Source organism: Mauremys reevesii, linkage group 17 (genome assembly GCF_016161935.1).
Source record: "Mauremys reevesii isolate NIE-2019 linkage group 17, ASM1616193v1, whole genome shotgun sequence".
Lineage (NCBI taxonomy): Eukaryota > Metazoa > Chordata > Testudines > Geoemydidae > Mauremys > Mauremys reevesii.
Window position 1 is genome coordinate 5,058,081 of NC_052639.1, and position 121,896 is coordinate 5,179,976.

The window sequence follows — 121,896 nt, forward strand, 5'->3', positions numbered from 1 at the left end:
GAAGCTGGCTTAAGCACACCTTGACCTTCCTGGCAGGGGAGGGATCCCTCCAGCTTGTCTGACACGTCTCCTGCCAGGGCCGGCATTGAGAGCGCCGAGAGCTCGGCGTGCTGAGGAAGGGAATTGAAAAGGCGGCTTAGCGCCTCCCGCTGCGAGAGATGGATTAGGGGCCTCTGGGGAGGGATGGGGGAGCCAGCGAGAGAGGCAGCCGCAGCAGCCTGGGCAGGGTTGGCTCAGCTCCCGCGTCCATGCTGCTGCCCACAGGGCGGAGGGTTCTGTGAAGAGGAGAGAGCTGGGGGTCGGTGTGGGGAGGACACTGCTGGGCATGGCCAGAGACTGCCGACCCCTCGGGCCCAGAAAAGGCAGCCAGCAATGTGCTGTCCGGACGGGGCCCCGCCATGTTACGCACAAATAACAATAATGAGCAGCACCAGAGAGGCGGGCGGGCGGAGTTCAAACACTGCCTTTGGGGAAACCCAGCCACAGCAACCTTGTGCCAGCACCTGCGAAGAGAAGCGCCCCGGGGACCCGAGCGGGGGCTGCAGCGGGGCCGGCCGAGGGCGAGGGAACAGCCGGGAGTGGGAGAGGCCCCGGGGACCCCAGGGGGGTTTCCAGGGGGCCCAGCCGAGGGCGAGGGAACAGCCGGGAGTGGGAGAGGCCCCGGGGACCCGAGCGGGGGCTGCAGTGGGCCCGGCCGAGGGAACAGGCGGGAGTGGGAGAGGCCCCGGGGACCCCAGGGGGGTTTCCAGAGGGCCCGGCCGAGGGCGAGGGAACAGCCGGGAGTGGGAGAGGCCCCGGGGACCCGAGCGGGGGCTGCAGCAGGGCCGGCCGAGGGCGAGGGAACAGCCGGGAGTGGGAGAGGCCCCGGGGCTATTTAAAGAGATTGCAGAAATCACTCCAGGCCTTTCCCCCTTTGCGTTTGCTGGCCCCAGGTCCCCAGCTGTCACTGTCCTGAGGCCCTGTTAGTTCCAGCCCTGATAAGACGGGGTCGTTGGGGCGAGGTGGAGCTGCCACCTCTCCGGGCACCAGGCAGCGTGGGGGTGGTTTGGGGGCATTCTCATGATAAGAACTGGGGAACTTCCCGCCGAGCTGGGGAAGGACCGTCTGCAGGCGTCCCCTCCGTGCGGAGAGCGTTCCCTGGGGGCTGGGGACGAGGCTGAAGGAGAGCAGGGGGCCTGGGGGGCTGGGGGGGGTTCCCCCGTCTCCAGAAGGCTGCTGATTCTGACCCACCCAGGGGAGAAAGGGCAGAGCTGCTGTTGCCTGGAGGATGCGCTGCCTGGGGGGAATGGGGCTGCCGAACCTGCCTTGCCCTCCCTGTTCCCCAGGGACCCTTCACCTGCCCCTCATTCACTCTCTGGGGAGCTTCTGTGGCTCCCGCATCCTGGATCCAGGTGCCTCCCCGTGCCTAACACCCCCGCCCTGGGCAGTGCTGCTAGCCGAAGGCCCGGAGACACTAAGGCCTGGTCTGCACTGGAAAGGGCCGAGACCCCCGCAGAGCCATCCAGTGGAGACGCAGCTAGAGCAGCGAGTGCTTTCGCCGCAGAGCTTCCACCATGGTGTCCACACTGGGGCTTGGCGGGGGGTGCAGGGGTCACACTCTGCGTCGAGCAGCCCCAGCGATGTGCCCATCCGGCAGGCAGCGAATTGAACCAGCCTGGCACCCCAGCCACCTCCACCCCCCTGGAGCCTGCTGAGCCTCAGCTGGGGGCTCTCGGGCCCTTGGAATCACTCAGCCGCCAGCCACAAGCAGCGTGACCCAGAAGAGCTGCCGGGGAAGGAGGCCCGGCGCTGGGCAGGGCCGTGCTCCCCAGAGCAGTGAGCAGGGGCCCAGGGAGCGCCAGGGCTGGCAGAGCTTGGAGCACTACCATCTGCCCTGCACCCTGCTCGGTGCCAGCGCTCCTCACGGGCACACGGGGCTGTGCAATAGGCTGCACCCTCGGCCCCGTTCCTGGCACTGCCTAGAGCCCCTGGGCCTGGCAGGAGGAGGAGGAGACGGTCCAGTTCTACCACCAGGGTGATGCCAACAGCTCTTCACACAGGGGCCGCGCCCAGGACCCAACAGCCCAGATACCAGTGACCAAAGGGGCCCTGCTTGACGAGTGGTTGGACACAGGACTGGACTGGGCTGAGCACAGACACCCTGCGACCGGGGGCAAGTCTTGCACGTGGACGGGGGAACTGGGCAGTCCCAGGGACCCTCCGTTACCATGTCAGGGGTGCTTGGCGTGAGTGGCTGGCTGGGCATGAGGTGTATCTGCCTTGCTGACCATCTCGGCCAGAATAAATGGACCATGAGCCACCCTCCCGCCCCCGGTGCAGGGGGCTACAGCACCTCTGCCCTGGAGCCTGCCAGTGTTACAGCCATAAAGAGGGGCAGGGTGTGGGCGCAGGCGGGACCCCAGCCAGGTCTACATGACACAGCTGGTGCTGCCAGTACCGGGGCTGCAGGAGCCTGGAGGCCTGATGCTCCAGTGCTGGGCTGGGGTAGGGAGGGAGACGGGTGGGGAAGGAGATGGGGAGATGGATCAGGAGGTAGCTGAGCGGCTGGGTAAGTAGGTCCCGAGGTGAGCGGGTGGGGCAGGAGGGCACTGGGTGGGGAGGGAGGTACCATGACGTGCTCATTCGTCCTGCTAGATGAAAAGCTCTGATGGCACCGCAGAGCCCGCCGGTGCCATGGCCTGTGCCCCAGGAGGTCTCTGCAGGGTCAAGCAGGGGGATGGGGCCAGCTGACATGGCCCCTGTGTTCATCAGGACGTGTGTCCTGCCTCCCTGAGACCACAGGCCGTGTGGAGAGCAAGGGAGCGGTATCTAGTGGTTAGGGCAGGGGACTGGGAGTCAGGACACCTGGGTTCTATTCCCAGCCTGGGGGGCTGGGAGTCAGACTCTGGGGTTCTAGTCCCAGCTCTGGCACTGGGGTAAGTTAGTTAGCCTCTGTGCCTCAGTTTCTCCATCTGCACACAAGGGTTGTGGGGTAACACGCTGACCCCTGCCCAGGGGGTGGGGGCTCGAGGCGCCTGCCTGCCCGTGAAGTGTGGTCAGCTTTCCAGGCAGGCAGCCCCCGCCCCGCTCCAGCTGGACCATGGGCTCTGGGAACAGCTGTTGCAGTCTGGGACACTGAGGGACCCTGCCAGCAGTTAGCGTGGACCCAGGCCCTGCCCGCAAGGGTCAGAGCCGAGCTGTGTGGGGCCAGGCGAGGGCGTCCCGGCAGAGAGTCAGCAGGCGAGCGAGGGCATGGGACCTGGCATGGCGCCAGGAGACTTGAGCACAGCTGGAGATGGACGGGGGTGGGGGCACCCAGGCCCCACCCCATCCCCCACAGGCCAAATTCTGCCCTTGGCGCCCCAGGTCTCCTTGTGCCATCCCCACCCCTGGCATGGTGGGGTCGGTCCGGGTCCCCCTCCTCCACCAGGAGCGTTGCCCCTGCCCTGGGATGGGGTGTCACTGAGGCCAGTCCCGCCTCCTGCTGCCAGTCCAGGATCAGGCCCAGGCACACGCCGCACGTGGGAAGCCCATCCCCCTCCCCAGCTCAGCCAAGGTTATTGGCCCTGGCACTTTCCCACGGGAGGGGACGGGGTGGGGCGAGTTCCGGGAGGGGGAAGGGGTCACACACACACACACACACACACACACACACACACACACACACACACACACCCGCCAGTCAGGAAAGCCCCCGCCCCCAGTGTGAGGCAGTGTCAGAGCTGGAGCCCTGAAAAGTGTCAGGGACTGTGGGGAGGGGGCTGGGGTGTGGAGGCGGTGGGGAGGAGGGGGAGGATGGGGCACAGGGGCAGGGGGCTATGGGGAGGGGCGCAGGGGCATGGGGGAGAGGGTGCGGGGCACAGGGGCAGGGAGCTATGGGAGGGGCGTAGGGGCACGGGGAGAGGTGCGGGGGCACAGGGGCAGGGGCTATGGGGAGCAGGGGCACGGGGAGAGGGTGCGGGGGCACAGGGGCAGGGGCTATGGGGAGCAGGGGCACGGGGAGAGGGTGCGGGGGCACAGGGGCAGGGGCTATGGGGAGCAGGGGCAGGGGCACAGGGGAGAGGGTGCGGGAGCGGGGGCAGGGGCGAGGCGAGATCTGGTATGGGGCACAGGGGCTATGGGGAGGGGCAGGAGGCGGAGGGGCCTGGGGGAGAGGGGGCGGGGGCAGGGGCTATGGGGGGCACAGGGGGCGCAAGGGGCTGCAGGCAGTAGTGTGGGGAGGGGGTGGAAAGATGGGGCCAAGGAGGGGTGCGGAGGGGGAAGCAGAGGGGAGGCCTTTATTTTGCAGCCCCCACTCGCTGCCAGGAAGGACTCGGGGCTCGCGGGCCCTCCCCTCGGCCTGCCCCACACAAAGGCACTTTCCATGTGCAGAGGGGCCTAGGGAGGCCTGGCAGACACCCGCCTCGCTCAAAGGCCCGTCCGCCCTGACAGCTGGGATCTGGCTGCCCCCTTCGCTGCACAAAGGGGCCTCATTGACTTGCAATTAGCAATTCTTTGCATATCCCTGGAGCTTTGCCCCCCAGGCAGGGACCTGCACGGCCCTCCCCAACGGGCACCTCGGCAGAGCCGCCCCCAGCCCCCCCAGCAGGGCAGCGGCAGAGCCAGAGGCAGGGAGAGTTCCCAGCACGGGTGGGTGGGGAATGGCCCTTTCTCTGGAGTGACACCCCCACAGGTGGGGCACCCGCATTGCAGATCTAGTGAGAGAGGCACGCTCCAGCAAGGCCTAGACTGATGGGTGTGCATAGGGATCGGGAGCTAGATGGGGGGAGTGGGGTTGTGTGCATGGGGATAGATGGCTAGATTGGGGGAGTGGGTGGGTGTGCACAGGGATAGATGGGGGGTGAGTGGCTGGGTGTGTGCGGGGATAGATGGCTAGACAGGGGAGGGGTGTGCACAGGGATAGATGGGGGTGAGTGGGTGGGTGTGCACAGGGATAGATGAGGGAGGGGTGTGCACGGGGATACATGGATAGATGGGGGGAGTGTGCACATGGATAGATGGGCGAGGGGTGTGCACGGTGATAGGTAGCTAGATGGGGGAGTGGGTGGGTGTGCACAGGGATAGATGGCTAGATGGGTGGAGTGTGCACGGGGATAGATGGGTTGAGTGGCTGGGTGTGCACGGGATAGATGGCTAGATGGGGAATGTGCACAGGGATAGATGGGGGTGAGTGGGTGGGTGTGCACGGGATAGATGGGGTGAGTGGGTGGGTGGGCATGGGGATAGATGGCTAGATGGGGGAGTGTGCACAGAGATAGATGGGGGGTGAGTGGGTGGGTGTGCACAGGGATAGATGGCTAGATGGGAGGAGTGTGCACGGGGATAGATGGGTTGAGTGGGTAGGTGTGCACAGGGATAGATGGCAAGATGGGGGAGTTTGCACGGGGATAGATGGGGGTGAGTGCGTGGGTGTGCATGGGGATAGATGGGTTGAGTGGGTGGGTGTGCACAGGGATAGATGGCTAGATGGGGAGGGGTGTGCACGGGGATAGATGGGTTGAGTGGGTGAGTGTGCATGGGGATAGATGGCTAGATGGGGAGTGTGCATGGGGATAGATGGGGGTGAATGGGTGGGTGTGCACGGAGATAGATGCGGGTGAATGGGTGGGCGTGCACAGGGATAGATGGGTGTGAGTTGGTGGGTGTGCACGGGGATAGATGGCTAGATGTGGGGAGTGTGCACGGTGATAGATGGGGGGTGAGTGGGTGGGTGTGCATAGGGATAGATGGGGGTGAGTGGCTGAGTGTGCACAGGGATAGATGGCTAGATGGGGGAGTGTGCACAGGGATAGATGGGGGAGGGGTGTGCACGGGGATAGATGGCGGTGAGTGGGTTGGTGTGCACGGAGATAAATGGGGAGGGGTGTGCATAGGGATAGATGGCTAGATGGGGGAGTGTGCATGGGGATAGATGGGGGAGGGGTGTGCACGGGGATAGATGGATAGATGGCGGAGGGGTGTGCATGGGGACAGGTAGCTAGATGGGGGAGTGGGTGGGTGTGCACAGGGATAGATGGCTAGATGGGGGGAGTGTGCACGGGGATAGATGAGGGGTAAGTGGGTGGGTGTGCACGGGGATAGATGGCTAGATGGGGGAGTGTGCACAGGGATAGATGGGGGGGTGAGTGGGGGGGTGTACACGGGGATAGATAGAGACCTCCACCCCCTTTGTCGCTCAGTCCTATCTCCCCTAGACACTGACAGACCAGTTCCCCACACAGGGACATGCCATGTGCCCGCACGCCCACAGGGCAAACGCCCAGGGGTGTGGAAGGTCCCAGCCCTGTGGAGAAGGTGGTTTTGCTGTGCACGGGGGAGCAATAGCTGGGCACCCTGATTATCCCCATACATGCCATGGGCGGCCGAGCCCGGGGGGGTGGGGTGAGATTTGGAGCTGCCCTGAGCTCTGGCTCTAGTTATTTCCACCACGCTCCTTTCTGGGTACCTGAGCACCAGCTCGTGGGGGGGCTGCCTCTTGCCCCCCAGCTCTGACAAGCCAGGCGGGCTCACTCAGGGTCAGCCCCTGGCAGGGAGCCCTGCTGGGCAGCTGTGTCCTTCCTTCTATGATGTGACTGGAATAACAGAGACTTGGTGGGATAACGCACATGGCTGGAGCACTGTCATGGACGGATATAAACTGTTCAGGAAGGACAGGCAGGGCAGAAAAGGTGGGGGAGTTGCGTTGTATGTAAGAGAGCAGTATGACTGCTCAGAGCTCCAGTATGGAACTGTAGAAAAACCTGAGAGTCTCTGGATTAAGTTTAGAAGTGTGAGCAACAAGGGTGATGTCGTGGTGGGAGTCTGTTACAGACCACCAAACCAGGGGATGAGGTGGACGAGGCTTTCTTCCAGCAACTAACAGAAGTTGCTAGATCACAGGCCCTGGTTCTCATGGGTGACTTTAATCACCCCGGTATCTGCTGGGAGAGCAATACAGCAGTGCACAGATAATCCAGGAAATTTTTGGAAAGTGTAGGGGACAATTTCCTGGTGCAAGTGCTGGAGGAACCAACTAGGGGCAGAGCTCTTCTTGACCTGCTGCTCACAAACAGAGAAGAGTTAGTAGGGGAAGCAAAAGTGGATGGGAACCTGGGAGGCAGTGACCAGGAGATGGTCCAGTTCAGAATCCTGACACACGGAAGAAAGGAGAGCAGCAGAATATGGACCCTGGACTTCAGCAAAGCAGACTGGGACTCCCTCAGGGAACTGATGGGCAGGATCCCCTGGGAAAATAACATGAGGGGCAAAGGAGTCCAGGAACGCTGGCTGTATTTTAAAGAATCCTTATTGAGGTTGCAGGAAAAAAACATCCCGATGTGTAGGAAGAATAGTAAATATGGCAGGCAGCCAGCTTGGCTTAACAGTGAAATCCTTGCTCGTCTTAAACACAAAAGAACAGCTTCCAAGAAGTGGAAGCTTGGACAAATGACCAGGGAGGAGTATAAAAGTATTGCTCAGGCATGCAGGAGTGAAATCAGGAAGGCCAAATCACACTGGGAGTTGCAGCTAGCCGGAGATGTTAGGAGTAACAAGAAGGGTTTCTTCAGGTATGTTAGCAACAAGAAGAAAGTCAAGGAAAGTGTGGGCCCCTCACTGAATGAGGGAGGGAACCTAGTGACGGAGGATGTGGAGAAAGCTAGTGTACTCAATGCTTTTTTTGCCTCTCTTCACGAACAAGATCAGCTCCCAGACGGCTGCACTGGGCAGCACAGCGTGGGGAGGAGGTGACCAGCGATCTGTGGAGAGAGAAGTGGTTCAGGACGATTTAGAAAAGCTGGACGAGCACAAGTCCACGGGGCCGGATGCGCTGCATGCGAGGGGGCTAAAGGAGCACTGAGCCCGTCACTCCCTCTCCAGCTGGGGAGACTGAGGCCCTCGCAGGGGGAGGCACTTGCCCAGAGGCAGCCGCCTGGGTTCCCTTCTCAGTGCTGCAGTGAGTTGCTGCGCGACCCTGATTAAATCACGTCCCTTCCCTGTGCCTCAGAGCAGCCCAGCAAGTCTCGCGCCAGGGCGGCTGCCCCCAGCCTGGCGATCCCTGCTGGGAAGGCGCTGGACCGGCCGGGTGTATGGAACCACAGGGACCAGTGAGCAGCGTCTGCTCCCCTCTCCCCAGCCCAGCCCGAGCAGCTCCGGAACCCGCCTGCCCTGGGCAGAGACTCTCCTTTGCGCCCAGCCTCCGGCGCCGACGCCCCAGAGTCACTGCTTGGCTGAGCGGCCAGATCTCCCTCTTGGAGTCTCTGCTCTGGGTGACCCCAGCCAGCTGCCCTGGCCTGGGTCAGACCTCACGGGTGCTGCTCCAGCTGCCCTGATGCCAAAGCTGCCCCATCCCCGGCGCAACCTGCTCGTGAGCTGGGCCCAAAAACCATCAAATGGGCTTGGAAAGCTGCGAATGGGTCAGTCAAATAACACACCTGGGGGGGGGGGGGGACGACATTTGTTTCCCTCCCGGCCTTGGAGCCTTTCCGGTCCCTGTTTCCAGCTCGTCTCCCAACCCCGGGGCTTGAAGCGAAGTGAAAGCCGAGATGATCACAGACTCACAGAACTGGGGGGAGCCCGAGGGGGCTCCAGGCCAGGGCCCGGCACTCGTGGCAGGACTAGGGATTGTCTAGACCATCCCTGACAGGGGTTTGTCCAACCTGCTCTTAACAATCCCCAGGGATGGAGATTCCCCCACCTCCCTGGGCAATTCGTGCCAGAGCTTCGCCCCCCGGCCAGGCAGGGAGCTTTTCCCAGGGTCCAGCCTGCGCCTCCCTGCTGCAAGGGAAGCCCAGGGCTGCTTGTCCTGGCCTCAGAGCCTCCCCCTCCTCCCTGTAACCACAGACGCCAACTTCCCCTTTCCCGTGGGTGCTCCGCCCCCCGCTGCCCCCGGCCCCGCCCCCTCTCCACCCCTTCCGTGAAGCCCCGCCCCTGCCCTACCCCCATTCCAACCCCTTCCCCAAATCCCCACCCCGGCCCCGCCTCCTGCCCTGAGCGCGCCACTCCTCCCCCGCCCTCCCAGGGTGTGCCAAGGCTCCCAATCAGCTGTTGGGCGGAGGCCGGGCGGGAAGCGCGGGGAGGCAGGCGGAGGAGCAGGGAGGAGGTGGGGCAGGGGGGAGGGGAGCTTGGCTGCCGGTGGGTGCTGAGCACCCACTAATTTTTCCAGCTCCAGAGCAGCCCCAGAGTCGGTGCCTGTGCTTGTAACAACCTTTTATGTACTTGAAAACTGTTCTCATGGCCCCTCTCAGGCTTCTCTTCTCCAGACTAAACAAACCCCATTCTTTCAATCTTCCCTCGCAGGCCATGGTGTCGAGACCTTCCATCATTCTTGTGGCTCTTCTCTGGACTTTCTCCAATTTGCCCACATCTTTCCTGAAATGTGGCGCCCAGAACTGGACACAATACTCCGGTTGAGGCCTAAGCAGAGCGGAAGAATGACTTCTCGTGTCTTGCTACAACACTCCCCTTAATACAGCCCAGAATGTTGTCTGCTTTTTCTGCAACAGCGTCACACTGTTGACTCATATTTAGCTTGTGGTCCACTATGACCCCCAGATCCCTTTCCGCAGGGCTCCCTCCTAGGCAGTCATTGCCCATTTCGTATGTGTGCAACTGATTGTTCCTTCCTAAGTGGAGAACTTTGTATTTGTCCTTATTGAATTTCATCCTATTGACTTCAGACCATTTCTCTAGTTTGTCCAGATCATTTTGAATTTTAATCCTACCCTCCAAAGCACTTGCAACCCCGTACAGCTTGGTATCGTCCACAAACTTTATTAGTGTGCTCTCTGTGCCATTATCTAAATCATTGATGAAGATATTGAACAGAACAAATCCCTGCAGGACCCCACTCGTTCTGCCCTTCCAGCATGACTGTGAACCACTGATAACTACTCTCTGGGAACGATTTTCCAACCAGTTCTGCACCCACCTTAGAGTAGCTCCATCTAGGCTGCATTTCCCTAGTTTGTTTATGAGAAGGGCATGCGAGACAGTATCAAAAGCCTCACTAAAGTCAACCTATACCACGTCTACCGCTTCCCCCCATCTACAAAGCTTGTTACCCTGTCAAGGAAAGCTAGCAGGTTGGGCTGTCACGATTTGTTCTTGACAAATCCAGGCTGACTGTTATTTATCACCTAATTCTCTTCTAGGTCTTTGCAAATTGATTGCTTAATTATTTGCTCCATTATCTTTCCCACACAATCCCCTGACTCCAGGAGCTGGGCCTTTCGCACCAGCTCAGGTGAGACTCGGGATAACATTGGGAACATTGGTGATGCTGTGGCATGTGCAACAGCAGCTGGGGCGAGCAGCAACCAGCTCCAGCCCCTGCCTGGCTGGATCACCACGCCCACCGGCTGGCTGGCTTAGATCCTTCATGGCCACGGGTCTTGTCTCATAAGCACGGCTGCAATGAGTCAGACCAATGGTCCATCTAGGCCAGTGGCCCATCTGCCGCCAGTGGCCAGGCCCAGCGGTTTCAGGGAGAGTGAACAGAACAGGGCCATTGCTGAGTGCTCCAGTCCCTGTCGCCCAGTCCCAGCTCCTGGCAGCCAGAGGTTTAGGGTCCCCCACAGCATGGGGTGTGTCCAGAGCCACTTATCACATGGGGATCTGCTAAGCAGGGCTTGTGCAACCCTACCAACAACACCGTCAATGGCTCCCAATCCCAACCCGCAGCCCCACTGCTGTCCCTGTCCGGGCCCCCTGCTCTGCCAGCGCAGCCCCACTGCTGTCCCCGTCCGGGCCCCCCGCTCTGCCAGCGCAGCCCCACTGCTGTCCCCGTCCGGGCCCCCCGCTCTGCCAGCGCAGCCCCATTGTTCTCCCCGTCCGGGCCCCCCGCTCTGCCAGCACAGCCCCACTGCTGTCCCTGTCCGGGCCCCCCGCTCTGCCAGCGCAGCCCCACTGCTGTCCCCGTCCGGGCTCCCCGCTCTGCCAGCGCAGCCCCATTGTTCTCCCCGTCCGGGCCCCCCGCTCTGCCAGCCCAGCCCCACTGCTGTCCCCGTCCGGGCCCCCCGCTCTGCCAGCGCAGCCCCACTGCTGTCCCCATCCGGGCCCTCCGCTCTGCCAGCGCTCCTCAGTCCCGACCCGCAGCCCCACTGCTCTCCCCGTCCGGGCCTCCTGCTCTGCCAGCGCAGCCCCACTGCTGTCCCCGTCCGGCCCCCCCGCTCTGCCAGCGCAGCCCCACTGCTCTCCCCGTCCGGGCCCCCCGCTCTGCCAGCGCAGCCCCACTGCTGTCCCCGTCCGGGCCCCCCGCTCTGCCAGCGCTCCTCAATCCCGACCCGCAGCCCCATTGTTCTCCCCGTCCGGGCCCCCCGCTCTGCCAGCGCTCCTCAATCCCGACCCGCAGCCCCACTGCTGTCCCCGTCCGAGCCCCCCGCTCTGCCAGCGCAGCCCCACTGCTGTCCCCGTCCAGGCCCCCGGCTCTGCCAGCGCTCCTCAGTCCCGACCCACAGCCCCATTGTTCTCCCCGTCCGGGCCCCCCGTTCTGCCAGCGCTCCTCAATCCCGACCCGCAGCCCCCAGCTGGGGCCTCTTCCAAGGCGGGGGGTTGGAAGCACATCACCATGTTGGCCAGTCTGAAGCTGTGGGGCCAGATTAATTCTCGGCTCCCCCTTGGCTGCAGCACGGACCGAGTGTATAACCATGAGCTGACCAGGGCCTCGACCACAAGGCCCTGTCTGCCCGGAGCAGCCCGGCTGGCCAGCTGATCCCTGGCCAAAGCACCTTCCCGGTGGAGCGGGCAGGGCACCCTCCAGGCCAGCCCAGGGTCACCCGCCCCCAGCTAGGCTCGGTGGGAGGGCCATGGTGCACCAAGAGCCCCCTCTGGTGGTGAAGGCATCTCAGTGCTGGGAAAGCGGAGCTGCTTCGGGGGGCCGGCCAGCTGGAGCTGGATGCCAGTGTAACTCACAAAGCTCTGCCCGGCAGGATTCCTTGCACTGCCGGTTCTGAGCATGCTCAGTAACATCTGCCCTCGCCCTGCCTAGGGGTTACAATCTGCTCCTGGCTGCTCGGGGGCCGAGGGGCACATGGGCGGGGAGGGATGGGCAGAGTCTGTGCAGGGAGGAGCCTGACTGCCCTGGAGGCAGGGGAAGGATGGGGCTGAGGGGCAGGAGGTGGGGTTCCGAATGGGAGGTTGTGCTGCCAGCCGGTGGCAGACCGGCGACCGGACCAGGGAGGGGCAGCGGGGATAACGGTTACCACAGATGGGAGCCACCAGCAGCAGCTGCAAAAAGAACGTGTGGGGGACAGGACGGTGCAGCTGAGCAGCCACTTCCCAGGGGCACGGCCCATCCCAGGGCTGGGCAAGGCAGCGCCTCCCTCCCTGGTGGGATCTGAGCTGTTGAGGAAGACTCGAGGCAGTGAAATATTTGACATCCGCCCTCTCCAAGAACTGTCCTGGTCAGTGGTTCGCAGAATCCCTCATCAGGTGAGATGTCTGGGTAAACCTCACGGTGTCAGCTGCTGGTCTGACGGCCTGAGCCGGGCACCTTTTCTCTAAGGCTCTGGCAATGGAATTTCACGCCTTTCCACGGCTTGCTTTTGAAAATGTTATTTGTATTACTCTGAGCCTGCCAGCCTTTCCCTGGGCTAGCAGCGTGCAGGGGATTGGGCTAGGTGACCTCTCAAGTCCCTTCCGATCCTCTGATTGTGCAGGTGGAGGCCAGCGTGCTCGCCAGCCGAGAGTTTTAATAGCAAGAGTCAGTTAAAAGATGAATAGTTGCTAGTAGCTTGAACCCTCCCCTCTCAGTCTCCCAGGACAGCACTTCCCGGTTGTCCTGCAACGTTAGGTTTTAATTCTACATTTTTGTTCTTTTTTTCATTTATTTTTATGCACAAGTTTATTCATTGGGCTCATGTGACCCCAAAGGCTGACTGATTTCCTGGGCTGATGTCAAAAGGTCGTCAGCTTCCTTTAATCCACCAATGGGGATTGCCTTTGTCAACTATTATTTTGCCTTGTTCTTTTTCACATGTAACCATCTGTGAATAGAATTTGATTCCCAAATGGTCACTACAGGACAGGTCCGTCAAGGCGGAAAGTATCTAGAGGCTTTTGAAAATCCCACTAGTCGCCTAAATTCCTTTAAATGTCTGGCCCCAAAGGCACTAGATTATCTTGTGTGAAATCCCTCTCAAAGATACATTTCTACTGTAATTATTACTAAAGATAGGAGCCCAGCCTCAGGATAGAGTGACGGCCACAAGTACTCAAAGCTCTTGAGTGATGCACCTGAGAGTCCTCGAACTGGAAGGAAGGAAGGAAGGTTCTTTCATTTGCCTGTTTGTTTCTGAGCCATTAGGGGGCGCTAGCGTCATCCTTTCCCTCTTCCCTCGGCCTAGAACAGGGGCAGGTTCTGTAACATTCCAGGCACGTGCGATTCCCTGGCCCTGAGCACGTGTTAAAACCCTTATTTCCGGGGCATCCCGCACCCCGCAGGTGCTGCTGCGCGCACGTCACGCCTCTAGGGCTGCGTTTCTGCTGCGCTGTTTCTACGTCTAACTGCACATTTTAATTTCATGGCCTTTTCTGCAGCGCCGTAGCCGGCTCTGAAACATTTCCGAGACATTCTTCATCCTGATACGTTTGCTGTTCTGTGCTGATTTTTTAAATGAACGCTCCTGTTCCTCCCCTGCACCGGTTGGCAGGGGGCAGGGGGCAGAGGGCTGACCCCCCCCACCCTGCTGCCTTTAGCTGAGATGAACAGTGCCTCAGCTCCCCTCTGGGGCAGCTAATCCATGGGGGAGCCGCTCAGCTCAGGCTGGGCAGAGCAAGCCGGGGAGCAGGCAGGTGCTGCAGCCAACTGCACAGAAGCCACTGGGGCTCCGGGGGGCTGGGGCGGGGCCACCCTGTCATGCTGCCCCAGGCCACTCAGCCGCAGGGGCTGAGGACAGAGAGTGGCTGTTGAGAAGGGAGTGAGCTGAGGAGATGCCAAGGGGGACCCCAAGATGGACCCCGAGTGCAGATGGAGGAACAGAAGCTGGGATAAGAAGTGGCCTAAGGGTGCCCACCCCAGGCCACGAACTGGAACCACTATTTTGAAGGGTCCTGGGTTAGAACCCAGTGGAGCAGGGTGGGCCCAGGTTCCCCTACCCCCAGTTGCTGGCTCCCACCATTGGGTGACACTGCCACAGGCTCTAGACACTAGGAAAGGTGGCGACATAGTCCAGAGTATCACCACTAAGCAGTACTGCTGGCCTTGCAAAGTGATGCACATTGGAAAACATAATCCCAACTATACGTATACAATGATGGGGTCTAAATTAACTGTTAGCACTCAAGAGAGAGATCTTGGAGCCATTGTGGATAGTTCTCTGAAAACCTCCACTCAATGCGCAGCGGCAGTCAAAAAAGCAAACAGAATGTTGGGAATCATTAAGAAAGGGATAGATAATAAGACAGAAAATATCATTTTGCCTTTATATAAATCCATGGTACGTCCACATCTTGAATACTGCGTGCAGATGTGGTCGCCCCATCTCAAAAAAGATAGATTGGAACTGGAAAAGGTTCAGAAAAGGGCAACAAAAATGATTAGGGGTATGGAACGGCTGCTGTATGAGGAGAGATTAATAAGACTGGGACTTGTCAGCTTAGAAAAGAGATGACTGAGGGGGGATAAGATAGAGGGCTATAAAATCATGACTGATGTGGAGAAAGTAAATAAGGAAGTGTTATTTACTCCTTCTCATAACACAAGAACTAGGGGTCACCGAATGAAATGAATAGGCAGCAGGTTTAAAACAAACAAAAGGAAGTATTTTTTCACACAATTGTGATGGAGCAAGGCCGAATGGCTACAGGAAAGTACTCAGGAACAGGTATGTTAGCTCCAGGCTAAGCAAATCCCTAGGACCATGGGAACCAAAATGGCAGTTGCTCCAGGCTAATCAAGGCACCTGGGGCCAATTAAGAACTTTCTAGAAGGCACCGGAGCGAGCTACATTGATTGGAGCACCTGCAGCCAATCAGAACAGGCTAATCAAGGCACCTGGGGCCAATTAAGAACTTTCTAGAAGGCACCGGAGAGAGCTACATTGATTGGAGCACCTGCAGCCAATCAGGACAGGCTAATCAAGGCACCTGGTATAAAAAGGGGAGCTCACGCCAGTCTAGGGAGGAGGAGCCAGAGGAAAGAAGTGTGCATGAGGAGCTGGGAGCAAGAGACACAAGGAACTAAGAACTGAGAGGGGGGTACTACTGGAGGATTGAGGAAACACCATACAATCAAGCAGCATCAGTCACCAGGAGGATCCTGCGGTGCGGATAAAGAAGGTGTTTGAAGGAGGCTATGGGGAAGTAGCCCAGGGAGCTGTAGCGGTCAAGCAGCGGTTACAAGTAGCACTATAGAGACAGCTGCAATTCACAGGGCCCTGGGCTGGAACCCGGAGTAGAGGGCAGGCCCGGGTTCCCCCCTTAGCCCCGCTACTCCTAATCAGACATAGGAGTAGTTGATCCAGACTATGGGTTTCATCCAAGGGGAAAACCACTGAGGGGAAGAAATCCGCCAATAAGTGCAGGACCTACTAGAGGAGAGGAGGAACTTTGCCACACAACGCACAGTCAACCTGTGGAACTCCTTGCCAGAGGATGTTGTGAAGGCCCAGACTATAACAGGGTTAAAAAAAGAACTAGAGAAGTTCCTGGAGGACAGGTCCATCAATGGCTATTAGCCAGGCTGGGCAGGGATGGTGTCCCGAGCCTCTGTTTGCCAGAAGCTGGGAATGGGTCACTTGCTGATTCCCTGTTCTGTTCATTCCCTCTGGGGCACCTGGCATTGGCCGGTGTTGGTAGACAGGACACTGGGCTAGATGGACCTTTGGTCTGACCCAGTCTGGCTGTTCTGATGTTCGTGGACACAAACCCTCCCCCTCACAGCACCGTCCCTATTGAAGGGTTTGTTTACATGGTGTGACCCTGCTGGTGTGAGTAAGTTACAGCACCGTCAATCCCTGTGTGGATGCTTCGTTCTAAGGAAAGTGGCCTTTGTTTGACAACACAGTGCAGAGCCCTTCCCCCAAACCCTGTGGCCCATGTGTCTGTAGGGTCCTGGGTGTCCCCTGCGGAGAGCAGCCTTTGGAGTATTTCATAGGTGTTGATTGGGGCCTGACAAAGTTTCAATACATGGGGTAAGGTTCAACTTTAAGGGGACCTTCCGTCTTCCCTCTGCCCTGTGCGGGTCAGGCCCCCGTCCTGCTGCGAGTGGCATGGGAGGGAGATCCTGCGGAGCACACAGCGGGGGATGGGAGCCCTGCACTCCTGTCCTATAACAATTAACAAGTGATCCAGGTTTTGCCTTTAACGGGAAAGATTCCTCTTTGATCGCAGGTTCCGCCTGCTCGCTCACCCATGGCATAGAAGCCTTATTTTTTCCCGTGGGCTCCGCACATTACCCCTTCCTTACCTTAGGCTGGTGATACTGACAAGTCCATGATAGCGATAGACGCAAAGGTGGGAGGACGCAGTCGGAGGCTCAACCCAAATGTTTGCAGATCACTTAGCAGCTTGGGAAGTGGCGTCTCAGCAGAGTGCAGGCTGCTCCGCCGGCCCCAAGCAGCCAGAGACAGAGGGGCAGGCGCCGGGACGAGGCCTGTTCGCTGCTTGCTTCTGAAGCTGCCCAGGGTGTTTTCACTGCAGCTGGGCCAATCCGAGCTCGAGGGGGGAGTGGGATAAATATTTCTGCCGATGACGGCCCGTGACTCCGGGGCTGCTCAGCGCAGGAGCCTGCGCGTGTCTGCAGCGAGGCCTGGGCTTGCTGACAACACTGCCAGGAGGACGCTGACATTGGGACGGGATCTGAAGGAGCCGCATCCTGTGAGCACATTAGAGACTCACAGAAGTGTCGGGCTGGAAGGAACCTCCAGAGTCACCACGTCCAGCCCCTTGTGCTGAGCCAGGCCCAAGGCAACCTCGACCCTCCCTGGCAGGTGGGCGTCCCACCATCAGTGGCAGCGAGTGTCCCTCTAGCTTCTCTCAGCCAGGTGCGGAACGGATTCCGTTCTGTGCACCCATCAGAGGGGATGTGAGACCCAGCCCAAAAGTCATGGGGAGGTTTGGAGGGTGGGAGGCGGCAGAGGGTTGGAGTGTGGGGTGAGGGCTCCAGCTGACGGTGTCGGCTCTGGGGTGGGGCCGGGGGTGAGGGGTTTGGGGTGCAGGCTGCCCCGGGGCTGTGCCGGGGAGAGAGGACTCCCCCTGCTCCCCAGCCATGGCAGGCCGGGGGCCGGGCTAGGTTCAGGCCGGGGAGGGCTGCGGCAGGTCTGCCAGGGCTGGTTCCATGAGCGCCTGCGCACCGCGTGGCCACGCAGCTTACGGGGAACTTAGCTCAGGGGAGTTAATCTCTGGACTAGGCTCCCAAGGGCAGTTCCCTAAATTCCCTGGAAGCTGCGTGGCCGCGCACAGGTGCTCAGGGAACCTGCCATGGCTGGGGGTGGGGCATCCCTCCCCAGCCCCCACCTAGCCTGGCCCTCAACCTGCCGCAGGCAGGGCACCCTTCCCCCAGCACCAACTCTGCTGGGTCCGGGGGAGTGGTGCTGTCCTGCAGCCCCAGCCCCAGAGCTGCCGCGGCCAGGGGACAGGCACCTCCCCCCAGCCCAGGTGCTGCTGCGGGGAGAGAGAGCTGGGGGGAGTCCTGTCTCCTCACTGTAGCCCTGGAACACCCTCCTGCACCCCAAATCCTTCATCCCTGGCCCCACCCCAGAGCCCTCGCACCCCCAGCCGGAGCCCTCGCACCCCCGCACCTCAACCCTCTGCCCCAGCCCTGAACCCCCTCCCACACTCCGAACCATTCGGCCCCATCCCCACCACATGAATTTTGTTATTTGCACCAATATGGAGGTGATGTGTTGGTGCAATACACAGGGAAACTGAGGCACACACAGTATTCATGCAAAACAGTAAGACTCACATACAACACAACAAGGGGAAATCCCACTACGTCACATCTCTTCCCCGCTGGGAAACCCAGAGTTTGACAAGACCTTCATGGTGTCCACCGATGTCCCCACACAGGGCTGGGCACGGTGCCGAGGCAGGGGAGAAACACCCAAGCAAGTACCTGAGCAGGAAGCTGCTGCCCCGGGAGCAGGGCTATGGGGCCGCAGAGAAGCAGGGCCTGGCCATGGAGCGGGCTCTTAAAAGGCTGCAGACGGATCTATTTGGGCGGCGCTTCACTGTGTACTGGACCTCTCGCCCTGCCGTGTCTGCGCCAGATGAGAGGGACCAGTGCTGAGCTCCCAAGGTGGAGTCTGGCCCCCCAGGATTATGAGGTGGAGCTGGTCCATGTTAAGGGGAGTGCAAATGTCAGAGCTGATGCTTTGTCCCGGAGAGGAAGGCCTGAACTTCCCCAGGTCGCCGGCTAAAGTGACCCGCTCAGTTTGGTGTGAAGGGGGGAGAGATGTGACGCAGTGGGGATTTCCCCTTGTTGTGTTGTATGGGAGTCTTACTGTTTTGCATGAATACTGTGTGTGCCTCAGTTTCCCTGTGTGCTGCACCAATGTCTCGGTGGTGGGAATAAGGGTGTGTGACTTTTGCAGGGGTTGCTCCAGCTACTGGCAGGGATGCTCTGGCCGCCCCTTCGTAACCTGAGACCCAGGAGGGGAATGCGACCAGGTGACTCTTGGCCAGGCAGAGTGGGGAGTTAGGCACTGAGGGGCTGGGGCTTCGCACACACCCCTCTAGTCCACACACTGGCTTTCGTGGATCTCCCTCTGGGGCCCTTCGCTCCCCGTTCACCCAGGCGCCCCCTCAGGATCTGTGACTCCCAGAGCGTCCCTGGGACTGGCTTGGTGCCCAGAAGAGGCGAAGCCTGGTAACACCGGGCCTGGCCTGGCCTAAGGCCCTTTGGGAAGCTAGCTCCTTGGGCCTTTTCCTCACTGCCAACAGAGGCGTCCCACAATGCCTGTTCTCGCCTCTCTGGCCATCGGTTTGAACTCTGCTGCCCTGCCCTCAGGTGACCAACCGCGAGCCCCACCCCTTAAATCCCTTGGGAATTTTGAAAGTCCCCTTCCTGTTTGCTCGGTGACACGTGCAGTGGTCTCAGCGCATCTTTCCAGGTGGCCGTGCCTGCTCCACGCACCAGACGATCCCCTGCTTGGAGCAATGCCGAGCTGCTGGGCCTCATCGGCATTTGGAGACAGGAGGCTGCTGTGTTTCCGCCATAGGAATTCTGATACCTACAGACAGATTTCCTGATGCATGACCGAAAGGGGCCATGACCGGGGCACACTGCAGTGCCGGGGCAAAGGGAAGGAGCTGCGGGACGCCTAGCACAAGGCGCAGGAGGCAAACCACCGCTCCGGTGCTGTGCCCACGAGCTGCCGGTTCTACAAAGAGCTGGACGCGATACTCGCTGATGACCCCACGTCCACGCGAAGGGCCCTGTGGATACTTCGGTGGCTCACGTGCCAGTCAAGAGTGGACCGAGCCAGGGGGAGGAAATCTTGGGCGAGGGCGTGGAGGGGGAGAGGGACCTAGAGGCAGAGTACAGCTCGGAGCTCAGGGGTGCAGGCAGCCAGGAGCTCGTCTCTACCCTGGAGGAGCCAGCCAGTCACAGCTGTCAGGGCTTGGCGAAGCGCAGACAGGAGGGGAGGCCCCTGGGAAGTGGTTTGATTTGGGGAATCGCTGAAGCGAGTTGCTGGGGGCAGGAGGGTTGCAGAAAGCAGGCTTGTGTCTGTATGATGCAGGTACCACCACGTCTAGTCTGAGCGGAGGAACAGGGTGTTGATTGACTCCCTCACTTCCTGGGAATCTGCCCCTGAGAGCTCCACGAAACGCTCCTGGAGATACTGGGCAACCCGCTGCCGCTGGCTCCTTGGCAGAGCTGCTGTGTTTCTTGCCCCATTAAGGGTAACTTTCCCGCACCCCTCGGCTGCCGCTGGGGGTGACGGGAGGCCATTGCTGCACACAGGCAAAGCCGCACAAGGGCCAGGGCGGAAGCCGCAGGCTTGGAGAAGACCCTCCCTTGATTCTCTGCTCACCCTCAGCAGCGAGATCTTCCACAATCAACACAGCCTGTGGAAAATGTGGGCACAGGAATGATTATAACCCCCCCCCCCCAGTGCTGGCTCCCCCCAAGAGCCACGTGCCCAGTGGACAGTACGGTCCTGGAACACTGGTTTCCCCTGCCCCTGCGGTTACTCGCCAGCTTGGGGGTCTTGTGGCTCATGTGCGCTTGCCTGGGGTCAGCCAGTTAGTGACAGGTGTGTGAATAGCGGCTGTGTTTGAAATCACTGACTCAGTGGCCTGTGTGTTGCAGACAATGCTGCTTCTGTAAAATGCTGCGTTTTGGCTTCACAGAGATGACCTTGGGAGCCCAGCCTCCCCCTTTGTTATCGCCGGCTGAACGGCTGCGCAGAACTAGAAAGCGGCCACGAAGAACAAAGGACTTTCTGCGTGATGGCATGATGCCCTCCGAGGCTGAAAAACAAAAGTTGGAGGAGTGGCAGGACAGCGAGAAGAGGGACTGAAAGGAGAACGTGGCAGGCCAGAACGAAGCCACGGAGCAGCTCTCAAACGTTATGGAGGCCAAGCGGACAGGCTCCAGGCGCTACTAGCACTGCAAACCGAGCAGCTCCACACCCGCCCTCCCCTGCAGCCACTGTCACAAAACCTCCCATGTGGCCCCCCAGCCACCACCAACACACTCTCATCACCCTCCTGGCTCCAGTCTGTACCCGCTGCTTTCCACTCCTGCCCGTCACAGTCCAGCCCTGCAGACCCCCAGTATCCAGTGCACTCGCCACCCGGCCCTCTGCAGTAGCCCTGCTGAAGTGCAGTACTCGCTGCACTGTACGCCAGGGGACAAGGCTGCATATGATACAAACCTTTAACCAGCCCGGGACCCCACCTCCTCCTGGGACCCTCCCTTCCCCCACTCCACACAGTGCTGATGTGGGTTTTTGTTTGTCTCTCTCCTGCAGTTGTTGTTTTTTAATAAAAGAATTGGTTTGGTTTGAAAGCATCTTTATTCCATTGATTGGAAGCAAACAGAGCCCTGCAAAGCAACAGGTAATTTTCTTACATCTTCATAGTGCATTGTCTGCACCAATCACAATCGCCTCCTAGCATTACAAGCACTGCACTCCTGAGCATAGCAACAAATATGAGTGGATTTCAGCTTCAAATTGCTGCCCAAAGGCATCCTTATGGCCCCGTGCTGCACCCCTCTAATAGCCCTGGTCTCTGATGGTTCAAAATCAGCCTCCAGGCGCTGAGCCTCAGCGATCCAGCCCTGAGCGAAGCGTTCACCCTTCATTCACAAATACTATGGGGCGTACAGCATGCGGCTATAAGCATAGAAATATTGTCATCAGCCAGGTCCAGCCTCCCATATAGGCAGTGGCAGCAGCAGCAGGCCTTTAAACAGCCCAAAGCTCACTCCACAGTCATTCTGCACTTGCTCAGCCTGTTGTTGAACCACTCCTTGCTGCTGTCAAGGTGCCCCGTGTCTGGCTTCATGAGCCACGGCATTAAGGGGTAGGCAGGGTCTCCCAGGATCACAATGGGCATTTCAACTTCTCTTACTGTGATATTCTGGTCTGGGAAGAAAGTCCCAGCTTGCAGCTTCCTGAACAGGCCAGTGTTCTGAAAGATGTGTGCATCATGCACCTTTCCGGACCAGCCTGCGATAATGTCCGTGAAATGCCCACGGTGATCCACAAGCACCTGGAGAACCTTAGAGAAATACCCCTTGTGATTAATGTACTCGGTGGTCTGGTGCCAGAATTGGAACATGCATCCCATCTATCACCCCTCCGCAGTTAGGGAAGCTCATTTGTGCAAAGCCATCCACAATCTCATGCACGTTGCCCAGAGTCACGGTCTTTCGGAGCAGGATATTACTGATGGCCCTGCACACTTCCATCAACAGGAGTCCAATGGGCGACTTTCCCACTCCGAACTGGTTAGCAACCGATCTGTAGCAGTCTGGAGTACCCAGCTTCCACAGTGCAATCGCCATGCACTTCTCCAGTGACAGGGCAGCTCTCATTCTCATGCCCTTGCACCGCAGCGCTGGGGCGAGCTCATCACACAGTCCCATGTATGCGACTTTCCTCATCCGAAAGTTTTGCAGCCACTGCGCGTCATCCCAGACGTGCATGACGATGTGATCCCACCCCTCAGTGCCTGTTTCCCGAGCCCCAAAGCAGCGTTCCACTGTGGTCAGCACCTCCGTGAATGCCACAAGCCATCTCATGCCATAGCTGCTACGCATGGCGAGATCAGTGTCACACTCCTCTTGCCTTTGTAGTTCAAGGAATAACTCCACTGCCTCTCATGACGTGTTGGTCAGAGCGAGCAGCTCTGGTCAGCAGTTCGGGATCCGTTCCTGCAGCCCGACGAGGCAGAGTGCGCAGTGCACAAACCGTTGAAAGATGATGTCAAATGCGGACGGAAGCACAGGGATTGCTGGGATGCGAAGCAATGCATCATGGGGCATTGGGACAGGACCCAGGATACCCCACGACCCCCTCCGCCTTCCCACAACTCTTAGCGGCAGAAGAGGAAGAGGTGCTCTGTGGGATAGCTGCCCAGAGTGCACCGCTCCAAATACCACTGCAAGTGGTGCTAGTGTGAACACGCTAATTGCACAGGCAGCTGTCAGTGTGAACACACAACAGCAGTTTCCCTTCAGCGCTCTCTGAGCGGCGCTGTAACTCTGCCAGTGTAGACATACCCTAAGAAAGGAGCTACCCCCTTTGTGCAGTCCTGTGGCTTAATGCTTTTCCAAACATCTCTGTCTGTCCTTGTGTCCACATTTAAAATGAAGATTTCCCAATGGTAACAAATTGTGGCACAGCCCCCCCACAACCCTCAGCACTGGTGACCCCCTGGAATGTGGATCGGGAGATGGTGAACGGGGAAGGCTAGGGACAGGCAGGCCTGCATCTGTCACAGTTCACTACCTCTGGCCCTGAGGATGAGAGGCAGCAAACCAGTGATTTCCCTACACCCCCCCTGAATTTTCCCAACACCCCCCCCAGTTTTGTGAGCTAGTTACATACCCATTTAGTGACTGTTTGGAAATCTGAATTTAAACTGAAACATTAATACACACTTTAAAAGCTTATACAGTGTATGATAAATTATGTGTATCTGAAAAAGTATAATAGATTTGAAAAGTATGAACATAGACTAGCTTCCTTGCTTCCTTATACAGCTGTTTTTTATGATGTCAGTGCATTCATTTCGGTGATGTTGGCCAACCAAATAATTTCAAATGATGATTTGTAAGCAAAGTCTAAATGAGTTCTCCCCGACAGCTAGTGATGAGCTGGGGGCTAAGGCTTCAGGGCCAGATTATATTTACATTCACACCTAATCTACCTAGGGATCCAGCAAACAGAGCTGTGTTGTCCAAGTGATAGATTTTGGCTGGGGTTGGGTTACAAACCACTTGAATGTAGGGGGAAGAGGGGATGAAATGTTGTTCTTATTGTATGAGTAAAGGGCAGTAGAACTGTACTTAGCCTGTGATGATTTGAAGGCATCAAGAGAGAGGGTGGGGACCTGTCCCTCTCCACTGTTTAAAGACAGAGCTGATTAGGCTCCATAGATAGTCTTTTGTTCTGTTAAGTGACCACTGCAGCTGAAATCACTGACAATCAGGTCTAAGTGCTTAGTCCTGTTGTGGGGACAGTGTTCCTGTGGGGACAGTGTTTCTGTGGAAGAGACAGCCCAGACTGCACTAGCAGCGAGGTTCCCACACTGAGAGCTCAGCTGAAATCACTGAGAGCTGGTGGAACCTCAAGAGACCAACTTGCAGAGATCACAGTGGTAGGTGACAGCAGAAGGTGACTGTGCAGGGCCATTGGCAACAGAGCGGTGGAGCAGCCATGGCCAGAGCGAACTGTGCCTTTTTGTCCCCCACCTGGGAGGTGTACTCACGTGAAAGTGAAGTCTGAGTCTCCACTGACCAAGGACAACACCAGTGAGTGGAGTGCGGTGGAGGGAAAAGTGAGGGGCACGTTAAATAACCATTTGTTTGTTGGACTATATTTTAGTCACTTTGCTCCAGAATGCTAGATTTGTGACTGGGAATGGAAACTTATATAAATATGTTTCCCATTGGCCATTATCTTTGAAAAATCATGGTGATCAGGGGAGGTCCCGGATGACTGGAAAAAAGCTAATGTAGTGCCCATCTTTAAAAAAGGGAAGAAGGAAGATCCAGGGAACTACAGGCCAGTCAGTCTCACCTCAGTCCCTGGAAAAATCATGGAACAGGTCCTCAAGGAATCAACTCTGAACCACTTAAAGGAGGGGAAAGTGATCAGGAACAGTCAGCATGGATTCACCAAGGGCAAGTCATGCCTGACTAACCTAATTGCCTTCTATGATGAGATAACCGGCTCTGTGGATGAGGGGAAAGCAGTGGATGTGCTATTTCTGGACTTTAGCAAAGCTTTTGATACAGTTTCCCACAGTATTCTTGCCAGCAAGTTAAAGAAGTATGGGCTGGATGAATGGACGATAAGGTGGACAGAAAACTGGCTAGATGGTCGGGCTCAACGGGTAGTGATGAATGGTTCCATGTCTAGTTGGCAGCCGGTATCATTTGTTCAATATCTTCATTAACGATCTGGAGGATGGTGTGGACTGCACCTTTGCAGATGACACTAAACTGGGAGGAGTGGTTGATACGCTGGAGGGTAGGGCTAGGATACAGAGGGACCTAGACAAATTAGAGGATTGGGCCAAAAGAAATATGATGAGATTCGACAAGTGCAGAGTCCTGCACTTAGGACGGAAGAATCCCATGCACTGCTACAGACTAGGGACCGAATGGCTGGGCAGCAGTTCTGCAGAAAAGGACCTAGGGGTTACGGCTGAATATGAGTCAACAGTGTGCCCTCGTTGCCAAGAAGGCTAATGGCATTTTGGGTTGTATAAGTAGGGGCATTTCCAGCAGATCGAGGGATGTGATCATTCCCCTCTATTCAGCACTGGTGAGGCCTCATTTGGAGTACTGTGTCCAGTTTTGGGCCCCACACTACAAGAAGGATGTGGATAAATTGGAGAGAGTCCAGCGGAGGGCAACAAAAATGATTAGGGGGCTGGAGCACATGACTTATGAGGAGAGGCTGAGGGAACTGAGATTGTTTAGCCTGCAGAAGAGACGAATGAGGGAGGATTTGATAGCTGCTTTCAACTATCTGAAAGGGGGTTCCAAAGAGGATGGATCTAGACTGTATCAGTGGTAGAAGATGACAGAACAAGGAGTAATGGTCTCAAGTTGCAGAGAGGGAGGTTTAGGTTGGACATTAGGAAAAACTTTTTCACTAGTAGGTGGTGAAGCACTGGAATGGGTTACCTAGGGAGGTGGTGGAATCTCCTTCCTTAGAGGTTTTTAAGGTCAGGCTTGACAAAGCCCTGGCTGGGATGATTTAGTGGGGTTTGGTCCTGCTTTGAGCAGGGGGTGGACTAGATGACCTCCTGAGGTCCCTTCCAACCCTGAGGTTCTATGATTCTATGAAGATTTTTAAAATGCAGTATTTGCCAATGTTGTTATCTCACATTGTTGCTATCTTGGGAGGTCATTATGTTGGGGAGTTTCTGTACTAAACATTTTTATTATAATTAATTTTTACATAAGAATGGTCATACTGGGTCAGACCAATGGTCCATATAGCCCAGTACCCTGTCTTACAACAGTGGTCAAGGCCAGGTGCCCCAGAGGGAATGAACAGAACAGAGAATCATCAAGTGATCCATCCCCTGTTGCCCATTCCCAGCTTCTGGCAAACAGGCTAGGGACACTCAGAGCATGGCGTTGCATCCCTCTCATCCTGGCTAATAGCCACAGATAGACCTGTTCTCCAGGAATTTATCTAGTTCTTTTTAAAATCCTGTTATAGTTTTGGTCTTCACAGCATCCCCTGGCAAAGAGTTCCCTGGGTTGACTTTATATTGTGTGAAGAAATACTTCCTTTTGTTTTTTTAAATCTGCTGCCTATTAATTTCATTGGGTGACTGCTAGTTCTTGTGTTGTGTGAAGGATTAAATAACATTTCCTTATTCACTTTCTTCGCACCAGTCAAGATTTTGTAGACCTCTATCATATCCCCATTAGTCATCTCTTTTCTAAGCTGAAAATTCCCAGTCACTTTAATCTCTCCTCCTGTTTCATACCCCTCATAATTTTATTTGCAAATATCTGTACATTTTAAAATTCCAATATAAATTTTTAGGATGGGTGACAGATCTACACACACTATTCTAGGTGTGCACATGGATTTATATAGAGGCAATATGATATTTTCTGTCTTATTATCTATCCCTTTCTTAATGATTCCCAACATTGTTTGCTTTTGTGACTGATGCTGCACATGGAGTGGATGTTTTCAGAGAACTATCCACAATGACTCCAAGATCTCTTCCTTGAGTGTTAACAGCTAATTCAGATGCCATCATTTTGTATGTATAGTTGAGATTGCTTTCCAATGTGCATTACTTTGCATTTATCAACATTGAATTTAATTTGCCATTTTGTTGCCCAGTCACCCAGTTTTGTGAGATCCCTTTGTAGCTCTTCGCAGTCTGCCTGGGACTTAACTATCTTGAATAGTTTTGTATCATCTGCAAATTTTGCCACCTCACTGTTTACCCATTTTTCCAGATGAATATGTTGAATAGGACTGGTCCCAGTACCGACCCCTCAAGGATACCACTATTTATCTCTCTACATTCTGAAAACTGATAATTTATTCCTACCCTTTGTTTCCAACTTTTAACCAGTTACTGATCCATGAGAGGACCTTCCCTCTTACCCCTTGATGGCTTACTTTTCAAAAGTCAATTTAAATTAAATACATTTTTTTTAAATTATATATTTTTTTTAGAAATCTAGACCTGTTATGTGTTTTGGTGTAACTTGCATTATTCTTATGTTAAATTTGCATAATCCTAACAAAACATTTACTTTATTCATCTCTCTTTTATATATCTCATTGGTCCTGACACCCCCCTGTAAATTCGAACACCCTCCCTAATTTCAATTCCTGGGGAAACCACTGCAGCAAACTGTGGCCGAGCAGCAAAAGAGACCCCTTTGCTGTCAGGAACTGCCACCAGCACTGGGGGCAGGGGGACGCAGTGCAGGGGATGCACCCTTTTAGTACAACAGGGAACCATTAATCCTTCCCTTGCTGCAGGAAACTTGCTAGTGTCCCAGTAACAGCTTTTAACAGCACACCCCATGGAACTCATAAAGCACCTGCTATGCAAAAGAAACCCATTTCCTGGGCCACCATGGCTGGATTTACAGAGTGCTAGCTGCTCACAGGGACTGCCGAAAGCCGGCTTCTTTGGAGAATCCCACCCTGGGCCAGGTCGCACTGTAGCTTTATCCACACCTGTGAATCCCTGGCTCCATTGCTAAAATGCAGCTCCTGCTGGGGTAAGCCTGGCAGCCATCTAACAGCGAAGCCACAACAGCGTAGGGTGGGAAGCTAAGCAGAAAATGATATTCCCAGCTGAACATGCAGGAGGAATTCAAGGAAGCAGCAAGGGATGGACTCCATCAGCTTGTACGGGAAGCATCACTACAAGTGGGACACCTGCCATATGGGGCTGGGGGCGTGAGGCTAGTTCATATCCCAGGGAAAGGCTTTCATCTGCCGGCCATGCTCAGCACTGGTGTCTGGCTGCAGGCGCTGTGCGTAACCCGCCTGCGCTCGCTGGACGCGTGCCAGGCTAGGACCGAGCCAGAGGAAAGAGGCATCCGAACCAGCCTCCCAAGAGGAAGTAGCAGAAGCTACCGGCTCAGCAGTGGACGCAGGCTCAAGCCAGCCCACCCAGACCCAGCGTGAAGCTTGCCCTGGGCACAGACACGGCCGGATTAACCCCCAGGCTAATAAGGCTATAGCCTTAGGCCCTACAGTAGCCCCACATTCCCTATTGAAGTACAGCTGAGCAACAGCAGCGGAGCCCCCAGAAATGTTGTCTCATTAGATATTGCTTTGTACAAACGAATCCATCAAGATTGCGAATTCAATGTACGGGGGTTGTGATTCTGTCTTTGTGGGCTAAGGAAGGGTTTGTGGGCCCAAGCGATACTGAACTTTGTGCACAGCAGGCCTGCACTGGACAATAGGAACCATGTTGCAGAAAGGAGGGAGGCAGAAATTGAAGGAGGCCAAAGGAAGGCAAGTCGCAGTGCTGGAAGGAACTTCTCCTCTCCTCATGTTTTTTCCTCCTGCTGAGTCTGGTGGTGAGGAAGTCCAGGCAAAGACCAGCCAAGTGAACCTGCTGCATCTGCGCCTGATGAAAAGGAGCAGCCTCCTGTGACTTCTCTAGCTGCAGTCTCACCCCACCCATCTGCAGACTTTCCCAGTGATAGTAATACAAACATATCCTTCTCCAGCGATCCAGGCGAGTGGGACATGACTTCTCAAGATCTCACGGCATATTGGACTGAGAAGGGCTCACAGAAATGCCACAATCTAGATGCTGACTTTTCACTGACAAAGCGAGAGTACACCAATCAGAATCGTTATCTGACCTGATCAATGTTTGAATATGTGAAGCCTAACAAACGGATTGGCAAGCGAGAATGGCTCATCTATTCGCCTTCTAAGAAGAAAGTGAACGGTTTTTATTGCCGCCTGTTTTCTGATACCAAAAAGTGGGGAATGTTCTGTGAAGGCTTGAGTGATTGGAAGAATACTGCCTACATTACCAATCAGGCAGTGAGTGAGTGGCATACATTGTCAGTTAGCAGCTACCATGCCCAAAAGAAAGTTAGTAGCAGAATTGATACCCAAATGGAAAACCAGTTTTTGGAAGCTTGTGCTTATTGGAAGAACGCTGTCAGACGGGTAGCTGAAACCATAGTTTTTCTTGCTGAATGCAGTCTGCCATTCCATGGCTCAGATGCGACTGTTGGATCAAAACACAATGGCAATTACCTTGGCATTCTAGAGCTAATCACTAAGTTTGACCGTTTCTTAGCTCAGCACATCAGTGAACACACAAATCGTGGAAAAGGCCATACATCATATCTATCAAAGACTATTTGTGATGAATTCATTGCACTGCTGGCAAAGAATGGCTATCAGCCATTGTAGATGAGATCAGAGACGTGGGATATTTTTCAGTGTCCGTCGACTCAACAACGGATGTGTCACTTGTGGCTCAGATGACTGTCAGCTTGCATTATGTGCTACCCAGCAGACCGGTTGAGCATTTCATGACCTTCATAAACATCACCAGCCACACAGGGGAGAAACTTGCTTCATAACTACTCGATTTCCTCACCAAAAGTGGGATTGACATCAGCCTTTGTCGTCGCCAAAGCTATGACAATGCAAGTAATATGAGTGGCAAATATTCAGGGATGCAGGCAAAGATAAAAGCGTGCAATGCTTTGGTTGATTACATACCATGTGCTGCACACGCACTCAGTGTTGTTGGTCAGTCTGCCATGGATTGTTGTGTTTCTTTTTTTGGATTTATCCAAGAATTGTACATTTTTTATTCTGCATCAACCAGTTGTTGGATGATTCGTAGAAATTCACTACCAAAGGGATGCCCAGTGCCCAAATCACTCTCAGGACATGGTGGAGTGCCAGTGCTGAAGCTGTGAATACAGTTGTTCTGGGATACCCCAACCATGACCCTGGGCAAGTCCCTTCCCCCTTCTGAGCCTTGGGGCCCCCACCTGTAAAAGCGGATAATGATATTTACTCCCCTTTGTCAAGTGCTTAGAGATCCCCCCCAGGCGGAGGGCCAGCCCCCCAAGCTGGGTGTCTACCCTCAGACGCGGGGCAACATGGGGACCCTGGGGGGTGGGATCCGTTTCCCACGTGGCTGGGAGGGGAGAAGAGAGCAGTGCCTAGTGAGACCCAAGGAGCTGGGGGTCGGTTTCTGAGCTGGGTCAGGGCTTGGCGCCTCTTCTCAGTTAGCAGAGGCCTGTCCTTTCTCTAGCACCGTACAGTGATGGGTCTTGCAGCACTTTCCGTGCGTTTCTGGACCCGCACAGCCCAGCGTGGGCTGGGAGAGCTCCCTCCCCAGACCGAGGCGCTGAAAGGTCACAGACTAGATTTTCACAAGTCATCCAAGGTCTCATTCAGAGCCAGCAAGGGCTGGGCTTCCTGAGGCTCTGAGCACCCCGAGCGCCTTCTGCACTTCTGAAAATCAAGCTGAGTGCCCCCAAAATGGATGTGTCCCAAATCAGGGCTACTTGTGGCCCAAGGGACTTGCACAGTGTGAGTCAGTGTCAGAGGTGGCAACGACACCCAGTAACCTTGACTCCCTGCTCCTGTTTTAACAGTGCTCCCTCCCAGGGGACAGCAGCTGGCTTAGATTTCAGGTCAGGGAGTTTGATACACATTGGGGCCAATCCAGACTAGTGGGGACTGTGTCATCCTTGACCTGCACCTTTGGCGCCTTACCAGGCCCTGCTGAAGTAGCTCTCACCTGGGCCCCTCACAAACAGCCTCCAGCGTGCAAGCCACAGCCTAAGAGTGTGTGTGTAACTGCAGCCTGCCAGCCACTCTTGGGTTACACTCTGGCTGTCACTAGCCTCGATTATACTGCAGGGCAACCCCGACACATTCCCAGCCCCAGATCTTCCTCCAGAGCGGTCTGTCCTGTCCTGCCCAGCCCTCTCCTGGACAGTCCAAATAGATGAAGTCCATTATTCCTTTATGCCAATAATATGTCAGCTTATTATTTTAGAGTTACCCACATACTTCACTGAAACACAATGGCTTAGATAAACAGTAAAACAAGTTTATTAACTACGAAGAGAGAGATTTCAAGTGAGTACAAGTAATGAGGCATAAAAGTCAGAAATGGTTACAAGAAAAATAAAGATAAAACACTTCCTAGTATCTACTTAAGAAACTATCTTAGTTGCAAAGCCCTCTTTCTCATTCCATGCTCCCACAGATTACTGACCAAACTTTCAGGTCATGACTCCTCCCCCAGAATCTAACGGCTGTTTCCTTTTATCCTCTCAAGTGCGGAGAATGTGATGGGTAGGAAAAGAGAGAGGGGGGTCTCGAGGTGTTTGTCCCTCCTTTCCATAGTTTCAGTCCCGCTCTTGCAAAATATTTCCACCTGGGCACCAGGAGACAGAGTCTGTGTGGTAGGATGTTCCCTGCTGGTTTTTTCCATATGTCTGAGCTTCCTTTGTTTTCCTTCCTGCTCGATAACTCTGCTTAGTACTTAAATGCAAACGAAGGCACACGCATATTCCTTTCTTTGTTCAGGACAGACCTGACTTCTGCCTGGGGAGGGCTGTGGGGTTTGGAACATGGGTTAATAACACCATACAGGGGAACCTTATAACTTCACATACAATGTTGCCACTCATTTTATCAGGACAATGCTGACCAGCAAATTACGAGTTTCAAATGATCCCTGACAAGGCACATCCTGTAAGAAGATTGTTTGTCGGGTGCAGGGTGGGGACATGGGTGTATTCCGTCAGCGTTAAAGCTGCCTTCCAAGTGCCAAAGCTTCTCAGGTTTGCTGTCTACACTGATCAAAACCTCTCTGTCCACAGAGCACATAACCGCAGGCAGCCCCTTGCTGGGCAATCACAGCCGAAGTGGAGTCAGCGAATGCTATGAGGCCACTTTCCCCATGGCCTGCCCCATGCCCCACTGGGCATGATAAGGGCTCAGACACCTCGCTGGATGTTGCTTGGGGCTGCAGCATCCCAGTTAACAAGAAGTTGGAGAATTATGAGTCACTTTGTGTTGGAGGGGGGAATGTGGCACCCCACATCACCTTCTCCTTGAGGGTGTGGCTGTTTCAATGCACCCCCAGCACTAAAGCAGCAGCAGCAGGATCCGCCCCTGCCCATTCCCATCCTCCCCCCTCCTCCTAGCCTGCTCCCCTCATTCACTCCACCTGAGCTACCTGGCTCTGAGCACCACGTCGCAAGTCCTCTTCCCAACCTCGAAGATGCCCCCCCCCCCCGACTCACTCAGCAGGCGGTCTGCAAAGAAGGCAGTGGGAAGCCCTGGGACTCCAGCAGCAGGGGAGGAGGAGCCCTATGTAGTGTGCGAGGGAGCTCAGCCCACAACCAGCCTCCCTGCTGCTTCCTCCCTCCCTGTGCACACAGACATGGTGAGTTCTGCAGCCAGAGGGAGCCGCTGCCGCCACACTGCTGGGCATCCCAAAAAATCGGGGGGGGGGGCATATGACACCGTGTAATCTCATAAGGATGGGGCCATCTCTATTCTCCCCAGCCCCACAATAAGGCACCTAGCTCACTGAGCAGCTGGAGGTCGAGCCCCTTGCTCAGAGACCCAAAGCTTCGGCCTCTTGAATGGGAATCTCCCAAAAGTCAAAATAAAGTATCAGAGGAGTCTCAGAAGCAGAGGCCAATATGAGCTCCTAGCTAGGGCTGCGAGAAGCAAACAGCTGGGCTCCACTTTGGCCGCAGGGCTGGGGCCGTGCTGGCCAGAGATCCCCCCCTTCCCCCGTCACACACATCCATTAACATAGAATGAGTCTGTTACATGTGGGGCATCTGCTCCCTACCCCTCCCTCAACTCCTTGGGCCGTGCTGGTAGACTGTTGTTCTGCAGACCCACCAGGAAATACAGAGGCCTGTTAAGAGAAGGCTGGTAACCACAGGTCGGGATTTAGCTGGCTGCTGCTCATACAGCTGCTATCACTGGATGGGTCATTACACAAAGTAAAACTATTTCCCCATGTTTATTCCCCCCCACCACACACACACACACACACTGTTCCTCACAACTTCTTGTCAACTGCTGCAAATGGACCATTTTCATTACCACTACAAAAAGTTTTTTTCTCTCCTGCTGGTAATAGCTCACCTTAACTGATCACTCTCCTTAGAGTGTGTATGGTAACACCCATTGTTTCATGTTCTCTGTGTGTATATATATATATATCTTCCTACTGTATTTTCCACTGCATGCATCCGATGAAGTGGGCTGTAGCCCACGAAAGCTTATGCTCAAATAAATTTGTTATCCTCTAAGGTGCCACAAGTACTCCTGTTCTTTTTGCGGATACAGACTAACACGGCTGCTACTCTGAAAACTATAGTGTAGTGGCTGCACCAGGCAGAGCTGTGGTCCTGAGTCTGATACAGTTCAGTCTTTCCTCCCAGCTGGCTGCTCTAGCAGCACCCAGAGACAGGGCTGAACTGTTCCCCTCTCCCCACCACAGCCTGCCCAGTTTCAGTGTGGAGTCTGATGAGCCTGTACTGGGGAGGGGAGAAGGAGAGGAGTACTTTTCCCAGGGAGAATCACATTCACTGACAGAAGCAGGAAATATTTGAGGGAGCTCCTTGTTAAAACTTCAGCAGTATGTCTGTCATCTAGGTTTTGAGGCACTGAAGAAACAGTCTGAATCAAAGAACATTACTTAGGTTACCACCTGTGCACCAAAGGCAGAGGTCCTGTGGCAAACCACAGTGACCACATAGTGAGACACTGTTTTGTAATGCAGATGAGTTATATGCTAGTTGTGGGGCATATATTTCAATGGATGCTGTTTTTTCAAACTGGACAAGTGTCACAAGGGACTGGCCCTGTGGATTTCTTACAAAGGTAGCAGGTACTGACTCTGTACATGGCCGTTCTTAGCAAAGCCAGAGCGGGTGACCTGCAAGTGGGATTTAGGGAGCAGGGTGTCTGTCAAATCCCTCATCCAGTTTCTCTCTTTTGGGAGAAACAGATGGAATCTGACTGTCCTGCTGCAGATGCAATGGGAGCTTGCAGCCACCTAGTAACGAAGAGCCTGGTCAGTGAAATGGAGAAACAGAGATCTGATATGCAGAAGACTGTTCTATTTCTGTTGTAAAGTGCTGGAGCTACACACAGTGCCCAGCACAACAGGCCCGATCTCACCTAGCCCCCAGGCACTGCTGTAAGAAACATAAAATACAAATGGCAAGAGGACGTGATTCCATTCCTATTACAGGACGGGAGGGCAGCAAATAACACCGCCCTGCACTGCCGAGCTTGCGACGCTGTCCTGTAAGTCCCTGAGCCTGGGTGCAAACGCTCCCCACCCCCCTGGCCGCGGCGGAAAGGAAACAGAACAAAGAACAGAGACTTTTGTTTGCCCCTCGAAACGGGGCTTGTCCCAGCCCGGTGGGGAGGTGACGCGCCCGGCTGCCGCTGCTCCGCGTGGCTGGGGCCTGGGCTGGGGGCCCGCCCAGCCTCGCCGGGAACGGGCCCCTCGGCCCCTCACCACAGCACGGGCGGGGCGGAGCCGGCTCCCCTCCCTCCCTGGGGCGCTGCAAACTGCCCCCAGCCGGACCCCGGGGGGGGGTCTCTGCAGGACGGGCCGGACGCCTGGGTTCTCCCCCTTCCCGGGGAGGGGGGGGGGGTGCTGGACAACTGAGGTCTTCCCTTCCCCCAACCGCCAGAGAGATGACCTTTGACCTCCCTCCGGAAGGCCGGCCAGTTGAGGGCTCTGCGCAGGCGCACTCCCCGCAAACGCGCCCCTTCCCACGCGCCGAAGGCCCGCCCCAAGGGTCGCTAATCCCGGCCACCTATTGGCTTGGACAGTTATCAATCAAACAGCAGCGGAGCCCTAGTGTCTAGAAACATGACAGGGCCGGGTCCGCTCCGCAGCTTGAGTCGGTTCCTCAGGCTTGCGGGGCGACGCTCTTTTTCCGCCTGCTGGACCCCTCGGCACAGCCGCCATACTAGGGGCGTTTCTTCTCTTCGCCCGGCCCCGTACTGCGCACGCGCAGGAGGCTGCCTCTTCGGCCCGCACTGGGGAGGCGGTGCCGAGTGCGCGATCTTCCTGTTGCGCGTGCGCAGTTGACATAACTCTGCGATGAGGCACCGGGTGCGCATGCGCAGGATCAGGGCCATGCTGCACATGCGCGCGTTGGGCCATGACCCCTGCGGGGGGAAGGAGCTTTGAACCCCAGAAAACAGCCCGAAGCGCCCCCCCCCCAGCCCGGCGCAGGGAGCAGCTCGGGGGCGGCCTGTGACCAATGGGGCCGGAAGTAGGCGCGCGGCCGCTCCCCTGCCTGAATACACAGGTCGGGTCAATGGCTCCCAGCGCCCCGCTGGACACGTTGTTCCAGGGCCGCTGGGTGCGGCCCAGGCTCCCTACGAGCACTGGCGCCATTGGACCGCAGGGGTTGATGTGCCCCCCACCTGCTCTAGAACATCTTTGCATTTGTCTTGGTAAATGACCAGAGGTTTGGTTTGGTTTGGCGAGGAGGGCAGGTCAACTAGTTTCCTTCTAGCACCTCTCCATAGAGAAACATTTTCAGTACAGTGGGTGAAATTCAGAGCCGGGTGCAGCACTTCTGGATTCAGTGGGGCTAAACTTTCATACAGGTCTAATTGTGGCTCTCTATTTATGAGACCCAGAGTTGACCACTTTTGCTGAAAATCATGTAAGCTCATTGTTAGTTATTACTCACAATTTTTGAAGGGTTATTTAACATAATTATTTTATTTTAACATAATTATTCAGGGTTTAAACCAATTTCTGTTAGAGATTAGGATGTAACCTAATGTGTGATAATCTGCCCCACACACATCTGCCTAGTGCAGGGTTCTTGGCCCTTCCTTTGAAGCATTTGGTGCTGGCAACTGTCGAGAGAGGGGACATTGGATTTAATGGACCACAAGTCTGATCCTGTCTGGCAGTTCCTGTGTTCCATCCTTAATCAGACTGAGATTAGGGTTCTGTATCAGCAAAGATCCTCTGAAATACAAAGGAATGCTAGAAATAGTATTGCACCTTTCACCCCCAATAATCATTAATGTATTCTCTAGGATTCACCCATTTATTGGTACTGCAGCAAAATATTTAATTCAATGTTGTCATATATATCATGTATGCATGTACTTTAGAAAATAAACCTAACAGCATAATCACCAGGTCCAGTGTTTGTGTTAACTGGAATCACAGCAGTAAGATCATATGGTTACCTTGGCTGTGTGGGTATCTTACCCATTTAAGTGCTGAGTTATCACAGAGGAAGTGTCTGATGGAGAGACTTGAATGAAGACAGGGTAGTAGGCTGATCACTTCTAGATAAACAGCAATTTAAGAACATAAGAATGGCTACACTGAGTAAGCCAGGAGTCTTCTGATAGTGGCCAATGCCAGGGGCCCCAGAGGGAATGAACAGAACAGGTAATCATCAAGTGATCCCCTGTTGCCCATTCCCAGCTTCTGGCAAACAGAGGCTAGGAACACCATTCCTGCCCATCCTGGCTAATAGCCATTGATGGACCTATCCTCCATGAATTTATCTAGTTCTTTTTTGAACCCTGTTATAGTCTTGGCCTTCACAACATCCTCTGGCAAGGAATTCCACTGGTTGACTATGTGTTGTATGTAAATATACTTCCTTGTTTTAAACCTGCTGCCTATTAATTTCATTTGGTGACCCCTAGTTCTTGTGTTATGAGAAGGAGTAAATAACACTTCCTTATTTACTTTCTCCTTATTTATTAGTCCTTACAGCATATACTGTACCATAAGGCAGGGCATTGTGCTGTACTGACAGAGTAGTATAACGAAATAATAATACTTGGCATATGGCCCAAAGGTTCTGTGTTGTTCCTTCCTCAGCTGAACCTCAGGGATACTGGTATCTTTCCTCAGGTCTAGAGGGCCTTGACAATCTTGGCAGATATAGCTTGATGCAAATGAGATAGGACCATAATTCCTTCCTCTTCACAGCACCTGCACGTGGCTCCAAAGCTCCTAGGTCAGAAAGCTCTGCCTAGCAATAAGCCTCTTACTTTCAGTCTATCACAGGGGTGGGCAAACATTTTGGCCCCAGGGCCATGCCTGGGAATAGAAATTGTATGGTGGGCCATGAATTCTCACAAAATTGGGGTTGGGCCAGAAATGAGTTCAGGGTGTGGGAGGGGGCTGTGGGCTGGGGCAGGTGTGTGTGGGGGTGAGGGCTCTGTGGTGGGGCTGGGGATGAGGAGTTTGGGGTGTAGGAGGGTGCTCTGGGCTGGGACTGAGGGGTTTGGAGGGTGGGAGGAGGATCAGGGCAGGCTGTTGGGGTGTGAGAAGGGGTGCAGGCTCTGGATGGGTGTGTGGGCTCAGGGGTGGGGCTGTGGACAAGGTGTTTAGGGTGCAGGAGGGTGCTCTGGGCTGGGATTGAGGGGTTTGGAGGATGGGAGAGGGATCAGGGCAGGGGGTTGGGGTGTGGGGAGAGGCTCAGGGGTGCAGGCTCCAGGTGGCGCTTACTTCAAGTGGCTCCCAGAAACAGCGGCATATCCCTCTTCTGGCTCCTATGCGGAGGTGTGGCCAGGAGGCTCTGCATGCTGCCCTGTCCGCAGGCACTGCCCCAGCAGCTCCCACTGGAGCACCAGGAGGGGGCCATTGGAGCACATAGGAACCGGAGGGGGGCCATGCCACGGTTTCCAGGAGCCGCGTGGAGTGGCCCCATGACCCTGCTGGAGCACCAGAGTGGGGCAAGTGCCAGACCCTGCTCCCCAGAGGGAGCTCAAGGACTGGCTTGAAACAGCTGGTGGGCTGTAGTTTGCCCACCCCAGTTTATCCCCTGAAATGTGTGTTACTGTGTCGGGGTGGCAGGTTCCCCCCTCTCTTGTTAGAGCCCCTCCTCAGCCAGCTTTTGGATGGTTTGGAGCATGTCGCCCCCTTCCTTTTCTCTCTGCTTTCACCATCAGTATTTTCTCTCCCATCTCACTTTTTTTACACGATTCCTGATTTTAAGGCACGTAGATCCATTATGAGTTTATTTTTGCTCTGTAGTTTCCTTGCTCCTTAAACTTATTAGCATGCAGGCTGTGTCTACATTCGGGATTTCCAAAAGTTTTCCCACTATTATGGGCTCACCTTTGCTAACGCCACTGTAGGCTGGCCACCATGACTGTCAGCATTAGCCATGGTAGTAAAAAATATCAGAGGGGCAGCTGAGACCAGCACTAGCTTGTCATCTCTTTGGGGGAAGTGACTGGCTTATTGTTCTGTTTGTACAGCACCTAGCGCAGTGGAGTCCTAGTCCATGACTGGGGTGCTAAGCGCTACAGCAATACAGATAATTTGTAGTAATAATAATCGCACCACTGACAACGCCAATGGGAAGGGGAAGCTGTGAAAAGCCAGACAAGGCCAAACTGCCCCATCCACTTCCACCTTGTCCCCCGTCAATCTGCCTCTGGCGCCCACCTGCTATTTCCCTGCCCCAATCCCCTGAGGCCCTGCTCACCCCCCTCTCCGTCCCCCGCCCCCACCCCCTCAGCCCCAGCCCCGCACTCATTACCCCGCCCCCACCGAAGCCCCCTTCCACGGCAGGGGAGTAGAGGGCAAGCCCTCAGCTCAGCGCGCATGCGCGCGGAGGCCTAAGGGCCGCGCTGGGGCCGCGTAGGCGCGCTCCCGCGGTTGGTGAGGCGCGCTCCCGCGGGCGGCGCTGAGAGCGAGGCTGAGCCGGGCCGAGGCGGTGGCTGCGGAGGAGACGGCAGCAGAAAATGGCGGACAGGTTCTCCCGCTTCAACGAGGACAGGGACTTCCAGGTAACGCCCGGCCCAGACCCCCCGCGGCCCCTCCCCGGCCCGCACCCCTGCCGCGGGGCCTGCCTTGGTCCCTCCCGCCCGGGGGCGTGTTTGGGGCGGAAGGGGGCGAGCGCGGGGGGGTTACGACCTATTCCTGGCATGGAGTCCCGGCCTCTGCGCCCTTCTGCCCCCCCCGCCCTGTGTGTGTGTGGGGGGGGAGTCCCGGCCTCTGCGCCCTTCTGCCCCCCCCCGCCCTGTGTGTGTGTGGGGGGAGTCCCGGCCTCTGCGCCCTTCTGCCCCCCCCCGCCCTGTGTGTGTGTGGGGAGTCTGTGTGTGTGGGGAGTCCCGGCCTCTGCGCCCTTCGGCCCCCCCCCGCCCTGTGTGTGTGGGGGGAGTCCCGGCCTCTGCGCCCTTCTGCCCCCCCCCCGCCCGGTGTGTGTGTGTGTGGGGGGGGGGGTCCCGGCCTCTGCGCCTTCTGCCCCCGCCCTGTGTGTGTGGGGAGTCCTGGCCTCTGCACCCTTCTGCCCCCGCCCTGTGTGTGGGGGGGGAGTCCCGGCCTCTGCGCCCTTCTGCCCCCCCCCCGCCCTGTGTGTGTGTGGGGGGGGTCCCAGCCTCTGCGCCCTTCTGCCCCCAACCCCCCGGAGCCCAGTGTGTGTGTGTGTGGGGGGGTTCCCGGCCTCTGCGCCCTTCTGCCCCCCCCCGAGCCCTGTGGGGGGGGGGGTCCCGGCCTCTGCGCCCTTCTGCCCCCCCCCCCCGAGCCCAACGTGGGAGGGCCCCGCTGGCCTCTGCGCCTTGTGCCCCGAGTACCTCTGGGAGTTGGGGGCTCTTTAGTTACTGCAATTCCCCCTTCTCTGGAGCCCAGCGGATCTCCTCCTCCTTTTCTGCAGAGAATCTAATGGGGCAGTGGCATGCACTGTCCTCTTTCCCCTTCTCCCCACAGAGAGCTCAGTGGGAGGGGTGTGCTAGTCTCTGCACCCTTCTTTCAAGCCGACCCGGGGCTGGGGGGGTCCACAGTTCTCCTTTGCATCCTCAAACTCATAATGGAGTTCACTAGTCTGTACACTCTTCCCCGGCTCATTCTGGACCCTTTAGTATGTATAGGTATCACTGGCCTCTGCTCCCCCCCCCCCCCATCCCTTCCCTCTCAGGCCATGATATTGGAGGATTGGAATCGTTGTCCATTGCAGTGGCTTGAGAGCTCCCGTGTCATCTTTCCAAATCCTGGTTTTCAGTCCTAAGAGATATTCCACCTGTCCAGCCAGTGATTCTCCCAGGATGTTGCCTGTGCCTGCAGCAGGGGCATTAGCTGCCTGGAGAGGGTCAGTGTTGATGTGAGGTAGGGAGGGGGTTAGAAGTGGTGCTTCAGAAATGTTACCTAATCTAGTTCTTTAATTATTTACTTGATCCTTTGTTTGGCTTTTTAGTATTTATATTGGTTTAAATGTTTGCTGCTGGAGTGCCATGGCAGTGAGATGCTTTATTAATAACATTCTAATGAATTCTATACATAATCTGAGGACAGACATTGAAATTTCCAGAGGGAAGCTATCACTGGGTATGCTTGTCTGTTGATTGAAGTTTCTGGAATAGGGGTAAATAATTTAGTTGTTTTTTTTCTTGGAAATGTTAAGCATTCATGTACAAAACACTGTATATTAGCTAGATATCATTCTGAAATGAGCCTTAAAAATCTGTCAACACTTGCTCTTTCAAATATCTTACTGTTGAGCAATGTCACTGTGGAAAATATTGAATAATAAAACTAAATACTTTGCCTGTTCCCTGCATAAAATGAAACCTCTGAATCTCAGAGAAACTACTGCATTACTGCTGCATATCCTGGCAACAGTAATTTGGGTCAGGGGATGAATACTGGCACTGAATTTTTTTCATCAGACTGCAGGTCCTTGTTTTAGAGGAGTATGAAAATAACTGTGTTCAGGCAACCAGATTAAGAGGGATTTGGGATCTTTAGGTAACAGGCAGTAAATGGAAAATGCAGTTTAGCATGGATAACTGTTAAATAAGTCTGACAGTGGTAGAGAAAAAGAGAGTATACACAGAAACATTTATGCAGTATATTGAGCATGAAAACAATGGTTGAAAATCCTTGCAGTTATGAGCCTTCTGTAAAAATGATACTGGGATTTATTAACAGAGAATTCAGCTCAAAATAAAATTACTGTGCATTGTGCCCTACTGTAAAATATGGTCTTTCACTTTTGAATTCTCTTTCACTGGGTGGGGTGGAGAGTTTTTTGTGAAGAACATGTAACCTGGGATTATTGTAATTTAACAGTATACTTAAAGGCTAAAGAGGGGTAAACTGCCTCTCATCCTAGAGGATGGCAAGGTGACCTAATGAAAGAACTCAAATTAGAAATGGGTTTAATAAAGTGGAACAAGACTTCAGAAATTTAACTTTGCAGATGGAAGGAAGTTAAACTAGGAATGGGTACAATTTAAATATTAGGAAATTAAAATTATTGAGGAATTAAGATGGAATTTTTTAAACTAATATAGCAAACACATACTGAAACAGTTTAAAGGTTGGTAAACATCTTTGTGAAGAGAAGACCTAAACATTGACAGTGAAGTTATTCAGAAATTCACTCATCTTAGTTTCTCCTTCAAAAACAACAGATTAGTATGTGTTTAAACTGGCTTTCTTCTTTGATCATTTTGATTCTGTTATTCATGATGAATGCTACAACAGATCAGGATTTCTAATGAGAGGCTGTTCAGTTTCCTGACTGGGTTACCTAACATTCTCATCTGCTTCTCAACTTGTTTCCTGCTTTCTTACAGAATGGTATTTACACTTCTATTTGGGGAAAGCAAAAAGAAACCTTCCTGTTTCTCCAGCTGTCTTCAGCATGTGCTAAGATCTCTAACCTATGGGGAAGAGCATTCTTTATTCTTGTATAAAATTAATTAATTTTATGGAATGAATGAATCAACATTTGTTGCCATGTGTTAAACTGAATTTTTAATACAGTTTGAAAGTAAATGAATATGTATTTTAAAAAGAAATTGGTATTATTGTTTTGCAGGAAATGACAATTGGTATTCCCTAGCAGATGCATAATGAAAGATTCTAGTTTCTAATAAAACATAACAATTATTCAAGGTGAATGTCAGTTAGAGAGCATATATTAACTTATGAGGTCATCTTTATGTTGATTTAAGGTTCTTGAAATGATATTTTGCACTTATATAATACTGCCTTTCATCCAAGAAGCCTCTTTATAAACAACAAATCAAAACCCACACAAATCTAGTTAATGCATTATTAAGATTACGCATGTAAAAACAACCAGGAAATACAACAGTAATTCAGTCATACTATGTATCCTGTGTATATAATTGTATGTTTTACTAGCTTAACATGTTTTATGTATGTGTTTAGAAATAATAAGAATGGAAAATAAAATGTGCAAACCTAGTTGACTTTGCTGTTGGATTGTCAGCTCTTGCATTTTCTGACTTTTTGTGAATTTTAACATTGTGCTTTAAATGCTTCATTAACATAGGTTTTTTCATAATTTCCTTGTTTTCTTAATTTAAAAATACTTAATATTTAAACAATTCAATTAGACTTTCAAGTTCCTTTCTGGGGGTGATGGATGGGGTGAATTTCAACCTTTGGTTGGAGGCAGATCTCTATTTATCTTTTGAAAACCATGTAGATCATGAAAAGTATTGCAGAATTCAGCCAAAAAATTGTTCAGACCCTAAAATCATGGGTTCCACAACTTTTTCTGTGCTTGCAGTTTTCTTGCTTTCCTGTTAAGGGAGGATTTTTGACATCAGTGAGACAGCTTCCTTCATGAAAATTGTCTTAGCAAGTCCTGTTACTGCTTCATTCCCCAGTTCTGTTCATGCTGGGGAAATGTGTAGTAATGTCAAAAAGGAGGCAGGTCTCCATTAACCATCTGCTAAAATCAGCTCATCATGCTCAGAAATCATTATTCAGTCACAATTTTATTTTCCTATAAAACTAAGAAAAGACACTAGTCCTTAGTGAGGACTACAGCCGTGCCAAGTTTCTAGCTCCAGCCACTTTTGCTGCAGCCCTGCTTAAAAAATAAAGGGAGGTTAGTGTTATTGTTACAGTGTGGTAGAACTACTTTTCCTAGCCTCTCCCAAAAATTGCAAATTGATGGAGGAATTTTCTTTTAATGCCTTTAAACTTTCCCTTGGAGGTGGTGGGTATCAGTCGACTGGAAAGAGACTTAGCATGGAATAATTTGGCCTCTTAGTTGGAGGTTACAGAAAATTGAGATTATGGAAGTGGACGGCTATAAAAGAAAATGATATTCATGGAGGAAAATGAGGTGAAGTGTCTTGACCAAGGTGTCACTGAATTGGTGGTAGAGTGGGGAATATTGCCCAGGAATCCTGATTCCTAGTAGTTTGTTCTAATCACATCCCTCCTTAAGAATGTGTTTCATATTAAGATATTTAGTCTTGTTTATCGTTTCTCAGTTGCACTCATCTTTAGTGTTCAAGATAACTGCATCTTAAGAGAGCACGTTTCTACATTTTTTTTTCTTGAACTCTGATTAGGGTCATTCCAGGTATAAGATTGGGGTGGAGTAAACTCAGTAGAAGAGGAAGCAATTCAATATTTTGAACCTTTTAATTGCAAAATATACTGTGCAGAGTTACCTTGTAGTTGAGTATATGTAAAAACACGCAGTGGTCTGCACTTTCCTAATTTTTGATGAGCAATATTCAGTAATGACCTTAGAATCAAAAAGAGAATAACTTCCTTCCCTGATTACTGTAGTGTGGTAGCTAACTTAACTTGTTCTAAATATTCTCTTTAGAAGCCTATCTACAATGGTTCCAATGGCCATTTAAAAAGTCTTTCACAGAGGTATGCAGTAACAAGAACAGATTAGTTTCAGGATCTATGCATCTCTGTAGTGTACAAGTGGGTCTTAGTTAGAAATCTATAGTTTATTTTGTTGAGTTAGAAAGCAGATACCTGGATTTTTGCTGGGTGCCTTTGTGTGTGGATTGCTCTCCAACCAATTTAATGCTAAACAAATATTTGGGGCCGAATTCTCTACTAATGTTAGCAGGTGCAACACCATAGCCATCAATAGAGTTTATCAGCTAATACACTGCTACCTCGATATAACATGAATTTGGATGTAACGCGGTAAAGCAGTGCTCTGGGGAGGTGGGGCTGCGCGCTCCGGTGGGTCAAAGCAAGTTCAATATAACACATTTTCACCTATAACGCGGTAAGATTTTTTGGCTCCCAAGGACAGTGTTATATCGAGGTAGAGGTGTACTAGCTGTCAGTTTGGCCACTTGTTGTTACAACTCCTGTGGTGCCATAGTTGAGTTTGATAAAGGCAAGAGCTCGTTCCAAAGATCAAACAATCTAAAATAGGCATTGAACAGCATGGGATGATAAAAGCGAGAGGGGGTCATGGAGGAGGCCCTGAGACTTGGCTGTGAGCAGCTTATTTGGGATCTTGGTGATAGTGTCAAAGTGGAGCAAGCGGAAGCCACATTGAAAAAGATACTGAAAAGAGTTGCGAGAGGAAGTGGAGGCAGTGGGAGTATGTAAGAGGGGATAGGTCAAGGGAACACTTAATGGGTTGGAAGAGAACAAGAGGGATACTCTGGAATTAGAGGAGGCCAAAGGAAGATGCATCCTACGAAGTGGGTATTCACCCACGAAAGCTCATGCTCCAATACGTCTGTTAGTCTATAAGGTGCCACAGGACTCTTTGCTGCTTTCACAGATCCAGACTAACACAGCTACCCCTCTGATAAAGGAAGATGAGTGTGTGAAAAGGAGCATATAGGAAAATTCTCTGTAAATGGTTTTTTTTTTTTTTTTCTTGGAAAGAAATTGGAGGGACTCTCCAGTTGGCATGGAAGTGGAGCATTAGATCGACAGTAGAGCAGGGGTTCTCAAACTGAGGGTTGGGACCCCTAGGGGTTGTGAGGTTATTACATGGGGGGTCGCGAGCTGTCAACTCCACCTCAACCTCACTTTGCCTCCAGCATTTATAATGGTGTTAAATACATTAAAAAGTGTTTTTAATTTATAAGGGGGGGGTCACACTATGTGAAAGGGATCACCAGTAAAAAGAAGTTTGAGAACCACTGCAGTCGAGGGTTGGAGTCAATGAAGGAAGGGTAGGTATAAGTCCAGAGAACTGCTTAGCATTTTACAATTGACAAAGGAACAAATGTAGAGGAAATCTGCATGGTCTTTGGGATTTCTTTGTAGATGCTCTGCAGAGGAAATGGATTAAAGAGGAGGGTTGGAATTGGGGATTGTTAGATGCACAGAGTGAAGGAGGAGCAAAATTGTTGACCTGAGGGTGAAAAACAGCTAAATGTTGGAGGGAGGTCAGTTCAAGAAGGACTGTGCTGAGAGCAGGAGAGTAATAGAAGATATTAATAGACTGGACGTTGTGGAAAGATAGCATACTGGAGTGTGTGGAGGAGCAGGGTTGCTTAGAGAGATTGGTGCCAACTCAGAAATTGATAGATCAGAGGGACTATGGTGCTGGATGAAGATGCGGTTGAGTGACTGAAGTGATGGCTGCAGGAGTGGGCTGAGAGCTGATTGACATGGAAGCAGAAGTTTCCTGGAGGGGAGGAAAAGAAGGGGGCAGCTGGTGTTAGGAAGAAAGAGCCAAGCATCAGTTGGAGGAATGATTGTGGAATGAGAGGAGGGAGGGAGGCATTGAGAGCTGCAGGAAAATAGGGCCTGAAATGGCTCCTGCATCCTACAGGGCAGGGGAGTGAGAAGAGTAGCTGGAGAAGCTGTCAAGGGGACTGAAGGAATGGAAAATGTAGATTATAAATTTTAATGGCTTTATTGGAAATAGGGCAGAAATTCAAGAGAGAGCAGGAAATAGGTTGGGGGAGGGGGGGGAGGAGGACGACAGCATAGGCACAGTCTGGGATTCAGACTAAGAATGGAGCCAGTGAGGTGAGTGTGTTAGCAGAGAGGAATCTGAGAGGTTTATTTATGTAATGTAACATAAATAATTCCAAGTTGGCTATATATTCATTAAAAAAAATGAGGAGTCTGGTGGCCCCTTAAAGACTTGACAGATTTATTTGGACATAAGCTTTTGTGGGTAAAAACCCCCACTTCTTCAGATGCATGGAGTGAAAATTACAGATACAGGCATAGATATACTGACACATGAAGAGAAGGGAGTTACCTTACAAGTGGAGAACCAGTGTTGACAAGAGGAATTGAGTCAGGATAGATGTGGTCCACTCCCAATAATTGATGAGGAGGTGTCAATACCAAGACAGGGAAAATTTCTCTTATAGTGAGCCAGCCACTCCCAGTCTCTTTTCAAGCCCAAATTAATGGCGTTAAGTTTGCAAATGAATTGTAGCTCTGCAGTTTCTCTTTGAAGTCCTGTTTTTGAAGGGTTTTTTTTGTTGAAGGATGGCTACTTTTAAATCTGTTATTGAATGTCCAGGGAAATTGGACATTTTGGGCTATATAAGTAGGAGCATTGCCAGCAGATTGAGGAACATGATCATTCCCCTCTATTCGATATTGGTGAGGCCTCGTCTGGAGTACTGTGTCCAGTTTTGGGCCCCACACTACAAGAAGGATGTTGAAAAATTGGAAAGAGTCCAGTGAAGGGCAACAAAAATGATTGGGGGACTGGAGCACATGACTTATGAGGAGAGGCTGAGGGAACTGGGATTGTTTAGCCTGCAGAAGAGAAGAATGAGGGGGGATTTGATAGCTGCTTTCAACTACCTGAAAGGGGGTTCCAAAGAGGATGGATCTAGACTGTTCTCAGTGGTACCAGATGACAGAACAAAGAGTAATGGTCTCAAGTTGCAGTGGGGGAGGCTTAGGTTGGATATTAGGAAAAACTTTTTCACTAGGAGGGTGGCGAAGCGCTGGAATGGGTTACCTAGGGAAGTGGTGGAATCTCCTTCCTTAGAGGTTTTTAAGGCCTGGCTTGACAAAACCCTGGCTGGGATGATTTAGTTGGAGATTGGTCCTGCTTTGAGCAGGAGGTTGGACTAGAACCTCCTGAGGTCCCTTCCAACCCTGATGTTCTCCTACTGGCTTTTGTATGTTACCATTCCTGATGTCTGATTTGTGTCTATTTATTCTTTTACATAGAGACTATTCAGGTTGGCTAATGTACATGGCAGAACGGCATTGCTGGCACATGGTGGCATATATCACATTAGTAGATGTGCAGATGAATAAGCTCCTGATAGTGTGTCTGACTGTTGGGTCCTCTGATGGTGTCACTAGAGTAGATATGGGGACAGAGTAGGCAACGAGGTTTGTTTCAGGGATTGGTTCCTGGGTTAGCGTTTCTGTGGTGTGGTATATAGTTGCTGGTGAGTATTTGCTTCAGGTTGGGGGACGGTCTGTAAGCGAGGTCAGGCCTGCCTCCCAAGGTCTGTGAGAGTGAGGGGTCGTTTTCCAGGATAGGTTGTATATCAGGGGTCGGCAGCCTTTCAGAAGTGGTGTGCCGAGTCTTCATTTATTCACTCTGATTTAAGGTTTCGCGTGCCAGTAATACATTTTAACATTTCTAGGTCTTTCGGTAAGTCTATAATATATAACTAAACTATTGTTGTATGTAAAGTAAATAAGGTTTTTAAAATGTTTAAGAAGCTTCATTTAAAACTAAATTAAAATACAGAGCCCTCCGGACCAGTGGCCAGGACCCAGGCAGTGTGAGTGCTGCTGAAAATCAGCTCACGTGTGGCCTTCGGCAGCCATGCCATAGGTTGCCTACCCCTGTTGTATATGGTTGATGTGCTGGAGAGGATTTAGTTGGGGGCTGTATGTAATGGCCAGTGGTGTTCTGTTAGTGTGCTTGTTGGACCTGTGCTGTAATAGGTGACTTCTGGGTACCTGTCTTGCTCTGTCAATACAGTGGAGTTGCATCATAGGCGCATTTAACTTCTGCGATTTTTAACTATACGCGCTTGGCAAAAAAAAAAAGAGAAAAATAGCAATTTAAATATTGTACCTATAGTGCTGGCGATTCTGCCCGCCATTCCACTTAATGAGCATTTGACTATACGCGATTTTCGCCTAACTTGCTGACTTCAGACCCTAACACCCGTGTAAGATGCGACTCCCCTGTATGTTTCCTCACTTCCCCAGGTAGGTATTGTAGTTTTAAGAATGCATGATAAAGATATTGTAGGTGTCTGAGGGATTGGAGCAAATGCGGTTGTATCTTGGGTCTTGGCTATAGACAATGGATGGTGTGATATGTCCTGGATGGAAGCTGGAGGCATGTAGGTAAGTATGCGGGGGAGGGATAGCTCAGTGGGTTGAGTATTGGCCTGCTAAACCCAGGGTTCTGAATTCAATCCTTTGGTGGGGGACAATTAGGGATCTGGAGCAAAAATCTGTCTGGGGATTGGTCCTGTTCTGAGCAGGGGGTTGGACTAGATGACCTCCTGAGGTCCCTTCCAACCCAGATATTCTATGATTCTGTGATAGTGGTCAGTAGGTTTCCGGTATAGGGTGGTGGTTGTGACCATCACTTATTTGCACTATACAGTGTCCAGGAAGTGGATCCCTTGTGTGGACTGATCCAGGCTGAGGTTGATGGTGGGGTGGAAATTGTTGAAATCCAGGTGGAATTCTTCAGGGGCCCCCTTCCTGTGGGTCTATATGATGAAGTCATCATCAATGTAGCACAAGTAGAGGAGGGACGCTAGGGGATGAGAACTAAGGAAGCATTGTTCTGTCAGCCATAAAAATGTTGGCATATTGTGGGGCCATGAGGGTACCCATAGCAGTGCCGCTGACTTGAAGGTATAAGTTGTTCCCAAATCTGAAATGGTTGTGAGTGAGGACAAAGTCACAAAGCTCAGCCACCAGGTGTGCCATGGCCTCGTCAGGGATACTGTTCCTGACCGCTTGTAGTCCATCCTTGTGTGGAATATTGGTGTAAAGAGCTTCTACATCCGTGGTGGCCAGGATGGTGTTCTCAGGAAGATCACCTGCATTGTAGTTTCCTTAGGAAGTTGATGGTGTCTCGGATGGTCTGAGGAGAAACTCCAAATAGCCAGATAATCCTGCTGTAAGAGTGCCAATGCCTGAGATGATGGTGGGGTGTCCAGGATTTCCATTTTTTTGGATCTTGGGTAGCAGATAGAATACCCCTGATTCGGGCTCTAGGGATGTGTCTGTGTAGATTTGTTCCTGTGCTATATTGATGCTTGCATTTCTAAACAAAATATTTCATAGTACGCCTACAATCGACACAATAGGCCGAGCCAGCCAGAGCTTTAAATCCCCCCAGCGGCAGATCCTGGGCTCCCTGCCTCCCGCCCGCCCCGGCCTCCGGCCGGCCCGCGCCCCCGGCAGCGCAGTAAGGGGGCAGGAGGGGGTGGACGGTATATCATTTCCGTGTTTTGTAGAGTAGCATGGAAATCTATGCAAAAGGTGCAGATCCACTATGAGAAATACAACCGTGCAATGTGCTGTGTACCAATGCCCTGCTCACAAAAACCAGGAAAACATAGAATCATAGAATATCAGGGTTGGAAGGGACCTCAGGAGGTTCTAGTCCAACCCCCTTCTCAAAGCAGGACCAATCCCCAGATAGATTTTTGCCCCAGATCCCTAAATGGCCCCCTCAAGGATTGAACTCTCAACCCTGGGTTTAGCATGCCAATGCTCAACCCACTGAGCTATCCCTTCCCTCAAAATGAGTAAATGAGTATTTTCCTTTACAAATTTTAAACTTATCTTTTGGTATAATCTGAAATCACCTTGTGTTTTTATTATAAGTCTGAGTACTCAGTTTGCCTTCTCTAGACCATTCACTACACAATCCAAATACTTTCCTCTGAAGAGATTAGGAAAGGAACTGTTTAGAAGAGGCACTTTCTTACTTAACAGGTCTATTCCCTGTGGGTGAAACTGAGGGGATGGAGATTAAGGGTAATGGAGCCAAAATGTTACTAATTTCAGAAACAGGGAGATGGAGCTCCAAGTTAAGTGACTTGGCCAAGGAGAGACGGTCAATCTGTAGAAGATCTGAGAATGAAATTTAGGAATCCCAGTTCCCTTACTTTTAATCCCTTAGACCAAACTTCCTCCTGAAAGATGGCTACAAAGGGAATGGGATGGGAAGAGACCTTGGCTTCCAGCTCAGAGTGGAGATGGTGTGGGAGTGGAAAGAGAGGATACCCCCTAGATTTTTAGTGAATTCCAGTTTCCTGTGTTATCCTCCTTTTCATTCCCCAATGAAGCACAGGAATTGCAGGTTCTGTAATCCTGTGTGCTCCTGTACAATAATTTCCTTTGCCTACAGGTATTGCCCTTACATCACTAGCCAGATAGACTGTACACAAGTTGTTCAACATGTCTCCTTGCTCCTTCAAAGGAGGTAATCACATATGCCCTAGAACAGGGGTCAGCAACGTTTCAGAAGTGCTGGGCCGAGTCTTCATTTATTCACTCTCATTTAAGGTTTCGCATGCCGGTAATACATTTTAACGTTTTTAGAAGGTCTCTAACTAAACTATTGTATGTAAAGTAAATAAAGTTTTTAAAATGTTTAAGAAGCTTCATTTAAAATTAAATTACAATGCAGAGCCCCCCGGACCGGTGGCCAGGCCCCGGGCAGTGTGAGTGCTGCTGAAAATCAGCTCGTGTGCTGCGGCACGTGTGCCATAGGTTGCCTACCCCTGCCCTAGAACAAGGTTCTCAAACTTATTTGATCGTGCCCCTCCCCCTCCCAAGTACATATAACACCACCAAGCTCTGAAAGCAGAGGGGAAAGCAGCAGCTCCTAGCTGGGTGATAGATATTCATCAGTATCTCTTTTCATGGCAGACTTAGCGCCCCATTGCCACCCTTACTTGGCCATTTACTGCCACCCTGGGAGGGGGATTTGGGGGGGGGGGGACAGAGTCTGAGCCCAGGTGGCCTCCTGGTGAGGGAGTTGGGGGGGAGGGGTAATTAAACAGTCAGGGAACTTGGAACTGAAACTGTTTCTCATCCTGTTATGTGGGTGTGATGGAGGGGAAATTCCCATGTACAGGAATATGGCCTATAGTCCGCTTTCTAAAAGGCCAAAGCAAGCAGCTTAAACAGTTGGTGATCAAGTGTAGTATCTTTCAGTGGTACTCAAATTTCAGTTTTGTAAGGTAGCACCAAATTAGAAATTCACTATGAAGGTGGCTTATAGAGCATTAAGTGTGAATCTGATCAAACAGCTTGATTACTATTTTTAACCATTTTCTCATCTTATTCTTCTTGGAAATTTCTTTTCCATGAGGTTGGACTAAAACAAATATTAAATTAATAATAGTTCTTCTAGTGCTTTTCATCTTCACAGGGCTTTACAGGCAACTAATCCTAACACTATCCATGTGAGAAATACTATCAGGGCTTGAAAATCTTACAAGACACCTGCTTGCCGAAATCTAAGCCTGTTATTCAGAAACAGAGAGAGGGAGCCAGAGGAACATGAGAGAGTTTAATGGGAGGTAGGGGAACCAGTCCGCTGAGAAGCCCAGCATGCAGTGCCTCCACCTGTGCATGTTGGGAGGGTTGTGCTGCGGGCTTCCTAAAGATTGCTGCCCAAGGACCCTTTGGGTGGAGGAAGAAGCATCTTTTTGTATGTCTTGGCTAGTAAATATCTAAATAACTCAGGATAACGCCTCAACAGCTTTTCTTCTTTCCTCTTCCCAGACTTTTCTTCCTTTTCCCCTTTAACTTCTCTCCTCCCCTTCACTTACCCTCACTTAGGCATTGTCTGTATGAGAAAGTTGCAGTGGTTTAACTAAAGATGTAATTTTAAACCAGTGTATACACCTTTGCAGACCTTCTGCACCTTCTGTTTCAGTTTGGGTGATGGTTTTGTTTAAACTGATTCCTAATCAATTTAAGCTTAAACTAAAATAATCCTTTTTTTAAAGTAAAATAAGTTTCCGGACAGGCTCTTGCATCAGTTTAAATAAATAGGTTTAAAATCGTATTCTTAGTTAAACCACTGCTACTTTTCTATGTAGATAAGCCCTAAGTCATGCAGACATCCCCCTTTCTTAGTCTCTCACTCAGATATTCCTGTCCCTGGGAGCTGCCAGACTTCGGAATCATCTACTGCATTGTCTCCACTCTTGAGTAGAGACTATGTATTAAAAAATTGATGAGGCAGTTTAGCATAGGAGTGTCTCCTCTAACCCCTGTTTGGACCAGACCAGTGCTTCCCCTTCTCAGTAGCCGTTGCTGGCTGTGTTGAAGAGCTAAAGACCAGCTTGCACTCCAGGGTGGTTTGCTTTAATTCAACAAGCAGGAAACCTTGATTTAAATAATTGGTTTTAGTCTTAGAGAGACAAGATGGGTGAAGTAATATATTTTATTGGCTCAACTTCTGTTGATGAGAGAGACAAGCTTTTGAGCCAAACAGAGCTGCTCTTCAGGTCTGGAAAAAGTACTCCCAGTGTCACAGGAAAATGCAAGGTGAAACAGTGTCTCTCTCACCAACAGAAGTTGGTCAAATGAAAGATATTACCTCACCCACCTTGCCTCTCTAATATCCTGGGACCAGCACGGCTACAAACACACTGCGTACATTTTAATCTTGTATCACACTTATACTTTTTTAGTAATTTTCCTAAAGAAAAGTGAATTCTCATTGTTTGGAAACATTAAAACATGTTGATTTGCAAATACATGTAGACTTTACACTAAGTTTGGTACATTTTGCAAACCGGGAAGATGCACTAATTCTGTAGGCACTTATATAAGCCATTATATAGCTTAATGTATGTACTTTTATTCAGATTCTTAATTTATACAGTTTGTTAGAAAATGGTAAATGCATGTTTTACTAGATTAATTTTGTACAGTAACTCCTCACTTAACGTTGTAGTTATGTTCCTGAAAAATGCGACTTTAAGTGAAACGATGTTAAGCGAATCCAATTTCCTCATAAGAATTAATGTAAATAGGAGGCTTAGGTTCCAGGGCAGCTTCCCCTACTCTGCAAGCACCAGAGGTGGGGGGTTCAACCTTCAGCCCGCCCACTCCACTCCTTCCCCCAAGCCCCCACCCTTGACCCGCCTCTTCTCCCCCCACCTCCTCCCCCTTTACTTTGCTCGCTGCATCCTGGCTCCTCCCCCCTCACTCCCCTTCCTTTTAAATGCCGCAAACCAGCTGATTGCCGAGTAGGGGAGGGAGGGGTGAGGTGTGCCGAGTCCTCGCTCCTCCCCCCCTTCTGCCCGGGGCAATCGGCTGGCTTGCCATGTTCGGGAGGCAGGAGAGGGAGGGGGAGCCTGCATGCCAAGTCCTCGCTCCTCCCCTCCCCCTCCTGCCTCCAAAATGCCGCAAGCCAGCTGATTGCTGCCAGCAGGAGGGAGTGGAGGTGCGCAGAGTCCTCCTCCCCCCTCCCTCCTGCTTACAAACTTCAGGTTGATTTGTAATTTCGACAGTGTCATCTTAAATAGGTAATTACAAGGTGCTCCTAAAGAAAAACGGGCATTTTAAATCCATACTGAATCGTAAGTAATTAGATTGCTTTTGTTGTATTAAAATTCTCTCGCATTTTAAGCATTCTCAAAATGTAATTATGGTACATTCACTTATCTAAAACTCAAAGGCTTGCTGCAGCTTTCACAAAAAAACCTAACTGCATATATTTTTAAAATTATTTTTGTCTATAGGTATGCATTGTCAATCCTTGTACTCTACTTATTTACAACAGAAACAAAGCAATGTATTATAATAATAAATGCCCGGGGTGGCATAAGAGAACTAGCTGTTGCCTTCTGCATTTTTTTTTTCCTGTTAGAAAAGTAAAAGTTAAACCATCTGGTACATTCACATGATTTCAGGAGACTAATGCAAAGAGAGATGTCCAATATTATGTGAGGCTTTAACAAAATATTTCCAGGTCTCAATGGAATCTTTGCAGAGCTGCCTTTGTATTATGTTTTTCTATATCACAATAGAAGTTACTTGACTTCTAAAAATACTGAGAGTAGTTCTAATGCAGGCAATGGATGAGATACATTTGCTTTCATAGATTGAGTTTAATTTTTGCTTTTAAAGAGTAATATCTATTACTCTGACTAGATAATGAGTGTTCTAGAAAACCTACTGTATATACTCATTCATAAGCTGAATTTTTTTTAGTAAAAAGGGGATGCACCAGAGATGGGGGTCGGCTTATGAACGGGGATAGAGAGGGAGGGGCAGCACAGCCAGAAGGGAAGAGGCAGGGCCAGAGTCTTTCCTCTTCTGGCCACGCTCTCCCTCAGCCTTTGAAGCAGCTGCCCGGCCCAGTCCGCTGGAACATGCTGTGGTCGCGCCGCCTGGTCTGGCCTGCTGGAGTAGGCTGTGGACATGCTGCCCAGCCTGCCGGAGCAGCTCCAGTCAGGCCAGAGACATCCTCCCCTGGCCCTCCCCAGATAAGGTGGGAAGGGATGGGATGGGGAGAGTGGGGGGTCCCAGGCTAGGGGTGGGGTCATATGGGGGGTGGTCACAGGGGTTACTCCCCTGACTCCCAGCTTTCCCCCCCACAAAATTTCCCCACCAGTTGCTGTCCCAGCCCATCAGGGTAAGCAGCTGGTGTGGGGATACTTTGTTTACTTAAGTTTACCTCCCTGCCTGCAGATGCTCAAGGTAAACTTAAGTAAACAAAGTGTCCCCACGCCAGCTGCTTACCCTGATTACCATCTCAGCCCACCAGCAGCTTATCCTTGCAACCCGGGAGCCAAAGTTTGCTGACCCCTGAATTATAGGTTTGGCTTATGAACAGGTTATAAAAATTTTCCATTTTTACTTATCCATCTTGGGGGGCGGGGTTGGCTTATAAACGAGCTGGCTTATGATCAAGTATATATGGTACTTCTTTGTTTTCATTGTGAATTATTTCACACGTCTCTAAACGTGACATTTCTATAACACTGACACCACTTCTTACATCAGTTAGGTATTGGAGGTCTCCTGTCTGCCTATTGACTGATCATGATCATACTTGGCTTGTGGGAGCTGCATAAAGCTCTGTTAGTCTTGAATTTGCAGGCAGTCATTTTAAACAGCTACCTTGCACTAAACAAGTAATATGGATGTTGTGATGAAATTGTAAAACCAGTAGTTTTTTGTTCTGGTGTGTCTGTGTCATAAAGAGCTGACTAATTATGATTCACTAGTTTGTCATCTTCCTTGTGTATAAATCATTCCAACAACCACTTTGAAGAGGGCTTCACATATAATAGAGCTCATATATTCACTGTGGGCATCTCTAACTGTGTTTTCCATTATAAGCCCCTGTTTTCCATTGCTTATATCCTTACCACTCTTTAAGCAGAAATTTTTCATACTTGCTGTCTGCCTTAGAGCTCTCTGACTATTTAAAAAAAAAGGTTTCACCCCCTTGTAACTCTGCTCTCCTTGATGCAGATCCTATCTCTTCTCTAGGATCAGAAGAGAGTTACCTGTGTATCATACATCAAGTTGTTCTGAGATCCCTAAGGAAGTGAGAGGTAGAGCAGTTGAAAATCTCTGGGTAATGATAAAAAAGGGAGGTGACCCCATGGTCTGGGTCTTCTATAGACCACCAAATCAGGAAAAGGAGGGGGATGAGGCAGAAATAACCATAACAGAAGATGTGGTAGTAATGGGGGACTTTACCTACCTATGATATCAGTTAGAAAAGTCATAGGGCAAAAGACAAAATTTGCAGTAAGGTCTTGGAATGTATTGGGGAGAACTTTTTGTTTCAGAAAGTGGAGGCGGTAACCAGGGGACCGCCATTTTAGACTTGATTCTGACCAAGAGGGAGGAATTGGTTGTGAATTCTGAAGGTGGAAGGTAACTTGGGTGAAAGAGATCATGCAATGATAATTTTATGATTTCTAAGGAAAGGAAGGAGTGAGAGCAGCAGAATAAGAACAATGGACTTCTAAAAAGCAAAATCAGAGAACTGGTAGGTAAGGTCCCATTGGCAGAGCACCAAAGGGGAAAAAGGAGTTCAGGGAGATGGCCGTTTCTCAAGTAAACGGTATTAAAGGCATAACTGCAAACTATCTGGATGCAAAGAACAGATAAGAATAGTGAGAGGCAATTATGGTTCCCTCAGGAGCTTTGTAATGACCTGAAATTAAAAAAGGAATCCTACGAAAAGTGGACATGGACAAATAGCTAAGGAGGAAGTCAAGAGTAGCACAAGCATGTAGGGAAAAAATCAGAAAGGCTGTGGCATCAAATGAGTTACACCAGAAAGGGACATAAAAGGCAGTAAGAAGAGGTTCTTTAAAAACATTAGGAACCCAAAGAAAGGACAAAAGAAAATGTAGGTCTTCTACTATGCTGGGGGGAAGAGAGGGGAGCTAATTGATGACATCAAGAAGGCTGAGGTGCTTAATGCCTATTTTGCTTCAGTCTTCACTGAAAAGGTTAAAGGTGACCACATACTCAACAATTAATATTAACAACATGGGGGAAAGAATGCAAGCCAAAATAGGTAAAGAACAGGTTAAAGATTATTTAGGTAAGTTATATGTATTCAGGACGGTGGGATCTGATGAAATTCATCCTAGGTTACTTAAGGAACTAGCTGAAGCAATCCTGGAACCGTAAGCAATTACTGTATATACTCGTTCATTAGCCCGTTCGTTTATAAGCCAACCCCCCACAAGATGGATAAGTACAAATAGCAAAAACTGTATGACCCTTTCATAAGCTGACCCTGTATTTCAGGGGTTGGAAAACTTTGGCTCCCAGCCTGTCAGGGTAAGCCGCTGCGGGGGTTGGGATGTTTTGTTTACCTGGAGCGTCTGCAGGCATGGAGCCCCTCAGCTCCCTGTGTCCGCAGTTTGCTGTTCCCAGCCAGCACATCCCTCGGCCCACGCCATTTCCCACAGCCCCTGTTGGCCTGGAGCAACAAACCACGGCCAGTGGGAGCCACGATCGCCCGAACCTGCGGACGTGGCAGGTAAAGAAACCGGCCAAGCCCGCTAGGGTGCATACCCTGTGAGCCGTGTGCTAAAGGTTGCTGATCACTGCTGTAGAATTTAAAATCATCCAATTTTGTTGTAGACCCGTTTATAAGCTGACCCCCGCTCTTTGATGCGTCACTTTTTTACCAAAAATATTTGTCTTATGAACGAGTATATACAGTAGTTGCAAAGTTACCAACAATGAATTAGAATCAACATCTCTTTGAGAAAGTAACTATAAACTACTAAAATAGATTGTTTAAAAATCAAGGTTTCCTCCTTGCTGATTTAAATTATGATTGAAATTGGTGATTTAAATCCATTCACCTTGGTGCCTAGTCCCATGAAAGTCAATAGGACTACTTGTGCTAAAACTGAGTATGTGCCTAAATACCATGTTGAACCAAGACCTAAAGCAGTAATGGATGTGAAGGCGATTCCTACACTGAGCCATTCTTTTTAGGTGACAAATCTGAGGAACAGTCCCAGATTGAGGTGTCAGTAGAGAAGGTTTTGGAATAAATTGATGAATTAAGCAATAAGTCACCAGGACAGATGGCATTCACCCAAGAGTCCTGAAGGAATTCATATGAAATTGCAGAACTACTAACTGTGGTATGTAACCTGTCGCTTAAATCAACCTTTATACCAGTTTAATGGAGGGTAGCTAATGTAATGCCTGTTTTTTAAAAAGGCTACAGAGGCAATCCTGGCAATTGCAGGCCAGTAAGTCTATCAGTACCATGCAAATTGGTTGAAACGACAGTAAAGAACAGAACTATCAGATGCTTGAATGATGTGAGGACACTTGAATGATATGATGAACCCTTGAAGAGGAAGAAGACACGCTGAGGAAGAGTCAGAACGGAAATCATGCATCACCAATCTATTAGAATTCTTTGAGAGAGTCAAACGTGAATAAGAGGGGACCAGTGTACTTGGACTTTCAGAAAGTCTTTGACAAGATTGCACACCAAAGGCTCTTAAGCAAAGCGTGCAGTCATTGGAGATCCTGTCATGCATCAGTAACTGCTTAAAATATAGGAAACAAAGGATAGGAATAAATGGTCAGTTTTCACAATGAAGAGAGGTCAATAGCATGGTCCCGCAAGGATCTGTACTGGGACCTGTGCTGTTCAATATAGTTATAAAGGATCTGAAAAAGGGGGTAAACAGCATGGTGGCAAAGTTTGCAGACAACGAAAAATTACTCAAGATAGTAAAGTCCAAAAATGGCAGAAGAAATTCAGTGTTGATAAATGCAAAGTGTTGGAAAACATTGGAAAACACAATCCCAACCACACAAAAAAAATAGGGTTTAACTGATTGCCATATTTGGGGTTGGGAAAGAATTTTCCCCCAGGACAGATTGGCAGAGACCCTGGGAGTTTTTCACTTTCTTCTGCAGCATGGGCACAAGTCACTCGCAAGTTTAAACTAAAGTAAATGGTGGGTTCTCTGTAACTTGGAAGTCTTTAAATCATGATTTGAGGACTTCAGTAACTCAGCCAGAGGTTAGGGGCATTATGCAGGAGATGGTGGGTGAGGTTCTATGCCCCCAATGTGCAGGAGGTCCCTTCTGGCCCTAAAGTCTGTGTCTATGAAAATGCCAGACAGGAGAAGGGATAAGAAAGAGTTGGATGGTAGGACATTTCATCAGATGGGTTCAGGAATATTTTACTCTAGGTGTGGAATCCTAGAGCCATTGTAGTTGGCGAGAATTTTGCCATTGCTTTAATGGGACCACAATGTCACTCTAGATTTTCAGATTAATGATCTTTATAATAAGAGGAAGTTTGGGATTAGGACTTGGTTGCTATGAGTGGAATAACATTTTTATATACAGCCTTTATTTTGTGACTCAGAGCTCATTTAAAGTGAAGCTTTAATCAGTGGTAATTAATTGGCACTATGAAATAGGAAGAGCTTCCTTTGTGACACAGCTTGAGTCCACAAAAGATATGGAAAGAATTCAGATAAAATGTGGTCAATTTAATGTTTCCTTTTTACCAGGTTGCAATAAATGTCAGTTATTCTGCACATGTGTGTAAATTGTTGTTTATGGTATAAGTGTGTGTACTTCCATTAAAGATTTAATGTTACAATATTTGATGTCTGTGACTGATTCTAGACACAATAAAAACAGAAGTATAAAATATATCAGTTTTAATGTGCCACATAGAAGGGTTTGGGACATAAAAAAACAGATTAAGAGGTTGATTTCCCCCCACACACTCACACACACCCCCAAAGTCAATAGAAAGCGTATTCCACCAACTCCAAGGGCTGTGGAGGGAAAGAGATGAACAGTGCTGCTTCTACTCTTGCCAACTCCAAGCTCCAAAGGCACTGTAACATCTAAGGCAATGAGTATTTAGTTGTCTAGGAGTTCAAGAAGAAAAAGCTTCAAATATTAATGGGTAACAGTCATCTTAAAAATTACACTTCGGTTTGATTTAACGTTTTTTATAATTAGTAGGTAACAGCTGGGGTTATTGCAACTGAGATGACTAGTATTTTTCTTTATTTTTCATCTTATTTGATTAGTGTATTTGACAACACTCTGCATAGTCGGTGTTTCCCATGTTCTTATGAGCCTTTCACACCGCTGCAGGTGAAGGGACATTTTTAATTGTAGGAAAATATAGTTGGAAGGCCTCAAAAATTGGCAGGGAAGTTCTTTTGAAATTGGCTAGATTTCAAGTTGACCCGGTCCCTTTATAACCAAAGTGTTACACTTTATCCATGTCTTGGCAGGCAGTGCAAAGGAGGAAATGGTAGGTAGGCAGAGAAGTCCTTCTGCCAACCCCTGGTAATTGCCTGGTTGTCTGCAGGCAACAAATCAGCCTCTTTGGTAGCCCTCAATGTACATTGTAGCAATTTGACTTTGATGTCAAAAAGGACAGCTATGATGGCGGTTGGATACACAAGAGAAGAGAGGTGGCATTAATCTGGTGACTTGCTTTAGAGAAGAAAATCTTGCAGCCTTTTGACTATGACCAATGTTGGGTTTCTGAAGTGACTCGCCATCAAATGTTGGAGATGGTTTTCTGTTCACATTTTCTAATTGAAACAATGTGTATAATTTTGTTTTACTGAGATTCAGTTTCAAACAGTTTAGATTCATCCAGTCGCAGATTTCAGTGATGCACCCTATATGGACTGTATCTGTTGTATGTAAGAGTAATTTTAATTTTACTGTGATTTTTATCCTACATTATTTCCTCCAATCCAATGTTTCTTATGATTAGAATTTTCACTTACTTTACTAAAAGTAGCATGTGGTGTCAGTTTAAATAATTGTCTGGCATTCTGAAACCTTCCTAGTTTATGAAGGTCATCAGTCCAGCATAGCTAGGATTACATCGGACTGACATTTTTATGTCCTAATTATTGGAGTCTTATTTAATTAGTTTTCTTTTGCTGTCTAGTATAATGAGTTTGGGGCTCAATTTATATTGAGAGTGGGAATTGCATAGTTTTGGGAAATGTCTTGATTACCATAGAGAAATAACAAAAATATTCTTTTGCAGGGTAATCACTTTGATCAATATGAAGAAGGACACTTGGAGATTGAACAGGCATCTCTAGACAAGCCAATAGAATCGGTAAGATACACATATCATCACCATTGGCCCACCAGCAAATTAGACAGTGATCGGATGGGACTTGATGTGAATGCAGTTAAATTTGACAGGACCCCGCACTAGTGTGTAAATAGCTGTTCAGGGATATTCTTTTCTAATATACTTGCATGTCCTGCATTAATGTTAAGTGGGCCTGGGCTTTAAGCTTTAAATAGTAATTTTTATAATCTAGGTTACTGTAAAAATAGTTCAGCTTGATATTTGAGAAACTATTTGAAATAATACATTATTTATGGAAAGTTAGTTTGCTAAATATTAATGCATTTTGTTGAGAAGTTAGTTTATTTTTGTGAACCTAATGAAACAGAGGAGTAAAATGTATTTTGATCCTTTTAGCTTACGTTTCCTGAATAGCCAGATCATCAACTAGTGTGTATAACAACTTAATAAATGCTAGAACTACCATTAGCAGTGAAGAGAACTGAATTTTAATTAATATACTTCAATAATGATAAAACCTGCCCGTAAAATTATATTTCACATGAACTACACAGAATGTTGTTTTAAAAAATAATTTTATTTTGTTGAATTAGGTATGGCAATTAATATCAAACTGTAGAATGGGGAAAGGTTTTTTTGGGTAGCTTTTCTTTTAAGCGTCTGAATCTTTTAACTTTGCACAGTATCACTTGCTAGTCTCAGACGTACAGTAACATTTCTTATTATGCTGCCTAAATTTCTCCTGGAGGTTCAGCATTTAACATTAGTGCTTAGATGCAGATATTCATTTATAGTCTTAGTGGTGTGAAATCTGTGATGGAAAAATAAGGGGAAGCTTACTGGTGGTCTGATTTAGGCTAGATTTTTATTAAAGATTAGCACTTTTCAGATAGCTTTTTCCCTGATAAAACTAAAATTGACTCTGAAGTTTCATCACGATAGTGTCCTCTTTTTAAACTGTAGTGTTAGCAAAGGATCAATATATATTTGCATCCTGTGTAGGTTGGTGTTGTGTGTGTCTGTGTGCGTGTTTAGATGTTTACAGAAATTTACACAACTTGGGGTGTTCGACATTTTTCTTCCGCAGCAGTTGGCCCATATTAGCTAAGCAGCCATGATCTGGTTTGTATTGCACGGTCTGCCTTTTTTAATTTCTTCAGGGTTTCCTTTCTCCCTTCTTATTTCTGTTCCTCTGGTCCAGTGAACACTGCATATAGTACCTATTGTCTTAATGTGCTGGCATGATGCTAGATTTAGGCATGGCAGTAATTGATGACGCATGAGATAATGCTGCAGAGGGGGGAATTTGCATTTGATGTTCTGCTGAATAGTTCAGTCTTGTGTTGTGACATGAGAATCTTAACTGACATGCCAAGCCTACTTCCCTATGTAAATGTCATGAGAAATAGCTAGAGTTGGCATCTATTCCATACCACATTGGGGATTATCATTAGACAGATTATTCAAATGTTATCTACAGGCTAGACCAAGATCTTATTTTTACAAATGTTTGTTTTTCCAGAATAGAGAAACAAAGCATATAGGTGACAAATTAAAATACTGCATCTATGTTCAAAATTTAAATCCCTTCTGGCTATTATTATGGAATAGTCAGATATATAAAATTATACAGAAAATGTAAGTACATCATATGCCCAGTAGTACACAAAGCCTAGGAAGATAGTCACTGGGTGACCAGTGTGTATGATATTTGGCTGCAGTTTGAGGAGTTTCAACAGCAGCAGAAACCTTAAGTTAAATTACAGCAGAAGTATTTATTCTTACATACATTGTAGTGCAAATATAGGGACATTATCAAATCTAAATACTTTAACTTGGGCAGGTTTTTATTTTAATATATAAAATGTACACAATTCGAAGTCTCGTGTCCAATAGTAAAAAACACATTTAGTGGAGAAGACAAGATGATCTGCCTTTTTTGGGGGGTTGGGGGAGGAGGATTCCAAAATAATTCCTACCACGCAATTGGTTACATTTTTTTCCCTTCTGTCTGTAGAAAGATAGGCTTTTAAAAAAATAAAAAAGCGTAAACATTGGGAATTCAGGACTTGAATTATGTTGCATCAAAGAGAGAGAAATATATTCTTTAGAGGACAGACTACTAAAAAGTTCTATTTTATGATCTGTTGGGTCAAGTGTGTGTTTATAATAAAATATTTAATCTCCCCAAAAATATTTAGTGACCAGTTGTCTGCTATATCTTCATAGTATATATCAGAGGACTGGCTAGTAATTATTTTTGGGGAGATAGGCTTTTTAAAAAATACATTTTTCTATAATGACAGGAATTTAAAAGAAAAGGGGGAGGGGGTAACCAACCTCATTTTAGATTGGGAACCAAATTTTACTTTTGAAAAAGATGGATCATCTTTCTGTTCTCTCCACTAAATATGTTGTTGGTGTTTAAGATAATCTACTGCTATTAAGCTTAATATTTGTTACATAACCTGAAATTATTAAAAATTGCTTAAGATCCCAAATTGTTTAACAGAGCATATTTGTAATCTTTACAATTGCAAAATTACAAATACATTTTAAGTAAATAGGAGTGGGGTTTTTACCTTTTAAAATCAGAGTTTAGTGTTCTGTGTTCCTCCTGCAAGAGTTGGGTCTCATACCTAAAGCAGCATGGGGCATCAGAGTTTTCTCTGCTTTGGGTGTGTTATGTCATTGGCTCTTCCAGAAGAGAGAGTAATGATCATGAGAGGTAAGTAAAAGGAAATAATTTTAAATATTTAGTTTTAAAATGTGCTGTATTTGCAATTTTGAAGGTTACCAATTTGTTGTATTAATAATTTATGATCTTAAACAATTCTCTGTTAGTGTTTCAACTCCCCTTTTCGAAAGAAATTTAGCTGGTAGCACTAACAACCCAATGCTGCACCATTGAAGTCAATGCAAGTTTTGCCATTTATTACAATGGAAGCCGGACCTGAACCCCTAAGTGTTTTTATTAATAAAGAAAACCTGTTTTTAGCAGTGAATATGTTAAAGCATTTTTCAGTTAAATTTTAGGGTTAGGATAGAGAATTAACAGAATTAAAATACATCCTATTAAAAATAAGTGGGTTTCTTTAAAAGATTTTTGGATCTTTTAGGAATCTGAAAACTATTTGAAGCCTAGTAACTGTAGACCACTTTTGGAACTGCCTAGGGAAAATGGCTTTGCTTGGAGCATACATTTTGGAGTATCATTGCTGAGTTTAGATCCATCTCTGCAGCATTATCTGTTGAGAGATGCTGACTGTACTGCTACAGCATGCAACTCAAAGGTGGCTGGAATCTCATAGGTTTGGGAGTCTACAGATCATTACACTGTTTAACTGTTTTGAATTACTGTACTACATATTTAAAAATAAATAAATAAAGCAGTCTGCAGCAGCTAGTGTCCATGGAAATCCTACATTGTACTGCAAAGATGTCTCTGGACTGAGTCATGATGAGAATATAACTCAGGTATATCTTCTTATGGAAAAGTAGGATTAGAACAAGCTAGTGAAAAGCAGAATTAGAGGAAGCTAGTGGCTTGGAAGTCAGAGGTAGAACAATAAAGGTAGAGTCTTAAGAGGACTTAAATTTCCAAAATGTTACAAGTTAGTGAAATGATACCAAGATTTATTTTTCCTTGAAATTCTTTAAAGAGGAAAAACAAATTTTTGTTGGGCTAAATGAGAACCAATTCTACATTTCATAAAAGGGAGAAAATATTCAATATAGATTTATGCAAAAAGTGCAAGTCATTGTTCATATTTACAAATCAGATGGCTATGGAATTGGAATCCGTTTTTTTTTTAATTAAAAAAAAAAAAGCAACAGTGAACTTGTCTTTAAGGCAGTAGATCCTAGTTTTTACAAGAAAAGACTGTTGTCCTGTTTTAAAAGGTTCTGGGCACTCTCAGCTCCTCCTGCTGAAGTAAATGGGAATTGTTGGCACTCAGAACCATTTAAGTTTTGAAACAAGCAGTCTGATTTTCAGTTATGTAATGAGCTGCACACATTTGATTTGAAACATTGTAGGAAAGTGCACTATGTGTAGGTTGTGGAGTGGGCAGTTACCAAGTATGCTGATTTACTAGAATCTTTATTGTCCTTAATGTTTTACTAAGGAAATTTTGTTTTAGACCGTTCTAGTTTTTTTGTCATGGTAATACGACTTCAGGAGTTCAGTGTTAGTCAGGCCTGGTCTACACTCCATAGTTAGTTCGGCATAAGCAGCTTATGTTGACCTAATTATGTCAGTGTACACACTATAGCCTTGTCCTGCTGATGCAAGTGCCCTACTACACCAACATAACTCCACCAGAGGTAGGGCTTATGTCTAAATACTTAAGGTTTACTTACATCTGCTGTTGACTGTCTTGTCAATTTCAGGGCTCCATACTGGAGCTCTGAAATTGACAAGAAAGCCCAGCTGGGAGTGAGAGGGAAGCTGGTCTCCCAGCAGGAACCTGCATAGAGCTGAGAGTGGCTGTAAGTCAACCTAACATAGGTCAACTTAAGTCTGTAGTGTAGACATGCCGTTAAAGTGACTACATAAAAATCCACTGTCCTCTCCCACTACACCCAGTATGCAGCACGTCAGAGTTAAATCCAGTTGTCATTGTCACAGGTTGGAAGTGAGACTGCACATCATTCACTTACTCTTAAGCTTCTTGTTAGTTTGTCCTTGTCATAACTAACAAATATCCTTTTCCTATATAGTTCTGCTCAGTTGCCTGAGAAGGCTCTTTAAACCCTGCCGGGGTTCAGATTCCAGGTGTTACTTGTTGAAGATCACAATTCTGTCCTCTCATCTAGAAGTCTACAAAAGCTTCTGAAGTTGGCTTTTGTCACATGGCATATCTGTGCAGATCTGTGGACTCCACTAGTTCCAAAGTGTAACCCGATAAGGCTGCTGATTTGACATTTAGCAGTAGCCATAAGTGGACAGCGCTATAAATAATATGCGTCTTGAAGCTGAATGGTGTAGCATTACTGTTCGGCTTTTCTCTCTAGTTTTCATTGTGTCATCTGTAGTGAGCTATAGGTTTTGTGTTGGGAATCTTTAGAATCTCTTGTTTGCATGGGTTCACCCAGTGGCATCCAGTCCTTGCTTATAGGTAACTTGATACACAGTCAGCACAGTTTACAATCCACTCAAGAGATGTATGGTTCTTGTTTATGCTGAAATCAGATTAATAGTATAAAAGGAATGTCTCTGGGGTGGGGAGGGGACTTTGGGAGGAGAGGGGGTGTTAGACAAAATTAGCCTTTGGCATATTTGTAACAGTTCAACATCTATTTGTTGTAATCATTTAGTTACGATATTCCTCACACAATGCCATCTAAACCCTTTGCGTCATTTCCCTTGTATAGGTGTCAGTTTACATCTGCCAGGGCCATTGCTGGGGACTCTTACTGCAGGAACCATGATCAAGTATCATTGGTACATGTGAAAAGTAATTAAATAAGGCTGTTTTGTCTAGTGGTTAGAGTACAAGACTGCGTTGGGAAGCCTGGGTTCTGTTCTGTGGGCTCTCACGGACTAGTTGTGCTCTTGGACAAGTCACTTGAGATAAAATTTTCAAAAAGTGACTTAGCCAAGTGACAAGTCCCATTGACTTTCAGTGAGATTTAGGCTTCTAAATCATTTAAGCCAATTTGAAAATGTTATGCTTAATCTGTGTCCCAGAGTTCCCTATCTGAAAAATGTGAATGATCTCTCTTTTGTTGGAGCTTTCTGATCTTGGGATGAAATGTGCTGTATAAGTGTCAAAGTAATGTTAAAATACCTTAGCAGTAAAACACATTAAAAGATACTGTTAACCATTCACTAATCTGTTACAGTAATGTGACACCACATCATTGGTTAAGAGGACAAATAGCATGGCTCTTGCATACGTAGCTGGCTAGTCCTGATAAACTGTCTTGATTGCCTGTGAGTTTTACTGTATTATTTTAGTCAAAAGTATATTGAGTGATTTTGTTCACTTGGCTGACTTGACAACTTTTAATGTGACTCTCACTTCAGAGCTCCTTGTAGCATAGTTCCCAAGCATGCCATTGGCCAGTCTAAGGAAACAACTCCTTCCTCAGAGTATAGGCAGATATTACTTTTATAACTCACCTGCCTATACTCTGAGGAAGGGGTTGTTTCCTTAGACTGGCCAATGGCATGTTTGGAAACCGGCACACAAGCATAGAAAAGTACAGAAAGGAGAACTACTACAAAATGGGGTTGATTTATTCAAAGGGAGCATCAGTTCTTGACACCAAGAGGAAGACCTCTGTAAGTAAAAGGGATTTTCCTCTAGAGATGAACAAAATTAAAATATTATTCCAGAAAAAGATCACAAGCCAGCAGCCTAGCTGCAATGCTTTGTGCTGCTGAGTGAGAGATTCTCATTTGATTAATATTGTGTCTCACTCTAAAGGCCAATAGGAGCTAATAGCACTGCAAGGCTACATTAGCTCAGTTCCCATTTGTGACCCAAGCAATTCAACCTCTGATTTTAAGGGCAGCATTTAAACTGCGAAGAGAGTTTGTGCCAATCTTCCTTAGCCAGAGGTCTGTCACAATGATGTGGAATGAAGAGACAGTTGGAAAATGGGAGGGGATCATCATTAATCTCTTCAGAGTGTAGGCCTCACTGGAATTTAATACCTGACTCTTCAGAATGTTATCTTCACAATAGCAACAGAAAATATACCATTTCAGCTGCCTGTTTTTAACTATCCAGCCGTTTCACTGCTTAGTCAATGCCAAAAATTGTGTGTAACTAATTTTACATCAGAAACTATCTATACATTCAGTGCCATTTGGAGAAAATGCCATCTTTTTCCTGGGAACTGAGATGCAGTAAGATGGTTTGTTGCAAGTTGAAAAACATGATCATCCTCTTGAGTGGCTTTGTAAAAGTGCTAATGTGTATAACTCTTCTGAATTTTTCTTTTTTTCCCCCTTAACATTTGTTTACCCCTTCACTGTGTCAGTCACAACACCACTTTTGAATCTCCCTGCTGGTCTTGACTCGTTAAATTTATTTTATGCTTTCACTCCTCTTTAATAAATACATTACTTGCAAGCAGTGAATTGAAAACACAGCAAAAGAAAAACGACCATTAGTGATTGGACAGTTTCTTACTTTGTGTTACATTTAACTGTTCTTTTGACAGCCCAGTTTTTAAAGCCAGGTTCGTATGGAAATGCTTTCACTCCACTTGCACTGCTTTTGGAAATAGCCTACTGCTTCATCTGTCTGTTTATTTTAGTGCATTCATGACACAACACAGTCAGCACAATGTCTCATCTCCGCTTAACAAAAGATTGTACGGTAGTTCTTGTCCTTTTTTAAAAATGCAGCCATTTTTGTCAGCATCAGCTTTTTAAATTTGATTCCCATAATCCTTTGTCAGGTACAGTTAATATGTTAATGTAGAAGGAACAATTACGTGTAATAGCCACAAAATAAGTGGTGATCTGTGGCCCCATTTTACAAGAGGAACATGCAGTTGTTGTCACTGTGGCATAAATGATCTGCAGCGGTTACACTCACAGGTAAGTTCTTGTAAATCTTAAAGTCTAAGACGCTCTTCCATGGTATTCATGGTTGGAAACTGTATTTGTTCGTTTTTCTTTCACTCATATTGATTTAAACATTAATTACATATCTTGGCATATCCTTACTCCTCCTCATTGTTTTTCAGTGTAGAACTAACTAATGCTTCATAGAGAGATCCCATAGTATGGGAAGGACATTGTTGTACACTCTGGTCTTGAAAAAGTGAGTGAGACTAAAATGTTTTGTTTTACCTGCAGAGCAGAAGAAAAAGGTTTCTAGTCACTAGAATGGTTTTTTTGGGGGGGAGAAACACATCCAGGCACACTGCAAATCTCAAACTCTTGTGCTCTTTAGGTCTGATGCACCAGTGGTGATCACATTTTTCAGTCATTTACTCCAATGAGGAATGAGTGTGTAAAACACTGCTGTTCTGACTTGGGATTTTTGTTCAATACTTCATTACTGAATTAAACTAAAATCGTAGCATTTTTATTAGCTGACTTTTGGATACAATGCATCATTCTTTGTCACAACCAGATAACTCGTTACAGTTCAGGATATTCTGTAATATCATGAGTTGTAATGGGTTGCATAATTAGAAGAATTTATGACTGCAAACTGTATATTGAGTTTAAAGACACTTTTGAAAAAAGGCTCTTTAGGCAGTCCTGGAAATTACAGGTCAGTCTAACTTCAGTACCAGGCAAATTGATGATTGAAATTATAGTAAACAGAATTATCAGATGAACATGATATACTGAGGAAGAGTCAACATGGCTTTTGTAAAGGGAAATCGTACCTCCTCAATCTATTAGAATTCTTTGAGGGTGACAACAGTCATGTGGACGAGGGTGATCCAGTAGCTATAGTGTAGTTGGACTTTCAGAAAGCCTTTGACAGCGCTGCTCACTGAAGGCTCTTAAGCCTTAGGTTGGATATTAGGAAAAACTTTTTCACTCGGAAAGTGGTGAAGCACTGGAATGGGTTCCCTAGGGAGGTGGTGGAATCTCCTTCCTTAGAGGTTTTTAAGGTCAGGCTTGACAAAAGCCCTGGCTGGGATGATTTAGTTGGGAATTGGTCCTGCTTTGAGCAGGGGGTTGGACTAGATGACCTCCTGAGGTCCCTTCCAACCCTGATATTCTATGATTCTATGAAAGTAAGCAGTCATGGGATAAGAGGGAAGGTCCTCTCATGGATCAGTAACTGGTTAAAAGATAGAAAACAAAGGGTAGAAATGAGAGATCACTAGGGTCCCCCAAGGATCTGTACTAGGACCAGTGTTCAGTTTATTCATAGATAATCTGGAAAAAGGGGTAAACACGAAGTTTGTAGACAACACAAAATTACTTAATATTCAGTAAAAGCTGTGTTATCTAGCACTTTACCGACCAGAAAGCTCTATAAATTGGCATTTCTGATCTTCAGTAGGGTCCGGTTGGAATGGGGCCGGCAGGCTCCCTAGCTGACTCTGCATGGCTCTCTGGAAGCGACAACGTGTCCCTGCTGCTCCTAAGCGGAGGAACGGCCTTGGGGCTCAGTGTGCTGTCCCCACCTCGAGTGCTGGCTCAGCAGCTCCCATTGGCCAGGAAGTTTGGCTAATGGAAACTTCAGGGGTGGTGCCTGCGGGTAGAGGCAGCGCGCAGAACCACCTGGATGCACCTCTGCCTAGGAGCAGCAGGGATATGTCGCTGCTTCCGGGGAGCCTCTAAAGGTGAGCACCACCCAGATCTGGCACCCTGAAACCTCTTCCATGCCCCAACCCCCTGCCCTGACCCCCCTCCCGCACCCAAACTTCCTTGCTCTTAGTTAACCAGAATTTTTGATTTACCAGCACCCCCCCATTCTCCAACATGCCGGATAACAAAACTTTTACTGTAGTTAAGTCCAAAGCTGACTGCAAAGAATTACGGAGAGATCTCACTAAACTGGATGACTGGGCGAGAAAATGGCAGGTGAAATTCAATGTTGATAAATGCAAAGTGTTGCACATTGGAAAACATAATCCCAACTGTACATACAAAACGGTGGGGTCTAAATTAGCTGTTACCACTCAAGAAAGAGATCTTGGAGTCATCGTGGATAGTGCTCTAAAAGCATCTGTTCAATGTGCTGCGACAATCAAAAAAGCTAACATGTTAGAAACTGTTAGGAAAGGGATAGATAGAAGAAAAAATATCATAATGTCACTATATAAACCTTTGGTGCACCCGCACCTTGAATACTGCATGCAGTTCTGGTCACCCCATCTTAAAACAGATATTAAAATTGGAAAAAGTTCAGAGAAAGGCAATGGAATGATTAGGGCTATGGCACAGCTTCCATTTGAGGAGAGATTTCAAGACTGGGACTGCTCAGTTAGCAAAGAGATGACTAAGGTTTTATAACATCGTGAATAGTGTGCAGAAAGTAGTAATTACCCCTTCACATCACACACGAAGCAGGGGTCACCCAATAAGTACTTCTTCACACAATGCACAGTCAACCTGTGGAACTCTCTGCCAGGGGATGTTGTGAAGGTCAAAGGTATAAATGAGTTCAAAAAAGAATTAGATAAGTTAATGTAGGCTCTTAGCCAAGATAGTCACCGACTCAACCCTTTGCTCTTGGGTGTCTCTAAATCTCTGATTTCCAGAAGCTGCCCTTGATGATGGGGGATGGATCATTCAATAAATTGCCGGTTTTGTTCATTCCCTCTGAACTGTCTGCCACTGGCCATTGTCAGAGACAGATTGCTAGGCTAAAAGGACCATTGGTTTGACCCAATATAGCTATTCTTATGTTCATCCTTGTATTTTGTTTTCTGTGAAGGATTCTTTTGTAAAATGTAATGAACCCTTTTTCTTTAGTTCAAGTCAAAAGCTGACATTTATTGCTGCACCAATACCTTTCAACTTATTTTATCATGAACTAGCTCTTTTTCCTTAGGAAGATGAGACATTATGCTTATTGTTTCCCTTACATGCACTAATGGTTCCTTGCTGTTAACTTATTGCTAGGCCTGTTTCATTCTAACATCTTAGTATTTTTGTTAGAGTACATGTGAAATGCATCACCCAGTCTGTGCTTGAGCTCATTTTATTTGATTTGGTTTTTTTGTTTTGTTTCACTAACCTCACTTTTTTTCAGTTTAATATTGGCTGCATGCTAGTTTATATATATACATATATATAAAAACCCAATCAAGTCTAGCCTGGATTTTGCTATGATTGTGTTTTGGTTTCTAGTGGTGGGGCAGTCTTGCACTTACAACTTACTCAGTATTATAAAAGCCTGACACAAAAACAAAATGACTAAACACGATGTAGATTTTCTTTACAAAAACAATCTAAAAGTGGTGCTGTCTAGGTGATGGATATGATTGTATAAATAACTTGATTTTATGCTTTTTAAATGTTTTTTAGTGTCAATTTTTTTATTGGTACACTTTATTTTCTCCCATATTGCTTTTTTATTTTAAATGTTATGCACAAAAGTTGCCCAGAACACCATCAGAAAGTGACCCACCCCGATACCCTATCCCCCTTGAAAAATTCTAGCCAGCAATTTTTTGACATTTGTCTTCCCTTTTATTGGGCATATATTGCCTTTTCAGTAGCATTTTTTTTGCATGCACATATGTAGAAAATCTCTTGCTCGTCTCATGTTTAAATGTCAGTGGGAAGGGAAGAATATATTATTGGAATATTTTTGGTTTGTTTTCTCTGTTCTGTCTGTCAGGATAATATTGGACATCGCTTACTCCAGAAACATGGGTGGAAGCTGGGCCAGGGATTGGGAAAATCACTTCAGGGTAAGTTCAAAAGTTTGTATTTGAGAAACAGATTCAACACCAGATTCATTTTTTTAATTGTTAATTGTTTCTGCTGTTTTTCTAGCTTAGATTTCCCCCAAATGCCAATGTATCCACACAAATGCACTGGTTAATTTTCATGTTCAGAAAATTGCCAGTGGAAGCTGTTGCCTCCCTTAAATATAGAGGTGTGTGTGATGTAGGTTTGTGAATCACCTTGTCTGTTTTTGGAGGGAGAGGAATTAATTGCATATCTAGTAACAGGTAGTTTGCGCAGCTTATAAAATTACATTTATCGGGCTGGAACATGCAAATGTTTGGTGTTAAGGGGAACTTGCAAATAAAAAATAGATGTACTGACTTGTGTGAACATTTGATGGTGTCAGAAGCCATTAGAAGGCGGGTAAAAGGGCCCACTGATGACTGAAGTGGTGGCAGAGGTTTTGTATGGATGGGACAGGCTTATTTCGTTGAAGAACTTTACTAATTTCCATAACTCTAGCAATATAGTTACTATGGGTATAACATGTCTATTTGAGACATTTTTTGTGCTAGTTGGTACCAATAAGCTGCTTACGTTCTCTTGCTGTGCCTAGTCCACATTCTTCCACCAATTATACTACAGAAGCCTGACTCAAATCAGCGTGGTAGGTTGCACCAGTTTAATTGAGGGAGAAAATTGGCTCTGGCTCCTTTGTCTGCTTTGCAGTGGTCCTTATTTATTTGGTAAAGAATTTGCAATTTGGGACCTGTATCCTTGCAATGACCCCATAGAGGAGAAGTGTTCTCTGCTGCAGAAGGCTTTTGGAGAGGAATTAAGTCCTTTTGAACTGTGAAAATGTATACTAAAAGCCTGTAGAAATGAAAGGCGCTCTAACTTCTCCAGTGTGTGTACATAAACAAGGCTGCATCTAATGATCAAAACACTTTTCATTTCCTCTAACACGGTGGCAGTTTAAACTCCATTTTCTTTGTTAATGCATGGTATTTAGACAGTTCTCTTGTACTAGTGTTGTAGCCCCAGTTCAGGAACCTGTTGTAATTGACATACCTTGCAAGGGCTTCTGTATTGGAATGGAGTTTACCGCACACAGGGAAGTTTTGATCAGATCTGTTCCTGTTATGCCCAAGTGTGTCCCAAATAAATATAGAGGTACCAGAGATCAGAGAGGAAGCTAGATACACCGCTCGTTGCCATTGAGTTTAAAAGCAGATGCTTAGGAGTGAGGCAGAGGGGAGATGCCACCGAGGCCGGGGACCTCCATAGGTTCACACAAGCATCTTAACTTTATATGCACATCGTAGTTTGTGAGCCTTTTGAATCTTCTCCCTGCCTTCTGCTGATGGGTATTTGGATCTCAGGTGGGGATTGAAACTGACTTAGAGTTGCAGGGAAATTGTCATGGGGATATTCTCACATCTCCCTCTTTTGTAATTAAGGTGAAGGGGAAAAACCATCCAACCCACTCTGAGTCAGTTTTAATGCATTCTTTTCTGAGCATATTGAATGTTGTAGCTGAAAGGTGCTATTGAAGTGCAAAGAATTGTTCTCTATAGATAACATAAACTGGAGCTCAGGGAGAGGAGAACTTCTTTGTTCCAGTATTGCTTGATCGATGTATGATGATGTTTCAAGGTCCCTCCCTCCTGGTTATAGCTAACAAGAGAACTTGTACAGAATAGCCATGGCACTGACACTGTTCGTTTTGAGTATTTTTTAATCCCACTGGCAAGTTGTCTTTTTTCTTTGTTTTTATTTAATTTTTGAATGATATAAAATTCAGGTAGCTACATCCAGGAAAAGTAGTAGCAGGGCCTTCACGCTTGCTTTGTAAGCTTGAGAAGTAAAACCACTTCGATAATGCACTGAAGATGGAAGAGAATCGCTAGGAAAACAGATAAAAATGAGCAAAGCAGATTTCCAGGCATGTTAGGAATAAGAAACACAGAGCTTTGGTTGCTTTATCCATGCTGACTATTTGCTTAGTGCAGAATTAAAACAGCTAAAACATTTAGTAAATGGAACTAAACATACTAAAAACATTCTATGGCCATCATCAGATTTAGCTAAAGTAGTCGAAGGAGATCCACTTTTTAACTGTCCCTTACCATCAGCGGTTATGGGTGCAGATTAACACCTGTCCTTGGCTGCAGCATGCCATTTTTACAAGGGTGCAACCCTTTAAAAGGTTTTTGAATATTTATTTTGCTTATACTGCCAAGTCCTGCTCTCTAAAATGGTATGGTCATCTGCTCTGAAAGCCTACCAACCTCCCTGCAAGAATCAGATTAGACTTTGAACCACTGAAATGAGGATGAAAAATACTTACCGGAAGATCTAAAACACGATGGCTGGATTGTGTCAACAGACACCTGTCTCTCACAGGCATCCTACCCTGTAACACATTAGGTTTGGCTCAGGACAGCACATCGTGAAAGTGCATAACACCTTTAGTGGTCTCTACATTGTCTAAGCAACACATGAGAACCAATCATGTGTTATCAGCTGGGATGACTTTGTGCATCTAGTCACATGATTAACTTCTGCAGGTTACAAAGTTGATACTTTTCAACATGCTTTTTCATTTTTATGTAGTTTTTTAAAAGTCTGATTCTAGGCATCTGAGCAAGGGCTTCCCCTGTCTTCCAGTTAACAGAGTAGGGAATAGGTATATGTCACCGTATCCATGACAATCATTAAATGGTATACCTCCTCAAATGGAGTCAGAACATTTTCACCCACCCCTTCCTCCGGAGTTCCTTTAAGAACAGTTTTCTGTGCCTCGATACAGCTGTGTCTCTGAGGTATGTTGGCTGTGTCTGTCTTTGTAACATGGTTCAAAACCAGCATAATTCTCCATCTTCCCTGCCTGGATAACAGCTGGGAGTTTCCAAATTCACACAGTGGCGGAATTAACTATAGCTGTTGTAGTACTGATTCTTCCATATGGTAGCTCATTCTTCACAAAGTTCCTAAAACAGGATAATGCTGTGCATAGTGGAGTTGTTATATGACTGTTACAAGATATCAGCGCCTTGGTAACTGTTTTTGTAATGCTGATCTATTAAGTGATAAGAACAGGAGTACTTGTGGCACCTTAGAGACTAACAAATTTATTTGAGCATAAGCTTTCGTGGGCTACAGCCCACTTCATCGGATGCATAGAATGGAAGATATAAGAAGACACACTCTCTCTCACACTCTGCCATACCAGCTCCAAGAGGCTAATTAATTAAGATGACCTGTTATCAGCAGGAAAAAAACTTTTGTAGTGATGATCAAGATGGTCAATTACAGACAGTTGACAAGAGGTATAAGGATAGTTATTACACTACTTGAATCTTTTTCCATATAACTCAGCCATTCCCAGTCTCTATTCAAGCCAGAGTTAATGGTATCTAATTTGCAAATCAATTCAAGCTCAGCGGTTACTCATTGGAGTGTGTTTTTGAAGTCTATCTGTTGCAAAATTGCCACCTTCAGGTCTGTTACTGAGTGGCCAGAGAAGTTGAAGTGTTCTCCTACTGGTTTTTGAGTGTTATGATTCCTGATGTCAGATTTGTGTCCATTTATTCTTTTGCGTAGAGACTGTCCGGTTTGGCCAATGTACATGGCAGAGGGGCATTGCTGGCACATGATGGCATATATCACATTGGTAGATGTGCAGGTGAATGAGCCTCTGATGGCGTGGCTGATGTGATTAGGTCCAGTGATGGTGTCACTTGAATAGATATGTGGACAGAGTTGACATCAGGCTTTGTTGCAAGGATAGGTTCCTGGATTAGTGTTTTTGTTTTGTGGTGTGGTTGCTGGTGAGTATTTGCTTCAGGTTAGGGGGCTGTCTGTAAGCGAGGGCTGGTCTGTCTCCCAAGATCTGAGAGAGCGAGGGATCGTCTTTCAGGATAGGTTGTAAATCTTTGATGTGCTGGAGGGGTTTTAGTTGGGGGCTGAAGATGACGGCTAGTGGCGTCCTGTTACTTTCTTTGTTGGGCCTGTCCTGTAGTAGGTGACTTCTGGGTACTCTTCTGTCTCTGTCAATCTTTTTTTCACTTCACCAGGTGGGTACTGTAGTTGTAAGAATGCTTAATAGAGATCTTGTAGGTGTTTGTCTCTGTTTGAGGGATTGGAGCAAATGTGATTGTATCTTAGAGCTTGGCTGTAGACAATGAATCGAGTGGTATGTCCTGGATGAAAGCTGGAGGCACGTAGGTAAGTATAGCGGTCAGTAGGTTTTCGGTGTAGGGTGGTGGTTGTTACTATTGTTTATGAGCACACTAGAGTCCAGGAAGTAGACTGCTTGTATGGATTGGTCCAGGCTGAGTTTGATTGTGGGATGGAAATTGTTGAAATCATGGTGGAATTCTTCAAGGGCTTCTTTTCCGTGGGTCCAGATGATGATGATGATGTCATCAATGTAGCGCAAGTAGAGTAGGGGCATAAGGGGACAAGAGCTAAGGAAGCGTTATTCTAAGTCAGCCATGAAAATGTTGGCATATTGTGGGGCCATGCGGGTGCCCATAGAAGTGCCGCTGACTTGAAGGTATATATTGTCTCCAAATGTGAAATAGTTGTGGGTGAGGACAAAGTCACAAAGTTCAGCCACCAGGTTAGCCGTGACATTATTGGGGATACTATTCCTGATGGCTTGTAGTCCATCTTTGTGTGGAATGTTGGTGTAGAGGGCTTCCACATCCATAGTGGCCAGGATGGTGTTTTCTGGGAGATCACCGATGGATTGTAGTTTCCTCAGGAAGTCAGTGGTGTCTCAAAGATAGCTGGGAGTGCTGGTAGCATAGGGCCTGAGGAGAGAGTCCACATAGCCAGACAGTCCTGCTGTTAGGGTGCCAATGCCTGAGTGCTTGGCTACACTTGAGAGTTGCAGCGCTGGGAGTTTACAGCGCTGGTCATCCAGCTGTGCAGGGCCAGCGCTGGTGTGTGGCCACACTCACAGCTACCAGCGCTGGTGTGTGGCCACATTTGCAGCATTTGCAGCGCTGTTGGGAGTGATGCATTATGGGCAGCTATCCCAGTGTTCAAGTGGCAGCAACGTGCTTTTCAAAAGAGGGGGGTGGGGTGGGGCGTAGTGTGACAGGGAGCGGGGGAGAGAGAGAGAGTGGATTTTTGGAGCCAACACTGTGTGTTAGCTTCCTGTCTTGCAAAATCAGAAAATGTTCCCGATCCCTTACCCTTAACTCTTAACTGCAAACAGCCTGCGTCCAACGGACTCCCTTTCTCCCCTCTGCCCCCGCTGTTTCTGTCAAGCAAACACTCCCTGCCTGCCTCATTCACAGGGGTTATCTCATATGATTGTTCACAGTCAGGTACAGATTGATCACAGCAAACAGGAGGTGTTTGATAAGCAGCTCCCGGAGCTCTGAGTTCACAACAAAACAAAGAGAGGCTGCATAACAAAACAAAGAGAGTAATTTAGTTAAAAGCATTCTGGGATATCTGCTAATACCCTGGAGGCCAATAACAGCGCTGGTGTGTGGCCACACCTGACGAGCAGCGCTGCATCACCAGCGCTGCACTCGCTACACCCCAAGCAGACCAGGTGTTCAGCCAGCGCTGCAGCCAGGGAGTTGCAGCGCTGGATGTGCCTTGCAGGTGTGGACGGTTACTAATTGCAGTGCTGGAAAGCCTCCACCAGCGCTGCAACTCTCAAGTGTAGCCAAGCCCTAAGATGATGGGGCAGCCAGGATTTCCAGGTTTATGGATCTTGGGTAGCAAATAGAATACTCCTGGTCGGGGTTCAAGGCATGTGTCTGTACAGATCTGTTCCTGTGCTTTTTCAGGGAGTTTCTTGAGCAGATAGTGCAGTTAAGTGATAATTAAGTGATAATTCTCATGCTTAGTGTTCGAAGACCACTGTCCTAAAAGGACTTTCATAGGGTTAAAATATAGCTTCTCTTAACTTACGTATTTAAAATAGTAGTTTTAAAATTGAAGAACATACTTAGATATATCAAATATCTGCTCTGATAAGGGCTGCCACCTGTGACCCTACTACCATTATGAAGCTGACTGCTTTGAACCAAATATTTGGTTCAAAGCATACATACACAAATTCAGCCGGGGCATTTGTCCCCTCAGCCCTATATCTCTCTCATGTTGACACATTTTTGGTAAACAGGTTTCATTATTATACACAGTACAGGCATGTTAGCCAAACCAATAGCCAACAAACATTAAAAAGAACAAAAAAACACAGAATAAAGCTCCTCAGTTGCCTAGCAACACCTTCAGCACTGACAGTAAAGAGTGGCTTGGGGAGGTATTTTGCTCCAGAGATTGTATAAGGGTGGTTTTGTCAGGAGCAACATCATGGCAATTGCAAACCATTTCTCCTTTTTTCTGGGAGAGGAGAGTGGGGGGAGTGTGTGTGTATGTGTAAGAGATGATTCAGGGGCTTGGCTAGTTGAAAAAGTTAGATCACCAATAGCATAGGTGCTGACTCCGTGGGTGCTCTGGGGCTCAAGCCCCACAGGAAAAAAAAGAGGGGTGCCCAGCACCCACCAGCCGCAGCAGTTTGGCAGGGGCTGCTGATCAGCTGCTGGTGGGAGGGCAGAGAGCCTTGGGGGTGGGAAGAGGCGGAATGAGGGTGGGGTCTCTAGGTGGAGTGGGGGTGGAGCACCCACCAGGAAAAATAAAACTCAGCACCTGGGACCAATAGATACCTAGGGCTTGGCTACACTTACAAATTTGCAGCACTGCAGCAGGGTGTGAAAACACACCCTCTGTAGCGCTGCAAATTGCGGCGCTACAAAGCGCCAGTGTAGTCAAAGCCCCAGCGCTGAGAGCCGCGCTCCCAGCGCTGTCCGTTATTCCCCACAGGGAGGTGGAGTACGGACAGCGCTGGGAGAGTTTTCTCCCAGCGCTGGCGCTTTGACTACACTTAGCGCTTCAAAGCGCTGCCGCGGCAGTGCTTTGAAATGCAAGTGTAGCCAAAGCCCTAGTCAGTAAACTCAGTATAGGAACAACTCTCCATAAAGATACAGAATAGGTATGTGGGAAGGGCTCCCACTAACTTTCATTTCGAGACATTGGAAACCTGCTAAGTGAGATTGAATAGGAGAGGACTAAGCACAGATTGAGGATTCTGAATGGACCAGAAAAGGAATGCAAGAGATCCAGAAGAGGACTGTGAGGAGGCTAAGCTGAATCTGGAGGAGGAAGAACAGGTTTTCTCAGTGGTGTGAAGCTGACTAACCATAAACAAGAGAAGGAGATTAGAACAGTGTGCTACCTCCCAGAAGTTGAGAATCTGTTCTGTTAGAGGCTTTATAGGATCACAAAAGCAGCTTGAGAGAGAACACTCAATTCAGGTGTTGCAAAACATTTTTCTTTAGTAATATGGGATTGTGGAATGGAAGAGGTTGAGAACCAGTGGGTAGAATATTGGCTGAAATGTTGTGAGCAATGTGGAAAATGTAGGTAATGAGTCTGGATGGCTCAAGTGATCTGTTCTTGTCATATAAATGATGATTCTACAGGAGTATTTACTGACTCTGCCTTGAGTACCTGCCTCAGGTTCACACTTGAATAACTTTGCCATTGTCCAATTGCTTTTGTGAGCAAAGTGTCGTAATTATAATGATCCTTCAACATTTCTGTAGTAGATTCACTTATTTTAAGTATTATTAGCGGCATGTGCACTTTCTTAACTCCTTTTTATGCAGAACACGGAAATTAATGTCTTAAAGAAGTCATGTTAAACTTCCCTTTACTAGAAATTACTCAAAATGCAATACTGTGTGTAAATGAAGGCAGTTGGCATACCTGAAGCTTGTAATAGTGTTGATTTAAACTGCTCCCACTGGATTGTAGATACCAGATCTAGTTGATGACTTTCATATATTTTGTCCAAGAGAATATTAATCTGCTGCCTCAGAGATATGTGAATCAGAGTTTAGTATCTTGCTACGCTAGCCAATAGCTCACTGATAACTTTGTCAGTGTACCGGTTGTTTTAGTGTAAGTTAATATTTCTCTGCTGAATCAGATCATTTTGGTTCTGCTTGTTGGGTCAAGAAGGGAGTTTTGGCAGTAAAAATCTGGGGCTCTGGAGTGTTTAATTATGTTGGCTTCTCAAATCGTCTGGTGAGGCTGAGGCAGCTCCTTTGTGCTCTTTTACTGTTGCCATAGAAATATTTAGCTACATTCTGTTCCATATAGTCTCTTATACTGTGCTCATCACCATAGTATCTGAGTGCCTTCGAGTAGTGCACAAGTGACATAACATCTGTCATGTTTTGTGTGTTCTCTCATCTCTTCTCCTGGAGGAGACGTGCGCTGTAGTGTCTTGTTTTGTAGGATGTCTTTTCAAATGTTGCTGTGTATTCGTTAGAAAAAGCAACATTGAGGAAATGTCATGCACTGGGAGCAGAAGGAGGTGGTTTGGGATAGTCCTTAGTTCCTGTGAGGGGTGTTCATTTCACAGTCTTGGATCAGCCCCCACAAAAGTACTGTCGCCCACAAAGATGAGCTTTACCCTTCTTGTAGAGAGTTCCATTGGGCCAGAGGAGCAAAATTATCAACAGAAGCCTTCATGTAGACTGGCGAGTGCCTTGAAAATAAGAACCAAGACCGTGAACTTGATTTGATATTCTGTGGGAAGTAACTGTAGAAAGCAGAAAATGGGTTTAATATGCAAGTGTTTTATTTAAAGGTGGTATCACCTAGTGATGTCTCTATTCTCATATCAGTTACATAGGGGGCTGAAATATATGGTGGTTATAATCGATGGGTGACGCATTGAGGAAAGTGGCAGCCTTTGGGGTTCTTTGCTTAAGTCAGTTTATTATTCAATTATAGAAGGAACTAGTAGTATTTAGGTTTCCTAATACTTTGTTATAAAATAGAGACCTTGGAGGGAGGGGGGCAGGGAGTATGAACACCTTTGCATGCAAAAGGGAGAAGGTCCTTGACCCAGAGAAATGCCTTTTCTGTTTCACGGCATTTAGCTGAGATGCTGTGGGAAGTCCTCACTTTCTTTTAGTTGCTTATGTTGTCAGCAACATTTTGACAACATGTCAAATCACTGAACGTGAATATTCTGAAAGGTCAGCCACACCCGCCTCCATAGCAGCAGCAACACACACTGCACTGGGAATCCAGGAGCAGACAGCCTCTCGAGGATTGAGGGAAAGAGCCACCATGGATAGCCCACCCTTCCGAACCTAGCATATGTGCCTCGTAACCAATCCTCCTCTTTGGATGCACCACACGGGGCCATGAGCTCCTTTCCCCAGGATAAAGTGCCTTTACCTGCTGCCCAGCTAATATTCCTGTAACCTAAGCTGTGCTGAAGGTTTGTGGTTCAAATCTTACTGATGTTGCATGGGGTGGGGAGGTGTTACAGCAACACTTAGTGCTTTTAGCTTTTCCTTTTATAAAAACCTAGTGAATCTCACACACACAACTGTTAAAAGAATGTTATTTGAGTTGCAAAGTCAAACACTTGAAAGTTAGAAAATGTCAGGATTTAGGTTGTGTATGCAACCTTACTTCTGCCTCTTGTGCATATGTATTACGATAGTTTTTATCTACATGATCACTACTAAGTCAGTACAAAAACTGTGTATAGACAAGGCCTGGTTTTTGTACAGGACCCTTTCCTCATTCAAAGCACAAGATATATGGTGCTAAAGCAGGGGTGGGCTAACTGTGGCCTGCAGGCCACATTCGGCCCTCCAGCTGATTTTAATCTGGCCCTTGAGCTCCCGCTGGGGAGCGGGGCCTGGGGCTTGCTGCACTCCAGCTGGGGTGTGGGGTCGAGGGCCGCTTTGCATGCATGTGCCCTAGCTCCGCACAGCTCCCGGAAACAGCGGCATGTCCCCTCTCTGGCTCCTACTATAGACTAGGGACCGAATGGCTGGGCAGCAGTTCTGCAGAAAAGGACCTAGGGGTTACGGTGGACAAAAAGCTGAATATGAGTCAAGAGTGTGCTCTTGTTGCCAAGAAGGCTAATGGCATTTTGGGTTGTATAAGATGGAGCATTTCCAGCAGATCGAGGGATGTGATCATTCCCCTCTACTCAGCACTGGTGAGGCCTCATCTGGAGTACTGTGTCACTACAAGAAGGATGTGGATAAATTGGAGAGAGTCCAGCGGAGGGCAACAAAAATGATTAGGGGGCTGGAGCACATGACTTATGAGGAGAGGCTGAGGGAACTGAGATTGTTTAGTCTGCAGAAGAGAAGAATGAGGGGGGATTTGATAGCTGCTTTCAACTACCTGAAAGGGGGTTCCAAAGAGGATGGATCTAGACTGTTCTCAGTGGTAGAAGATGACAGAACAAGGAGTAATGGTCTCAAGTTGCAGAGGGGGAGGTTTAGGTTGGACATTAGGAAAAACTTTTTCACTAGTAGGGTGGTGAAGCACTGGAATGGGTTACCTAGGGAGGTGGTGGAATCTCTTTCTTTAGAGGTTTTTAAGATCAGGCTTGACAAAGCCCTGGCTGGGATGATTTAGTGGGGTTTGGTCCTGCGATTCTATGATACGCGGGGGCGCGGCCAAGTTGCTCTGTGTGCTGCCCCTGCAGCTCCCATTGGTTGCAGTTCCCGGCCAGTGGGAGCTGCGGGGGGGCGGCGCCTGCAGATGGAGCAGTGCACAGAGCCACCTGGCCACGCCTCCTTATAGGAGCTGAAGGGGAGACATGCCGCTGCTTCCAGGAGCTGCTTGAGGTAAGTGCCACCTTGGAGGCTGCACCTCGAGCCCTCTCATGCCCTAGCCCCAGCTCTGATCCCCCTCCCACCTCTCTGAACCCCTCAGTCCCAGCCTGGAGCATCCTCCTACACACCAAATCCCTCATCCCCAGCTCCACCCTAGAGCCCGCATGTCCAGCCGGAGACCTCACCCCGCACCCGAGGCTGGAGCCCCCTCCCACAGCCTGAACTCCTCATTTCTGGCCTCACCCCAGAGCCTGCACCCCCAGCGCTCACCCTCTCCTGCACCCCAACCCCAATTTTGTGAGCATTCATGGCCCGCCATACAATTTCCATATCCAGGTGTGGCCCTTAGGCCAAAAAGTTTGCCCACCCCTGTGCTAAAGGAAAGAATCACAGTTGTGTATTGACTTTATCTTCTTGAAGGATTCCTGCTTCATTAACATGGGAAGTTCAAAGGTGTGTAGGGAGCAAGGCAGGGGACTGCAAGAAGAAAGGATGATCTTGTGGTTAAGATAGGTGAGTGCTTCACAGGAGAACCCAGTTCTCTCCCTGCCTCTAATGGCCATCTTCTGGTATGCTACTGAACAAGTCACTAATACCAAATTTTGGCAGGTGGCCACTAATTGTGTATACCTCATTTTCTGGGTACCCATCTTTGAGACACCTGGGGACTGATATGCAGAAGTTCTGAGCACTCAAGCAGCTGAAGTCAATGGAAGCTGTGGATGCTCAGCACCTCTGGCAGTAAAGTAGCGTGGTCTGGGGAAATGAGTCAGGAGGTCCTGAATTCTAGTCCTGGCTCTGTCACTGATTCACTGAATGGTGTCAGGAAAGTAACTGTCTCAGTTTGCCCAGCTATAAAATGGAGGTAAAAATGCTGTCATCTCACAATGGGGGAAAAAAATTTGTGAGGTCCTCAAATACTACAGTGATGAGCTCCCTAGAAACAGACCATGAGGCAATGAATTTAGCATTTGTAGAATAAATAACGCATGCATTACGAATGATGAGGATAAAAATACTGAACTGCTGCCTTATTCCCAGAGCGTTGTCTCTTCTGGGCACTAAATGAGGCAGACGTCCTATAGATAAAAATAGTATTGTAAGTAAGGACTGTATATCAAACAGCATATCACCAGCGGCACAATGAAGGTTGCATGGGCAGCCTAACTTCTGACATATTCTGATTTCGAGGTGCGTGACATTGCAACCTAAATGCTTTCAATAGAGTCCTGCTTAAAATTAGGAAGTAAAGAAACTGGAAAACACATCTTTAAACATTTCCATTACAATAGCTGTCTCCATTACTGTGTCAAAATACATGAGTTATGACAGGGCCCAAAGGGAGATTTGACTTTATGCATCAGGTCTGAGCCTCCTTATGAGAGCAAAACTGTTGCCACTCTTGTTTATAATGTACAAGATCCTTCCCTTAATGACGGTTTTGTGGATCCTTTGAACACAATATAATAAATTGATCCATTTATTCTTTCAGTGACATGGGTACATCATAATGGAGAGAGATGATCTTCTCTTGACCTAATATCAGACTTTGTTGTGTTTTGGACCTAATATGCTGCCAGAACTATTCATAGCACAATAAAATTGTGCAAATGGCCATTTCAGGTTTTGGCCACAGATGAACTGCCCCCCAGCCCCGCGAAGTGGTCTCAAACCCACACAACCACTGCTTGGCTCTATCTACTTGCCAAACACCAACACCGTGCTCGCTGTTGTACAACACACAAAGGAAGACCCTGCTGCTTCCCTGAAGATCTTATATTCTGTATAAGCAAAGGAATGCTCAATACAATCCAAATAGATATGCATACCTACTGTGGTATGCTTCCCAGGCTATGCCCTTCATTGCAGGGCTTCATGAGTGGACAGGATATCCAGAGCTCATGCCTGGGCTAGATCACATCTATACACCTTATTAAAAAAGGTTTGCCTTTATTTTAATCTGCTTTGTGTTGCAATGACCACACCAAGAGTTTAAAGTTCTTCTGAGCTCAACAATACTGCTTGTGGTTGGGCAGTAGGAGAAGTTGTTGAATCTTTGAAGGGTTGCCCTCCAACAAGAATTGACTGTGCCACCCCCTGTTAGTCCCTTACTGATGGGCAAAACGAAAGAATTGGAATTTCCCACTTGGCAGCACATTTGTGGTCATATAGGTATTGTAGACATGAGTCCGAAGTGCTGGCAACATTTTCATTTTAGAGTTAAAAAAATAAATAAATAAAATCAGTCTTCAACTATGAAAATAAAATCCTTTACTCCTTCCAATTCTCTTTTAGCGGCAGTATGGCACAGTAATTAGAGGTCTAACCACCACAGGATAAGCACTGCTAGTGTTCATGCGTGACTGAGACAGCCAGTTTGACTTTCAGAGCCCATGTTGAGTTTGTGGAATGAGTAGTTCAGAATAACTGTTTACTTGTGGGTTGTGCAAATTCAAATTAATTGGCACAGTAAACATAGAACCTAATGATGCCATTATCACGCTTAACTTTTCAGAGCTACCTTTAGACAGCTTTGCGTCTTAGCTTTTACCATGTTTCCAAGTTTTAGTACTTTTTAAGCACATCCAGTTTAGAACCCCCTGAAAAACATATCTCCTGTTTCATTTTCATTAGTGTGATGAGAATAACAATAAAAGCAAAAAATCCTCTGAACTCATTGTGGTCATCTTCTGTTTTATAGTATATCTACAAGTTGGCTATTTTTAAAAATTATTCTATGTGAATTAGACCTAAGCACTAATGCAAAAAATCCCAGACTTTTGGTATCAAGTGGTTAACAGACATCAAGTCTACTGAAGAGTGGCATATAGCAATCAGGAGCAGGCCAGTACCCTTTTGCTGGTAAGGAGAACATATTTGGTTAAGCGGCATGAAAATCTGATCACAAATAGCTTTCCTGATATTTTCATGTTTGTTAGCTGGAACATCCTGATTTTTATCTTAAACCTAACTTTTTTTAATTGAAGGCATCAGACATTGCATATTACCAGAAAATTATTTACAAGACCTGGTGGGATCCAAGTTAGTTCCAATGGGAATTATCTCTTTTTCTGAACTTCTAGTAGGTTAATACCAGTCAGAAAAGTATTGAGCGGGGGGGTATTGTTATCCAGTAGCTGCAATACCTCTCTTTTATATGTTAGAAATAAATCTGCATTAATGTTAGGAACATGGGAATTGCCAGGCTGGAGCCGTCTCGAAGTCATCTAGTTGAGTATCCTGTCTCCGACGGTGGCCAGCACCAGATGCTTCAGAGGAAGGTGCAAGAACCCTCCAATATCATATGTGGGGGTAATCTCCCAACAATAGGTCTCATCTTGGTCTCTATTAGTTTAGAGAGAGGCTTAAACCCTGAAGCATGAGATTTAATATCCCTTCCAAAATTTGTGTAGACCAAAAGTTGTGCTAGCAAACAGTATCAAATAGTTTGTCAGTGACTTTATCTCACACTCCTTTAAGAAATGTTTGTGTGATTAAAAATAACTGAATTCAGAGGAACTGACACCTATTGAGATTCCACAAAGTGTCTTCCTTCAGTCCATTTCCTCCCCTCCCCTCATGCTTGTTGGATTATCTTTCAGACATTTGCAGGTCACTGAGCAGATGCAGTGCCTCAGTAAGGAATGTAACTTGCAGTACAGATTTAAAGTCTGAACAATTTTCAGAGATCCGGAGAAAAGTCCTGTTCTCTCTCTTTTGGGGGGAGGGGGAATAAATATTTGGTATACCTAACGAGTTCTGAAATGCTACTTGCATTCTTGAAACAAAGAAATAATTAAACGTCTTGCATTTACTTCAATTTCAGGGCTTGGCTACACTCGCAAGTTAGAGCGCATTAAAGGAGCCCCGGGCGCACTAGCTCACTACCGGTCCACAGTGGCAAGACATGTAGAGTGCTCTGACTCCACGGCTCCTGGTATTCCACCTCGGTGAGGTTAACACCTGGTGCGCATTGGCTGAAACGCCCGGGCGTCAATGTGCACGAGGTGTTACATTACTGTGCTCTGATCAGCCTCCGGAAAGGTCCCATAATCCCCTCAAGTCAAGTGGCCACTCCTGTCATTGTTTTGGAATCACTGCAGGCATGCCAATATGCCCTTTGAAAGCTCTGTTTCTGACAGCCAGCATGCTTATCTGCTCCGAGACAAAGCATCCTGGGATCTGTTGCTGTCTGAATTTACAAAACAGCATGCTGACATGCTCTCGGCCTCCCCAAAAAACTCCTCTCTTCCCCCCCCTCCACATACACACAACACACTCCCTGTCACACTCCACCCCATCCCCCTCATTTGAAAAGCACATTGCAGCCCCTTGCATGCTGGGCTAGCTACCACAATGCACGGCTCTCTGTGGCCATTGCAAGAGCTGCTAATGTGGCCACGCCAGTGCGCTGTCAGTGTGAACAGACTACAGCGCTTTCCCTACTGCGCTCTCCGAAGGCCGGTTTAACTCAAAACGCTCTACATCTGCAAGTCTAGCCATACCCTCAGAGATTGACCTTCCTAGAGTATAACTCTTAAACACGCTGTTTGCTTTTTCCTTCCCCCACTGGGGAGTCTGTAGTAAACCTATGCCAGGGCATTCCTACTAGGTCAAAACATTTCCCACTCCCCTTGTGGCTTTGGTCACATCATCCTTGCTGTGAATACTGTCTGAAAAGAAAAGGGATTGTGACTTTGCTGTAGAGATAGTACAACTTCTCTGATTTGTTTGGAGCAAAAATAAGATTGTCATCTGTGTGATTCACCTTCTGAAGTGGACTAGTTGTTGGTGCCAATCTTATATAGCTATATAACAATTTGAGTTCCTGCCCTTCCTTGAACTCAACAACAATCCCTTTAGAGGGGTAGGAACTAAACACGGCTCTAAGGAGATTCACTTGACATCTGAGAGAACCCAAATCTATGGCTACTTGTGAAATGCTAAAGATCACATTGTGGCGTGAGCTAACCTATGATGTGTGTATTTTTCTTGCACTGGTTGTCAGAGATCCCTCACCTTTTCCCTTTGGCTGTCCTCTGTCCTACCCCACTAGGCTTCACATTGCAGTCAGTGGGGTTAGATGTGTGTTTGTTCCTAAGCTAGTCATTACATTTCTCTGCAGTCAGCCAAAGTGGCTTACTAGCATGAAACTGAAAAAAACAAGGAGTCCTTGTGGTACCTTAGAGACTAACAAATCAAATAAATTTGTTAATCTCTAAGGTGCCACAAGGACTTGTTTTTGATGATACAGACTAAGGGCATGACTACACTTGCAGATGTAGAGCACTTGGAGTTAAACCAGCCTTCATAGAGCGCAGTAGGGAAAGCGCTGTAGTCTGTCCACACTGACAGCAGCCAGCACACATTAGCAGCTCTTGCAACGGCCACAGAGAGCAGTGCATTGTAGCTATCCCAGCATGCAAGTGGCTGCAGCGTGCTTTTCAAATGGGGGGAGTGTGATGGTGTGTTGTGTGTATGTGGGGGAGGAGAGTGGGTTTTTGGGGGGCTGAGAGCATGTCAGCATGGTGTCTTGTAAGTTCAGAGAGGAGCAGACCACCTCCTCCTCCCCTCCTCCCCCCACGCCTCTCTCTCTCACACAGCATTCCACAGTAATGGCTGCTTTGTCTTGGAGCAGATAAGCAGCTGGCTGTCAAAGGGAGCTTTCAAAGGGCATATCCAAAACAATAACAAGAGTGGCCACTTGACTTAAGGGGATTATGGGATGTTTCCGGAGGATGATCAGAGCGCAGTAATGCAACACCTCATTCACACTGATGCTGGGGTGCTCCAGCAGGGGCGCATCAAACGTTATTCTACTCGCCGAGGTGGAGAACCAGGAGCGCTCTAGCCGTGGAGTCAGAGTGCTCTACGTGCCTTGCCAGTGTGGACAGGTAGTGAGCTAGTGCACCCGGGGCTCCTTTTAATGCACTCTAACTCGCAAGTGTAGTCAAGTCCTAACATGGCTACCACTCTGAAACCTGTTAGCATGAAACTGGACTCTCCTAGTTCCTATGGGCTCAGAGCTGGGGACCCAAATTCTGGTCTTCTGTCTGGCAGCACGTTGCATGCACCCTACACCATTGGGCGTGCCTTCAGTATTTTGGTGATAGAAGCTGTCACCGCTGAACGTAATTGCAATTTGTGCTTGAACTGTTAGAACCTGGTGCCTGCTTGGCTAGCTGCCAGGGTCAGCCAGCTCTCGCTCCTAATGAAATAATAATGGTTATATTTAAAACAAAGGCGGCACTTTGAGTAGTTAAAAAGTAACATTTCCCTTGTCTTGTATGAACACGCCATAAGTTTATGGAATGCCTTGTTGACTTCATGCCCTTTAAAATATTTATTATCTTAAGATCTTGATTTTTAAAATCTACATCTTTGAATTTGAAAAAATGCAGCATCTTTTTAAAACTGATTAATCACCAGGAACTAAACATCTTCCAACACCTGCTAAATCATAAGCGAGAGCGGTTGTGAAAACAAACAGTAGCTGCTCAAAACTGACCACCTCCTGTCTCCCCCACTCCACAGGACGAAGTGTGGCAGTGGGGTTGGAGGAGGTGAGGAAGAAGCCTTTAACCCATCCTGTCTGCCTACTTCAAACGGCCTATTTTCTGCCCCTAAAGGTTTCTGGCTAACAAATGGTGTTTCTTTTTTACAGCATTTTGATCCTGGACTTGTTGTGGTGATGGTAAACTTAGCAGTGGTAATTTTTTATTTTCAGACTGAATTACTCCTTTTGTCATCAGTGCACCAATATGTTAGGCTTACTTTCTCTGTTGTAGCCTTCATCCTTCTGCTTGGTCTTTCATTTCCTTTCCTTTCTTTATGCACACTTGTCTGATCCTTGTTCATTAAAGGGTATTGCTAAGAAGGGATGTTTCTGTTTGTTAGAACTGCCAAAAATCAGTTTAAACATAAAATTCTAATACTGTCCAAACTTGATTTTCCCCAACATGACGGGCACTAGCACTTGCTACTGCAATTTATGAATTTTAAAAACTTTGACTGCCTTAGAAGGCAAAAGTACTGACTCATTGTTTGTATACAGGGGTTTACCAAGGTAATGAGCTTGCATAGAAAGATCATGATTCTTGCAGAAACAAAACAAAAACTGGTAAACAAAACCAAATAAATTCATTTTGCACTTGTTCTCAATCATTCCATTGGGTCTACCTTTTACCAGTAAATCCCTGGCTGAGACGTTATGAAAGTGATATTGCACCTAGGAAGTCATTTTTATAACCGGTCTTTAATTTGGTCCTTTTGCTAAAGATTGCAGTCACTGCTTACTTATTATACCATTGGGCGTAATCTGGGTGAAAAATGTACTGTTAAATACCTACATGAAAGCGAAATAGCTCAAAGCTGTTTTGGGTTGGCTGAGATGGCTTAGTAAATTTTTATCTCATCTTTGGACTTGTAACATGCCCAACTAAACGGTCTCTGGGCATATGTACAAAAATATAAAAATGCAGTTATAAATATAAAGCTAAATACATGTCTGAAGTGGACATACTTATTTCCTAGTTTAATTATTAAAAATACACCTGTCTTTAACAATCCATAGGATCTCCTTGATGTCCCTGTGGAGTTGGAGGTCCATGGATTAATAGTTTTTGAAGGACAGAGAAACTTTTGATGTAAATCAGAGGCTTTTCTGATGTGGTTTTAAGAACTAAGCCTTTTTTGTGCACGTGGATTGAAATAGTGTCTTAATTTTGGCATGATTAAAACTAGATCTTTTAGCCCAAAGGTATAATATATGTGTATATGTGTGTATAACAAAACAATTGTTTACACCGACCCAAGAATAATAATGAGGGAATAAACATTCTGTTTTTTTACTCAAGGTATGCACCAGATAAGGTAAGTACTTTTCAGTGGGCTTACATCACAACAAACAGTGCAAGTTGTGATGTAAAAAAGCTGTGGTAGTAAAGTGCTTGTCTGCCCCATTTTGCTTTGTTTGGCTGGTTATGAGTGGATTAAAGATATGTAAAAATCTCCAGCATAGTTTGATTAGTTCAAAGTCAATTTTCTTCGCTACTAGTCCTTTTCACAGCTTACAGGTTACACAGTACGTAATAGAGGATTTCTTAGTGGGAACATTAAGAAGCAAGTTGTGATTAAATACCTGTTCTGGAATTAGCGCTCATTTTTTTTTATGAGAAAATTCTGGCCTACCATGGCATCAGTTAATTTTTTTATTTAATAAGATGCAAAACTTGGTGGGAAACTAATGAGTTATACAATAAAACATGTTTGGTACTTGTTTTTCCACTGAGGGGTCAGAAGATCAGGGTTATGATCCAATAGTGTGAGAGTAATGAGGAAAGATCCTTTTAATCTCCTGGTGCCAGGACTTGGCAGTGTTGAACATTAACCAGTTATGCAAAATGTACTTGTGGTTAATGTTCTGAGAATCTCAGTAATAAGCACCAAAGAGCTAATGAGTACATTTAACCTTAACAGGTTTGAGAGAAGCAGGTTTGGATGTAAGCTGTGAGAATGGCTTGTTTGGTTCACTGTAGCTTTCTGGTTTCTGCACTCAAAGGCAAGATCTCTAACCACCCAAACCTAATGTGTAAAGTGAGCTGTTGGAGCAGACTTGGCCTCTCACCTTGTTTGTGTGTTTCTGTTACAGGCAGAACAGATCCCATCCCTATCGTCGTCAAGTATGATGTCATGGGCATGGGCCGGATGGAAATGGAGGTAAGTTGATCCTGATCCATCTTATTCTAAAACACATTGCTTCATTTACATTGGGTCCAAAAATGCTATTGGAGAGTGATGTAAATGTAAGAACTTGGAGCAAAACTGGAGAAAAACTTTGCCTTGAATCCGAACTATAGGAAAAGCTTTTCTCCTCAAAACATATCCTTTAGTCACCCATGTTTAACTGATTTTTGAGGCCTGGAGTCTTTTCTTTAATTCCTTGGCTGTGTGAGTTGGATTTCCATAAAGCTAGGTCCATTACTGGCAGTGGACGTGCCTGCTGGGAACCAGCAGCATGGAAGGCTTAATGAACTGTTTTGTAGACAATGGGATGACAAAGCAAGGAAAGTTAAGCACAATACTCACAAAGATTCCGTTTTCAAACAGTTTAATAAATGACATTTTCTTGGCTATTTGGGTACCACCAAGAATTTACGGGAGTAATTGCATCTGTTCTTGTTGCTAAGCTTGATTATGCCGAAGATGCCACTGAACGGAGGCGTGTACTGGAGGTGGAGAAAGAAGACACTGAAGAGCTGAGGCAGAAGTACAAGGTACTTAAATGAACACATTGATGGCTGAGTTTCTATGGGCTGAATGGGAGATGCTTAGTTCTGATAGGACCAAGCAGTCTGGTCATTCAGCTCCAGTACTGATGGCACTAGTTAGTTACCCCTTGGTTGTGTAAAATCTTGTGCTTTGCTGCTGGCCTTTTTCTTTAATATGAATGCTGTGCTGCTGAATGCAGCATTGCCAACTGAAGGTCCCTTGTTTACTCACAGAACAGCTACTGCATGGGCAACAGCTCTGCAAGCTTCCACAACACTGCCTCCTTCCACTGTGCCTCATCCCTGATCTGGGTGGTAAAAAGGAAGTGTAGGTCTCTGTGGCCTATTTATAGCCCTTGGCTTTCGGCTGAACCTGCCCACGGAGGGCTAATTAGTGCAAAATCAACAGGTGGAGTTCATATGATCATTGCTCAACTGGAAAATGGAGTAGACCTCTTTGTATTGCCTCTGATTCCTTCAGTAAATGGAATTTCACTGTAATGTTGCATAAATGTTGGCTTTATTAGGAGGCAGCAACACTGCTCTGGTGTAGGAAAAAATTGACTGCATCTACTTAGCAGAATTTTTATATGCTGCCAGTATACAGTATTATAGTGTCAGTTCTAAAGCAAGAATTTTTCCTGTTATATCGTGCGCAAAAGCCTGTGTTTAGCAAACCAATGTGCTACTGTGGTTTTTTAAATAATAATAGTGGACCACCCTACTAGCACTGAACGTGCTCCATTGCAGTGTATCTGAGTTCAGGACCAACAACTGGCTTTCCTGTTTTGAGGCCAATGGGGAGAGTGTGTTGCCTCCAGGGTATTGCACTGTTCCATATCCCTTCTTCTGCTTACCAGCCATTTCCTGTGAAGCACATTAAATCTTGGGGAAACTTGCTCATTCAGCTGTCCTGGGACATCAGAGGTGATAAGGATGAAGAAAAGTAGCAGATACTAGATTTAAGGCATCCATTTTACCTAAAGTTTGATGCTTTTGGGCAGTGGCTCTCAAACTTTTTTACTGGTGACCCTTTCACATAGCAACTCTCTGAGTGTGACTCCACCCCCATAAATTAAAAACACTTTATGTATTTAACACCATTATAAATGCTGGAGGCAAAGTGGGGCTTGCGGTGGAGGTTGACAGTTTGCGACCCCCCATGTAATAACCTTGCGATCCCCTTAGGGGTACTGACCCCCAGTTTAAGAGCCCCTGTTTTGGGGAGTGGTGGACAGAGGTCCAACTGCATTAAAGTAAAACAAAACAAAGCCATATCAGTTATAAAATACTTACCACTTCATTGGTGAGGCAGGTGGCACTGAAAGCAGTTTATTCAACAGTTAATAGCTGTATGCTCCCTCTTGCTTTGTTGTTCTTTATTAAGACCTTAACTTGCCTGTTGCATGAACTTCTATTATATTTGATCATTATGAAAATAAACAGCATGCTAATTATTTTTTTAATCACCCCTTAGTTCTGAACTGAAGTGCAGTTAAACAGGTCTTTTGTCATATTTAAAAGGATAGTATGTTTTTAAATGGTCATTTGCAGGTTATAGTAAACAGTACATTTCCTTACGTCCCTTTGGCACATTTCTACTTTAATATATTAAAATTGTCCCAGTCTTTCATTTTGGTGTGGCGTACTGTCCGACAGACCATTCACACACTGCAGGAGGAGTGGGGGTTTAGTTCTGATATTAGCTGTTTGAAAGCAATGTGTGACTAAAAGCTGGAATTTGTTTTCCTTGTTGGTGGTTTCCCTACAATATACCCCAAGCTGTGCTGCCAAGGATCTGCAGGCAACAACAGCTGAAGGCTATAAATTTATATCTTCATTACATATTGGTGGGCAGGAAGCCCTTCTTCTCTTCTGTGAATTGTGTAATGATGTCTTATTCTGCATTGCTGTTTTTATAGCAGAGTTCTTAGTTTTTCCTATTACCTTTTCAAATGCTTTTACAATTGAATGTGTATTGCCTTTGTAACTGTTTTTTAAATCTATCTTTTTGCCAGCATTCAGAGCATGATCTTTAAGAAACTGTTATTGAGAGCACTGACAAGTTTCTCCCAACACATTTGTTTTATCATCATGCTTTATCACTAGGCTTTTGCATTTCTGTATTAATCTATGGAAGTCTCCTCGAGCACAATTGTTTCACTGCTTTAGAGCAAACAATTATGTAATTGTCAACTGTGGCCACATTATTATTAGCCATTCACGGGGTCTCAAAGGAATTTCAGATAGCTCTCCAACCAACAGTGAAGCAAGAAACTGTTTAATTTCCTTCCCTGGTGTAGATTCTGAACAGGACTATTTGAACAGTTATATTGTTTGGCCACAGGATGTTTTTTAACCTTTTTTAAACATTGATTCAGGGGAGGAAGTGTGCTCATGGTTTCAGAAGCAGAACTTTTAAATGCCATTGTTCTCCAAACCTCATGTTGTTTTGCTTTCCTTTTCTAGCGTCTTCATATTGACCAGCTCTAGACTCAAACCCTTAGTTTTTTCATATCAATGTCCTTAGATGATAGACACATTCTTCATATTGAAGCTATGACTTAGAATAGATTTTTATCTAAATGTTCAAAATCCCTTTAAAAAAAATTGTAAAACCTTGTAACAATAAGATCTTAGTGAGGATTTTTTCCTGGGTGCTCTAATATTTTAACTCAATCTTGCATTATAGTAATATGTCAACCTATATAATGCTCACCTTTAGCAGTTTAAAAAACATAATTCACACATGAGGAGTCAAGACATTAAAAAAACAACTAATTCCTCTTGGAGAAAATCCTAGCCAGTGTATTTAGAAGCATTTTTGCATGTACACTGGTGGTTTTTCTATTTCCTGTATTTTCTGTTCTTTAAGAATATTAGCATGAGGATTCAGAGCTCATCTGCCCCAGGTATTTATTCCCTGTAAAGAGTCATAAGCTTGTTTTAGTGACATCACAGCTGGTTTGTGGTAGACAGTTTAAATTTGTAACCTCAATTCTGACTTCAGAGGAGCAGCAAGCAGCTGGTGCAGATGAACTCTGAGGAAACAAGGGTTCTTGTCTCACATAACTAAATGCATAATTTCAGCACTGCATTAGACTGACTTTAGTTCAGAATGTAGGCTTTGTTTAGAAACCCCTTCTCAACCTTGAAGTTAAAATTTTAACAAAAATAATCCTTTCAAGCGGAAAGCTGTGCTTTGAGCATATAAAGTGGTGTAAAAATGCTAAGAACTCTGAAAAATCTGGCCTTATGTATCTCAAAATGGTCACCCAAAATTTTTATGTATAAGCTGGATAAGTAAAACACAATGTGTGTGTAGCTCAGGATTGAAGGAATGCAAGAATCTATCCATCGACCTGTACTTGATATAAAGAATATTTGGCTTTCTGGTTCTTACAGCTAATGGAGAGTGTGTGTCAACTCAGAAAGTGAAGCTACAGTTTTTGTGATGCAGGGTTCCTGGTTCAAGTTCATAAATAAATATCAAATGAGGATCAGCCTTGATTTGAATTTTACTGGGTTGCAGCCCTCAATCATAGGTCACTTTCTTGCCTGGATACACTTATGCATGTAGTATTCTTAGATATAATAATCTTAATATTTCTTACAGATTTTGTGAGGATAAAATAATAGAACAACTGGGAAAGGTTGGTGACCACTGCTCACCATGGACCAAACCCAGCATAAATTTTACATGATGTTTTGAACTGTGTAATCCCTAGAAGGCCACATGCATTGCAGGTGCGTCGGCAGTAACTTCAGTGGAGCTGTGCCTGCTTATTCCAGTGGTGAATTTGGCCCACTGTTTCTGATTAAAACCGATACTTCTGATCTCTCAGCTGGTCTATATTGCTGAAAAGTGGATTGTTACCAGGAGTCCTTTGTGAAATCCAGTGTCAGTTTGAGTACCAGTCTCTCCTGCGCCAGTATTAGTTTAAGACATAAGACCTTCACTATATAATAATTAACAAAAGTGAACGTATACATTAGTTATCATTCAGAACATGATAAAAGTAAAACTAATTAACAGTCTAGGATACTGCTCCCCAACAGATTGTTATACTACTTTGAATGCAACACAGATACATTATTTTTAAACAGTTAAAAATAGGATTTCATTTTTGGAAATGTTAGCAAACCCTAATTTGCGGGGGAGGGATAGCTCAGTGGTTTGAGCATTGGCCTGCTAAACCCAGGGTTGTGAGTTCAATCCTTGAGGGGGCCACTTAGGGATCTGGGGCAAAATCTGTACTTGATCCTGCTAGTGAAGGCTGGACTCAATGACCTTTCAGGGTCCCTTCCAGTTCTATGAGATAGGCATATCTCCATATATAATCTCTATGGTACTAAGTGTTGCTTCTGCAATACAGAAAATTGACCTGAATTTCATTTTATGCTGATCAGCTTTTTGCAGGTGCCATTTCCAAGGTGCTACAATGGACTTGCACTCTTCAGAGTGCTTATGGTTTGTTTTAATCCAGAGTTTAGCAGTTACCAGGAATATACCAGATATAATATTGTTGCCATTGCATGCTTTATCCTGTAACACGAGGGAAATTTATTCATCAGTATATGTTAGTACAAAAGTTTCCAATCAGTCTTGTTTAAGAACATAAGAGCAGCCATAGAGGGTCAGACCAAAGGTCCACCAAGCATAGTATCCTGTCCTCTGAACAGACAAGTTATCATCAAGTGATCCATGCCCTGTCGCCCAATCCCAGCTTCTGGCAAACAAAGGCTAAGGACACCATTCCTGCCCATCCTGGCTAATAGCCATTGATGGGCCTATCTTCCATGAATCTATCGAGCTCCCTTTTGAACCCTGTTATAGTATTGGTCTTCACAATACCCTCTGGCAAGGAGTTCCACAGGTTGACTCTACATTGTGTGAAGAAATACTTCCTTTTGTTTTAAACCTACTACCTATTAATTTCATTTGGTGACCCCTTGTTCTTGTATTTTGAGAAGGAGTAAATAACTCTTCCTTATTTATTTTTCTCTATACATGTTGAGGTTCCTTTCCCACTCTGAACTCTAGGGTACAGATGTGGGGACCTGCATGAGAACCTCTAAGCTTAACTACCAGCTTAGATCTGGTTTTGCTGCCACCACCCAAATTATTTGAGTTATTTGGGAAACTCTGTCTGCCTCCCCCCAGAATATTTTTCTCCCAAGTACTATAACCCTTCCCTGAGTAGCCTTGAGAGACTTCTCCACCCAGTTCCTGGTGAACACCGATCCAAGCCCTTGGATCTTAAAACAAGGAGAAATTAACCATTCCTCCTCCTTTCCCCCCCAACTAGTTCCTGGTGAGTCCAGATCCAACCTCCTTGGATCTTAAAACAAGGAAAAATCAATCGGGTTCTTAAAAAGGAGGCTTTTAATTAAAGAAAGAAAGGTAAAAATCATGTCTGTAAAATCAGGATGGAAAATAACTCTACAGGGGGAGGAACCCCCTCTGGCCTTACGTTCAAAGTTACAGCAAACAGAGGTAAACCCTTTAGCAAAAGGAACATTTACAAGTTGAGAAAACAAAGATAAACCTAACACGCCTTGCCTGGCTGTTACTTACAAGTTTGAAATGAGAGACTGGTTCAGAAAGATTTGGAGAGCCTGGATTGATGTCTGGTCCCTCTTAGTCCCAAGAGCGAACAACCCCCAAAACAAAGAGCACAAACAAAAGCCTCCCCCCCCCCCCCCCCCAAGATTTGAAAGTATCTTGTCCCCTTATTGGCGCTTTGGGTCAGGTGTCAGCCAGGTTACCGGAGCTTCTTAACCCTTTACAGGTAAAAGGATTTTGGTCTCTCTGGCCAGGAGGGATTTGATAGTATTGTACACAGGAGGCTGTTCCCTTCCCTTTATAGTTATGAAAATACCACTCATGATTTTATAGACCTCTATCATATCCCCCCTTAGTCGCCTTTTTTCCAAGCTGACAAGTCCCAGTCTTATTAATCTCCCCTCAAATGGCAGCCGTTCCATACCCCTAATCATTTTTGTTGCCCTTTTCTGAACCTTTTCCAGTTCCAATAGATCTTTTTTGAGATGGGGCGACCACATCTGCACGCAGTATTCAAGGTGTGGACGTACCATGGATTTATATAGAGGCAATATGATATTTTCTGTCTTATTATCTATCCTTTTCTTGATGATTCCCAAAGTTCTGTTTGCTTTTTTGACTGCCACTGCACATTGAGTGGATGATTTCAGAGAACTATCCACAATGACTCCAAGATCTTTGAGTGGTAACAGCTAATTTAGACCCCATCATTGTATATGTATAGTTAGGATTGTTTTCCAAAGTGCATTACTTTGCATTTATCAACTTTAAATTTCATCTGCCATTTTGTTGCCCACTCACCCAGTTTTGTGAGATCCTTTTGTAGCTCTTCACAGTCTGCCTGGGACTTAACTATCTTGAGTAGTTTTGTATCATCTATAAATTTTGCCACCTCACTGTTTACCCCTTTTTCCAGATAGTTTATGAATGTTAAATAGGACTGGGCCCAGTACAGACCCCTGGGGGACACCACTATTTACCTCTCTCCATTCTGAAAACTGACCATTTATTCCTATCCTTTGTTTCCTATCTTTTAACCAGTGACCGATCCATGAGAGAACCTTCCCTCTTATCTCACGACTGCTTATGAGCCTTTGGTGACAGATCTTGCCAAAGGCTTTCTGAAAATCTCTATCCTCTGGATCTCCTTTGTCCGCATGCTTGTTCACTTCCTCAAAGAATTCTAGTAGATTGGTGAGGCACGATTTCCCTTTATAAAAGCCATGTTGACTATTTCCCAACAAATTATGTTCATCTGTGTGTCTGACAATTTTGTTCTTTACGATAGCTTCAATCAATTTGCCCAGTACTGAAGTGAGGCTTACTGGCCTGTAGTTGCCAGGGTCACCTCTGGAGCCATTTTTAAAAATTGGCAGCGCATTAGCTATCCTCCAGTCATTTGATACTGAAGCTGATTTAAATGATAGGTTACAGATGACAGTCCTGCAATTTCACATTTGAGTTGCTTGAGAACTCTTGGGTGATACCATCAGGTCCTGGAGACTTATTACTGTTTAGTTTATCAATTTGTTCCAAAACCTCCTTTAATGACACCCCAATTCGGGATAGTTCCTCAGATCTGTCACCCAAAAACAATGGCTCAGGTTTGGGAATCTCCCTCACATCCTCAACAGTGAAGACCGATGCAAAGAATTCATTTAGTTTCTCCGCAATGGCCGTATCTCCCTTGAGAGCTCCTTTAGCATCTCGATCGTCCAGTGGCCCCACTGGTTGTCTAGCAGGCCTTCTGCTTCTCATGTATTTAAAAATTTTTTTGCTATTACTTTGGCTAGCTGTTCTTCAAATTCTTTTGGGGTCTTTCTAATTATATTTTTACACTTCATTTGCCAGAGTTTATGCTCTTTTCTGTTTTCCTCCCTAGGATTTATCTTCCACTTTTTAAAGGACGCCTTTTTGCCTCTCACTGCTTCTTTTACTTTGTTGTTTAACCACAGTGGCTCTTTTTTGGTTCTCTTACTATGTTTTTTAAGTTGGGGTATACATCTAAGTTGGGCCTCTATGGTGTCTTTAAAAAGTTTCCATGCAGCTTGCAGGGATTTTACTTTTGATACTGTACCTTTTATTTTTTGTGTCACTAACCTCCTTATTTTTGTGTAGTTCCCTTTTCTGAAATTAAATGCTACAGTGTTGGGCTGCTGTGGAGTTTTCCCTGCCACTGGAATGTTAAATTTAATTATATTATGGTCACTATTACCAAGCGGTCCAGCTATATTCACCTCTTGGACCTGATCCCATGCTCCATTTAGAGCTAAATCAAGAATTGCCTCTCCTCTTGTGGGTTGCAGGACCAGCTTCTCCAAGAAGCAGTCATTTAAGATGTCAAGAAACTTTATCTGTGTATCCCTTCCTGAGGTGATATGTACCCAGTCAATATGGGGATAGTTGAAATCCCCCATTATTATTATTATTGAGTTTTTTATTTTAATAGCCTCTCTAATCTCTGAGCATTTCAGAGTCACTAGCACCATTCTGGTCAGGTGGTCTGTAATATAGTCCTCCTGCTATATTCTTATTTTTCAAGCATGGAATTACTATCCATAGAGATTCTATAGTACAATTTAGTTCATTTAAGATTTTTACTTCATTTGATTCTGTGGTTTCTTTCACCTATAGTGCCACTCCCCCACCAGTATGACCTGTTGTGTCCTTCTGATATATTTTATACCCTGGTATTACTGTGTCCCATTGATTATTCTCATTCCACCAGGTTTCTGTGATGCCTATTATATCAATATCCTCATTTAATACTAGGCACTCTAGTTCACCCATCTTATTATTTAGACTTCTAGCATTGGTATATAAGCATTTTAAAAACTTGTCATTTTTTGGCTGTCCCCTATTGCCGGCAAGTTATAGTAGTATGGGCTGGATGAATGGACTATAAGGTGGACAGAAAGCTGGCTAGATCGTCGGGCTCAGTGGGTAGTGATCAATGGCCCCATGTCTAGTTGGCAGCCGGTATCAAGCGGAGTGCCCCAAGGGTCAGTCCTGGGGCTAGTTTTGTTCAATATCTTCATTAATGATCTGGAGGACAGCGTGGACTGTACCCTCAGCAAGTTTGCAGATGACACTAAACTGGGAGGAGTGGTAGATACACTGGAGGGTAGGGATAGGATACAGAGGGACCTAGACAAATTAGAGGATTGAGCCAAAAGAAATCTGATGAGGTTCAACAAGGGCAAGTGCAGAGTCCTGCACTTAGGACGGAAGAATCCCATGCACTGCTACTGACTGGCTAGGCAGCAGTTCTGCAGAAAAGGACCTAGGGGTTACAGTGAACGAGAAGCTGGATATGAGTCAACAGTGTGCCCTTGTTGGCAAGAAGGCTAACGGCATTTTGGGCTGTATAAGTAGGGGCACTGCCAGCAGATCAAGGGACGTGATCATTCCCCTCTATTAGACATTGGTGAGGTCTCATTTGGAGTACTGTGTCCAGCTTTGGGCCCCACACCACACGAAGGATGTGGAAAAATTGGAGAGAGTCCAATGGAGGGCAACAAAAATGATTAGGGGGCTGGAGCACATGAGTTATGAGGAGAGGCTGAGGGAACTGGGATTGTTTAGTCTGCAGAAGAGAAGAATGGGGGGGCATTTGATAGCTGCTTTCAACTACCTGAAAGGGGGTTCCAAAGAGGACGGATCTAGACTGTTCTCAGTGGTAGAAGATGACAGAACAAGGAGTTACGGTCTCAAGTTGCAGTAGGGGAGGTTAGGTTGGATATTAAGAAAAACTTTTTCACTAGGAGGGTGGTGAAGCAGTGGGATGGGTTACCTAGGGAGGTGGTGGTGGAATCTCCTTCTATTCGAGGTTTTTAAGGTCAGGCTTGACAAAGCCCTGGCCTGGATGATTTAGTTGGGGATTGGTCCTTCTTTGAGCAGGGGGTTGGAGTAGATGCCCTCCTAAGGTCCCTTCCAACCCTGATATTCAATCATTCTATGATTTAATTGAATGGGACTTTTTTTCATTTGACTGTTTCTCATCAGATCCCCCTTGTATTTTAACATTTTCCATCCTCTCCTCCTTAATAGGACATAGGGAATCTCCATTTATAGATCCTCCCGTAAGGGATGTCTCAACCACATTCTCTTCCGCACCTGTCGGCTTTCCCCCAGCCATTAGTTTAAAAACTGTTCTATGACCTTTTTAATTTTAAGCGCCAGCTATCTGGTTCTGTTTTGGTTTAGGTGGAACCCATCCTTCCTGTAAGGCTCCCCCTCTCCCAAAAGCTTCCCTGGTTCCTAATAAATGTAAACCCCTCCTCCCTACACCATCATCTCATCCACACATTGAGACCCTGCAATTCTGCCTAACTGGCCCTGCGTGTGGAACTGGAAGCATTTCAGAGAATGCTACCATGGAGGTCCTGGACTTCAATCTCTTACCTAGCAGCCTAAATTTGGCCTCCAGAACCTCTCTCCTGTCCTTCCTATGTCATTGGTACCTACATGTACCACGACCACCGGCTCTTCCCCAGCACTACATATAAGCCTATCTAGATGTCTTTGAGAGAGCTGCAACCTTTGCACCAGGCAGGCAAGTCACCATGAGGTTCTTCTGATCATCGCAAACGCAGCTATCTATGTTTCTAATGATCGAATCGCCCATTACTAATACCTGTGTCTTCCTAATAACTGGAGTTCCCTGCCCCGGAGAAGTATCCTCACTGTGAGAGGATACCACAACATCATCTGGGAGGAGGGTCCCAACTATGGGATCGTTTTCCTCTGCTCCAGTTGGATGTTTTCCTTCCCTGAGGCTTTCATCCTCCTCAACAGCACAGAGGCTGTCAGACCAGGGGTGGACCGTTCTACTGTGTCCCAGAAAGTCTCATCTCTGTACCTCTGTCTCCCTTAGCTCCTCCAGCTCAGCCACCCTGGTCTCCAAAGTCCGTACACGGTCTCTGAGGGCCAGGAGCTGCTTGCAGCAAATACATACATACACCGCCAGCCCATAGGGCAGGTAATCATACATGCTGCATTGGGTGCAATAAACTGAGTAGCTCCCACTGTGTTGCTGGACTTCTGCCTGCATTCTCTTTTTACTCCCAAAGCTTGTTCCCTTGTTGGTGCTTTGTTTTTATCAAGCAGTGTTTTGACCTTTAAGTGCAAAGAATGTTAGATGTATCTAGTCCCTGTAAACTCCCTCACCAAACGCCCCTGTTAGCTGCTCCTGTTCGAAATAAACTAGGTTTGTCAAGCAATTGACAAAAAAATTAATCTCAATTAATCGCACTGTTAAACAATAATAGAATACCATTTATTTAAATAGGTCTGTATGTTTTCTGCATTTTTCAAGTATATTGATTTCAATTACATCACAGAATATAAAGTGTACAGTGCTCACTTTATATTTTTGATTATAAGTATTTCCAGTGTGAAAAAACAAAAGAAATAGTATTTTTCAGTTCACCTGATACAAGTACTGTAGTGCAATCTCTTTATCATGAAAGTTGAACTTACAAATATAGAATTATTTACAAAACACTGCATTCAAAAATAAAACAATGTAAAAAGTTTGTTTAGATTTTCAGGAGATATGGTAAACAAGAAGTGGGCAGCATTGTCACCTGAAAGTGAGAACAGGCATGGCACTGTTGTAGCTGGCATCACAAGATATTTACAGGCCAGATTTGCTAAAGAGTCATATGTCCCTTCATGTTTCAACCACCATTCCAGGGGACATGCTTCCATGCTGATGACAAGTTCTGCTCAATAACCATCCAAAGCAGTGTGGACGTACGCGTGTTCATTTTCATCATCTGAGTCAGATGCCACCAGTAGAAGATTGATATTCTTTTTTGGTGGTTCAGGTTCTGTAGTTTCTGCATTGGAGTGTTGCTCTCTTAAGACTTTTGAAAGCATGCTCCACATCTCGTCCCTCTCAGATTTTGGAACATAAGAACATGAGAATGGCCGTACCGGGTCAGACCAAAGGTCCATCTAGCCCAGTATCTGTCTACCGACAGTGGCCAATGCCAGGTGCCCCAGAGGGAGTGAACCTAACAGGCAATGATCAAGTGATCTCTCTCCTGCCATCCATCTCCATCCTCTGACGAACAGAGGCTAGGGACGCCATTCTTACCCATCCTAGCTAATAGCCATTTATGGACTTAGCCACCATGAATTTATCCAGTCCCCTTTTAAACACTGTTATAGTCCTAGCCTTCACTTCAGATTCTTAAACCTTAGGTCGAGTGCTATAACTATCTTTAGGAATCTCACATTGGTACCCTCTTTGCGTTTTGTCACATCTGCGGTGAAAGTGTTCTTAAAATGAACAGTATCTGAGACTGCTATAACATGAAATATATGGCAGAATGTGGGTAAAACAGAGCAGAGGACATATTTAATTAATGCATTATCGTTGTTGTTTTAATGAGTGTCATCAGCATGTCCTCTGGAATGGTGGCCAAAGCATGAAGGGGCATACGAATGTTTAGCATATCTGGCACGTAAATACCTTGCACTGCTGGCTACAGAAGTGCCATGCAAATGCCTGTTCTCACAGAATACAATATATGAACATGTAGAAAAACATCCAAACTATTTAATAAATTTCAATTGGCATTCATTTAACAGTGCAATTAAAACTGCAATTAATCACGACTAATTTTTTTTTAACCATGATTTCTTTTAGTTAATTGCATGAGTTAACTGCGATTAATCAACAGCCCTAAAATAAACACTTTCTTCTCAGCTCCTGAAGGGCAAAACTTCTTAAAATCATTCTTGGGTTTGGCATTGGTATTAATGTACCAATTGGAATAATTTGGTTTGTGAAGTAGGATGGGTAGGCCCAGGGTTTTAGGTAGTAACAGACTGGCCTTTCATTTTCAATAGCAGGTCCAGCTCAAAACTACATATCAGAATAATTACAGCAGCCAATTTGTCTAATCATCGAATAACTGGTGTCCAGATCACTGATGTATAGTAGGAAAGCCTCCTTATAGGCTGTACTCAGCAGATCCTGGTTGGAGCTCTTTGTGCTATGAGATTAATTGGCTGGATTAGGATTTGTAGTGTGAGAGGAGAGAATGAAACAATGGGACCCAGAGCCTTTTGGCATTATCACAGTACAAAAAATAACTGTCCTCTCTAAGGGGTGGTAACTAATCACTTACATATATATCAACCCAAAAAAATCACCACCACCATTGAGGTGTTAAATTAATGTGCATTTGATTGTAGACTGATTTTGCCAGAGATTGCTGTGCATACATCTTCATTTTAAAAATTCTGTTTCCCTATTTCTGGTAAACTGCAACTACCTGTGCACCTTCTCGTGCAGCCATCATCCTACTGGGGCACAACTTCATTTGCTTTAACTACATATAGTGGGCATCCTCATTCTTGGTATAGTTTAAGAGAATTTTGTAGAAATACACCAGGGATGAACTTGATCATTTGCAGCCCTAAAGTGGGTTTATTAAGTAGTCATACTAAATATTTTGTCAGTCTCCAACTACAGAACCACAAATTCTAGATTGTAAATTCCTCGGTGAAGGCACTGTTCTCTGCGGTGGTGAGCATGTGACCACTTAACAAATGCATTACTTTATAGGAATACTGGTTTCTGATGTAGAACGTATAGAGGCCAGATTAAAAGAAGAATGTATTCTAATTAAAGTTTTCACAAAACTCACATATATTTTAGTTTGTAGGAGAACATGGGTGTATCATTAAGTTGCTCTAAAACAATGTTTCTATTTTAACCAGCATCATGTTAAGGTTTCCATACGAAGGCTTTTTTCCTTAATGGAATTGTTCAGCTTCACTGGTTATTTTACAGGAACTTAACAGTACTGACTTTCATTAATATTGCAGGATTATGTCGACAAAGAAAAGGCAATTGCCAAGGCCTTGGAAGACCTCCGAGCAAACTTTTACTGTGAACTCTGTGACAAACAGTATCAAAAACATCAAGAGTTTGACAACCACATAAACTCTTATGACCATGCTCACAAACAGGTAAACAGCTGCTGTCACTGCAGATAAGTACCATGATATTCTTGTTGCAGGAAGCTTCTTGCTGCTCTTGGTTGAGATGTGTTCAATTGCCAACAATGGAATACTCAGTGAAAGAAATGTAACTGATGGCATCAGGGTTAAGCTTTGAACTAACCATGTTCAGGAGCAGGTGGCAGTCAGACTGAAAAGGAGATTAGGTGTGTATGATGGCTCCCACTTAATTCATCAATGCTTTGGAATGAACAGTGGTGTTTCTGAGGCCCAAGTAATAGGCCCTATGGTGAATTCCAGTAACTGGGATATCTGGCTTCACATACTAGACTGCAAATGGAATAGAGAATTGTGGATCTGGGTGACATAGGTTTTATAAAAAGAATGGCGGTTGCAGCAAGGAAAAAGTCATTAGGAGTAATATCCAAATCCTGTAACTCCACTGAGTTGGCCAATTCTAAAAAAAATTCTGTGTTGAAACATTTGAATTTCAAAAGGTGGCCTATGTTGTGATATCTATAGACATCTTGCTGTATGTTCATTACTAAAAGTTCAGGCCTCAGACTTAGGGCTTGGCTACACTTGCGAGTTAGAGCGCATTAAAGCAGTCCCAGGCGCCCTCGCTCACTACCCGTCCACGCTGGCAAGGCACGTAGAGCGCTCTGACTCCACGGCTACAGCGCTTATGGTACTCCACCTTGGCGAGTGGAATAACTTTTGCTGTGCCTTGGCTACAACGCCTGGCATCAGCGTGAACGAGGTGTTGTATTATTGCGCTCTGACCAACCTCTGGAAACGTCCCATAGTCCCCTTAAGTCAAGTGACCACTCTTGTCATTGTTTTTGAATCGCTGCAGGAATGCAGATAGGCCCTTTCAAAGCTCCATTTCTGACAACCGGCATGCTTATCTGCTCCAAGACAAAGCAACCATTACTGTGGAATGCTGTGTGTGAGAGGGGTGGGGAGGGGTCTGCTGCTGTCTGAACTTACAAGACACCATGCTGACATGCTCTCAGCCCCCCAAGGAACCCCTCCCTCTCCTCCCACATACACACAACACGCTCCCTGTCACACTCCACCCCACCCTCCCCATTTGAAAAGCACGTTGCAGTCACTTGCATGCTGGGATAGCTACCCATAATGCACTACTCCCAGTGCCGCTGCAAGTGCCACAAATATGGCCACGCCAGTGCGCTTGAAACTGTCAATGTGGACAGACTGCAACGCTTTCCCTAGTGTGCTCTCCGAAGGCTGGTTTAACTCAAAGCGCTCTACATCTGCAAGTGTAACCATGCCCTCAGTCTGTTCACACACTTTAGACCAGTGGTTTTCAAACGTTTTGTATTGGTGACCCTTTTCACACAGCAAGCCTCTGAGTGTGGACTCCTCCCCCCCCCCCCCCCGGTTATACATTACAAATGAGAGGGGTAATTTAATTTAAGGAGGGCTGGGAGCTGTCAGCCCCCATGTAACCACCTTGCGACTCGCTGAGGGGTCATGACCCGCAGTTTGAGAACCCTTGCTTTAGACTGATTGAGTTTTAGGCATTACATAACTTTGTTTTAAATGTGTGTCTATAGATAGACGAGGTGGGTGAGGTAATACCTTGAATTGGACCAACTTCTGTTGGCGAAAGAGACAAGCTGAAGAAGAGCTCTGTGTAGCTCGAAAGCCTCTCTCTCACCAACAGAAGTTACCACCTCACCCACCTTCTCTCTCCAATATACTGGGACCAACACAGCCACAACAACTCTGGCTATAGATTTCACTTCTCTCAGAAAGAAGGGATTTTGGTCTTCTGTAATATTACCTCTAATAGAACACCATTAATTTGTCCTGATGACTGGAAGATGTATTGTGCATTATTGACTTTTGTAAAACAGCAAGTGAGCAAAAAATACAATTTTAAAACCAAGGAGAATGCATCACAAAATATACTTTGTTCATTTAAGTGTATAGAATTTGATACTAAATAAATTCAGTATTTTTTTTAAAGTAACAAAGTTTTAATAATACGAGACCTCACTATAGCACTCCTCAATTCTCCAAAAACTATAGTGCAGTAAATTGAGGTTTCCAGACTAGCAAAGTACAAATTAGTGAGTTTCTATTGTATTATGGAAAACAGCTATACAAGGGCTATTTTGACTAAGTTGACGGGCACATTAGACTGCTAATAGACGGAGTTGTTGCAACCTTCTGATTTAATATACTTTGGACTTTTCATCAGTTTGGCTGAAATTTGAGTGCATGACAACAGGGAGAGCCTGTTTAATACCATATCTTTCAGTGTGATGATATATTAATGGCAGCTCTTGATAAGTGTATCTGAAAAATTAACAACAGAGATCTACAGGAGAGTGACTGAACTGACATATTTCAGCCACAGCTTGGAGAGACTTAGAGGAAAAACTGACCTGCAGAGCACGGGCCAACCTCATGCTGGTGGAAGAACTGTCCACCATTAGTGTGCGAGAACCGGGTGGCGGAAGTAAAAGCTGCTTGGGGAAAACTTTATGCTGGCACAAGCTTCTCATCCATACAAATAGATTTCTGCTTTTGGTGAAAAACTCTTTTTGGTGTTGGTCACCTGAATGGATACCACCACTGGATAATTTGCAGCTGTTACACCAGTATTGAATGAGTCCTGGAGCTTATGAACCTCCAGATTTTTTTTTTATGGGAAATCATCCAATAAACAGTTCAGGAAGTCATCTATAGAAAGTTAAAGGCAGAAGAAATCGAGCTGCATTTAGGAGATTTGTGCAGTGTTAAGGTGCAGCTGGCCTTGTTAAGAAAGTCTGAGTTTAGCAGCAAATTTGAAACTGCCTGGGAATATTTGAAATAGAATCTTGCAGTAGATAACTGTATCTTAGCATGTCCCATTGCCTTTACTAATTATGGTTGAAGGTAGGGTCACTTCTGAGGGACAGATTTATCCTTTTTATGAGGATAGCTTTTAAAATACTAGTCTGTAGTTTTGTTGTGAGACAATAGAAGGTACCATAGATTGACAGGTCAGCTTTCCTAGAATCATCCTTGATCAGTGAAGGAAGCAAAGTGATGTGAAGAAGACAAAAGCATTTATTCTTCTTGAGCATTGACTTATGCAAGTAGTTATTAAGGTTAGTTAATTAGCCCAAAAGGACGACTAGTGTGCTAAAGTAAACCAAGTGCAAGCTGTCCTGCATAACCTTTAGTTGAAGCTGAAAATTATTTTTTTTTAAAAAGCTCTCCCATTTTCTGGAATATTTTCCCTTAATTGTGCAGTCTCTTCAAGGAAAAGACAGCAGTGATAGTTACCTTCCAAAGAAATAATGAAGGTGGAGTAGAGAAGACATTTTAGAACTGAGATCGACTTTTTATTATCTAATTCTATAAAGCAAAGAGATTCCAATAGGAAAAAAGAAGATATAGTTAAGGTGAATCACCTTCTGCCTGTTGCCAGAATGTATAGGAGACCGAGATTAAATAAAGCACTTGCAGACTTGATTTCTTATTTCATACTTTCTTTGGATCATTTTTCTTCTCAACTAAAACTTGAGTGTGACAGAGGCTGGGAACTTGTATTTCCCATTTGACTTTATTGCTGGGGAAAACAAGACCCCACAACATCCTTAGTGATAAATATACCAAACCTCTATAGTCACTGGAGTTTGATGTGCTTGGCAATATCTGGCAGCAGTGATCCGATACAGATGTGTGAGAGGGAGAAATTCGTAAGACCATAACTTTAGTTTACATTTTCCATAGCATATTACCTGTCAAGAGTAAATTTCCTTTGGGAATAGTCATTGCTTTTAAATAATTTAAAATGGCAGTTTCCTTATTTCTAAAACTGCTCAGTGGACATTACTTTATCCGTATTAAATAGATCTTCCATCCCTACATCTCCTTCTGTTCCCAAGATATAAAGACACTGTCTTGTATTCCAGGAAGGAACTCAGGATTATTGCGAATCAGGGACAATAGGTAAGTGTATTGATCCCTACCCAATCCATTTTGGACCTGCCACCAAGTTGTTGACATTAAAAGTATAAAGGGAAAGTCCTGTTTGTTAATGGGGGGACATATTTGAGTTCTCCAGCTTCACAACCAAGTTCAAAACACTAGGAATTCTCTATCTGGAATTTTTCAGTTTTTCAGATTTTGAATTGTGCATTAAATTGTGAAATACATATTCCTGTGACTGCCAAGACCCATTGGCTGGTTTAATTCTCTACATTTTTAACCAGAATATCTGGGAAATAACACTTTTTTTTTGTTTAAAATAACATTTTTTGTTTAACATTTGAAAATAAGGTGATGTAATGGATGTTTTAAAGAGTATAACCCCATCCTCAGAGTAGTAAATTCCTCTGAGGAAAAACTTGAGAAGACTTATTATGGCAACTGATATTCATACAGAAGGGGGAAAATGACTCAAATAAATTAAGACTTTTTGAGTACATTCAAAGAGCAGTTAAAAAGTGTTAATTTTGCTTTGTACCATGGAAAGTTACTGTAATTTTTAATGGAGATTTCTAAATGAGGGGAGAGCTGTTGGGTGCAGCAAACAAAAGTTAATGGTTACGTGTGAACTGTCCCACCTCTGAAGCTGTAGAAATCCTGATGCAGCCTTTTATTAAAGGTTCAAATTCAAAAAGAAAGGGTTAGATGAAAGGAAAACTTTGGTAGCTAGCTGCTGACTTAGTGATATAGAAAAGAACCCCTCACAGTTAATCCCTCAACTCAAATGTATGCCATTAGGCATCTAGGGAGGGCGAGCACCAAAGCCCTTGTGTTTTATGGGGATGGCAGATTTCTCCCTTTGTGATGCTACATCAGTCACCTTTGAAATTAAACCAGCTCTGTGTGGCTTGGAATGATGCACTCGGCACTCAGATATTCTATATTTACATTAATGTTCTCCTTTCTTAGAGCCCTATTCCTATTTGACTACTTCATACAGTATTGATGACAGTCAGTCAGACAGGGATCCTCCATCTTCTGAATAGTGTATGATGCACTACAGCTTTTCCAAAACTCCAGGACCTGTAACAGTCTCTTAAATCTTACAGCTTCTGGCTTTTTGACTCCAGGAACTTTTAAGTTCTGTAACATAGCATTGATCAAATGTTTTCTGAACTTGCATATCTATATCCACTAGTCAGTTTTCCATCGCTACTGTGCCAAGTAAGAGAAGCACCATTGCACCGCCCAGCAGAAAGGAAAGTGCTCCCTCTGTAGTGCCCTAAAAGCACAGGATAGTTGAGTATTCCATGGCAAGTCTTGTCTTCAAATGTGAGGGCCCCAGAATGCTCACACGTGTGAGGATTGCAGATTTACTTTCAATAGAATGCAACTCAGGCAACAGTATGATCCAGCTAGAGAACCTATCCCTTCCATGTCCTCATCTCTCTGCCAACTGCTATTAAATAAAATTAGTGTACTTTTTAGTATATTAGAGCAGATACTGGTTTTCTGAACCTTCTACGTGAGTTTGTTCTGTATTGTATACGCTTCTGGGAGAGACTATATGGTCTGTCATATATTGTGCAGACATTTAGAGAGTCTGTATTTCATTTCATAAAAATGATCATAACATTGCACTTGTTTTTTACACTCATCTAGCAAGACAAGTGTGTTTGCATCAACTTGTGTGTTAGACGGACACAGACGTGGATTCTTGTTTCATCTTTGTCTCCCTTCGTATTTCATTTTCAATTTTTGAAAATAACTCCTAAACCTAAGGGGATACCTGTAACCCTGTGACACTGAAAAATATTGCCCTTCGCTGATACTAGCATTCACAAAGCAACAAACTCCAGAGGTGGCATAGACTAAGATACAGTTCTGTAGTATGCCCAGAGCAGTGGGGATCCAGTTCTGCTAAATAACTTCCCAAGTTATATATGGAATAAATGCAGAGACACAAAGGGAAGAGCATCACTGCACTGAGAGAACTAACAAAATAGGCACATTTTGGAAGGCTTTCTTCATAAAAACACCTACAGCCTCATAGTTCAGTTGGGTCTAAGATACTTGTTTCATTTTGAGAGCAGACTAGTACAGCTTTAGTGTTGCCAGAGTCTCTACTTTATAACACCAAGTAGCTTCAGGATACTCTCTTCACTTTGTGAAGTCCCCTGTACTTGAGTTCTGTCTGAAGGCAGATACATGCTAAAGAACATGAGTAAACTTTTCTCCTCTCTTCCCTACAACTGAGATCTGTGCATGATTTTATTTCAGATTAGCCGTCTCCTTCTGTCTAAAGAGTACTGAGCTGAAAATAAATACTCAGCAGACTCAACTCTCTTTGTACCCTAATAAAATAAGTACCAGATTAAATGGTGTAAAGTGAACTTCAGCCTGGAATGCTTTGGTTACTTAATGGGTCAGAATTCTGGCTTTATTTTTCGTTCTTACACGCTCTACTGAGCAGCTGTTTGTCTTGACTGAGTCTTCCTTACGTGCCTGTGATGGGCATATCTCCAGAGTCTTGTATGTAGCATAAATTTAAAATCATCCAGGAATGTAGCCTATTTGAGCTAGTTAGAGAAGTCTGTGGGCATATTTTGTAGGAGGGTTGTAAGTTAGTTGCTTTAAATGCCAGCATCTCATGGCATCATAAGACACCCTCCTTTACCGATCTTCTTTCTGTGCACCAGATTACTATGGTAACTTTAGAGCTCTAGAAAACCTGTTCTGAAAGCGCCTGTTCATGCCCCATTGAAACCAATGGAAGTTTTGCCATTGACTTCCGTGGGCACAGGATCAAGACCTAAGTCACAGATGAAAATATTCTCATACTCCATCTAAGCTGAGGTTGGTGGCAGTGGATGAAAACACTACTGATCCCATGGGATGAAGCATTTCAGAGTGTTTTATGATGATCTCCTCAGTGCAATCTGAGTGTCTTATCTAGCTGAAGTGTCTACATTCTGGTAAAATTCATTTCAAGGTCTGGAGACTTGTGTGTTTCTTGATTGGCCAGTTTATGTGATTTTGTGAAAGTGATCTCTCAGTATAACCATTACTGCATTTTGATTAATAAAGTGGTGAATAATACTCTTGGTTTTCTGGTAACTTTCGTTCTGAAGTAGGTCAGTACATGTATTGCTACTTGGAAGGCATTGCTGCTTCCTAGGAAAGCCAATTCCTCAAGCCATGCCTTTTTTTATTTCCTGATCTCTAAATCCTCTTGTAGCGTGAAATTGTAATTTGGTTTAGTAAAGCTCATAACAGAAAAGTCTCTTATTAATCAGGATTTAAAAAAGGAGTGATGTTCTTGTTGAGTTTAGGAACCTTACAATTAGATGAGCATTTGTTTAGGGATTTTAGATGGAAAAATTAAGGCAGATTGTTTATTGAATAGCTTTCTATGAAAGTTAAGACCTTGTGTGTTGAAAAATTTAAATTGGCATCCCATAATCACAGATTCCCCTAGATTTAGGCCTTGACGGTTTTGGTTGTGTCTATCCCAGTTATGTGTTTGGGTAGGTGGGTGGTTTTATTAGTATTGTAATTCCGTTGACTGGTCCTTCGGTGTGTTCCATTGACACCACTGACATCCATTGGTGTGCTCATATGTGCTACTTAGTTCAGTTCTGGACTTGGAAAGGAGGGGCTAATTGTTTATTCCGTGGCAGGACTTTGTATAAGACCACTCCACAAGTTGCTTTGCACTTACCAAACTACCTATGAACAAGGACTTTTGGATCTTGTGTCCATAGTAATTTGTTTTTACAGGTTTGCAAACTGGTCTTTTGTTTTTCCATGATTACTTGTATATGAAACTTGTTAGCAATTTAGCCAGATTTCTTGGCATTTTGGCTATTTCCAAACTTTTGTGCTTGAAAACGCATCTTTCAGAGAGCGAGAGACTAACTACCGGTACATAATATTCCTCATTTTACATCTTATTTGGTACAACCCTGAAAAATGATGGTGCAGTGCTGTGAGAGAGTTTAAAATGCTAAAGCTAGCAGTTAGATTATCCTGACATCCAGTGAATAAAGTAAATGTGCACTGTTGCTGAATTAAGTTGAAGATTAACCTGACCATTGTCTGTTGGTATTAAAGGAATTATGCCACTTGTCATATAGTCCGGTATTCACAGGTCATAGTTATCAAGAACATACTGTAAATGAATTTACCATTGCCCTAATATTTACTTAGACTTTTACAGATTGAGAATAGTTGACACTACACAGAAGTTTTTATGTTGATAGCTAGAGCATCTGGAATACACTATGGCTTGGGACATGTTATGTAGAGTTTATGTAAAATCAGATCATTGTTTGTTTTTCTGGAGGTGGGGGATAGCACAGTCTTTGGGGCACTGTTGGTTTGGCTCTTGAAAACGGTGTAATTCCTGTTTACCCAAATCACAGGTAAAGATCCAACTCGGTTGTCTGTCATTCCCTTCCTTTACAGAGTCTGCAGTATATCAGTATAGTAAGTGATACTGCACTTCCTAGTGCTTTGCACTGCATTTCTCACTTCACAATCCAAAGGGGGCGGGGGTGGGGGGAGAAGAGCAGCATTGAAGAAAGCATTAATTGTCTGGTTAAACTGTGTGTGTAATGAAAACAAGATTCCACTGTGGGCAACACCACCATATTTGAGCCTGCGACTCTAGTCAGCCTGCTGTACGGGTCAAAGGTGGGTGTTTAAAGCCACACCTGAAGGACGAGAGTGGGTTTCTGGGAGTTCGGGGTTTGCACCCTCCACTTACTCATATAAAGGGAAAAGTTGTAATTCATTTTTATTGTAAAAAGCTGGGTCATTTTTTCCCCAAATGGATGAAAAATCCAGAAACTTGGCATCGAACCCCAGTTAAATTGTTTTGCCAGCTGTTGGTGACTTTTAACTGATAAGCAGTTTTAATCAGCATGAAAAAAGCTGATACCATTGCTTAGCCTGTTCTTCCTCTAGAAAGAAATTTACTATTCATTATTTAACACATTACCTTCCCCCAAACCCTAAGCCCTTTGCATCCTGGTCAAAGTAGTGGTTATTTCAGGTGGGATCATTGCACTGTGTGTGTATGTACGTGCATTCCCTTCCTCTTACCCCTGAAACTGAACCTTTTAGCTTTGATGGATCAGCTCCTTAGTCAATACGATAGTTTGCAGCTATACTGAGAGCTTGTGTAGTAATGCTTGCTTTTTTTTTTCTCTTTTCCACTCTTGTTATATTTTTACTTTCTTTTTTCTTTGTGATGTGACATTTTCAGCTGATGTGTTGAAAGCAAATCCTTCTAATTTTGGAGTCCAGATCACAAGAGTGAGTTTCCTTCTACTAGTGTCTGTAGCTGTATTTCTCTTTCTTTTCTTTTTTTTTTTATTTTGTGTGTGTGCGTGTGTCCTCCCTTCTGATTTTGATAAAGCTCAATCACATTTAGTAAATATTATTAGGTAAGAGAATCCCCCGTCTTGTCAATCGTCATCTTTTTCACAAAGCAATGTTCACTTTACATTGGGTCAAATCAGTTCCTCAAACTTGATCCGTTTGATAGATTTTCAGATCCTAGCATGTGATGAATATCTCTGCAGCTCTGTTCTAATCAAGAATCAGCCTTTGGTAAAGGTTATATTTTGAAGTAAACAATTGTTAAATTATAGGCTAAGGTTTTTCAAAAGTGACTACTGATTTTTGAATGCCCCAATTTTTAGAAGCTCAATGTGACACACCTTACAGGGATCTGTTTTTCAGAGGAAGTGCTCAGTGCTTTGGTACCAAAAAACAGGCAGCCAAAATCACTAGTCCCTTCTGAAAATCTTAGCCAGAGCTGCTTGTTGGTTTTCTCTGTGGATCAGGACAGCACTCTTAAACTAATTGTGTATTTTTGCAAGTTAATCAGAGGAAAAAGCGTTTTTCCCCTAAGGTTTAAGACTGAGATTTTTCAAAGCTGCCCAATGGATTTGAACACCCAACCTATTAAAGTTTAATGGGCTTTGGGAATCAAGCTCTCCTAGGGGCTTTGAAAATTGCGTCCTAGGTCAAGAAAATGCTAAACTACTTGGACCTAGCTCTGTTTTCCCCATTCCACCCCAAGCTTCCGGTCCGTGCCTCTCTGGTATCCAGTGCCACTTCTGTTTCTTTTTTTTCAGTGGACTTACTAAGAAACTGGCAAAGCCAGGCTGCATTCTTGCTAATATTGGAAATTTTTCCACACTGTCCAAACACGACATACAGGAAAATGAGTTACTGCTCATGGTAAAAGGTATCTTCCATTTTGTTGATTAAACAATCACTTTCATAATGAGTTCAGTTCTAGTTACACCCCGCCTCCCCAACTGTAATTTGTACATTGCTTTTCGAGATATGTACCTGGATAATTTTTCTGCACTAGCTAATCTCTTTTCATTCTTTGGCGCATACTATCAAGACTTCTGTCATGCACTGTCAAGTATATTTGCACCCTGCAAGAACAGCAGAGTCAAGTCATTTTTTTCCTTCCAGAATTTGCTTGTTGCTTTGAAATCAGCTTTATTGTACATGCTAAGGAAAATGTATCAACACTGATTGGAACTGCAGATATTAGATATGAAGTAGTAGCCAAAAGTGATCAACAGTTGTCTTTCCATTTAACTGTTGGGAGGATGGCAATGTGTTCTCTTTGGCTTGTGGACTAAGATGCTGTCACTCCATCTTAGCTCAGTAAATTTGTACTGGTTGGGTGGGTGGGTGGGGTGGGATGACGACACACTTTCCAGTGTTACAACAGAGAAACTCTTTAATGCACTGATTCACTTGCCATTTTCATCTGATTTCTCTCACTGTCTTTTGCCACAGAGGTTGAAAGATCTCAAGCAAAGGGAATTTGCTCGCAATGTCTCTTCAAGATCACGTAAAGATGAGAAGAAGCAAGAGAGAGCCCTCCGGCGTCTACACGAACTGGCTGAGCAGAGAAAGCAACTTGAATGGTGAGCGCTAGAGATCACAGCTAGACAGCACAGAAATGGGTTTCACCGAAGTAAAAAGGTTACAAAACCTACTGCTTGTAACCTGTACCTCATTCTTGCTGCTGTGCATCTGAGCCGTTGCGGAAGTGGTTGATGTGTTTGGAAATAGCAAGGCTTGAGCCTCAGCCTTCTTGCCATTGACATTCAGATGAGTAAATTAAGCACTATGCAAAACGGTTGTATTTGTCTTTCATACCAGCTGTAACCCACAGCTCTTCATAATGTTAAAGAATGCAAGGCATTGGGCAGTACTGAGTAAAAGTTACCCTGAAAAGGGTGAAAAGCCATTGCTTTAATATATTTACCATATACTTAATTATGCTAAGAACAGGCCTAGGGGGCATTAAAAATTAAGCATGGGCAGGAGAAAAATTATTTAAATTGAGGTATGACGCCATCTATAATAGTCTGTGAATCTCTCTAATCAGCCTTCCCCTCTATTTTAAAACATTCCATAGTGCTCCTGGAAGCGGGCCCATGTTCAAAACGACCACTGTGGCTGTAGATGAAGAAGGTGGTGATGATGATGATAATTCAGCAGCTAACAGCAGTTCTTCCATCCAAACAACTTCTAGCCAGGCTACAGAAATAACCATGGACAGGGGAGTCATTCTGAACACTGGACAAGTCAGCAACACTGTTCTGTCAGGCCAAATACCAATCCAGGCAACACAGGCAATCAGTTTTGGCATTAAGAATAATTTGGGAACTCCACTGCAGAAGATAGGAGTGTCATTCTCCTTTGCCAAGAAGGCTCCAGTAAAGCTTGAGTCTATAGCATCTGTCTTCAAGGACCATGTGGAGGAATCGAGTCCTGCAGATGGAACAAAAACTGAGGAGAGAGCCTCCTCCGATCAAGGGACTTTGCAGAAGACTGGTGAGGCCGAGACCACAAATAGTCCTGACAACAGAGTTGAAGATGATGACCAGCACGAAAAAGACAATGGATCTCTTGCCACTACATTATCTAAGTTAAAAAAGATGAGAAGAGAAGATGGACCAACGCCACTAGAGCCAGAGTATTATCATTATATTCCCCCAGCCCATTGTAAAGTAAAACCGAACTTTCAGTTCCTGCTTTTCATGAAGTCCACAGAGCAAATGGAAGCAGAAAATGCAAGCAAAAAAACAGTGCATGAAAGTATAAAGAGTAATTCTCCAAAACCCAAAGCTGGCAGGCACCCAGAAAAGGCAGCTGAGTGCACTGTGCAGCAGAAGGAGCCACGTACAACTGAACTTACAGCTCCGAGAAGCAAAACAGAAGCAAAAGAAATTCCAGAAAATGCAAGTTTGCAAGAAAGCAAGCAGTCTGCAGAAAGCAATCCCCCAAAACAAGACACTACTAAAGAAGCCCCTCAGCCTGTCCCGGGTTGTAAAGACGTCATCGAGGGACCGAAGCATCCAATGGGACCCTTCTTCCCAGTTTTGAGTAAAGATGAAAGCACTACTTTGCAGTGGCCTTCAGAACTTCTGATATTCACCAGGGCAGAGCCATCTGTGTCATACAGTTGTAATCCCTTGTATTTTGATTTTAAGCTGTCACGTAACAAAGATGCTAAAGCGAAAGGAGCAGAAAAACCTAAAGACACATTAGGTCTTTCTAAGGAAAATATACAGTCCACAGAATTTAGTGACATAAGCAAAAGCAAGGAAAGAGGAAGCACAACTAACAGTTCTGCTGCAAAACCAGAAAATAAACTTGTGTCTGTCTGTGGTACCCAGAGCAAGCAGGAGTCCAGCTTGGCAAGCGTTAGCAAAGTGGAAGAAACAGATGACAGTAGTAAAACTCTACCCAGTAAAAAAGACAAGGCTGGGAAATCCCACAAACATAAAAAGAAAAAGAAGCACAAGAAGTCCAGCAAGCACAAACGTAAACACAAGGAAGAGGCTGAAGAGAAAAGCCGAAAAACTGACATGAGGGAGGAGAAACCCAAGAAACGGAAAAAACACAAACACAAAAAAAGCAAATTGTCTCTTCCTGTTGGATCAGAGCGGGTGCTGAAACCTGACATGCCCGATGAGGGGAGCCATCTGCAGAAGAAAAAACACTGCTTTCAGGACCCTCAGCGGAAGGCCCTCTCTGCGGAAGAGGGGACTAGTGGCAAAAAAGAGGACAGTGGTAACTCTTCCCAAGAGCACGGCAGCAAAAAACACAAGACTGACCTGCAGCTATCATCTGCCTCAAAGAAGCGGTGTTCTGCTCCTTCTTTTGGCAGGTCCAGCCATAGAAGCCGGCAGAGTAGTGGGGACTATGAAAGTGATGAAGGCTCTCTCCGAAAAGACTTCCGACAGAAATCTGTGTCACAGTACAGTGATGACTATGACTCTGGTAGCGACCACTCCAGAAGCCGTTCCAGATCAGGGCGAAGACATTCTTCTCGCAGGTCCTCTCGAAGGTCATACTCAACGAGTTCTGATGCCTCTTCAGACCACAGTAGGTATAGTCACAGGAGAAGTTATTCAGATGATAGCTATACTGACTACAGTGACAGGTCAAGGTGTCATTCAAAGAGGTCTCATGACTCAGAGGATTCTGACTACAACAGCTCAAAACACAGATCAAAAAGGCACAAGTACTCCTCCTCGGAAGATGACTACAGTCTAAGTAGGAGCAGGTCTAGAAGTCGAAGCAGGAGCCGAACCCACACTAGGGGGAGGTCAAGAACAAGAAGTCGGGGTAGAACACGGAGCAGCAGTTGCAGTCGCAGTCGAAGCAAGAGGAGAAGTCGAAGCGTAACTGGCCGCAGTTGGAAACGGAGTCGGAGCTACAGCAGAGATCGCAGCCGGAGCACAAGGAGCCATTCACAGAGATCTCTTTCAAGAAAGGGCTCTCGGGATCATGAGAGCCCTGAAGACAGGAGATCTGGGCGAAGAGACTTCATCAGATCCAAAATATATCGCTCGCAGTCTCCGCACTATTTCAGAGCAGGCCGAAGTGAAGGGGCTTTGAAAAAAGAGAGCAGAGGAGATGAAACAAAGGTCACTGGCTCTCTCCCTCAAAATAGCTGTAGTTCTGGCTTGGGAAAAGCTCCTGAAAGTGATTGTGGCCCAGAAGAAAAGAACTCGGTCACAGCAAAACTGCTGCTAGAGAAGGTTCAGTCCAGGAAGGTTGAACAGAAGCCCATTGCTAGTGATGAAATGCTAGCAGGGACAAACAAGCTTGGGATAAAACTTAAAGATCCTCCACAGGGGTACTTTGGCCCTAAGCTTCCCCCCTCGTTAGGCAACAAACCAGTTCTGCCTTTAATTGGGAAGCTCCCTACAATCCGAAAACCAAATGCCAAGAGGTATGAAGAGGCGGGAGTAGAGAGGGGTGAGGAACAGGAGCTGTCAGAGGCTGATGAAGTTCCCCAGGGTAGCACGGAGAGTCAGTTGGCAGTCCAGCCTCTGCTGGAGGAGGAGGTGGTGATGCTGCTGCAGGACAAACCACTGGAAGAACAGAAACCTGCTGAACCTGCTGTGGAAACGCCACCAATTCCTCTTGAACCGCAGGCACTTCCTGAATGCTACAGTTCTGGAGAGCTGATTGTGCCACACAGCTATCTCTCTGATCCCAGTGATGGTGATGCCTTAGAACCCGTGGAGAGTGGTAACCCGCCTGTCCCTGTAGAACCCAGCATGATGCCTTTAGTTCCAGATGTTGAGCACTTTCCTGGTTACGTGACTCCGAGTGGGGAGCCAAGCATTGACGGGGAGCCAGAAGGAGCAGAAGATTCCTCCCTGGCCCCACTTGAGAGCCAACCGATCACTTTCACGCCTGAAGAAATGGAGAAGTACAGTAAGCTTCAGCAAGCAGCTCAGCAGCACATTCAGCAACAGCTTCTAGCAAAGCAGGTCAAAACCTTTCCTGCTTCAGCAGCGCTGGCCCCAGCAGCACCTGCTCTGCAACCTATCCACATTCAGCAGCCAGCAGCTGCATCTGCAGCATCCATCACCACTGTGCAGCATGCCATTCTGCAGCACCATGCCGCTGCGGCTGCTGCAGCTATTGGCATTCACCCACACCCTCACCCCCAGCCTCTTGCTCAGGTTCATCATATACCCCAGCCACACTTGACACCCATTTCCTTGTCCCATTTAACCCATTCTATTATTCCAGGGCACCCTGCTACATTTCTAGCCAGCCATCCCATACATATCATTCCTGCGTCCGCGCTCCATCCAGGTCCCTTCACCTTTCATCCTGTTCACCATGCTGCTCTTTATCCAACGCTTCTTGCCCCTCGACCTGCTGCTGCTGCAGCTGCTACAGCTTTACACCTTCACCCTTTGCTGCACCCCATTTTCTCAGGTCAGGACTTACAGCACCCTCCCAGCCATGGCACATGAAGAGAAGGTAACTCAGCCTCAGAGAATGGAGACTTGCACATTTCGAAAAGTGGGGTGAAGATGATCCAGCTGACAGGTGAGATCTGAGAATTTCCTTTCACTCTTAGCAGCCGAGGAAGTGGGTTCTGGCTTGAAGGCCATACCTGTGGTGCAGCAGTTCAGTTTTGTGCGTGTTGTGTGCATTTGTTTACTATTAGGAATTTTCTCACATTTCCGCATCTGAGAGAACGTATTTATGTAGCACCATCATGGCCCAGATGAATCATCTCAAATTCAGAGAGACAAGATGCTTTGTGAAGGGCTTTTTTCCCTGTATTCTTACATCTTCCTTCTGCTCTCTTGTAAATTACATAGTGTTTCCTGCTCTGGCTAATGGTTGTCTCTCTCAAATCCTTGTAATGAGGTCATCTAATTAAAATGGTCTACATGATTGACTCCTGGTTGTAATCAGTGATGCTGCATGCATAAAACATTTACTAACTGACAGCTGTGTCCTGCCAAGAGGACTTTGCTGGAAGGTCATGGCCACTCTTGGTTTTGCTGGGGCAGTGACCAGTTAGCAGACTTTGCAGAAGAGTTCTTGGTACCTGATGTCACATACCCCACTGTCTGACGTACGCAGCGAAGGTGGAAATAGGATTTAATTTTAAAGCTTTACTGAACAAAAGAGCTAACTATGTTCAAAGCTTGGGCACTTCTCCATCCTGCGTTAAAATTCTGCTCTCAGGTGAGGATTGTGCGCTGAAGCCTTTTGTGTGAAACAGAGAGGTGTTCTCAGATTGCTGGCTTGTGACGTTGGTCTAGGCTTTGACCACTGTACTCTTGAGAGAGATCTTTCATACTCCGATCTCCCGAAGTGTTGTAAAAAAGAGGCATTTGATTGAGAATGAAAGAAAAATCCCTTCCTGAGTTGAAGCAATATGGAGGACCGGAACCCAATAACAATCTGGAGAAATTAACCAGAATATGTAAAATGTATTCTTTTCTCTGTAATATTGATGTTTGTTTATTAATTTATAGGATTTTTTTAAATGTAAAGACTTGCACTGAACTCTGTAAACGTAAAAATGCTGCTTTTTGTAGCTCATATAAAAAAGGTTACATATTTGTAGTATACTGCAATAATATTTTTTACAGCCAGTTCTTTTAGTGGTACTTGTTCTGGTGGCTTTTGTGTAAATATGTTTGCTGTAGTTGAAATAAGACACTTGTAAAAGTTAAACTTACCGTTTCAGCTAGATACAAAATGACTAAGCATGTATATTTTATCAAGCTCATGTATTTTTGGAGTTTTTATGGACTATAAAATGTGTAAAAAAAAAAAAAAAAGTCATTTAGCATTTTGCAGAAGAAAAATGTGAGATTTGGAATAAATGCGGTGCATTGAAGACACTGATGACTCTAACAGCTAATGAATTGCATCACGTTGGAAGGTGACGACTGCTGGATTTGTAAAATGCTGTACGGATGGAAGCAACATAGGTATATATTGCATGCTTGTGATCTGGAGCTAAGCTGCTAGCTTCAGAGGAATCTGATCCTGATGGCAGATTCAGGAGTGTCAGGAAATTGGGCTAAGTCCCATATAGAACAAAATGCCCATGTTTATTCCTGGGTTTGAACCACTGACTTGCAGATGTCACCCTAGCTACTTGTCAGGCACAAGTCCACTATTCCAGTGACAAAAGACCCGTTAGCTTTAAAATGTGCCTTTTTATTTTGAGAGTGAGGTTTTTTGGTTGATCACTAATTCATTCAAACTCCTCCCGCCTGTGACATTTTTCTGAAGGGATTTGTTCACATATCAGCCCCATTACTAACCCTCCGCCA

At 46.2% G+C, this 121,896-nt stretch overlaps 1 protein-coding gene across 5 annotated transcripts; it reads left to right on the forward strand.

The window, feature by feature from the left end:
• The first annotated feature begins 38,205 nt into the window (after positions 1–38,205).
• On the forward strand, positions 38,206–121,458 carry GPATCH8 (G-patch domain containing 8). 5 transcript variants are annotated; one of them, XM_039504148.1, is made up of 8 exons: positions 38,206–38,423; positions 59,891–59,965; positions 71,224–71,296; positions 90,621–90,688; positions 91,159–91,245; positions 104,651–104,794; positions 115,568–115,698; positions 116,196–121,458. In XM_039504148.1, the coding sequence occupies exons 1-8, from the start codon at positions 38,379–38,381 to the stop codon at positions 120,064–120,066; spliced, it is 4,494 nt and encodes a 1,497-aa protein (XP_039360082.1). In that variant the 5' UTR covers positions 38,206–38,378; the 3' UTR covers positions 120,067–121,458. The 5 variants fall into 5 exon arrangements, with proteins under 5 accessions (XP_039360082.1, XP_039360084.1, XP_039360083.1 ...); XM_039504151.1 differs by lacking the exon at positions 38,206–38,423 and adding an exon at positions 88,635–88,679 and having other exon boundaries at positions 59,936–59,965; XM_039504150.1 differs by lacking the exon at positions 104,651–104,794.
• Positions 121,459–121,896: the final 438 nt, after the last annotated feature.

Bases quoted from the DNA above. Each gene is read 5' to 3' on its own strand.
- GPATCH8 (XM_039504148.1), top strand. From the start codon at position 38,379: ATGGCGGACAGGTTCTCCCGCTTCAACGAGGACAGGGACTTCCAG. The intron at 59,966-71,223 runs GTAAGATACACA...TCTGTCTGTCAG, and splicing joins TAGACAAGCCAATAGAATCG to GATAATATTGGACATCGCTT. The intron at 71,297-90,620 runs GTAAGTTCAAAA...TTTCTGTTACAG, and splicing joins ATTGGGAAAATCACTTCAGG to GCAGAACAGATCCCATCCCT.